The sequence below is a fragment of the Crocodylus siamensis genome, chromosome 2 (assembly GCF_052110815.1).
Source record: "Crocodylus siamensis isolate JL-2025a chromosome 2, ASM5211081v1, whole genome shotgun sequence".
Taxonomy (NCBI): Eukaryota; Metazoa; Chordata; order Crocodylia; family Crocodylidae; genus Crocodylus; species Crocodylus siamensis.
The window spans coordinates 134,303,338-134,447,516 of NC_143396.1; positions in this window are offsets into that span (position 1 = coordinate 134,303,338).

Here is a 144,179-nt window from a genome sequence, read left to right on the forward strand (position 1 = left end):
TGGTACACTAGACCAGGTGATATGCTGGATTCTGGATCCTCAGGATGCCAGTAGCCATAGGTCTGCCTAAAATGGCCCATGGAGAGGTAAGTCCTTAACCTTCATTGCCCAAGAAATTGCTTTATGTCCAAAAAACAAATGGGTTTCTTTGTTATATACAACTATATACAGAAGTGATTAAGAGACTATATACACACATATCAACAGTTAATAATAAAACCAACAATTTCAGTAGATTGTGCAACAATAGATGAATAATTCTACCATGCTGGGTGGTCCCACTTGCATCAAACAACCTCAATAATTACATTCACCTGGCTGTAGCACTTTAAAACAGTTTCCCACCCTCTGGCCCCCCCCATACCTCGGGTTGATTTTCCCTCTGGCCACATGCCCATTCCCATAATAATAAATGGCAATGCAGCTTTAACTATGATCCACCACTAGGTTACAGAGGCAAAGCTTCTGCTGCTCCAGGGAAGGTGGACTCTTTGGTCTTTCTTGGTAACTCAGCAGTCTCCGATCAGCCACTGCAGGTAATAGGCTTCTTTTCTTTAGTTTCCTTCTGAAAAAATATACCTCCTGCAAACACTAGGGGTTAAGTGTCACCTCACATACCCATGCAGATTTGGGATTCTCACAGCCTGCTCCCTCTCTGGGCTGTCTCTCCTCCAGTGCCTCCACATGCAGACAGGAGATTCCCTCTTCACAGTGGGCCATCTTGTTCACCAAGAAAGAATGGAGGGTTTCACCATCCAGCATATTCTATAGCCTAGTGGTTAGTGTGCTGTCTGGGGAGGTAAGAAATGTGGACTTAGGCCCCTCAGCCTTCCTGAGTCTTTCACTTCCTGGGTGGTGGTTTTAAGCACTAGCAAGTGATATAATAGGTAGGTGGTGCTGGTACGACTACTGTTTCTGAATGAAAGTGATTGTGTTTGTTCTGTGTGCTTCAGATCGAGTTCAGTCAGTGATTTTTGGTGTGTGTGTCATTGGGAGATTGGGCCCCATCGTGACTTTGATCTTGATCACAACAGATCTTAGGCAGGAACTAGGCTCCTAGGTGCTCTGACTAGCATTCATCCACCCATACATAGAAGCCCATCCCTAGGCATCTACCTGTGTAGATACCTATTACTTTAGGCACCTAATTAGTTTTGTGGCTTCAGGAACAGAGCTATTCAGAGTTGTTTCGTTGTAACTTGGGTGTCTGAATTCCTCTCTAAGTCCCAATTAGGCATCCCATTTACACATCTGAATTTGGCCCTAGTTTTCTAACAGCGAGAAGCTAAAGGAAGAGATAAATTCAGAGCATAGCAAGCTAGGATAATAAACTCAAGATACAGGAAGATGAGATACTGACTATTTTGAAGAGCAGTCAGTGGCACAAGACAAGGAATCTGTCGTTTTCTCTGTGGCACTCAGTGGTATTCTATACCATTTTTTTAAATTTTAGGTAATCGGGTAGAAGCAGACTCTTTTATAGCCAGTAATAAGACTGAATCAAAAGAAGAGCTACAGTAGATGTTTGCAACCCAGTGCAATCAGTCTAATATGTAGTGATAATAATGGGATGTGAAGAGGGACTTTTTACTCAGGCCCTGCTCTGGGGTTTAATTTTCCTCTTTGGGCTGCATTTTGCTTCTGATGTATTACTCTGCTGCTAACACATAATCTTTATAAGCCCCTGATTCTAGCAAAATGCAAGCCTTTATCACCTGTGGGGTTTTAACTGCTCTTGAATCCTTTTACATATTATGCAGTTTAAAATGCAATATTACATACAATATATTTCCATCTGTGTGGCAGGCTTGTTAAGCACTGCTCAGTGTAAAGGCTGTTGGGTAGACACTCAAACACAGCTGTTTTAGATTGCTGAGGACTAGAGACTGACAAACTAGCCCGAAGAAAATAAACCTGACCAAAGCTTACATCTCAGGCCAAATCCCAGAAGTAACAGGATTTTAGGAGAAATTGAGTACACCTCAATTTGAGGAGTAACTGGATAAAATTCACTGGAATGTTAAACAGGGCAGAATGGATGATCTAGTGAGCTTCAACATCTATGACAAAAGTCTGGGTGGTTAAAAATGAAATAGGTATCTCTCATCCACAATAGGTTATTATAAGTATTACTTAGGATCAGAGGACAATAGGGGTCAAGGGCCCTCATGAGGTCATCTAGTCTAGCCCTCTGCTCAAGGCAAGATCATCCCTGACTTAAACCATCCCAGCCAAATGTCTTAGCCTGCTCTTGAAATTTCAAAGGATGGAGATCCCACAGTTTCTCTAGGTAGCCTGTTCTAATGCTTTACCAACCCTCACAGTTGATGTTCCTCCTAATCTCCATCCTAAACTCCCTCTGCTTCATCTTGAGGTCATTGCTCCTTGTCCTGTTCTCCATGATCACAGATAAAAGCCTATTTCTGTCCTCTCTATAATTGCCTTTCAGGTGTTTGAAGACCATTATCAGCTGCTCCCCAGTATTTTCTTTTCCATCCTTCATAACCCTAGTTATTTCAGTCTTTCCTCATAAATCTTGTCTCCTAGGCGCCTAATCATTTTCTTTAGCTCTTCACTGGACTCTTTCTAACCTGTACACATGCTTCTTGAAGTGCAGGGCCCAAAACTGAGTCCAGGACTCCACATGAGGTCTCACCAATCCTGAATAAAGTGCAAGAATTGCATCCTTTGATTTGCAAGTGATACTTCTGTTAATACACCCAGTATTCTGTTGGCTTTTTTTTTTTAAATCAAAAGTACATTGCTGGCTCTCGTCCATCTTATGGTCTACTGCAGTCCCTCAGTCCTTTTCTGTAGTATTACAGCCAAACCAGTCATTCCTCAGTCTGCCTGTGCGCATGCAGTTATTCCATCCCAAGTGCAGGACTTTGCAATTTTCCTTGTTGAATCTTACATGATGGATTGTGGACAATTTTCTCTAGTCTATCCAGGTCATTCTGGATCCTAGCCCTATACTATGGAGTACCTGGAGTTCCACTCAACTTGGTGTCATCTGCAAATTTGCTAAGTGTGCATTCAGTCCATTTGTCCAAGACTTTAATGAAGGTGTTAAACAATATCAGACCCTGGTTAGACCCCTGGGAAACCCAGGACAGACAGCTTACCTCTTCCCAACTAGACTTTGAGCCATTGATGACTACTGATTTTGAGTAGGATGATCCAACCAGTTATGTATCCACCTTATATAACTTTCATACTAATCTGTGCTCCTACTTCTACAGTAGCACATTAGGAAGGACCTCATCATGCTAGGCACTGACCACATCCACTAAGACACAGCCCCTACCATGAAGAGGTTATAATCTTTCTGGACAGAATCGATGAACAACAAGATGAAGGATATTGTATTATCTCAGTTTGACAGCTGGGAAACAGAGAGATTAAAGGTCAGGTTTTTAAGGTATTTGGGCACCTGGAAGTTCATATAGGCATCTAGCAGGATTTTGAAAAGAGTCTAAGCTCCTAACTCCTATTGAAATCAAATCTACTGTTATATTTCAGTCCCTTTCGGCCATGTGACTTCAGTTTTGAGTAAATGTTCCACTGAGTGAATGCATTATGGATTACTTTTCATACTGTTCTAATTTGAAGTTTGTTGGGAGGGTTTTTACCTACATCTAAAATGCTTCTAGGTCCATCTTTCTGTGTTTCTCTTCTGAATTGTATTCCAGACTGCCCAATTCAATATAATCTTCAAATTGTATTGATGCATTAATTTGCGCACTCTTCCAAATCTGTAACAAGGATATCTTGTCTGATACATAATCATAGCGTATCATTCTTAAACTATAGATCCCCTTCAGATCTCAGCCCCAAAATGGCCTATCTTCTAATACTTTTTTTACGGAATCTACCAACTAAGGGTATACAAGCTGGTCTACACTAGTGTGAGAAATATAGTTACAAATGATTCAGTACCATTAACTTACATTCAGCTAGACTAGGTAACTGTGTTCTTAGTCATGTGACTGTTCTCTAGCCTATCTCTTCCTTCTCTGTGGGCATGCCTACACAAAATGCTTAGAATACATCTACTATGCATTAATATTGTCAGAGATCAAAGTCTTTGATTTCAGATGCCGATGGCAAAAGGTCAGATGGCAAAAGGTCAGAAGCTAACACAGCAAACTCTGTAATTGTAATTTATCCCTCTGTATTAACAGTGCTACATATACACACCCCTGTCTGTGCTTCATTTCAAATCACTTGAGTTCCCACACGAGAGGCAGACACTAACCTTGAACAAATTGCAGCTTGGTACCGTGATGTCAAAAAAAGATATTGGTACCCATGGTGACCAGATGTGAGGGGAAGGGGGTGCGTCACCTACCGTGAGTCCCCCTATCCCCGGACGGCCCCTGGAGAGGACGGGGTACGTGACGGGCCGTTCCTGCTTCCGCCGATCTCTCCTGCCACGACTTGATGGAATATGGGGGTTCACCCGTACGGGGAAGCTGGCAGTCCGGATGGGGTACCTCGTCTCCAAGGTCCAGGGGTCCTGAGGGCTCCTCCTCCCCTACACCCTTGCCCGGTCCTCCGGGGTTAGCCTCCGTCAGGGGCTCCCTTGTCCGTGTCCTAGTCCTGCAGTGGGGTACCGCCCACTCACTGCCGGACCCTCACCAGGAGTCCTTGCGGCACCTAGTCTACCCAGGTGCAGCTAGCTCCTATAGGTCTGGGGTGTCCTTACCCCTATGGATTGTCTCTCTAGACCCAGGGGGGTACGAGGCTTACCTCCCTGCCCGCAGGTCTTCTTCCGCGGCCAAACGGCCCGCAGCCGCCAGAGAAGGGTCCCTCCGTCAGAACCTCTCGTCCCGGTCTCCTCCGGCACGGCGGCCGCCGGCTCCTTCGTTACCGGTTCATCGTCGAGAGTCACTACTGCCTCGGGCTCCACCGCTCCCGGCCCCACTGGCTCTGGCGGTGCAGTCCTGGGCTCCGCAGCTCCCCGTGCCACCGCCGCCGGCTCCTGCCGTGTGGCTCCCGGCTCCACGGCTCCCGGCTTCGCTGCCGCCAGCTCCTGCTGCGTGGCTCCCGGCTCCGCGGCTCCCTACTGCACTGCAACCGGCTCCTGCCGCGTGGCTCCTGGCTCTGCGGCTCCCGGCTTCGCTGCCGCCGGCTCCTGCTGCATGGCTCCCGGCTCCGCGGCTCCCCGCTGCGCTGCAACCGGCTCCTGCCGCGTGGCTCCCGGCTCTGCAGCTCCCGGCTCTGCGGCGCCCGGCTCCGCAGCTCCCGGTGCAGGCTCCGGCTGGAGCCTCAGTCCTCTTCTGCTTGGGGTAGGTGGTCTCCTTTTATTCTCCCGGGCCAGTCCCGGTCCGGCCCGGTCCGAGTTCCGGGAAACGTTAGGCCCCCGGCCAAACTTCCGGGTCGGGCCCCAGAAGTCGGGCGGAACTCCGGTGTTCCCCGCCCGACCCTGGCCCCTTGGGGTCTTGGCCCCCTCACACCAGATAAAAATGAAACTACTTTAGTGAAGTTGTAAAATTAAATAATATACTATGCGCGCCATCCTGTGACCAAACAGGACCAGTAAAAATAACCCCCCTTTTTCTGAAGCCTGAGCAAACAAAGAGAGGACAAGTGCCAGCTCGTTAATTATTCATGCCTGGCATATAGTAATTGGTCACCTTTGCCAAGTATAACTTTGAAAGAACTTCCGCCCAAAGCAGAGAACTGTGTATACACTCAAGAAGAACAGATTGTGAACAAATATTATCTCTCCGCCTACGTATCTTTCTGGCGTATCTCCGTCTTGTCTATCTCTCTATCTCTGTCATTATCTTTCTTATCAAGAGCTCTCGGTAATCTGCAGACTGCAACGGCTTGTGTGAATCGCTCGGAAGAAACTCTCTTACCCACCCTGTAAATGCTGGGTAACATGATATCTGCATGCTGTAACTGAATAAATCAACTCCTCTGCCTATGCTGCATCACATCAGTAACGTAAGTAAAATAAACTTTCTGTGTAACCAATACGCTGTGTTTAAATCATCTGACTCCTGCTCACCGTTATCACCCACCTATCCGGTTATAAATCCCCCTCCTCGTGCCAAGCCGGTCGTGCCGACCTAGGCTCGCAGGTCAAGGATGCACCGGCATTAGGGGTGTGACAAATATCACCAAAAACCCATTCAACTGTGATAATATACAGTAGTACTGATTATAGCGCATTAAGTTAGTAACTGTCATTACAGGTAATAATTTTAATGTACCATGATTACAGTGCATTAATGAATGTGTGGACATGTCCTGTAATACCAACTTGTTTCAAACTGACTGTAAGCTCTTTGAGATGACAGCTGTGTCTTTCTGTAGGATTGTGTAGTGCTAAGCACAATGGCACCTGATCCTGAATAAGGCATTTGGACACTATCGTACTCCAAAATATGCCATGAATAATTGTTTTGATTGCTGTATATAGCACTAATTCCTGCAGTTTCTTTCTAGAAATTGATCTGCTGACTCAGCATTTTGCCAGTTAACAGTTTTCAGTTCTTTACAGAATTTTCAAACTCTTACAATTGCTCATATCCAAGCTGATTTGGAAGTATTTTGAGAAGATGCTATGAAATAGTATACTATAACTTGCTGTCATCCAAATAAGTTACAGTTCCTGATTTCCCTAATTTTGTAATTCAATCGAAAAAGTAATCAAGTTTGCCTAAAAATATCTGCTCTTTATAAACTCAAGCTGTGCATAGCCCATAACTCAGTTATTCTCTAGATCTGTACTGACCTATTTCTCCCAGTACAGATTCCATTAAGCTACTAAGGATGGAATGTTAGACATGAAGTAGGAACTGCCCAAATCAGTGTTCTTTATATTACTATAACATTTTAAGTCTTGGAAAACTGGGGTGGCAGAGAAAATGGCATAAATGCAATCAATGTCACTAGAACCATGATTTTTTTTAAAAAGAAAGAAAGACGGGAAGAAATAACTTTTTACTTTAAATGAAAAGCCTTACTACAAATAAGAAGTCTACTAAATAGACTTTTAATTGTGGGCTTTTTGTAATAAATAATGCAATTTAAGTACTCCTTCCTCTCCCACTTGAAAAAGAAAATCATATTTCCTACTGGACTGAAGAAAAAAAACATTTACTTAATGCTTCATAAACTCTGTAAGGGCTCTACATTAGAAGGGAAAGTTAATTATCTGAAACAAAATGATAAGTATATTGGTCACACTTTTTTGCTTTCTGTGTACAAGCAGGCAGAAAAATTGGTTATTAAAATTAAAACAGGGTCTTGAAGTTGGACTGAATGGGATACTTTAAAATAGAATATGTGTTTCAGAATGGGAAGGTATATGGTTACTTTCTGTATTTATGTGTTTACTCCTGAAAAGATTATGAGAATGTAGATTATAAGTAATGTCTTGGCTTACTGAACATCCACGTTATTAACTGTTTTCTCCTCCTTTCTCAGCTCTTTGGTCTAACAAATTCAGTGCCTAAAACAGAGCAAATACTTATTCTTGCAGGAAGGAAGAATCAATACTTTGTGTCTTCCATTTATTTTTTTCTCCACTTAAAAATGAAGGAAATGCTTACAATCAAAACTCTGAGAGTACCTGAATAAAATGCTGAAGCAAGTTTGTCTTCATTTAGGGCCTATAGTGATGGTAAAATTACTTTACCGAAAGCTAGGATGTGAACTTAGTGCACACTCTTTGCTTTACGCAGACACTCCACATAGACTCTCCTAGTGTTTAGAAAGTATAAAGTGGCAGATTCATACAGTGGAGTGAGCTGCTTCACACAGAGATTCTCTTAGGGTACACTGACAGTGTCTACATGGGGAGTTAATGTGGCATAGCTAGAACACTGTAAATTCACCTCTGAGCTTACATGAGTATCAGCTGCCCCATACAGACAGACCCTTGGTTGTAGATATCTTTTAGCACTGTGCTCTGTAAAGAATTACACAGCTTCATTTGTTACATTAGATTTTTTAAAAATCCCAGATTTTCAAAGAAAAATGTATGTGCAAGTCATTTAAAAAAATAAATGCAGAGCGGATGCCTCTAATGGATAACCCCAAGCTTTCTTCCATTAGAGCAAATCCTCTGGCTTCTCTCTGACCCAGCCATACACTTTCCCATATTGCAAAAGCCTCAGAAGGGCATATCTGGTTTCTACTACCTAGAAAGCGAGGCATTTCCCTTCCTACTCCAGAGAACTGACTGCAGACAAACAGAGGGACAAAGAGTGTACTGCCCCTAATATAGATCAACATAATACTGGGCATACCCTCTACTCCACCACACTCAGTAAGACCGCTTTGAGATGGGACCTTTCAGCAGAGCTAGGAAAGGAGTGTGGTCTCATTCCACAAGCTACAGCCCACTAGTACTTACCACAGCATGCAAAAGTAAACCTTATCAAGGTTTCTCTTTATTTTATGGTTTTCCTTTAAAGCCTGTATAACCCCTATTGAATTTTCACATGATCATCCCCATTGATATCAATAGCCATCACTGAGTGAGTGCATTTAAGAGCAATGGATGTCAGCTCTCCTTTAGATGCTCCTTTGTTTCCTTTTTCTCTAGTAAATACATAAGTAAACTCCCTTAAAGAAGTGTGGTTAGAATGTCTCTGCTTACTTGGTCACCAGGCCCATACATGTGGTTGAGGGGTGGGGGCCTTTTCATTGGAGCGGTTCCTGGTGAGCCACTCTAATTAGAACAACAGAGTGTAATACATATTAAGCCTCCACATGTTTAAAAAGGGTCATGGGATGCTTTAACCAAAGCTCTTTGAATGAGCTTTAGTTAAAGCACCTCAGCGGCCATTTTTAAAGCCATAGAGGCTTATACATGTGACACTGCAACAATGCTAGAGCATTTTAAGTAGAACACAGAGCAGTCTCAATTGATCGAGTCTGCTCCAATGTATTCCAATTAAAACACACATGCCGCACATGTGTAGGCACCTCATAGTTCTGTGCTGAGAACTAGGCATAGCAGCTTCCGTTCCTTAGGGTTGGCTCTCATAGCACAAGGATCCCTACTTGGTGAAGGAGGAAAGAAGGAGGAAGGAAATTAAGCTGACTTGTCTTTAATACTAAATAAAATTGGAACAGGTAACAGCTTATATCAAACAGTATGCTGAGAAGAAATGACTAAGGTTAAACTATTGCTGTCTGATTTAAATGCCAGGACAAGTGCTACAGAAGATAGAATTAGCAGCAATGTAGCTGACATTACAGGCCTCTGAAGAGATAATGAAATGCATAACATGAAAATATGCGATCTCTTTGATAAAATTGATGACCTGGAAAATCGCCACAGGAGGTCAAATTTGAAAGCTGTTGACATTCCAGAGCATGCTAAGGGCACAGTTATAATAAAATTCCTTCAGTCTGCTCACCGATCTGGCTGTAGGGGAAATCTCGTATTTCCTTAACACTCCAATGATAGTGCTCATAGACTTCCTACCAGCCACCCTGCAAGAGACAAGAAACCAAGGTCAGATCTTGCCGCATTTATTTATATATATCATAGTTAAAGCATCTGCCTTCAAAATGGCCCACAATAAAAATAAATATTCCATGACAAGAAAATTATCTGACTTGTTCCCGCCAAGATTTTTTTTCTGGATTTCATAGGAGAAACCAAACTTTCTGGTAGGTAACCATAACCAGCAAGCTGGGGTATCCATTCTGCCTTGCAATATAATCACTGTTATTAGCCTTTAATATTTGTATAAATGAACTGCCCAAATCTTCCAATCTCTATTATGTTACACACTGTAAAAATACATTAAATAAGAAGTCCCGATCTCAAAAAGGTTGCAGACAAAGGAAAATTCTGCAACACAGGATAAGGTAGATGCTGTTCTTCAGCTAGCCTAACATATTTAGTTTCAACAAGGCAAAAGGCCTTGATCTAGGAAAACCATTTGGAAAACAGGAGTCCTCTAGCATAACAGAACTACAGAGAATTACAGAGTCCTGGTCCAAATTTAGCTGTACATGCTGCCCTGATTAGGGAGGATTCTTCTGTTTAGTCTTTCTAGCTGTGCCTTGTTTATGTGTTGGTATCTCCAGATTCTGCTGGCCATATGGATACGTATGTTGTTTGTGTTGGAGTCTGGCATCATACCATCTCCAGTTTCCTATCCAGAGCTCCTGCAGGGTGGTTGTTTTCGAAGTTCCCCAAATCCTCCCACACTTCTGCATTTTTGAGTGTGATCCAATGCCCAGTACAATCCATGGGAGTCATTCCAGTGACTTCAGAGGGCTTTGAGGCCCATAAGGGAAAGGGGGGACATCATCTGCATATAGATGTGTCACAGTACAAATGAAGATGCTGGGACTTCCCCCATCATGCTTATTAATAGCTTTCTGCTTTTGAAGAAACTATTCATTACTTTTGTTGTTTCTGCTTGAATTATCATTTTGAAACAGTTAGCCCAGAGCACCCCCTAGAGAGAGAAGGGTGAAAACCCTCTCCCTTTGGTTATAGCCACAGGCCTCCTTCCAGACTTGGTAAATAATTCTTTAGCCCTGTCTTTGTTTGCTTGCTAATTTAACTTTAATTCATTTTTTTGACTCCAGAATGTGGCTCCTATAAAAACTGTGGTTCTTAATCACTATTAGCTACAACATGCTCCAAAGGGCTTCTGCTGGAGGTTTTTGTTTACCCACTACTCCTTTGTCACAGAGCTCTCAGGTACCCTGTGACTGAAAGCAGAAACGGCTCGGGAGAGACCCCTAGTGGTGGGAAGGGGGAAGCTCAGCTGCCAGCCACCAGGACTGTGCAGGTGCTGGTTGCCAGGGCAACCAGGGAAACAGAGACAGGAAGGGGCAGAGCTTAGCCCTTCTTAAGCCCAAGCAGGAGGCCAGGAGGGCAGCTTCCCTCCGGCGGCCAAGGGAGGAGGAACTCTGCCAGCACAAAGGGGAGAACTCTGATGGTGGGAATATCCTCTGGTCTCTGATGGAGGTTGGTGCGCTCGCTGTCTCTGGTAGGGATGGATTCTTATATTTGACCAGGATGGTCTAGCTTTTATGTTGTAGCCAGGGGGCTTTGTATTCTTGTGTTTATTATTTTGACCAGAGGACCAGGAGAGGATATTAGGGGTTAGAGGAGGCCTCACAGGGACTCTACAGTAGTGTGGGGGGTTCCTGGCGCTGGCAAGGGTGCAGCATTGTGTGGGGTGCGTTGGCCCCGGCCCAGAGTTGGGGGGGCAAATAGAAGTCCCGGAGTTCGAGGACAGAGAGAAGCCCCAGAGTTAGAGGGCAGTGAGAGGCCCCGGAGTTAGAGGGCAGTTAGAGGGCCCCGACTGAAGGGGGAAGTGAAGAGCCCCATTTGAAGGAGGCAGTGAGGAGCCCGGAGCTGGCATGGGCGAGAAATCCAGAAACAGGCAGTGCAGGACAGGCTAGAGGGCACCGGTAGGGGCGTGGGTGGTGAGACAAGCTAGAAGGGCGCTGGTGAGGGTGCAGGCTGAGGGATAAGCCAGAGAGTGTCTGTGCGGTGCAGAGAGTTAGACAAACCTGAACAACACCAGATACATCTGCGTGGCTTGGGCTGCGGTGTAAGGAGAGGAAAGGAGCCGCAGATAATGTCTCCGGCACCGAAACAGAAAATAGGCAGCCTCCCATTTTATTAAGATCTTCCAATCAAGCGAATAACAACAAGACATGGCAAGCAAGAAGGCTGGTGGTTGGCCCTTGATCGGTGTTGCGGGACCACGAATAGACGGCCCCAAGGAGACACAATTGTCACAATGGTGCATTGGCCGGGAAGCTTTCATACGGCCATTCACACCCTAAGAAGCTGGTTTGTCCGTATGAGGAAACAAGCCCTTGGGTCCATCAAGAGAGCGCAACGGGAGCGGATACCAACGCCAGACCCAGAGCCACAACGGCAAGTTGAAAGTCGGCTCTATCGAACAACACTAAGCCTACGGAATCATACCACAGGATGAAAAGCACTGTTAGCCAACACGAATGGGGGTGCCCTCCCGCGACCAATGATCTGGGTAGGGATGTGTGGCTACGGGACCCAAGTCGACACTGAGGCAAGAAATGAGCTTCCCGCACTAACGGTGGACGTGATAGTTGATGAGAAAAAGGTACAGGCTATGTTAGATTCAGGCTCATTACAGACTATGATGCGGAGGGACGTGCTACCAACCAAAGAAAAGGGAGTAGCCGATCGAGTGAAAGTGCAGTGTTGGTGTGGAGACCCCCTTGAAATCAACAGGGTAAAGGCCACCCTACAAGTAGGCAAGAAGACCCGTCAGATGCCGGTTGGAGTTGCTGAACATTTGCCTTATCCAGTGGTGTTGGGCAGTGACTGGCCTGAATTGCTGGAAAAGATAGCCAATGTGAGGCTAGGGGAGAAGGCAGAAGTATTTGTAGGGACAACCAAACCACTCCTTCCCAAAGAAAGGGATGAACAAGAGGTGGACATCACACACTTATGGGAAGACGAGCATTTCCAGTTGGAGCAAAGTTGGGAGCCAGATTTTCAGCCAGCGTTACAAGAAAATCTGGCCCAACAAAATGGAGAGATAGTACGGCCAGAGCTGATGAACACGATGCCAAGGTTCGAGATCAGAAATGACCTCCTGTACCGAGTGGAGTTGGGGAAGCCTGAAGGAGGGGAGGTTGCACAGTTGCTGGTCCCTCGGCGCTATCGGCAAGCTTTGTTGAAGGTGGCTTATGAGCTCCCTATGGGGGGACATTTGGGCAGGGACAAGACCGAAGCCCGTATTTGGGCAAGGTTTTTTTGGCCCGGACTGTTACAGGAAGTGGTGAAGTATTGCGCTTCGTGTCCTGTGTGCCAAACAGTGAATCCAAGACTACCCCCAAAGGCTCCTTTAGTTCCAATACCTTTGGTGGAGGTTCCCTTTGAGCAGGTGGCACTGGACATCGTGGGGCCACTCCCCTGAAGTAGCACAGGGAACCAGTATATATTAGTGCTACTAGATTATGCCACAAGGTATCCGGAAGCAGTGCCGATGCGTATCTGCCCCAAAAGTGGCAAATGAGCTGGTGAAGATATTTTTCCACGTTGGACTCCCTAAAGAACTGCTGACGGATCAGGGAACGAATTTCACATTGTGGGTGTTTGAGGGAGTGAGCAAAGCCTTAGGAATTAAACACCTGAGAATGGCAGTATACCACCCCCAACTGGATGGGCTTGTAGAATGTTTCAATCAGACGCTGAAGCAGATGTTAAAGAAGTTCATGGTCAAGAGACCTCAGGAGTGGGATAAAATGATATCACCATTGTTGTTTGTGGTAAGGGAGGCACTACAATCCTCGACTGGGTTTTCACCCTTTGAATTATTATACAGCCACCAACCAAGAGGGATCCTGGATCTGATTAAGGAAAGCTGGGAGGAACAGCAGAGTAAAGACCAGAACTTAATTCAATATGTAATACATCTGTGGGAATGTCTGGAAGCAGCCTGAAGTGTGGTTCTAGGAAATCTCAGGGAGGCGGAATAATGTCAAATGAGATATTATAACTGAGGCGCATGGACAAGAAAATTCGAGGTGGGAGATCACGTGTTGGTTCTATTGCCAGACTGAGAAAGTAAGCTGCTTGCGCTGTGGCAAGTACCCTATGAAGTGGTACCCCAAGTAGGGCCCGTAGACTACAAGGTATACCAGATAGATAAACAGAAAAAGAAGGAAGTATACTACATTAACATGCTAAAGAAGTGGGAGGACTAGGAATGCATGTACCTATCCTTCCATCCTGAGGAATTAGAATTGGGACCCTCATTGGAGGAGAGTGGACTGGGGGATGTGGAACTGGCCCCATGATTATCAAAAGCGCAGAGAAGACAGGCCACTGAGCTAATCAAAGAGTATGGAGATGTATTCCGGAAAACACTGGGCGAAGCTCGGGGTGTGGTACATCAAATAAGAACTCCTCTGGGCCAGGTGGTCTGTGAGCACTGGCGGCAGATTCCCCAATGACTGCAGAGCCAAATAAAAAAGGAAATAACAATGATGCTAGAGAGAGGCATTATATGCGAATCACACAGTGATTGACAGAGCCCTATTGTGGCAGTACCTAAGCCCGATGGGAAAATTTGCCTCTGCATTGATTTCCAGAAGGTGAATGCAGTAGCTAGGTTCAATGCATACCCAATGCCAAGAAGAGACGAGCTGATAGAGAACATCGGGCAAGCTCACTATATCTCCACCCTAGACCTGACAAAAGGGTATTGGCAGATCCTAGTGGCTCCTAAGGATCAAGAAAAGACAGCATTCCCCACCCCCTGGGGTCTTTTCCAATTCTGACATATGCCGTTCAGATTACATGGAGCTGCAGCTACATTTCAACATCTAATGGACAGAGTCTTGGCTCCACACAGGGGCTATGCTGGAGCTTACATTGATGATACTGTAATCTACACCGCAAGCTGGGCAGAACACCTCATAGCACTGAGAGCGGTAGTGCAGGACTTGGGAAGGGCCAGGTTGACAGCCAACCTGAAGAAATGTACAATAGGGAAAGAGGAAACCCAATATCTGGGATTCCAAGTAGGAAGCGGGTGGGTAAGACCATTGCTGAGCAAGGTGGAGGCCTTACAGAGGTATCAAGCTCCTCATACTAAAAGGCAAGTGAGAGCCTTTTTGGAGTTAGCCAATTATTATAGGAGGTATGTACCTCATTTTGTGGAGGTGGTGGAACCTTTGACCGAGATGTTAGTCTCACCTCCATCCTTGGCAAAGTCTTTGAAAAAATTATCAAGGCTCACATTTGTGAGAGCCCGGCAGGGCAAGTTATGCTGAGGAGAAACCAGCATGGGTTCGTGGCAGGCAGATCGTGCCTGACCAATCTAGTCTCTTTTTATGACCAGGTTACAAAACGCCTCAACGCAGGAGGAGGGGTGGATGTCGTATACTTGGACTTCAGGAAGGCCTTTGATACGGTATCCCACCCCATACTGGTGAACAAGTTAAGGGGCTGTGACTTGGATGACTGCACAGTCCGGTGGGTGGAGAATTGGCTGGAGAGTCGCACCCAGAGAGTCGTGGTGGATGGGTCAGTTTCGACCTGGAAGGGTGTGGGCAGTGGGGTCCCGCAGGGCTCGGTCCTTGGACCGATACTCTTTAATGTCTTCATCAGCGACTTGGACGAGGGGGTGAAATGTACTCTGTCCAAGTTTGCAGATGACACTAAGCTATGGGGCGAAGTGGACACGCCGGAGGGCAGGGAGCAGCTGCAAGCAGACCTGGACAGGTTACACAAGTGGGCAGAAAACAACAGAATGCAGTTCAACAAGGAGAAATGCAAAGTGCTGCATCTAGGGAGGAAAAATGTCCAGCACACCTACAGCCTAGGAAATGACCTGCTGGGTGGCACGGAAGTAGAAAGGGATCTTGGAGTCCTAGTGGACTCCAAGATGAACATGAGTCGGCAGTGTGACGAAACCATCAAAAAAGGCAATGGCACTTTATCGTGCGTCAGCAGATGCATGACAAATAGGTCCAAGGAGGTGATACTTCCCCTCTATCGGGCGCTGGTCAGACCACAGCTGGAGTACTGCGTGCAATTCTGGGCGCCGCACTTCACGAAGGATGCGGATAATCTGGAGAGGGTCCAGAGAAGGGCCACTCGTATGGTTAAGGGCCTGCAGGCCAAGCCCTACGAGGAGAGACTAGAGAAACTGGACCTTTTCAGCCTCCGCAAGAGAAGGTTGAGAGGCGACCTGGTGGCTGCCTATAAGTTCATCAGGGGGGCACAGAAGGGAATTGGTGAGTATTTATTCACCAAGGCCCCCCCGGGGGTTACAAGAAATAATGGCCACAAACTAGAAGAGAGCAGATTTAGATTGGATATTAGGAGGAACTTCTTCACAGTTCGAGTGGCCAAGGTCTGGAACGGGCTCCCAAGGGAGGTGGTGCTCTCCCCTACCCTGGGGGTCTTCAAGCGAAGGCTGGATGTGTATCTAGCTGGGGTAATGTAGGCCCAGCACTCTTTCCTGCTTATGCAGGGGGTCGGACTCGATGATCTGTTGAGGTCCCTTCCGACCCTAGCATCTATGAATCTATGAATCTATGACAAAGGCAGAAACTCCGACCAAGGTGAGATGGACACCGGCTGCGGAAGAAGCTTTCTGAGCAGTGAAGGACGCACTGTGCTTGCAACCCCTTTTATATGCACCGGACCTTAATAAATTGTTCCAAGTACAGACCGATGCTTCAAAAGTAGCTATTGGAGCGGTGTTGAGGCAGAGAGAGGGAGAAGAAGAACGCCCCATAGCCTACATAAGTAGGAAATTGCATCCACCAGAACGGAATTATGCCACGATAGAAAAGGAGTGTTTAGCGATTAAATGGGCTATCGAAACGTTCCGGTACTATCTATTAGGACATTGGTTCACACTAATCACTGATCACGCACCCTTACGCTGGCTACAAAATAGGAAAATGGACAATGCTAGACTGATGAGCTGGGCCCTTAGTCTACAGCCGTACTGTTTTGTGATAAAATATTGCCCGGGGATCCTGAATACAAATGCTGACTTCTTCTCAAGGCAATACGAGGAGGAAGAGGGGCCTGGGGAATCAGGAGGATCCCAGGCAAGAAAGAACAAGAGAGGTTGGGTGGCAGGGAAAACTAACCCTGTTATTAAGAGGCAGGGTGATCACTCTAGGTACCGGCCTTTCCAGTCAGGGCTGGCCTGTCAGAAGAGAGAAAAAGGAAGGGAGCCTCAGAGAGACAGACCCCCTCCCTGCCAGAGCTACGATACAGCGTCTAACTTCCCGGCCAAAGAATACATTGAGTCTGGGGCCCTACAGGCTTAGGTGCACCCTACCAAGGCTGGCTAATGTGGGGGGACTACCTGTGGTGGATAACTCCCAACAAATCCCATGTGGTGCACTCTTGGGGGAAAAAGCGAGTAGGAGGTGCCTGAAAACCTCCGCCTCCTGTATCCGGGTTGTCAGGTGCCAGAAGACAGGCCCAAAGAGTAGCCCAGGTGGAGGCAACACCCGCAAAGGTGAAGATTGCCACGGTGAGTCTGGAGTTGAAGGCGGGGAGGTGTGTCGCAGAGCTCTCAGGTGCCCTGTGACTGAAAGCAGAAATGGCTCAGGAGAGACCCCTTGTGGCGGGAAGGGGGAAGCTCAGCTGCCAGTCACCAGGACTGCGCAGGTGTTGGTTGCCAGGTCAACCAGGGAAACAGAGACAGGAAGGGGTGGAGCTTAGCCCTTCTTAAGCCCAAGCAGGAGACCAGGAGGGCAGTTTCCCTCCGGCGGCCGAGGGAGGAGGAACTCTGCCAGCACAAAGGGGAGAACTCTGATGGTGGGAACATCCCCTGGTCTCTGATGGGGGTTGGTGCGCTCGCTGTCTCTGGTAGGGATGGATTCTTATATTTGACCAGGATGGTCTAGCTTTTATGTTGTAGCCAGGGGGCTTTGTATTCTTGTGTTTATTGTTTTGACCGGAGGACCGGGAGAGGCTATTAGGGGTTAGAGGAGGCCTCATAGAGACTCTACAGTAGTGTGGGGGTTCCTGGTGCCGGTGAGGGCACAGCATTGTGTGGGGTGCGTTGGCCCCAGCCCAGAGTTGGGGGGGGGAGAGAGAAGCCCCGGAGTTAGAGGGCAGAGAGAAGCCCCGGAGACAGAGGGCTGTGAGAGGCCCCGGAGTTAGGGGGCAGTAAGGACCCCCGATGGAAGGGGGCAACAAAGAGCCCTGAGCTGGCACAGGCAAGAAATTCCAAAATGGGCAGTGTGGGACAGGCTAGAGGGCACCAGTAGGGATGCAGGTGGTGAGACGAGCTAGAAGGGTGAAGGTGCAGGCTGAGTGATAAGCCAGAGAGTGTCCATGCAGCGCAGAGAGTAGGACAGATCTAAACAACACCAGAGATATCTGCGAGGCTTGGGCTGCCATTTAAGGGGCGGAAAGGAGCCGCAGATAGTGCCTCAGGCACCAAGACAGAAAATAGGCAGCCTCCCGTTTGATTAAGATCTTCTAATCAAGCGAATAACTACAAGGCATGGCAGGAGAGAAGGCGGGTGGTTGGCCCTTGATCGGTGTTGTAGGACCACAAATAGGCGGCCCTGAGGAGGCACAACTGTCATATCCTTCTCAGTTATTGGAGGTGGGCTGAAAACTGTCATTGCTGTTACTGCTTTCTTTAAAAAATGATTGGAGGCTTATCTGTTTGCTTACTTCAGTCATGTGAATCCAGAACCCAGGCCTTGTTTCAGGAATCCTATCTATGTGCAGAAAGGTAGAAAGTGTTTTTTTATAGAGAACCTTTACGTTCCCATGACCCTTAGTCAGTTGTGTGCCTTAAGGATAGTCTAAATACCCACCCTCCCAACAAAGAGGTTACTACAGGATGTATCTACACGTTCATTCATGCACCTTAGATTCTGCACATTTAGCTTAGTACTGGCTTAATAAAGTATTCACTAAATGCACAGTAACCAGCACTATTGCACAGTATTGCTGGTGCAGTTATTTTGTGACATTTATTGTGCATTGGCCTAAGAACACTGTGCAATACGCTAGTAACATGGTTTTTAATTGCCATGCTACTGTGCAGTGTTATTAGGCTACTGCACAGTAAGTGTCTCGTGTAGATGCACCCACAGTTCAGGAAGCCACAGCCACAGCCAGTGCCCTGAAAGAGGTCTACTTGCCCTGTCTGTGCCTCTTTTATATTATAAGCCCAAAGGCAGTTGCCATAGGACTCTATCGTAGGTGAAACTAGCAGCAGTGAAGTTGATTTCAGTGCAGCTCACTTCCTTTCCTCGATGGGAGCCTTTTTGCCTAAGTAAAATGTACAGGCACTGAAGTAAGTTTAGAGTAAGACATGTTGTTCCTTCTGATTATAAGGAGTACTTATTTGAGATTACACTTTATCTGGCTGTCAGACATTCCTCATTGGGCCAATGCGTAAAGAAAAATATTGAGAATAGGAGGAAGTGGGGGAATAATAACACTACCATTTCCTCATTCTTACATAGCACTGTGCACTGGTCAGCTTCAAAATTTTCATGGGGAAGGACACAACCAGAGCCTTTAAGATCTGAGCAGACAGAAATCATGTAGCCTAAGGCAGCCACTCTGAGGGGGTTCCATTTCAATCTGTAAGATGTCACTGAGTTTATTAAGTAAAAGGTCTTCATTAATTACCTCTTCAATTTGCTAAACATGTATCATATCCTTCATTAGATTAGGATTAACCTGATAAATTCCATTAAAAGCAGGCATGTAAACCAGACAAAGTAGTAAAAAATGGAGCATGATCAGTTTGTACTGTAGATGTTACATTTGTATCAGAGTGGGACTGAGAAATAATTGTCTCACTTATTGTTCTTTTCTGGAAGGGACTGACCACTCTGGTCCAGTCTAGGGGTTTCAGTAGGGTTGCTTACATGCTTAACTGCTTTTTTGAATTGAGGTCTGTCATATGAAGTAAAATGAAGGCCAGATCTTCAGCTGGTTTAAAAATATATGTTCAAATGATGTCAATGGACTTAATTGCTTTGTATCAGCTGGGGATCTAACCCTTCTTTATAAAATCCTAAAATAACATTACTCTCAGAATAGCAATGCAAAATACATTTTTTGGCATTGAGCTATGTTGTGAGGTAAATGAAACTAAGCATAAAAGGAAGGCTTACATATACTTCTAGGCTAGACATGCTGATCCCTGTAATACTAGAAAATTTGGGTATTAGTCAATGGATGGCAATGTGAAAGAGAAGTAATCTGAGCTAACAATGTCAATACTTAATATTGAACTTTTTATACCTTACTCCAGGAAATTTGAATGGGAATGTCTGAAAAAAAATTAACTTGGGAAGAGTTTACAAATACTTCAGGCTCTTGAAACCCTTTAGAGTAAGGTGGAACTAGCAAACATTAAAATGTGTGTTTCTGTTTGAAATGACATCTAACATGATTTTGCATAAAATAACGTTTCTAACTGTCATATGGTCCTTGGTATCCATGGTCAATTATACTTAGAACAAGCCAGTTGTTTTTATTAGCAGAAGTTCTGGTTATTTTTATTACTCAGAGAAAATCTAATTTTCCCACAATGATGCATGAATATCTGGTGCAGCCTAGCCATAGGAAAGAATGATTTGTGTTAAGCTGAGATCTTAATATGGTAATTATGTGGATACCTTCTATTGTCTGTGTTAACAGACAAAGGTGAACTAAGCCACAAGGTCCAAAGCCAGATAGGCTATGTCAGTGTTAGACCCCAATTCCATGTGGCACCCAGCAACTAGGGAGACAACGATCCAACTGCTCATAGATCCCGTTACTCATTAGTCAGAGCAAGCAGGGAGCAAACACCAGCAAACCTTGCTTGCAACAGCTTTATTCAGAATGGAAACAGCTTCAGACAAAGGTCCCAAAAAACCAACAAACCGGGAACCTGCACTAAACATTAGCTCTTTTCACATTTTATATACCTTGGTTCATACTCATTAACATTCACTTCACCTTCATCCCTCCTTTTGTTCCACCCATTTCTCCTCCCATCTTAAGCTCTGCCTTTGTTTACTGTTTACTTCATTAGCATGGAATTACCTATGCATTTCATTCATTTACATGCCTCTCTGATAAGAGCGCATGCATAAGGCTTTGACCTCCATTTGCTCCGGTCACTTGCTGGTTCTTTCTGGTTTCTTGCTGACTCCTTCTTCATCTCCAAGGTCTTGCTTCTGCTTTATCTCCTGATAATAGCTGGTGGGCTGCATCTTGTTCTTACACAGTAAACTTACAACACTACAACATTGTTAAGAAAGTGCTTGCCTAAGCATTTGTAAGGTTATTTTTAATATATCATTCAGCCTTGTGACCAGCAGCTTTTGCTGAGACACAGCTACAAGCCTTTATTCAGCTGCAGGTCCAGTGCTCCCCAAAATCCAAATAGTGTAACCCTAACAGTTAGCACCTCTGTTTAGGTGTCAGTAGGCTTACAGATAAGGTGCTTTACTTCAGGAGAGCAAGACAACTTGACTAGATTAAGCACATGAATTCTTCTGCAGTGAATGAGAAGAGTTGGACACCTCTGAAGGGCACCCAGAGCAAGTACCCCTACTCCATAGGAAATGCATAACACCAAGTTGTGCCTGAACTCCTTTGGTTCCTTCAGTCTTGGGCACCTGACTCAGGGCTGCATGGTAGACATTTGTCCACAGCACCCAGAATGGCATCTAGTTGATTTGTGCTGGTACTCATGGCTGCATATTCCGTGATAGCCTAATGGTTAGAGTGCTCACCCAGAAAGGAAGACTCGTGTTATAAGCTTTCCTATGCTTGAAGAGACTCAAGCCCACAGCTCTTAGCTCCCAGGAGTGCTCTGATCACCAGGCTATAAAACAGTAAGAAGGGTGGGGAACACTTTCCATTTGTCCTCTGACCTGAGCCACTAGGCAGACAAAAATGCAAGACTCATGTGGTCAGATAGAAAAAAAAAGAAAAGGGAACCTGCTTCAATAGCTTGGCAGTTATAGCACTCCCCTGATAAGCCAGAGTCCTGGGTTCTGGTCCCTGCTTTCAGCAGTGTTCATGCATTTTATATTAGACAGTCACTGGAAAAAAGGAAAAGAAAAACAGAAATAACCCTGGGAGCAGGAATTTACTGCCTTTCAAACCATTTTCCCTTAACCTTCAATGCTTGTTTTACAATTGTAATTTGCAGCCTTTTCTACACTGTTTTGACCTATTTGACCAACTTTCCTTGTATTTATTTTTCTCGGTATCCTTTATATTGTATTTTGATTTCATTCTTTGCTTGCAACTGCAATAGAAATATTTGGGTGGAAAGAGGAGAATAAAGGTAAAAATCGTAAAGCTCGATTACTTACACAGACATAAATGAGGAGTATGAATTCATGGTAATATTATTATTGTGTGCCACACTAATCAGGAATCCAATGTTACTTAGAAGAAGATCATACATAATATTTACATTTACCTTCAGCATTATGTCTGACCCATTGTTTCCCACTATGCTTCTAGTGAGGTTACAAATCATAGATCATAACAAGCCCTTCAAGACATGAGCAAATAAAAATCACCTTCCTAGAGATGCCACTGCCGTTCAGAAACTACCATTCTAAATCAAATCCACTAGACAGATCCTGATTTAATTTAGTTTAATTGGCATTATGTCCAATGCTGGCCATACAGTTGCAAAAAACAACTTGCAAATGCCAAGAAACAATGCAGAAAGGTGCTGTCTTCTAGTGTCATTAGCAACAATAATCAAGTTCCCGAGTGTGTCTTTCTACAGGACAGGTTCTTAAGGTAAATGCCACTGGAAACAGAGGCTATGAAAACAGCTTTTGCTCCTGCTCATATTTAGATTTAAATAAATTTTGCTTTCCTTTCACAAAGGGGAAAGGTAGTTAGATGTGCTAGTCTGAAGTTGGGCAGAAAGCAGGTTAGATTCGCACCTTAAACTAACTGAATTGGATGTATAAGCTTTTATAAGCAGCAGCTTGCTTTATCAGAAACTGAAGGGACTGCTGGAAGCAGAGATGATTGGCCAGCTAGGGTACATACGCCTGTATGCCTCCTGATTGACTGAGTGGGGCAACAGAGTACTTATGTCAGCCCCTCCTGGGGTTCATGATACTTGAATCAGAGTGCTTGGCTTGTCTCCTGGCTGTGTGAGTCCAGTTCCACACCTCAGCTCTCATCATTGTGCAGGATTGCCTGTATCCTAGTAGCATAACCATTTTAACAGTCTGACCCAACATTGCTAGGGCTCCTGTCAAGATTAGCTGTACCCTTGACACAGCTTCAGTGAGTGACCTAACAGCATGACTGTACAACCTATGGCTGCCTATATAGATGCTCAGTGGTGAGGGGGCATTTTAATTAGAGTGGTTCCCGGACAGCCACTCTAATTAAAACGGCCCACCCTACATCTCAAACTGGCTGTGAGGGTGCTTTAACTAAAGCTCATTTGACAAGGTTTAGTTAAAGTGCCTTTGTGGTCATTTTGAAACACAGGGGGGTTAATACACGTGACACTGAGGTGATGCTAGAGGGCTCTAATTAGAATGTATCAGAGCATGTCTATAGGCAGCCTTTGTGCTTAGGCAGCTAATACAGGACCTGAACATTGCCCTAGAGCAGTGGAGTCCAACCTTTTTGACAGGCATGCCCCAAACTAGCCCCATACCCTCCCTCAGTGCTACTCTGATCACCATCCTCTGCCTAATCAGCTGCCCTGCTTTCTACTTTGTCCTGTGCTCCCTCCCTGTTCTGCTGCTTTAGTTGCTACTTCCTGCTCTATGTTCCCTCCTGAATCTGCTGCTCTGTTTTCTGCTCCCTGCCCTATCTGCCATTCTGCTACCTGTCTTCTCCCCAGTCTGTCACACACTTGTGGCATGTGTACTGCAGGCAGGCCACCACTTCCCTACAGGCTTAGTACCCTACTTTACATGCCCACATCAATTAATCTGTGAGCCAAAGATGCCTCTGTCAGATAAGTTTAACCGAGAGCAGTGAAAGTTCTGGGCTTCCGTGCATCAGTGCCACCTCTAGTTTGTGCTGTGTCCCTTGACTTATGTGGCTGACTGTGCTATGACTGAACTAGCAATGAGTTCATTAAATGGGAATGCCCTTACCCCCTACTGCTGAAAGGAGGAACTTTGAACATTTGTGACTAATCGAGCACAAGGCTCCTGGAAGTCCTCTGTTCCCTTCCCCTTTCCCCCGGCTAGTGTCTGATTCTCCTTATGCTGCTGCTGGGTTTGAGCCTGTATAATGTCCCAGGAGCTATCTGGGGTTGGTACAGAAGACTCCTCTCAGAAAGTCTGTGCAATGTCTGTCTGCAGCTTTTTTACCCAAAGTTTATCAGGCCTTTTCCAACCCCACTCTGGGGCAATGGTCTGTGGGCTCAGAGAGCTCACTGCCTGGCTTCTTGGCATCTGCTCTTGAATCCAGGCTTTCTGGTCCTGGCTTCTCCCCTAGCTGTGTGACTCTGGTTCAGAACTTCAGCTCTCATTACTCGAGCTGGCCACCAACATCCCAGTAGTATAAAAACACTAAGTAGGATTTTCACAAGCAATTAGATGCCTAACTTCCTAAAATCTGAACATAAGTGAGTTAGGAACGTAAGTCCCAATGATATCCAGTGAGACTTCTTGTGAAGAAGAGAAGAAGATGATCCCAATACTAACTGGGAGCGAGCAGGACCCAGTGAAAGAAAAGAGATCTTGCCAAGAGCCGCGCTTCTGGAGTTACTGCACTATAAAGTTAGGACGGCCAGAGAGAGGGGCAGGGACAAAGAGAGACCCAGATGAAAGAGAGGTGAGTGACGTGGCAGAGAGTGGGGAAGTGGTGAAGAACTGTGATGGCTGGAGCAACAGGGAGTCAAACAGCTGTTGGGTGACAGATTAAGAATTTCTACTAGCAGAGATTGATTCCGTTTTGAGGACTTGTCAATATAAGCAAGAAATAAAAGAAGAAAAACCTCAGAGAAACACAGGAAAACACAGGAGATTGGCATATCCAAATAAAATCTTTCTCTTAAGTTTTATATTGAGCAAAAAATCAAAGAACTAAAAGTGAAAGTGAATATATTAAACCTACTGATTAAAAAAAAAAGAGGGGAATTTTGATATCCCAAGATCGGCGGTGATCAGAAAGACTTTTATTCCTTGAGATGTGTATCCCTAAGTGAAGGGTATGCAAAGTTACAGCATATTATTTTTCCTCTTGTTGGGTTGTTGATTCTGATTTCTTTTTATATGGGACACTGTTCTCACCTCAGTCCAGAGAAACTATCTGGAAAGAAGTGGAAAAGAAAAGTCTGAACCATTTAAGACATGATAATTTATGCTGTTTAATTACAATTAATAAAAGACAATTAACAGAGAAAATAATTGATCACTGGGAGGTTTTTTTTATAATAGACCAGGTAGTATTTGCAGTCTTTTGAAGAAGGTTCTAAAGCTTCCGTATTGGAAAATAAATCAACATATTCCGGTTAAAAATCTAGTGGTGTTTAAGTCGATCCCTCCTGATAAAAGAAGAAAAATATATTTCCATCAAGATGTGGCAGGTGAGAGTTGGGATAACCACTAAAATAAATCAGAGAAATAAATAATCATATTATCGATTTGTAACTTCATTTCAAAAGTGACAGATAAGATATACCTTTATAAAACTACAGTCAGGCATACTACCTCACACTTATGATCTTACGTAACAGGAGTTACTGAACATTATTCCTGCTCATGTGTCAGCTCTGTTTGCTTTAGGGTCAGGTTTGAAGTCTGGGCTGAACTCTGCATTGCCATGGCTAGACTGCTACTAATACCCAAGCTGGTTACTGTTCAACTATCTTTGAATATGTCTACACTAAACTGCTTTCATTGGTGTGACTGCAATATAAATGTAACTTGAGAGAGATTTGAGTGCATGAGTTGAATGTGTACATGGCAAGCCAAATTTTGTTTGTTTGAATCTGTGGATGGCAACTAATACTTAGTTTTACTTTATGCTCAAAATATATTCAGTGGTGGCCAACATAGCTGCATTCTTACTCATGCCAGTGGCTTGAGTTATTCTCATTTATGGCTGGACTTGAGCAAATACAATATAACCACAGACTTCCGGAGGACTTTTCTGTAGATGATGAAGTATGTGGAGCAGCATGGGTCCTTAAGTGTGGGTACTACCATAAATAATAGTTGTAGCGTGGCAATACTCCCCTGACAAATTACTCTTTGTCATTTCTTCAGCTTTTAAATAAACAAGAAAGGTAAAGCCTTAACCTTCTTTTTCATCCTCTGTTCCTATACATACTTAATACGGGTAATTTTCCAGATCTTACTTCAGTTTTACATTATTATTACCTTTACAAAAATTACTTTCACTCCTTAACCTTTAGCCATTGAGAACTCAACAGGGTTAGCAGGAAAGAAAGCAATCATTTCAGTCTGGGAATTAATTTAAAATCTAAATTAGCCTTCAGTTTAATATTGTCAATCACCTGACCTGTGAACTAAGTGAAATAGTCAGGATATAGCAAGAGAGACTTTTAAAGGATATGTCAGCCAGTTCTTGACATATGGTGCTGGAGACCTACTGTACAAGAATGTCAGCAGTACTCGAAAGGTTAATGGAAGTGGGATTTGCAAAGACATGACTGATTCTCCTAGAACAGGTGGAAGGAAAAAAGCTGATTTGGACAAAGACCTTTAAAGCTCCTTTGCATTTGCATCTCTGTATCTGAAGGGAAGCAAAGCACAAGCCTCTCTTAACTTAAATCACTCTAATCTCTTGGAGGGATCCAGATCTTGTCAAAGAAAACATTTTCAGACTAGGAATGAGCTATCAGACTGGAAGAAATACTCAGTGTGAAGCTTAGGAAAACAAATCTACCAGAGCATGGGAAAGCTGCTGATAGTATCAATAGAGTTAAAAGTTAAATGTGTTGTTTTTACCATATAATGCCCTGACAAATGTGGGAGGGTGTGCATGCATACACATGCATGCACACACATGTGCACACTGGGGATGGGGAAGAATTATTTGGCTTTTTATTTTCTCCAGATAATAGGTAAACAGGTGCTTCTTGCTATTAAATAGAAGTAATTAACACACCTTTACACCATTAGAAACTGTATAACAACTCCCCACAAGAGCAATTCCTAATCATTTTTGCTAGGTTTACTTTACATTCCTTGTAATTTTAGGAAAAATAATGACCTTCTCGTAGGTAAAATATGATACTCTCTCTCTCTCTTTGCCATGTATGGGCACTTACTAAGCCACCAGCTATGTTATAAAATAATTACTACAAAGATTTATATTTTTACAGACTGACACCAAGATTGTGAAAACTAGCATGCTACCATCTTTTTGTCACTAAAAAACACTTCCAAATATCTAGTGGCTGATGCCCCCTGTCTGTCTCAATACCATGCATTCTCTCACTCCATTAATTATGCATCTCATAAAGGATTTGTGCATCTGCTACTTATTTATTTTTTCTCATTTGCTATGCACATCTGAAATCAGATCCTGAATGCAGACAAAGTGGAAGATCAGTAGATAAAGACAGTTGCTTTCTCCTGCCCAGGGGTAATGAGGCACACTGGGCATATACCATGCACCGTGTAAAAGGCACATTACATGAACCCATTTGTCTTTCTGAATGCACCAGGTCCCTGCAGAAATGGTGCAGAAAAATATTGCAGGATATTTGCAGTGTTTCTGAGTCCCACAGCATGCCATTGGTGTTAGGGGCATTTATCTGGCCTGACATCAAGGCAAAGCCAACCTGTAGCTGCTGGAAATTAAAAATAAAGTCCTTCTTTAAACAAGTTATTCCATAAAGTCCTTCTGGGGTTCCTTTCAGGTTCTTCTTCTGGTATCAGCTATATATGGAGAGCAGACACAGAACTAGATCATCTCCTGGAAGTGATGGGATGGTCCTCCTCTATTTCTCTGGCCCTGCCCTCTTTAGGGGCCTCTAATTCCAGTGTGGGATGCAAGTAATTCTCTCTGGCTTCAGTGAGTGCCTCTGGCCAAATTGCAGGGAAGCATTAAAGTCTCTGGACCAGAGTTGTTTCTTTCTTATATAGCTGGAGTACTCTCTGCTTGACTAATCTGGGGAATTCTCTTACCAGAGTGGTCTTTTGTATGTGATAGCCATAATAACTTGCTATGAGATCAGTCCTTATGGGGAAAACTCCACTGCTGTCTGAGATCCACATATCAAGATACATGTTAATGAACTGGAGAGGATACAGAAAAAAACCCAGGATTGGAAAACCTACCACATCATGAAAGACCCCAGCAGCTTAGCCCATTTTACTTTTTAAAAAGAACGTAATGGGTGACTTGATCTGGGTCTGTAAGTTCCTGCATAGGAAAGAGAACTACCTTATGGCTCCAAGCTTAAGGTGGACAAACTCAGACTAGAAATAAGGTGGTGGGTTTTGGTTTTTGTTTTTAGAAGTAAGAGTAACTACTGCAACACCTTTACCAAATATTGTGGTAGATCCATGTTACTCTGTCACTTGATATTTTTCAAATCATGTTGGAATGTTTGTTTGTTTTAAATATGTGCTTTAACTCAAAAAAATTAATTCGAGGAAGTACTATGGCCATGTTGTACTGAAAATCAAACTCGGTCCCTTATGGCCTTATAATTAGTAAATCTATGGGTCCAGTGCTCTTCCCTTGTTAAGCTATGGACTGGCACTGGAAAATATACCATATGCTATCACTGTGGTCTGCATTTGACACTCCCCTAAGTAGAAATATTTTATACCTTTTTACCCTTTGTATCCCCTCTTGGATATGACTCTGTAAGTATAATGTATGATGAGGCCTGAAAAAATTCCTCTCACTTATATTTTTATATATATATATATATATATATATATAAAATAAACATTTTGCACCTACAGACATTTTCAGTTTCTGTTCACTGAGAGTTAACAGTATTTAGTAGCTGTATTTCTTTTTTAAAAAAACTCTGTAAATCCTAAAAATAACATGAAGCTATGTTATCCCTCCATTAATTTATCTGCCAAAGATGGACAGCATCACCTAATATGATTTGATGCACAACAAAGTAATGCAATTTGACAGAATGCACTGTTCAGGGAATAGACTGACTGATCACTGTTGATGTAATTGTTGGGCAGGCAGCTTGAATTTTGCTAGAATATTTGATCAGATAAGGAATCGACTAAAAGAGGGTATTTTGTAATTGTCTGGAAGGCACATCTCCAGTTTACTCAATAATCTTGCAGCTCTAGAAATAGGCTGGATATTTCAACTTGCAACATAACCCATTGTGTTCATTTTCTGCGGGCACATCTATATGGCTAAGGACAGACATTCAAAAATACTCAGCCTGAATTGATTCAATCTTTGCAGGTTAGTCTAACCTGGCTAGACTGAACTGGTTTGAAACTGGACTGACATTCTCTCTGGACCAAGCAAATTCAGACACATACCTGCAGTGGCTCAACCTAGAAGATGGGGGTGCTAGAGCAGCCTTCCCTTCCCTTCTGCAGGGAGCTGAACTGAGGGGGGCATGGCCAGGCCCTGGAAGGACTCTTTCATTAGGGAGGTCTGCCTGCATGATCACAGGCTTTTCGCTTGCTGCTCAAGCAGTGGGGATGCTCCAAGCTAGCACGCTAGCACTGTGAGGCAAGGGGCGAGGAGGGGTTGCACTGAATGCATCTGTTGATGATACAGAGCTTTTCAATCTCCCTCCCGGCTTCATCATACTGTCTGTGGCAAACTGAAAGGCAAGCAAGCCAGCTGTGGGGTGGGGGAGGGAGGGGCTGATAGTCTTTATCACCCTATTAGCAAAATAGCCTCTCTCCACATTATTTCAGACTTCTTAAACAGCTTACCAGTTTACCTGTTGATGAACTCCAAAAGCCCTAAGTCTGACTGTTCTGTCTGCCTATCCCAATGAAATCAGAGAGGGACACAGACACAGACACTTGTCTGTGTTAGCTAGCATACTACATGCTGGTTATGGTCCATGCTGTGGCAGAGAGGAGGAAGGGCTCTCTGCTTAAGCAGCAAGTGGTAGGGAGGTGGGGTGTGTGAAAGTGGGGTACAAGGAAGCCAGCAGGCCCTGCTGTGCCTGCAAGTCTGTGCCAAGCTCCAGCCAGGGAACAGGGGGGAGGGGCCAGCCCTGCTGTGGAGCAGAGAGCCCCACCCAGCTTAGAGAGCATGATGGGATTCTGGGGGACTCTGATTTAACTGAAACCAGCAAGGGATCTGGGACAGACACTGCATAAACCAGTTTGAGGCAAATCAGTTAAGTCTGATACTACTTTGAACCAGGTTTATATCAAACAGCTTTCAACCATTTTCAGACTGGTTTATTTGCACTGAACATCTGTTCTGTTACAGGTTTAAACCAGTTTCTGATCACTTAACCTGGTTTAGGTGTAATGTCTGTCCCTAGCCTATGAGACTTATTTACTGCAGAGCTAATTAATCTACTCCACAGTAAACAAGTCCTGCCCTGCTGCAGATATTTTTCTTGCACAGCAGCACACATGTAGATACTAACCTGGCTGGCTGGCACATGAGGGTGCTTCAGTGCAGGGGTTGCCTGCTGGCTAGCCCTGCACTGGAGTACCTTCATGACCTAGCCAGCCCCTCCACATCATTTTGAACTGAATTAGTGCAGCCCTGGGCTGGCAGGCTGTCCCACCAGATCCGCTGCCAGCCAGTGCTGCTCTGACCCTGCTCAATGTGCTGCATTCCTGGTTGCATGTTTAAACACGGCGTGTGGGAGCAATATACTGCAGCGTGATAAATGCCCGAGTTTACTGTGTTACATTAATATGCATGTGTAGATGCACCCTGCCTGTTAAGCATATTACTTGCTTCCCTATTTTTGGCTTGATTAATATTAGATGAACCCTGTACATTTCTTTTTTTTTCCACTCTGTTTTTGTAGTTTTCAGTGTTTGCAAAATGTGTTCATATTTGCAATTTTTTTTCGTCTTTAGGTTAAGCACATGCAATTGGATTCCGCCCCCATACCAGTTTCATATCGTTGTGACTGCGCTGATATGTCCAGCTACAGAAAAGACTGTATTGTGGACTAGGGCCAGGAAATCATCCTCGCCTGGGTCAAGTGGATGGCCTATATCCAAAGTGGATATATTACAGTGCATCTTTCTCTTCTAGTACTCTTTTCCCCCTGAGTCTCTCAGCCTAACTGCCTTCACTTGTACCAGCTTCATGTATCTGTCTAATGCTGGTGGAAATGAATGAAGAATAAGGCCTTTGGTATTCTTTTCAATGCTGCATTTCCATGGCTTACTTTCCCACCCTTTAGTTTTCAAAAGAGTCCTTGTCTACTAGCACTGTGTTCCCTTTTCATATTCTTCTCCAAGTTTAATTATGAATACCATAATATTTCAGCCATTCTCTCTCATTCAAGATACACAAGTGGATTTAAAACCATGCCAAAGTGCTTAGACAAGTTTGTTCCAATTTTGGTTTTAATTTTCAGTGTGGGAAACTGACTTTTTAAAAATAAGGGATATGAGCATTTTCTTATAAGTTAGGATGGTCTAATCTTGCATAAATTACAGTTTTTATGCTTTTTATCATTCACTGCAAAGTTGCCCATTTTTGCTAAATTAAAATATGCCTTGGTTTTGGTTCCAACACATAGTCTATGGTGAAATAAAGATGTGTCCCATCAGTAATATCACTATTCTTGATTTCTGTATGGTGCTAGACAAGTGTTTCCCAACTTTTTTTTTGCCCCATAGCACACTTACCTAAATAAAAAAACAATATGGCACACCAGACACAGAGTGGGGGAAGGGGCTGGTGCACGGCCAGCTGGACACCAACTGAGCAGGGGCTGGCGCACGGCCAGCCAAGAAGCTGATGAGGGTTGGTGCACACCAGCTAGCCAGCATCTGGGGCTAGAGACATGCTCCCCATCTGTCGGTGTCTGCAGCAGCAGCAGGTGGTGGGGCATGCCTCCAGCCAGGCAGGGATGTGGCACCAGGCCAAAATGCCGTGGCGTACCTGGACTTGCCTGATGGCACATAAGTGTGCTGCATCATACTGGTTGGGAAATGCTGTACTAGACAAATATTTAGCATGCTAACTAGGCAGTGGGTCAAAAACTGCGAAGTATCCAGACACACAGGTTTTAGCAAGCTATGTACCTTGAAACTGAGTCTTAATTTTTCATGAACCAATATGCCACACACCTGTCAACAGAAGAAACAACGTGCCATACCAATAAGTGCAGTTTCTGATTGCTGGCTTAAGCTGTATACCAAATATTGCACCTATCAAGTTCTTACATGTTTTCATTTAGAAACTTCTATTTAAATGCAAATTCTGCCATTTAAATAGAGTCTGCATATGCTTTATTACACTATAATTACTCTTTCCCATCTCACCAGACCTGACTGTAATAAGGCCATAGGTCATTTTACTAGCCCTCTGAAAATGCAATTGAAATCAAGAAGTCATCATCTGCTGCATTTGTGAGTGACACACATTTGTTAGGAAAGCTCTGTGAACTGACTTGAACAGTGCCCTAAAATCTATTCTCTCCTCATACTTAGAAAAGAATAATAATAATAATAATAAAACCCCTGCAGACATCTACTGTCCATTTTTCCATCAAATTAAAATGAGTCAGGCAGAACTCTGAACAGTGCTAATTTCAAACAAACTGTTCTGTTCCATGTGAAAGTAGAAAGGTTATTCCATTAATCCTTAAGAGAGGGGAAGAGGGGAGCAAAATGACACCAGCATTGAAAGAAAATGGATAAAAAACTGAATGTGCTATATTTAATCCTTTCTTAATATACATAATGGCAGTGGTTTGTGTACCACAGTTGAATTTTAAAAGTTGTGCTATCCATAGTAATACACAGAGGGCGTGTCTACACATCACCCTACAGTGCCAGTGTGATGTGCTATGTCACCATACGGAGTGCTATGGTAAGGTAGCGATCACGTGGGTCTACATATGATTAGCAGCAACGTCGCCACAGTGGCATACTCCCCTGGTATAGCGTGCCACTACGGCAACATAGCAGTAAAATCTAATTGTGCACCACGCACAGGCACAGTAACCACCCATACTGCGCCATGCTTTAGTACTTCCAAAAGGAAGTATTAAAGCACAGCGCTGTAGCAACATTGACATATGGCAATGTGTAGACCCACCCAAAGAGACGAAGAATGGTATAAATGCTGTACATCAGTCTCTAATTGGCCTTGTCCTCTGTCTGTCCTTTAAAGGATGTGCATCTCATAGCCTAATAATAATGTGAGTACCAGCAGGCAAAGAATACTACGGTCAATTTTTGCCTGATAAGTTAACCAGGGGATTCCAGCATATGGGAAATTTTAAAGCCAAGCACCTCACATGTGTGTCAGTGGCAGATATGACCTACCCAGAGTGGGAGCCCATGTTTCATCTGGGGTCTGATTCACTGAGTCCTGTTCTCAGTATTGACCATCCATGATCTGGTACTGAAGAAACCCACTGGGAAATATGTATTCACAACCTCTCCTCTTCCCCTCCCCACCCCCGTGCTGATTCACAGAAGTTGTAGCCCTGTCTCTGTAGTGCCAGCTATAGTTGTTATGTCTCAAGATCTGAAAGGTCCATGATTCAGTCCCATAGGTATCTACTAAGTAAGAGTCCATCTTTATAATGGGATACCATCAGCTAGGGACAGGCAGGTTTTCCTTTGCAAACTGCACTTGGAACCTTGGGTGCTATACATATCAAGTACCAACGGATTTGGGGCTGTTTTACACCTTGCTTTGCTCGAAGCTTTAGGACAATGATTCTCAACCAGGGTGCCAGGGCACACTAGGTGCCATGGGATCCTTTGAAAGCTGCTGATGAGTGTGAGGAGATAACTAGATAAGGTAGGCTCAGGCTCTCCATGCGTAGATGATCCCTAACCCCTGCTGTCTGGCCCCTCTGCAAGGAGGTAAGCATGGTAATAAATTAGTTTTTGCAATGGGGTGCCACTTAATTTACAAAAGTTGTGGAGAGGTGCATTGAGTCTGAGAAGGGGTGTGCCTTGAGTGTAAAAAAACTTCAGAAGCACTGCTCTGGGAGGACACTTTTGCAAGGGAGTCTGAGAAATCTTAACATATTACCCTAGAGATTATCTTTCACATTTCAGCCCCCAATTCCTCACTTGCAGTCTTTGCCAGTTTCAGGGGTTCTTTGCCTGTGCAGCCTGTTTCCACCTCTGCACAAGTTCACACACGCTGGCTGGCTAGTAGGGCTTTGCCTGGCCCCTGCCCTGCATGAAAAATAGCAACCATGGGAGGCTGCTTGCCTTTCTGCAGTGTCACTCTCAGTTCAGGGATCTCATCCTGTGGAGTTAGTGGGATCCTTGTGTTCCCCACAGGGCACCTAGGACTATTTCCAATTTCATCCGCACATACTGTGTCTTCTTACTTTGGCTAAGGAGTAGCATCATAAACAACCATTTATTTTGTCATATACAAACCCTGAACAGGCATGTGGAACTGCCTGCGTTAATCTGATATTTGCATTACCTGGGTTTTTAGACAGTTCAATTTTGCAACCAACGATTATTTTGTGCTTTACCCTTTGTGTGCATATCTATCTCTGTATATGTACTTAGTATGATGTTAGCTAGTCCTGTCTGTATATGCCCAATAGAATTTGAAGGGTAAGTTACATTTTAGACATATCAGCCTTGGTAATGTTCCCTCCAAATGTTTAAAATTATGAGTCGCAGCCTTGAGGAGATGCTCTTTGCCCTGCTGTCACCATTTCCCTAGGCTGTTCTGAAAACACAGCAGCTACGATACAGGTAGGTCAGGACTGATCCATCCACTCACTCTTAATAACTGAATATTTCACCCTCTCTGTTCCAGGAACGGGCAAGGCAGTGCTACCTCTCTCTCAGTCTTTGAGTCCCTGTGCTACACTAAATCCATCATGAATGAATTGCCAGACTATATCCTTCCATTATCTATATTTGTCCTTTTTGTTGTTGTCTGGAGTAGTTCTTATGTTTTATAGTAGAAGGCTATTATCCTACATTATATTTCTAGTAATAAGTAGTTGAACTAAATTTAAAATGCTAGGTATTACAGCAAGAACACACTTCCTTTCTAGCCTAATCACCACTTTCACAAGTTAACTACTCTCATCTGGCAGTGCCTCCAGGAATCAGAGGTTTTGTTTGCTCACTGAAATAGGAACAATTTAAACAAAATCTGTTTAATATCTAATATAATTAAATGTGCACCACACCCAGTGTAAGTGCCCAGACAGTGTAAGTCCTGTGAAGTGCATTTTCACAGAACTAATATTGTATTATCTTGTTTTTAGTTAATTTTCAGGTACTTCTGTTTTGTTTAAATCAGTCCAACTTCTGCATCTAGACCAAGAACACTTTGCTATTTACCTTGATTTGAGTTTCACCAAATGGGAATCAGCTAATTTAAATTCTTCCTTCTACTGTATACACACTGAAAATTTACTGACAGGTCAATGGCAATCAATCAAACACCACCTACTCCTGGACACATTCTTCGGGCACATCTATATGTCACCCTATGGAGAAGTTGTTACTGTGCTGTGCTTAAGGACTTGCTTTTGGAAGTCCTAAAGCACAGTGCAATAACTTCCTGTACTGCACCGTGTATGTGGTATACATTTAGTTTTAGCCGCTACCTCGCAGTAGTGGCATGATAAAATGGGAGCATGCTTCTACAGCAAAATAGCTGCTGGTCACGTGTAGATTCACCTGAACATTACATTGCCATAGCATGTTGTATAGCAATGTACCATGTCACCACAGCGACATAGGATGATGTGTAGATGTGTCCACTCTTATTTATACAGACCAGTTTAAATGTAGTTTAACCTGAAGTGGACAGAAACACAAGACTGTTAAACTGGTTTAAAGCTGCGTGGAATAGTTTAAAATTGTATCTGGAAAATCAGGCACTCTTTTGAACCAGCTGTCTGTGAACTGGGTTGATGTTATATGTGGACATCTCCCTCTCTGGAAGGAGACCAGACTTATTCTTCGAGGTGATTTCAGTGCCACAGTCAGAAAGGACCCTAACCTCTGGAATGGAATGTGATCTTAATATTAGAGCTGTGCAAAAAATAGGAAAATCCCAAAAACTTAGGTTCAAAAACTCAATTTTTTTTGATTGGGATTTTTTTTGGCTTATGAGTTTCAGTTTGAGGATAATTGAATTTTGGACTAAGAAACAAATAAAAAATGTTCAAAGAAACATTTCTAAAAAAATGGTTGTCTTGTCAAAAATCCAGTTTGGTGCTTAAAAAAAGTAAAGTTGCATCAGAAAATTATTAACCAGCTTTACTTGTATGTTTCCATTTATCTGTTCACAATGCCAGTCCAGAGATGCATGCTAGTGATGCTTTTTCTTTCCAGGCAAGGGACCACAACCTTCTTAAGCTATCTGAAAACTTATAACAACCGTGAATCCTACTTATTGTGCAACTCACAAGGGAACATGTATCATCCAAGTTTTTCTTTTCCATTAGCAGAATGCCTGAATGAGAGAATATGGATATGGCAAAACTACCCTTTGCATTAGATGATATGAGATAGTATAAATTGCTGGCGAGACCCAAGAAGAATGCCTAAGGCAATGCCTACATTGCTAGCATTTCTAGATCTCAGTAGGGTGTAGCTGACAATGGTGCTGTTACTGATTGAATGGTAGCATAGTGTCACCATCATGTGTGTCCCCCAGATTGCTCATTACACAATTGTCCTAATGTACAATGAGACTTTAAAGTCACAGTTTGAATTATGCTGGTACAGGACAACTGAAAGCCAATGTTTAAATATAGATCAGCCTGTAAAATCATTTTAAAAGTCTGCCAAGCTTAGTCCAAACCCAGGTCTTTTATGATTAATATAATCACAATCACTTAAAAGTCTAAACTGCCTTAGGGAGCTCCACCAATTTCTTTGCAGAATTCATGAATGTTGGATGTGTTAAATGCTGGGGAATGTTAATAGCTGCATGCATGATTCTTTGCTGTTCAATCTGTTGCTTGTCGATAACTTCAGTGCCAGATGGTAGCTTATCAGAACCTCAGAGTGGAGGGTGGCAAGTTACCCCTCAAGTGGCAAGTTAGCTGGGGGCACCGTGCTGGCCCCAGCAGCCTTACCTGGGATTCTGCGGGCCTCCTGGGGTTGCAGCAGTGGTGATCCTGCTGGATGAAGCTTTGCTGGCAGCTGCAGCACAGCTCCAGGCAGCCCAGGTCCACTTTTCAGTGGCGTGATCTCCCTATGTGTGCACTACTCCCTTTTTTTCCCACAGTTTTGTTTGGTTTTTTTTACCCCAGAGATCAAAAAAACCCATGGTAAAAAAAAAATGAGCAGTGCATGCATGGGCAGCATGCCCTTGTAGCTCAGAGATCACCTGACTTTGCTGTATGTGTGCTGCAGATGTATTTGCAGCACTACATACTGCATGGCTGTGCTCATGTGAACGCATCCAGAGGGCACATCTACATGTGCAGTTACAACTGAATAAACTCTAGTGCAATTTGAGCCAGAGTAAACTAATCCCAACATCATTGTCTACACATGCGTTTAAGTGCAGTAATTTACTTTACCACTAGATAGTACCTGTGCCTGAATGGACTATATCCAACAGCACTGTAATTTGTAGGTCTGTGCGAAACAGCACCATTTAATTTTGACTTCTGTTTCAGCATTTCAAAGGGATGGTGTTATACTTCATCATTTCATTTTGTTTTGAAGCACAGTTCCATTTTGTTTTGTTGAAACTGTTTTGCTGTTTCTACAAGTCACCCATAGGCTATATTGTGGAATCATGGAAATACCTTATAACTTTGTCACATCTTGCCTGATTCGGATGAAAATTGCAGGGATTGTAGCCCCTTCTGAGGGCATGAAGCCTGCCAAGCTTCAAGGAGATAGGTTTTGGGGAGACTGCACCTCAAAACTGTTCAAAGCAAAACTCTTATCACTTGCCGGCAGCAGCAGCATGCTGTCATCCCACATGCAGATCTGGGAGCCTGAACACCCCAGTAGGCCTGTGTGGCTGTGCTAGACTGTTCCCTGGGGGGTACAGGCCCCTGGATCTTCACACAGGATGACAGCATGCTGCTGCTGCCAGCTGGGACCAGCACTGGGTTCTTCCTAGCTCAGCCCACTCAGAGTGCTGGGCAGACTGCCTGGAGCTCAGCATGAGCTGCACTGGGAAGAACCCAGTGCTGGCTCTGGCTCCAGCTGGCATTGGCAGATTGCTGTCATCCCACTCACAGATCCAGGTGTCTGCACCCCCTGAGAGGGGTCTGGCATAGCCCCGTAGCCCTCCTGGGGGGTGTAGGCCCCCAGATCTGCATCCAGGGTTTCAGCAAGGTTCCAGCAGACAGCAGCAGCCTGCTGTCATCCCGCATCATCCAGGGTCCACGCCCCCCATGGAAAGCTGGGGAAAAGATCAGGGACCTGGGGAATCCAACAGGGAACTGGAGGAACATTCAGGGACCTGAACATTCCCCCAGCTTCCAATTCAATCCCCCAGCTCTCTGATAATTTCCCAAGCTTTTACCGGGGGGCTCAGGCCCCCAGATCTGTGCACCATGTTTCAGCAGGCTGCCACTGTAGTTTCAGCAGGAAGAGTGGGAAGAGCTGGGGGAAGCAATCAGAGAGCTGGGGAACTGAACAGAGAACTAGATCACAGTATCATAGTACTTAGGGACCTAAACAAATCATTGGGTATGACCCCCTGGGCAAGAATGGGTGTTGGGATCATATCACCCCAGCCAAATATCTGTCCCGCCTCCTCTTCAAGACCCCCAAGGTAGGAGAGAGTGCCACCTCCCTTGGGAGCCTATTCCAGAGCCTGGCAGCCCTGACTGTAATGTCTCCTGATGTCCAGCCTGAACCTGCACTCTAACAATTTGTGGCCATTATTCCTTGTAACCCCCGATGGTACCCAGGGGAACAGCGCCTCTCCCAGCTCCCGCTGGTCCCCACTGTGATGTCAGTATCAGAGAAGGCCTTCCCCCCACTTCCCCCTCCCTCTCCTTTGTTTCTGTTTAGCTGCAAGCCAAGGAAGCCCAGCTTCGAAACTCAAAACGTTTCAAAGCTTTCAAAACATTTTGAGTGCCCTCATTTTGAAGCTGTTTCAAAGCCTTTTGTTTCATTTCAATGTTGCTGCTTCAAGTTCAAAATGCATTGAAACAGCTTCAAAATGAAACACCAGGCGAAATTTTGCACAGCCCTAGTAAATTGGTCTACACCAGCTGAATTGCCAGGCATATGTAAATGGTTACACTTTACTGCACAGCACATTAGTCTACTGTACACTAAAGTGCAGGTGTAGATGTACCTAGAGAGTGACAAAGTCCTTGTAGGAAGAGGACCAACTTACTTCACCCTTTTTCTTGAGCAGCACTTTCTATACCATTTCACTTTACACACTTGCTTGCTGTGGGGAGGGGAGGGCCAGCCCGTCTTATACTGCAGACCCTATGGCCACAGGGGCTCCCACAGAGCTGGGCAGAGAGGCTGTGGCTCCTCCCATGTTTGTGGAAGGAGCTCACTTGCCTGCCTAGCAGGTTTGATCTTTCTTTACCTTGTTACCGCCAGAAACTCCAGCCACCACCTCTCCTGCTGCATCTGGTGTGGTGGGACATTCATTTAGTTTCCGGCCGAGTGGGGGAGGAGTTTCATCTCCACTCCTGCCCCAGCCCTGGCTCCAGGGAGGGATCGGGGGGCCCAGAACTACATATTCCAGCAAGTCCCCAAAGATTGTAGGCTGGACCTGGGGGAGGGACAGATGAACAGCTCTTGCTTCTGCCCTCTGCTGCCTCCTGGTTAACACAGAAATAAAGCTGAGCAATAGCCTAAGGGGAAAGGGCCTTTCTCTTCTTTACACATTTGAACTGCTGACCAAGGTGTGTGGCAGCCTACTGCTGTCTTCCTCTGAACAATTGTTGCCATGTGTGAGGATGTAATGCTATAATAATAAGGCCTACTTCAGTGGGCTTGGTCTTCATGGAATTTGGAAAGGAAATGTGCTGGATATATGCTGGGGTGCTCAGAAAGGTTAGAGACAATGAACTTTACTGAACAGTCTTTATGAAAGATTCTGCAAATAAAGTGCCCATTTATTAAGTGATTTGACTGCTATTATTAAGAGAAACGGTTGGAAAACATGAAAGGACGATATTGTTGAGGTGTGCTAATTTGCCAAGTCCTTGAGAAATTACAATGTGCTACTGATTTAGATTCAAGATGGTCCTTGAAAGGAACCAAGATGCAATACCTGGGATTTTAATAAGATAACAGCTGCTTGTCTTGCAAGGCCTGAAGGCAGCAAGATATGGGAGGGAATAAGCAGATGGCTTGAAGGAAACAATTCAAAAGACCTAATTGCTGTTTGAATTTGCCCTGTAAGGAAGCTCCAAAGGCTAGGAGTAACACAATAATTGGAAAGACATCGGGGGAAAAATGCAATGCCAAGAGTACCTAATAAAAACAGAAGAGGACACAAGCTCTCACACAACACCAGGAAAGCCTTCCCCACCACTGTGAACATGCACTTGTTGTGTGAGTCACCCTGAGTTAGGAATGCATTATGTCTCTGACTTCTCCCTGGAATGAAGCAGAATTGCTCCTCAAGTGCTGACGGGGCCAGTTTTAAACAAACTGAGCTAAATACATTGAATCAGTGGCTTTGTAGATTTCTGCCAGCTTGTGGGTTCTGTGTTTATGAAGTAACGAACACAATTATTCATTTCATTCATTGCATTAAAGGTGGTACAGACTTGCACTTCATCCATGGGAGCTACAGAAAGAAACTCTCCAGTTCCTCCCCCAGACCCAGGGACTGTAACTGTTGATGGCTTTTTCGCTCCAGAGGAGGAGGCAAGGCAAGAATTATTTTGCATTCTCTCTCTGTCCCCCACCACTTGCTTACATGTTGAGTCTTGAGACAATCTATTCCTTTTAAGTGTAAGCTCTGAGTCTGTGATGATTTCTCCTTTGAATGTTTAAATGGAGCACTCAGCTAATAAATCTCATTTTCAATGTTACTTCACATCACTGGTAAATGAATGAAAGCATGTAAACTATGCATTTCATAATAATCCTGACAGTTATTTTCCATCTTGCTTTGTCATTGTGTTTGTGTGTGAGGGAGAGGTTGATAATCACTGTGAATACTTAGCTGCAAAACAAGGCTTTACAACTTCTGCACATTTACAAACCGAATGTCACTCATTCAGAAATTTAAAAACTTCAGGAATTTCAAAAAGCAAGTCTGCTGTTTCCTATGAAAATAATTCTTAGATTGGAAAAACTACATTTCCACTAAGTATAATTTAAAGTAATGTTTCTTTAAATATATTTCCCTAATCATATATGCCATTTATTTTAATTAGAAACTCTTACTAATTTAAGTGCCCTAGTAGTCAGAGTCTGAGTGCATAGGGATGAAGCAATATCCAATCGCAGATTCTTCCTATCAAAGATTTCGTCTTTCATTGCTATTTGGTTCTTATGATAGCAATGTAATTTAGATACCTGTTATTTATAGCTCGTTGCATTTTGTATTTTATTAATCAAACACCAGTATTTGCAAACTAATCAATTTAACTTAAGGAACTGCACAGTGTCTATAGCAAATGGTAGAATATAGTTCTAGGCATAGGGTGCCAAAAATAATTGATGAAGAGCCAAATGCTGAATGTCTGAATCTGGGTGAAATTCATAAAAATTAACACAGGGCCTCTGCTTCACACATGCACAAGCCTTAGCAGTCCCTCTGTTCAAGGTCAAATTTCTTTCTTTGTCCTGAGTCAAAATTTCCATTGAAGTTCTTACAGCTCAGCTTATGTAGCTCGGTATAACTCACACTAAAAGAGTGTGGAGCTCTGATCCACTCTGCAGTGGGTTTACATAAAGCTTAATTAGTCTGCCCTGGCTTTGTATTAATAGAGGTGGGTCTTTTAGGTCTGCCAGTTGTGACCCATGGGTTGTACATCCACAGGTGTCAGGGTTCAGTCCCTGCCTATCAGCAACTCCTGATGTATGTCCTGTGAAAGTCACTAGGATGCTTTGATGGAAAAATGAATACTGCTAGCCAGCTGGCCTTCAGGAATAAGATCCTACAGCCAGATTCCATTCCACCTACCAGGCACCTAGTGGCTTTGTTGCACCTTACTCTGTAAGCCACAAAAATGTTAATCAGCTTATTGGAGCAGTCACACCTAAAGGCAAAAAGGCCATCTCTGAATGTCCTTCACCTGCAGAGTTGTGACTTTACACTAGAGGCTTGGTGAGAAGTGGCAGGACTAGGAGCTAAGGGCATGGCTGGGCAGAGTTAGCACTGCAGTCCTGGAGTGCCCAGTGACTGCAGCTGTGTGGAGTGGCCACACCTTAAATGAACAGGAACAAGGTTATGCAAATTAGAGATAAATCTGTGCTGGAGTGGTATAACTTTAAGACAAATAATGAGTGCTTTAAGCTACTTCAGGCAGACAAGGTGCTCTTTCCTGCTAAGGCAGGGGGTCGGACTGGATGATCTGCCTAGGTCCCTTCCGACTCTAGCTACTATGAAACTATGAAACTATAAGGTTCTTTGGGTAAATCTGATATCTTTTATTAGACCAACTAAAATAATAAATGTAGTTAATCTGATAAGGGAGTGTAGGCTTTTCATTCTATCCAGGAGGAGCACACACCAACTGCTGAAACTCCTTAGCCTGACAAAGGGTTTTTGAACCCAAAAGCTTGCTTAAAAATTGTTTTCCAACTATTTAAGTTGGCCTAATAAAAGATATCAGATTCAACCAAAGAACCTTGTCTGCCTACATCCTTAGACCAACACAGATACAACCAACACCCCTTAAACTACTTAAAGGTGTTAATGTGCAGCTAATCCATCGGTTAAGAGTTCCAAAACCTGCCTAAAATTACCATGTAACAAGGCCCTAAGTGAATCCTATTCCTCCCTGCTAGGGCTCCTTAAAAAACAGTAGCATGTCTGCTTCTGTAATGTGCTGTCACCTAACTTTAAGATTAAGTCTCCAAAAGTAGTGGGGATACAAAAATCTTTACCTTGATGTTTTTTGAAGGATTCAGGTAGTGGGGAACACAATCATGTTTAAGGGCCTAAATCCACTTAGACGTCTAATTGGTAGAACAGGATCGGGTCCCTATACTAGAACTTTGCTTCTTTGGCAAAAAACCCCCCAATAACACGCATGAGAAAACTAATGTGATGTATTGAAAAGTATTGCCCAGAGTGGTAGGGGATAGAAATGGACATGAGGTATCTGTTTGAGACACAGTGGCTGCATCTACAGGAAAGGATACTTTACAGTCATTACTGTGCATTTTTTGTAGTACGTGCATAAACAAGTACTAAATAAATGAGCAGTAACCCAAGTTACTGTCCAGTAGTGCCAGTGAACTAGGGCTGTGCAAAAGGGCTATGTTTTGTTTTGGATTCTACCAGCTTGGCGAGACAGTGAATCATTTCAGTGTTTCAGATCACTGTTCCATTTTGATTCGGCCAAATCTGTTTCAAAGTTTTGATGCTGTTTTGGCGCTGATTTGGAGATTCGGATTGGCCGGAGAGAGGCAGGCACAGCTGGGCGTCTGCAGGTTCTCCTGTGGCCTACCTCTCTCCGGGTGGGGGGAGCTATAGAATAAGCCCCCATAGCTGCCCTGCCTAGCCCCATATCCTGCCCAACCCCAACCTCCCGGGACTTAAAAAAAAACAAAACAAAAACAAAAAAGTCCCACACTCACAGGCTGTAGCAGCAGCGATCAATAGGGAAGCTAGTGCCAGAGATCCCCACTTCCCTCCCATGCAGTGCAGGGAAGTGGGAGCCAGTGGAGATCACCCCCACACCTGGCACCCACACAGCAGCTGCCCCAGGGTGCCATGCACTGTCTGGATGGTGGGGCCACTGGGGCTCAGTGGTGCTGGGCTCTGGCTGACTACTGGAGCCGCCCCAGCTCCCAGGCAGTGTGTGGTGCCGTGCCAAGCCACGTTGCACCCTTGTGATGTGACAGCTGCCAAGCTGGGGGGGTGATCGCTTCTGCTCCACACTGCCCTGCACTGTGTGGGGGGCTCTGCCACAAGCCCCCAGAGGCCCTGATTGCCACTGCTGCAGCCAATGAGTGCGGGGCTATTTTTTTTTTTAATTGCTGGCATGCTGGGGTCAGGTGGGGGGAGCAATCAAGGAGTGGGGGCTGCCCAGGCAGGCTTTGCCAGGAGGCCCCAGAGCCCTCACAACCCCTGGTACTGCTGGTAAGTTCAGGGCTTTTTTTTTTTTAAGTGGTGGGAGGCTGGGGCCAGGCAGGGGATGGGACCAGGTAGGGCAGCCATGGAGGCTTGTCCCATGGCTCCTCCAGCTGTGCCTGCCTCTCCCTGGATGGGGGGAGCTATGAGAGAAGTCCCCATAGCTGTCATACCTGGCCCCATCCCCAGCCCGGCCCCAGCCTACTGGCACTTAACACCCCCCCCCCCCCAAAAAAAATAAACCTGAACACTCCAGCTGTAGCAGGAGCTGCGGGCTCTTGGGGCCTCCTAGCAGACCCCCCACTCCATGCAGGCCCTCGCTTCTCAATCACACCCCTCCTCCCCCTGCCCAGCGCCAGCATCCCAGCAATTAAAAACAAACAAAAAAATCTGGCACTCACCCGTTGCAGCAGCAGAGATCCAGGCCTCTGACACCTCACGGCAGAGCCCCCCTGCACAGTGTGGGGCAGTGGGGGGGGGCATCAGGGATTCCGTCTCCCTCCCCCACCCCTGCTTGGCAGCTGACGCATCATGCGGGTACAGTGAAGCTCAGCAGGGCACTGCAAGCTGTCTGGGAGCTGGGCAGGACTTTCATTCTGGAGATGTTTTGGAGCCTTTGATTTTCGTTTGGATTCAGTATTTCGGGTGCCGAAATGGTTTCAAACACCTCCAAAATGAAAGTGCTGCTGAAATTTCACACAGCCCTACAGTGAACACCTTTTTAATGACACTTCTGCATAGTAGCCTAATACTACAGTGCAGTAGCATCACATCACCATTTTTGCCGCGCAACACCACTGCGCAGTAATATTAGGCTACTGCACAGTCAGCATCTCATGGAGATGCACCCAGGATGATCTAATACAGGTAGTTTTTTTCCTTGTAATTTCTAGGAGTCTATCAAGCAAATTGCTTTTGTTAAGTATATGCTATATATAAACATCAAGCATAGGCATGTTAGAATGCTCCTGCACCAGTGCATCTCTTTTTTTAGTTACAGTGAAATACATTTTAATACATATCATGCAGTTTTCCCATTTACATCTTTAGCTCATTCACTGGTTTCACAAATATATGGAAAGAGTGTGATTAAAAAGGCATGTTAAAGTTGAAGAGCCCAATAATTTTGTTTTTTCTCTAGCAGTGCACAGCAGCAGCATGATGTATTTGACACCTCACCCCCACAGTCTAACAGTATGAAGCCTGTTAAGAGGGGTAAAATTTCTTGTCAAATAGTAAATTCACTGAAAAAATGCAGTTTCAGGCAGATTTGGGTCAAATCTGGCAAACACTTTCAGCCAAAAGAAGATGGGGGGACCTGAATAAGTCAAAATGATTTGTTTTAAAACACTTTATTTAGAAAATGCCATTTTTTCATTTTGAAATGGCTTTTAATTAAAAACAACCCCCCACTCCCCAAAAATCAATGTGTTTGTTTGTTTATGTGTTTAGTTTTCTTTTTAAAGAGGTGGTTTAAGCCCAAAATTAAACATAATATTTTGGAGAAAAAGCAAGCAAGTCCAAATACAAAACAGGCTAGTTTCTATTTGTTGTGTGTGTGCCTGTACATGAGAGAGGAACAAACAGAAACATGGAGAAATTTCTTGCATTGTTCTTAGTACAGCCATTTTTGCTAGGTCCAGCTACTGGAAGAGTCTCGCAAAATCTTAATCTAACAAACATTCTGTTGTGGGAGGCTATATTATTTTACGGATATATTTATATTTATTTTAATAGTTATCCCACTTCAACAAAAGCCATTTTGTCTGAAAAATAGAAATCTGTAGAACCCTGAAGCATTTCCATTCATTTTCAGGACTGTATTTGCTCTAATATTGTTATCTCAGTTTTTCATTCTTTGTGAAAATGAGAAGTAGACAAACACTGTTAGCAAAATAAGTCAATTAGGAAAAAGGCAATTCCTGTACCTTAACTGTGGTCCATCTTTTGTAGTATACATCAGTTTTGGGAGAAGATTTTTTTTATCACTTTTTTGAGGAAGTGGTATTCTGAAGCTAGGGTGCGGTGTTTGGGTGATTTTAATTTTTAAGATACCTTTTTGGTTATTTTTTTCCAGTATTGTAATCCTAACTTTAGGTCTGGCTGGGGGCAGGAAGGGGGGGATGGAATACTGCAGAAAATTAAAAATAAATAATAAATAGTTTAATTTTTCGTCATAACTTTCCATGGAAAATATTGTTGTGTTCTTGTTGAGAAATCAGGCTTAAAAAAATTTTAAGCCAACCTCCTACCCTGTTGGTCCAAAATGGACAAAATAAAATAATGCATCAAATTTGCATTAAAATAGAGTTGAATGCTTAAAGACATGCATGCACGTAAACTGGAATTTAGCCACTGAACAAATATATGAGTTGCATTCAGAACACATGGGTGACTTGCTATGTTTGCAATATGAAATGGTTTTCCAAAGGAGTACAAAGAAGGAACAACTTGGTCAGTTTTTACTGGGTATAAAACAAACAAAATTTTATCACTGCTGCCCCCTGCTGCCCTACACTGTCGAAGGGAAGGGGGGGGTGGGGCTCTGCCATGAGCCCTCAGAGGCCCTGATAGCCTCTGCTGCAGTGTGCAGGCCATGTTTTTTTTTAATTGCCAGGTAAATAAACAAAATGATTTCTCTCCATTAATGCATCACAAATTACCAATAAGCTATTTTTATTTTGAGCAACAACTAAATCATATATAAATGACATGATGCAGTTGAGTCCAAAATATTGGTATATAATAACATGGAAAAAATTGTGTCTGTACTATACCATTTAAGCCCAGTTTTTCTCCTGCCCAGGAAGGGGGTCGGACTTGAAGCTCTACAAGGTCCCTTCGGACCCTAGTTCTATGATTCTATGAATTCTATGACATATGAAAGAGTTAACCATCAGCTGGTACAAATGGTCACAGCTTCATTAATGACACAGTGGTGCCTTACTGAGACCCCAGTTACACATTACATATATTATACAATTAACTGGTTAATCATGCAATACATTTAAACCAGCCACACATGCAAGGTAATTATCACACCATAAAAATGACTATCCAGTTATAAAAAGAGCCAAGCAGCTATGAAGTTATCATTTGAAAATATGTAACAACTTTATAATTGTTTTCTGTCCAGCTTTAGTTTGAATTTGTGGCAGGTCCCTTAGTGAAACAAGGTGAAGATATTGCCCACTGTTTGTCTAAACTGGTAGTTTCTTATCCTGATCCTTTTTTTTACATTCCCTGTAATAAAATGTGAATAATATTTGAGTTCAGATGAAAAACAAGAAATTTGTATGTGCACATCATTCAGCAAGAACAATTTGTCCATTCATAATCCAAAGCTACCAGGACTAAAAGTATAAGCAGAAATACTGGATTCAGTACTGGTGTATGATACATGATAGACAGGTGCACTCTACCTTCCTGTTCAAGACAGTGAAGATTTTGCACAGTAGAAAAGTCATAATCCCAGTCTGATACCTTGGCAGGTGAGTTCTTGTTTCTGCTAAACCTCTTGTTAAGTGTCAATCAGGAGTGCCCATCACTGCAAATTCCAGCTGCTCAGTTCTCAGGTAAGTTGAATTGAAGGGATAGGATGGCTCTGTTCTAAGTGTTTTCAAGGAGGAACACTACCTCTTGTCTTTTCACTGTTTTGATAGCAGTGAAAAGATTAGGATTATCTGGGATAGTTGAACTTGGTGTTACTGAGGCCAGAGGCCAGATCCAAATTGTTATTGTAGGTACTTCTTTCTGGGAGTGTCCACATGTGCATTTGATCTGGAGGCAGTTTACTCATGAGTAAACTACTCACAAGTAAACACTCCTGAGCAGGCGTCACACAGGCAGGGATTTAGGAGTAGATTTGCTGCTCATAGCATCAATCTGCTCCTACCCCCACTGGCTCTGCACCAGCCTCCTGCACCAGCCAGGGGAGCTCTATGTTCCCCCTGGGTGCTAGCCCAGAGACTGGCGGGAAGCATCGGGCCAGGACACAGCTGTCTCCTGGCAGGGTCTGGGACGTTGCTCCCTGCCCCTGGGGGGCTGCCTGTGCTAGACTGGGCTCCACCACAAGAACCCAGGCAGGGACAACATCCTGCTTATGGCCCCAGCTCCCCAGTTGAAGACAGGGGACTTGGAAAGAGCTGCAGGGGAGGGGCAGGTCGCAACTCCCTGCCTCAATCAACCAGTGGGGCTGCTAGCAGTGAGCCTCCAGCCAGGCAGGGATTCCCTACCCAGCCAAGGGCTTGTTGCTAGCTGCCCCAGTGGTGGATCGGGGCAGGGGGCTTAGACCTGCCCAACCTCTGCAGCTCTTTCCAAGCCCTGCACCTCTATCACCTGATCAGGACAGTTCCCATCTCCTGCTCTATGATCACAGGGTTGGGGCTGGAGAGTTCTCCTGGGTGTGTGAGCCCCCAGATCTGTGATGAATGAGAGGAGGCTCAGGCTGCGGCAGCAGCAAACTTGTCCATCGCTGGGCGCAGCCTGCACCCAGTGCCAGTCCCTGGTGAGAGAGGCAGCCTGAGCCTCCTCTCATCTGAGGCACAGATCCAGGGGGTCACACCCCTGGGAGCACTGGTGGGCTGTACTGGACTCCTGCCAGGGGTATGAGCCCCCAGATCTGTGCTCTGGATGATCGGAGGCTCAGTCTGCAGCAGATTGCTGCTGCCACTGGTCCCAGGCATCAGTGGCAGCCTCCTCTCATCGAATGCACAGATCTGGGGGCTCACACCCCTAGGAAGAGTTCAGCACAGCCCTGTAGGCCTCCCGCAGATCTGTGTCCCAGATGAGAGGAGGCTGCCGCTGCCATCTGGGACTGACACTGAAGCCAAGTAAGTTCAGCTTCAAAACTCAAAACATTTTTAAACTTCAGAAACATTTCAAGTACCCTTGTTTCATTTTGAAGCCTTTTGTTTCATTTCAATTTCGCTGTTTTGAACTCAAAACACATCAAAACAGCTTTGAAATGAAACCCGGAGAAATTTCTCACAGGCCTAGTGTTTATGTCCATTCTTGTTCAGCATAATACTCCAGCCTGAACTTTAATCTCACTGACGTGTGACTGAGGCACATGTTTAAATTTAAGCCTCTGCTTAGCTGCTTTATTGAATGGGCATGGGTGTAAGGTACAGTTCAATTTAGTTTCAGGCAAAGGGAAGCCTGAAGAGACCTTGGGCAGAGGTACATACCTCACCTGTTAAGGGTGTTGCCACAATGACATGAAGTCTCAGGGTCATGGTCAATTCCTCACCTTTTTCTAAAATTTCATTTAATAGGAATTGACAGGATAGAAGATGTAGGGCTTTCATCATCTATAGTTTACGGGATTACTGTATTGCCTCTGAAAATTTCTGGACCATCATGTCTACAACAGCACTGTTATACTACAGGTTACTGTAAGCATTCCTCTAAATGTTATACCTTGAAAAAGGCATTTACTGTTATTGTATCTTTATTTGTATTAGCATGACACCTATGAGCCTTACTTGCAGAAGCATGACCCCATTCTGTTAGGCGCTCTACAAACAAGGAGCAACAGAAAATAAATTTGCTCTCCTTATATTATGTCATGCATGAATTCCAGCTAGAATCTCCAGTTGATGCTGAATACACCTGCATTCCACCTGGGTGGATTAGGCTGATGGGAGCATGTAAGCTACACTCAATGTCTACTGCATTCAACAATTTATAATGCAGTCTGTCCTCATCTCATCTCCATTATATCACGAAAACCTGGAGCACTGTATTTACTCAGATCTAAGATGGGGATTTCCCTCCTCCTGAGATCAGCAGGGGCAAAAAATCCCCCTCATTTAACAGATTTCATAGACATTAAGGCTGGAAGACATTAAGGCTAAAATCATCTGGTCCTGCCCACTGCCCAAAGGGCAGCAAGTCAGCTGAGGTCAGATGACCCAGCAAGATAAGCATCCAAACGCAACTTGAATGAGTCCAGAGTAGGTGCTTATGCCACTTCTGGGGGGAGTCTATCCAGACTCTGGAGACTCAAATGGTAAAGAAGTTTTTACTTACATCCAGTTTAAAATGGTCTGCCAGCAGTTTGTGGCCATTGGACCTTGTCTTCCCTAGGGGAGCACTGGCGAACAGACATTCTCCCAGATCCTGATGTACACCCCGATATACTTATAGGCTGCCACCAAGTCCCCCCTGAACCTGCGCTTTGCCAAACTGAACAGCCCAGTGCCTCTCAACCTCTCCTCATAAGGCCTGCTCTCTTGCCCTCTGATCACCTGTGTGGCTCTCCTCTGGACTCATCTTAGATTTGCATACAAAGCAGAGGAAGGGGAGGGGGCGGGTGGCTTTTGCACCTCTGACCCTGGCACTAAGCCCAGGGTGCAGCTAGAATCAGACACAAAAGCTTCCTGCCCCCCCCCCGCAACCTCCACTTGCCCTCCGAAGTTTCTGCCCCACCACACATGGTGTGACAGGAATGAACCACAAAATTAATACAGATATTTTTCAAAATAATGTGGTGACTTATAATAATAAAAGAAGGAATAATGTTCCTCCTTTTATCATACCATCAATTGTTTGAATGTGTGGCCAGGTGACAACGTAAACTGTGATTAACCAGTTAATTGCATCTTAAGTGTAATGTGGATGGGCCATTGTGTCAATGCCTGGAATTCAACACTGCCGGACGATCTGTAAGAATTTCTTCCTTGAAAACTGCTAGCTTTGGAATTAACTTGTCTTAGCAATAAATAAATTAATACATAATTAACAATTAAAATACCTAACAATTACAGAGCACTTCATATTTCTCAAAGCACTCCAAACATATTAACTAATTAATTCTTCTAGAAGCCAAATCTAGCAACCTTCACAGCATGATACACACTGAGTCATTTTTTCTTGATTTAGATTTCTATGCTTGTTTATTACTTTGTTGTCTGCATTTCTGATTCAACAAAACAATTTTTCAATACTGCTTATTTTGGATGGTTTCAGGTACCTTTTAACACTATGTATAAGCACCTAACTGTGGTAAGACCTTTAAAAGAGAATAAGATAAATATGCAGATAAATGTAAATAGCTCAATGCTAGGCTTTATTTTTTTACAGAATGGTTACACTGTGTGCCAGATCCAAATTGTTCTCATAGTGCCTAAAATAGAACTGAGATGGAATTTAGCACTGAAGTCACAAAAAGCAATCCAGAGTAACCTGACTCCTATGCCCCACAAGAATGCTTAAGAGCTTCCATTTTGACCGATAAAATTCCTAAGGCGTCTTCCTGTAAGCTTGTATATATCCTCAGAGAGCAATCCTGATCAAGCACCACATACCTCAGTCCCACCTGAATGATCCCCATTTGTAATCTCGTTTTGCGAGGTGGGACTTGCCTGGAATAAACCTCTATGAAACATGCCTGATTCACAAGGGTCCTGTGCCTAACCATTTCCTTTAAATTGTCTTCCTGGGTCCAAGTACCTAACTTTTAGACACTGTATTACATAGGGGTGTGTCTACATGAGCCACTTTACTGTGCAGTAGAGCAGTTTACAGCACAGTAAGCATGCCCATCTACATATACATACACTTACTGCACAGTAAATTGCCCAAATCACAAGTAAATTTGCTACCTGCACATGCAAGTAGCAAATTTACTTGCAATTAGTTACTGCTCAGTAATGCTCGTGTAGACACAAATGGGCTCCCGGTCAGCTGGGCAGTAGCAGGCTGGAGATTGCTCCCTGACAGTGACAGATGCCTGCTGCCAGAGCAGGATCTGTCACCAAAGTCTAGGATGGGACTATGTCCCCCTGCCTCAGGAGCAGGGAGCTTCCAGCCCCCCCACCCTGAGCATGCAATCGGGGAGAGGGGGCTGGGAGATCCTTATCTCCCACCCCCCCACTTTGCTATCATGACTGCAGAGCTTGGACTGGGAGATAAGGATCTCCCAGCGATAGCGCTGGTGCTGGGAGATAAGGATCCCTCAACCCAAGCCCTGCAACCATGTAGAACAGGCTGGGAGATAAGGATATCCCAGTCCCTACTCCCCAATTGTGGAGCAGGGGCGGAGAGCCTGTACCTGCCCAGATCCATGATCACGGAGCTGGGTGGGGAACCACACTGAACCACACCTGCGTGCACAAAAGTGGCCCAGCTGGATGGTTCAGGACTCATGCATGCAGGACCCAGGATGGTGTGGCTGGCGGTCCCCATGAGTGGCATACAGCCCCAGGTGATAGCCTGGAGCTACCCGAAAGCACATGGCCCCACATTGTGCCAAGCCAGGCTGCAGCAGCACACTGTGGCAGAGACCATGCAGACACCTGGTGGATGGGGCTGAGCTGCACTGCCCCCCACCATGCAGGGTGGCTATGCCACAAGGTCATGGGTGTGGCTGCTATTGCTGGTAAACTGGGGGTGGGGAGGTCTGGAGCTGGGCGGGGGGCACATGGGGGTCTGGAGCTGGGTGGGGAGTGCATGAGTGGGGCTGGAGCTGGGCAGGGGGTGAGCAAGGAGGCTGCAGCCAAGCAGGGAGTACACAGGGGGGCTGCAGCCAGCTGTTGCTCTAATGAGCAGGCCACAGCCAGCCATAGGCCGATCAGTGGGGCTGCAGCCAGACACGGACTGAGTGGGGGGCTATAGCTGAGCAGGGAGGCAAGCCAGGGGTGCCAGTCCTTGGTGGGAGAGCCAGCCTGAACTTCCTCATATCTAGGGCACAGATCTAGGGGCTCTCACCCCCCAGAGGGCTGCCAAGCTTTGCCAGACTCCTCCCACAGGTGTAAGCCCCTGGATCTGCACCAGATGAGAGGAGGCTCAGGCTGCGGCAGCAGCAATCTTATCCAGTGCTGGGCACCGGTGTGCAGCAGCCTCCTCTCATCCGGCATGCAGATCCAGGGGCCTGCACCCCCAAGACGAGTCTGGTACGGCCCCACAGTCCTCCAGGGGGTGTAAGCCCCCAGATCTGTGTGCTGGATGAGAGGAGGCTGTCAGTGCCGGCAAGTGTCAGGACTTTTGCTTTGAACAGTTTGAGGTGCAATTTCCCAGAAACCTCTGGACCTATCTCCTTGAAACACAGCAGACTTCATGCCTTCAGAAGGGACTACTGCCCCTGCAATTTTCATCCAAATCAGGCAAGAAATGACAAAGCTATAGGCATTTTCATGATTCCCCATTATAGCCTATAGGCAAAATGTCGAAACTCATTGAAACAATGAAACAATTTCAATGAAACAAAATGGGACAGTACTTCAAAACCAAATGAAACAACAAAATGAAACACTGTCCCTTTGAAGTGGTGAATTGGATGTCGAAATGAAATGATGGTGTTTTGCACAGTGCTAATAAGCACGTGTTAATGAAGCACTTTGGCCCAGGTCCTCAAAGATATTGAGGTGCCTAACTCCATCTGGAATTCATGGGAGTCAGATACCCTAAGTCTTGGGAGAAGCTAGGCTCTATGGTTTGATCCTTCTCCTAATTTTGTCAATAAAAATTTTCTCATTTACCTGCAATGGTGCAGGATCAAGCACTCATTGGCCGTGTCTGATATTAAGGTGCCATTTATGAATGGTTTATGAAGATGAATAAATGATTAATAGGTGCTATAATCCTGCAACAGACAGGAACACCATGTGTTATGGATAGTTATTAGCACATCAGCAAAGGTGTTCTTAGCAATCTGTTGAACTGATGGACTTTATCTCCATGCATAACAATTGTTTAGCCATATGGTAAAACTTCTAAATTATTTATTGACCCTTTATAAACCAAGCCTTAATATAAAGTACAAGCCACTGAAAATGTCCTTTGATGAATAAGATCCTCATTGATTCCTGCATAAAAAAGTGCTAAAGAGTGTTTTGATGCCTGTAGCCATACTAAAACAAATGTATCTGAGCTCATCTGATCTCATGAACTAAGCAGTTCTGAACTTTGCCAGTACTTGGGTGGGAGACCATTTGAGGATCCCATGTATTGAGTGATTTTGTTATTATAAGATAAAGTTATTAGTGGGAAGGACTGGAGAATAAGAAATGAAATGGGAAGCATTTTTTGTGTGCAAGCTATTGTGACTGAAGATCACTTATGTTTACATAAATCAGTGATTTTCTGTTTGTTTCTTATGTCCTCAAATGAGTGTGTTTTTAATGTACAATTCAACACAAAGATTAAAAATGAAAAAAGAATAACTTTCTAACCATTTCTCCATTTTTTCCTATATCCTCTGACCTGAGAACTAGCCCTATGCATTACAGACAGCACTGAAGTTGATATAAGACCTCACCTTTTTTCCTCTTAAAAATGCATTAAACTGTCAAACTTGGCAGAGACTGGGCTTTAGAAGAAGAACCAAATTATGTCAGGGTTTGGAAGTCAAACTTAGAAATGGGTACGATCATGAAGCTCAGTAGAACATTTTCCCACCTTTTTTTCAAATAGCTGAGTCATCTTACAGCAGCTTACAAGTAGTTTTAATAATAGAGGGGATTAGGAGGTATAGCAAGTACGTGATAATATGAAGTTATTAATGAAGCAGAAAATAAAGACAAAAAATTAATATACCTTCCAAAGGAATATGTGTATGTGTGAGAGAGAGATTTTCTGTAAAAATGTGATATTATAGTATGTGAAAGTGATTTTTTTAATGTGATATTTCATTTGTGCATGTGTATACATGCATCTTTTTGGCATGATTATTTATATGCAGGGCCTGGGCTAAATTGGAGGCCCAGCTTGCTAGTATTGTGGTCTGATTGCAGGGCCAGATGCAGGCATGGGTGAACTGGGTGCCTGCCCAGGGCCTGGACAGAAAAGGGGACCAAAAATGGGAATTTCTTGTATTATTATTATCAGTATCTCTGGTGAAGGGGGGCCATATACAAAAAGTTCACCCAGGGCTGCCAGGAGTCTAGGTATGGTGCTGCCTGATTGTGGCAGGGGGCAGTGTTTTTGTGTCTATATCATGGCGCCTCCTCCACAATCAGGCCACAATGCTAGTGATCAGGGAAGGGAAGGAAGGGCAGGCTCACCTGGCAGCATGCCCATCACCTGACCCAGCCCAGCTGAATTCATTCAGCATCATGGCAGCTTGGCATTGCAGCAGTGCTCAGAATCCACAGCCAACAAACTTGTGATGCTTGATGAGTTTGGCTGGGCTAGGGACCTGACGTGCTAGTGATGCAGCCCACGCTGCAACTCCTCCTCCCCCCGCCACCTGCTTCACAACCCTTTGTTGGCTGTAAGCTGTAGGCACCGCCAAGGCACTGCCGCTGTGATGTTGGGCAAGTTCAGCCAGACTGGGGCCCCCCACATGCAAGTGAGGTGGGGGGGAGGGGATGGAGTGTGGGCAGCATTGCTCACAAGTGGGGTGCCCCAGCCCAGCTGAACTCATTTAGCATGGCTCAGCAACACCCACAGCCAGCAAAGTGTTACAAGTGGGGTGGGGCTGAAGTATGGGCAGCATCACTTGCATGTAAGGGCTGCTGCCCCTCAGCTTCACCTTCTGCTGCCATAACCCCTTCCCCTGGCTCCACTTCACATGCAAGAGCCTTGCTGGGGCAGCACAGAGCACTTCCCTTCCCACTGCCTGCCTGGCCCTGCCCAGTGATGCGCTGCTGCTGGCTGGGGTGGGCACTGTGCAGTGGTGCAGGTGCCCCAAGGCTCAGTCTTTTTGCAAGGAAATGCCACACGATATGGATGCTTGCTGGGGAGCTCCTCAGCAAGCAGCCATATCATGACATTTCCTTGCCAATCATATTTTTCGTGAAAATCACTTAGGGCACAAACAGAAGTGCAGCTCCCTGCTATAACTGAGAGCACTTTGTAGGAAATGTTCTGAGTTACAACAATCCCCCAGACCAAACAGAAGTTCACCTTTGATTCCAGTGGGGAGGGAAGTCTAGCTGATGACTGCAGCCTGTAGCCAGTTACCCCTTGCAATGTCCCCTCCTCTCTCCCAGCCTGTCCTTGTTTCAGAATGGGAGTAGGGAAAGGGAGCAGAGGGAGGTCATTCTAGGGGTTCTCCAGCCAGTGCTGGAGGGAGAATCTTCATCCAAAGAGGGTTTAGATTTTCACCCAATTGGCCATTTTTGAAGCAGTCTGCAGCCATGCACTTGTGTTTCGTCATGGCTATACCACTTTCTGTGCCCAGATTGACTGAAAATTATCACTTCTGTCTGTGCCCTTAATTTAGTGATTTTCACGAAAAATGGAAAATCACAACAATTTAAACTAGGCCCTATTTATATGTGTGTTCTTAAAGCCAAAGCTAGCGCAGTGTGGGGAGACAGCACAGTTAGCTGATTCCTCACATGAGCATTAAGCCAGCTGTTTGTAATCTGTGAGCAGAGGGGGTGCAGTAGTGGTGTTGGCAGAACTACAGTGATCTATGGGGCTGATGGCATGGATCAATGCCAACAGACCATGTACATGCATGGGTCAGTCAGGTTCTGAATCTCCCAGGCTTGCTCACTACGTCTTTGACAGTACACACTCCCTTTAATAACTCATGCTGTGCAAGCACACAAAGAAGAGCAGGATTTGAGATGCATATTCAGCTTCCTTTCAGCACAGCATGAGCTCCTCTCCACAATCCACAGTCTGAAAGAATCATACAATGAACTTTGGGTGAAATTCTATTTCCCTTTTTTCATGTAAGTGGCGGCTTTTTAGTTATCCAAGTAGCATTTTGGGCGCTTATCTGCAGGTGGCAATTCTGCTTCCTGGCAGTGTAGATACATAAGTACATGTGAACACTAGGTGTGCAGACTAAGCATGTGCAGTAGCTTACACACTGGCTGGGCACATGCATGGCTATGTATGTGTACATGACCCTTCTGGACCACAGGCATCCATAGCCTAAAAATGGTGGCTTTTAGATTCAGCAGGAGGAGGGTATATCCATGTTTTCAGCCCCAGTATCTGAGTGACTAGGGCATTCATCCAGGAAGCTAGAAACCCATGTTCTAGGCCCTCTTCACCCATAGGGAATTTTAACCTGCTTTTCTTTCTCTTCCTAGCGCAGGGGTGTCAAAACGCTGTCCCACTGCATGATAGATCCAGAACCTATGTTGCCCACTCAGGCGGGCCAGGAGTCTGCAGCTTGTAACACCCATTACAAGCAGTCCAGAACTCATGCTGCCCAAGGTGCCTGCCCCAGACTGGCAAGAGTGGTCTCTGCATGCATTACATGTCCTATACTGGCTGGAGCAGGTGCCATGTGTAGCTCGTGTTCTGGACAGGCTGGAGTAGGGAACACACACAGAGTAATTCTGGACTGGTGGAGTGGGTGCCAGGGGCACAGGATCCAGCACATGGAGGTGGGGGCTAGACTGAGCCCCACATGGGTGCCACATGTAGCGTGGGTCCGGGAGCGTACAGTACATACCCTGGGATCTGTCCGGTGTGTGCTGTATGTGGCATGTGGATCAATGCAAGTGCCAGGGGCAGTACTGGGGACCAAGTAATTCTGCTCCACAACCTGGATCTGAATCTTTGACACCCCTGTCCTAGCACAGAGCTCTGTCAACCACAGGTCAGGCATTCTATTGTCTGTTCACAGGCACTGATACTGAAACTGGTCCCCTGAGCAGCCAAGAGAAGGAGATATGTGGGTAAGGGTGATGATATATGATGGTTACTAGTCTGGCAAGGTAGAGGGACTGCCTTCTAGCCTGGAACCTTGTTGGTAGTAAAACAGAACCTTCCCCACTGTAGTGCTCACTATTCATATTTTTCCTAATAACTATGACATGCAAGGGGCAGTGGGTCCACTTCAAAAGGTGTAGTGAAGACAGGGAACTGCCTGGCTCATAGTGTGACGGTAAGAGTGTTGTACATAAGCAGTCCAGGTGATTTAAGTTCAAACCCTTTCTAGGGAAGCCAAACCTGGAGTCTGGGGTGGATCCAGGGAGTGGGGTACATTAGCTGTTACACCTCCTTTTTGATTCCTGCTCTACCCAAAGTTCAAAACCAACTGCCTGTTAGTGGCAGCAGCATTTCTGTTCAGGCAGCTGTGAGAGCATTTATTGAATTTATGGCTTATTAAAATCTACCTGATTCCTTCTAAACTCTTCATTCCACAGGTATTAATGACCCTCTCTCCTTTTTTAATTGTCTTGATGTCCCACCAATCAAGCTAGCCTCCTGCAATTCTGTTTTAGGTTAGCTGCTCCTAAAAAATGTAGCTCTTATTTCACAGCCTTGCAGACTGTTTTTAACTCATTCCAATCAAGTTAAATTGAAGCAAAAACAAATATTAAACCGAATAATATAGCCCCAGGCCCTTAGTATACTAGTAAAGCTTCTAGTTTCTTTTTACCTGGAGGAATATATGTAATACAAAGGATTATACCGCACCCCCCTTTTCAAAATCCTAGATCCTCCCATGCCTGGAGTCTAGTTTCTCGATTGCTGGGTGAGTTGCCTAACATCTCACTACTGAGGCTAAAACATGTAAGTGCTCTCCTCCTCCATTATGTTTCCAGGACTGACACTCAGGTACACGTATACATTATCATCTATATGCCCAAAGCTAACCATCTGGGAAACAGAATCCTTACCTATTTGTAAGTCCTAAACTACCACTTAGATAACTAAAAACGTGCTACTTAGATGGGCAAAGGAAAATAGAATTCCAGCCTTAGTGCATAGTTCATGCAATGGGACTTAAGATAATGTGCATTACTAAGCTATGCAGAGGAACCTCAATTCAAACTTTAACTCAAAAATGGAATTTTAGTTTTGAAACTAATTTTTCACATCATCATCACCATTATTACTATTACCATATTTACTCAAATATAAAATACATTTTTCTCCCACCCAGCATGAGGGGAAAAAAGCTTCCTCTCTTGCATTTGCACACAAGAAAACCTCATTAAATATATTGTCTAATATTAAACTGCTGCCAAAGATAGCATACGTTAAGTAATGAAAACCAAGCATGAAGTTGATTAACTGCAGACAGCACTGAGCATGACAATAAAACACATGGACCATATTGAGCAAACATATTGATAAAAACCTACCACAAGGATAGGTTAGTGCATACTAACTGAATAAGATATTTATAGTAGGTCCCATTGCATGCAGTCCCCCTCAGCACTAACTCTTTTTCAGGTCATAGTGAGCCACTACACCAAATAAATTTTGACTTCCTCTTCACTCCCACAGGTGAACTGTTTATTTTTCTCCCATTTCCAATTTCTCCTGTTTCTTCACCAACCTTAAATAAATGGAAATATCACCAAAAAGGACCCCAAACACTTTCAGTCAGAATTCCTTTATCACCCTCTCTCTCATCCTTGCACATATGATTAGTATGGCCCTGGTCTCCATGAAGTGGAGCCAGATCAGGTTGCCCTGCACCTCATCTACATACAAGTTTATGGAGCACCCCAGGAGTCATGAAAAGAACATTTGGTTCCAGTAATGAATGAGGGGAGAGAAGGGCTAATTAGCACATGGATCCTTTGTGGGGGATATTTGAAGTATACATACAAACTAAGAAGTTCTGAGCTATGGGGTCACCATGGTTTGAAATGTTTTGTTAACTCTGCTGGAGCCCAGCCAAATGAACTACACTGTAAATCCTGAGACTTTTGGCTTTTAACTAATATGCAGAGTATGTATTATATTTAAGTAGACACAAGAGTGCTGCTTGAAAGTGTATTTATGGAGTACCTGTGCTAAAACTTTCAGTATGTTAAAAAAAGGTAATGATCATCACTTCTGAATGTTCTAAGTCTATGGACACCCATAATCCAAAGTCAGTGTTAAGATTTTCCCTCACTTCCATGTGCCTCTTAGAGCAGGATCTAACAATAAAGGTGTGGGGAAGGAGCTGCAGGGGAAAAATCTTGGGGTGGGGGGCCAGGCAGAGGGTCACCTGCTCTCCCCTAAATTTATTTTCCTTGCTGTAGCAGTGGGATGGGGGACAAATACAAACCAAACCTCCAACAATTAGTTTCTATACCTAGAAAATTATATCAAACTAGCAAATTGACCACCATCGAGAATGATGGGGGAGGGGCGGGAATGGAGCCCTGCATCCTCCCCCTCCTTGCTGGCTGTTCTGGGGGGGTGTCCATGCCATGTGGCGGTGGGGTGCGGCCACCATGATCCCTGCCTTCACCCTGTGGCAGGGAGGTGAGGGGGCGAGCCCTGCTGCTGGGACAGCTGGGGCATGTATCCCTCCACCAAACTTCCCTGGCAGTGGCTCAAATTTGGGCCTGTGCAGCTTGGGCCAGCCAGCCAATTACTGCCTGCCCTCTTCGTGGTGCATGAGTACTTGGCCAGAAGCATTATGGACAGACAGACAGACAAAGCCTTTTATTATATTAGAATTATTTTTTTCCATATATAGAATCTTAATCATTGAGGGGGTCATCCTTTATTCAAGTAAGCACAGTATTATTAATGATTTCAGGACATGTCAGTATTAGTACTGCATAATAGTATATACCAAATCATGTCATCCCAGTTATATTACATTGTTGAGTGTAGGTGCTGTATTATACAGATTGAAACATCTTATTCTCTTTTCCAGATCTGATTACTTCCTCTTTGTGTTGTACTGAAGAAGTGTAACATTTTGACACCATGACATAGAAAATAAGTAGTCAGGGTTACATTCACAAAGGAACTTAGGCAATACCAGGCCAAATTTTAGTATTTTAACTGTCAGCACGGGATTTATGATGCAGATACCTTGTTCCAGATGGACCCAGACCCTCAGACTGACCACAATCTCTCTATTTGATAATAGGCAAATTTTATTGATACACAGTGAGAACAGATAAGAATAATGCAAGCAATTCTATATCTACCAGTCCTAGAGATGTCACAGGGTCAAGGTACATTTGACCAGTATGCGAGCTTCACCCTGAGGTTCTTTCTTAAATGTCAGATGTCAGCGATCTAGGATGTCAAAGGCTAAGGTCCACCCCCTTCCCAGTGGGTGGGTGAGATGGGCTGGTGGTATGCCCTCTGTCCATGGTGGCCTCAGATTCCCCTCTTGGGGACCCATTGCTGTTCTGAAATCCCTCTTTCTGTATTCTTTTTCCCTCCTGATGACTCTGCATCTCTGGGCATCATTGATTGGTCTCGGTGATCATCATACTGTCCACATTCTGTACTGTCAGCATATTCCTTTGTTTCACAAACTCATCACATGCATGCATTCTAATTTGGTTCTTTCCAGTGTCCTCCTAATTTGGTCTGTTCCTCAAAACTGGAAATCCCAAGGGCTCTGCAACTGGGCACTGTGACCTGGCCAATGTGGCAGAGTCCTTTATCTCATGTTGTGTAACAGTGTGGTACATGTCTTCAGTTTCCCAGCCTGTATGTCTGCTTGCTAATTGCCTGTGTCAGACACAGTGGGCTTTGAAGGAAATGACCACAAACAGGCTTTTGGAAATCAATTAATCCTTGCTGTTCCCCTGGACCACTGTTCTAATGCAATATCTACTTTACCTACAAGCCAATTCCCAAAAGCAAACTTCTAAATACTATTTTCTAGCCATCATTAACTTCTGTCCTTTTTTCCAGTGACTGCTTCATATAAAATGCATAAATGGCACTTGGAGCAAGGCATGAAAACCAGGCCTTCCCCACTTTTGAAGCAGATGTCCTAACAACTGGGCTATAGATTGTTATTGATCTTAGTTTCTCTCTCTAGAGATAAAATCCCAATTCTTTTCTGCATAACAAAACAGCTTCAACAGGCAGGATGGAGAGTGGCACAGTTTCAGTTTAGCCTATGGCCTGGTGCTTAGGGGAAAAGGGGATATGTGAATTTGAATCCTTTCAATGAGAACAGGGAGTTAAATCTGGGTCACCCATATCCTAGTAGGTATTCTAGCAATGATGCTATTGCAGAAAAGGGTACTCCTATGCTTTCAAACAAAGCAGTAGCCCCTATTCCATTTTATGGGGAGCAAGTGAGAATTGTGCCCGTGAGAATTGCCTAGTGGACAGATCTCCAAACAGAACACAGGCGGGAGGCTACCTGGTTCCTGGATCATGAGCAGGCATTGATTTGATTTACAAAGCTAGTTGTTTGGTCTTCTTAAGACCACAGTGTTCCTGTGCATATATAGATAGTGGAATATTAGGCACCTGAGGAACATTATGATAAAAAAAATGAGGTGCCTATGGCAGTCAGGTGCCTCCAGGATTAAATAACAGCCAAGTCAATTTTTTCAGAGTGTCTTAAGGATTTTTTTTTATCAGGGATTTTTCAGTTTTCCAATAGGGAACACCAGAACTGCTGCTAGGGAGGCTAGTGGCAGGTCCCTGGCTGCTCAGAGCTGGCACCTTTGTCCCAGCTGGCTGTGGCTGACCTCCTGGCCAAACGGGTCAGGAGGACATGCTTTGACAGTTCAAAGCAGGCCACTACACTGGGAACATCTTCTGGGTGATAGCTGCCCAGATCGCTGGGCAAGGGGAACACATGTCTGTCAATGTTCCCTCTAAAGAGTAGTGGTCCATGAGCACACCACTTTGGTCCGTGAGTGCACTGCTTTGGTCCATGAGCACACCACTTCAGTCCCACCTCCCCCTTGTAGTGCAGCGTAGGACACTTACTGAAGGTAAGCTCCTCACTCCTCACTTGGGACAGGCAGTGCGGTCTGGGGGTTAGGGGATGGGGGCTGGGGGCTGGGGCAGGTTCTGCTGGGGACCTGGGGACTAGGGCCTGGAGGCTGGGGGCTAGGGGGCTGGGGTGGGCTCCACTGGAGGCCTGGGGCCTGGGGGCTGGGGCAGGCTCTGCTGGGTCAGGCCTGGGGCTCTGGGGGTCTGGGGGATCAGGTCTAGAGGCTACGGACAGTATCCACCAGCTCTGAGGAACTGCTCCGCTCCCCCACATCACCTCGGGGAGTGAGGAAGCATGTGGCATCAGGGCTGGGGAGTGGACCAATTCCCCAGAGCCAGCAGAACCTCACTTGGGGTAGGCAGTGGCTCCTCCCTGAGGTGAGGCAAGGTGGGAATGGGGGCTAGAGACTGGCATGGGCTCCACTGTCTCTGGGGAACTGCTCCATGGGTTCCACCAGCTCCAGGGAAGTGCTCCTCTCCCCACCCCTGATGCCATATACCTCCTCACTCCCTGAGGCAATGCAGGCAGGTGGAGCAGTTCCCTGGAGCTGGTGGAGCTCTCACCAGGCTCCCAGCTCTTCCTCACCTCGGGGAGGAACTTACCTTCAGTAAGTGTCCCACGCCACAGCCTAGCTCTTCTCCCAGTGGGTACATGGCCTTAAAAAGTTGGTGCATGGCCAGACTTTTACTTGTGCATGGCCATGCATGCGTGCACCTTAGAGGGAGCCTTGATGGCAGCAGTTCTGCACAGAGGCCAACTCTGCAGCCACAGCCAACTGGCAGCTGGCCCAAAGGGGTGGATGCCTCTACTGGCTGTATAGTCCTCATCCGGGTCTAGCAGGTCACAGCCAAGCAGCTAGCCCCCACTGCCAGACTGCTGCAGTGGGTAAAGGGTGCAGGGAACTCTCAGGGCTGCTTCAGCAGTCCAGCTGGCACAAAGGGTAGTGTCCCTAGGTACTAATTGGCTGGGCCCCAGAAGCTCCTGAGAGCGAGTATTGATGGGGCCAGGACAGGGCAGCTTTTTATATTACTGGGAACAGCACAGGTGCTGGCCCTAGACTCTAGCTCCCCCTGGCTGCAGATCTGGGAGGAGCCAGGCAGGGTTATTTTGCCCCAAGTGGCGCAATTTGCTCCACAACAAAGTGCATGTCCGAGCATGTGTGCTGAGGCAAAAAGCCCTGGCTCCAATTTTCACCATTTCTATTTGAGCTGATGCAACCACATGTACCTGCATGTGTGGACACTCCCCATTTGTCTCAAAAATTCACACCTGTTCATGATAGAGATCCTATTCTACCAAGAGAGGCACATAGCTCTCCCATTCTTTTAATGGGCAGCCAATGTGCCTCAAGAGGTGCCTTTTATTCTATCATATAGAGCTTTCCCCTTTCAGGAAATAAGGTTTATGTGACTTCAGACACAGATTCTAATCTGCTTCCCATTCTCTCAATGGGCAGGATTAGGTCAAACATAATAGGCAAGAGGAAACTCATCCTATTAGGAATCAGCTACTGACAGGGGAAATATCTACCTGGAATAAAGTGTACCTTTGGAGGCAAAAATGGGAAAGTTAAAAAAATGTACTTCTCTGTGTAGAATAGGATCACTGTCTTGATAGCCAAAAAGGGAGGTATCTTGTTGAGAATTGGCTCCTTGCATGAAAAAATATCTATCTGAACCCATGTACCTAACAGACAGCAGCATGCTCTTCTATGTAAAATAAAAAGGGAGCATTGGTGTTGTACTCATTTTACTCATATGCTAGAGACTTAGATAAGAACATAAGACCATAAGAAGTGCCATACTGGGTCAGACCATTAGTTCATCTAGTCCTGTATCCTGTCGCTGAAGGGGCAAAAGAGAATGCTATACAGATATATCAAGAGTGATCTATCCCCCATTTGTTACTCCCATGGCATCCAACATTATTGGTTTAGAGATGCCAGAGGAAATATCTCCATCCATTATATTAAAAGGCTATCAATAAATCTATCATCCATGAATTTGTCTAGTCCCCCTTTGAACCTGCCTCTACCACTTCCTGTGGTAATGAATTCTACAAGTGAATTACACCTTGCATAAAAAAAGTACTTTCTCTCGTTAGTTTAAACTTGTCTCCTGCTAATTTCAGTGGGTACCCCATAGTTCAGTATTTTGGGACTTGGTGAATAATAGTCTCCTGTTCACTTTGCCCACACCCTTCATGATTTCGTAGACCTCTACCATATCCTCACTGAGCCTTCTTTCCAAAGTAACATTTGAAGAGTCCAAGCCTTTGTAATCTTTCTTAGTATGGCAACTTCTTCCTGCCCCTTATTTTTTTGGTTGCCCTTTTGTACCTTTTCCAATTCTGCTACATCCTTTTTGAGATATGGAGCTCAAACCAGCACAGCACACAATATTTAAGATGTGAGCACACCATGGATTTGCATAATGTCATGATGATATTTTCCATTTTTTTTCAATTCCCTTCTAAAATTATATCCAACATTTTATTGATTTGTTTGGTTTGCTTCACATTGAGCTACACTGAGGTACTTGGAAATACATGGGAGATCTGACTAGGGATGCCAGAGGAATATCCAAACCACAGGGCATAGCTTGAAGGCATCCTTGCTTTCTGCTGTTGAATTTTGTTAACTGAGGGAACAAGAATGAAGGATTTGTGGGGTGAGCAAGAGAAAACCTGACTCTCTACCCCAGCAGGGTGGCTAATGCTCTCAGTAGAAGAGGGCCCTTGAGTTATGGTCCTAATGTTATATATGCATTTTGTACTAAATAGCCACCAGGTAAAATTGATTAATCGCATGGGAGCAGGAGCCAGAACTTAGGATCGGGGCTTGTGGCTTACCAAGTATCCTGGAAACCTTGGGAGACCCATTTCTGAAGCAATTCATCTAGCAAGCTGCCACAGAGCCAAAAAGCTTGAAACTCTAGTTCTCAAACAATGGAGGAGCATTCTGCCAAAGAGCATGCCCTTGGGCAGGAGGCTTGACTTGATGATCTTCTGAGGTCCCTTCCAGCCCTAATGTCTATGAAATCTATGAACTGAGAATGCTTATTCCACAGAGATTTATACTTCGTTTCCCACAGGGAAATTTAAATTTTTCCATGGGGAATTCTTTCAGGCAGAAAATTCCCAAGTTCAATTCTATATGTTAATGAGACTCATGTATGTGCTTGTGTTTTAACTAAGCTTGGTTGAACCTTTTTCCTACCAAATTGGTTATTTGAATGAAAATGTTCACAAAAGGTATAGTTTTTCATTATAAAATTATGGCTTTTGACTGTAAGACCAAACAACTAAACATGGAAAATGATTGATTCCAAAGTGCCTCCATGGTGCCTCTTGAGTGTCATGGCATAGGAGCCTCATGCTCCCATTCTCCTTGTGGTGTGGGATCCACAGCTGGGCTATGATTTCTGATGATGCTATGTATCCATTGACTCCCTTAAAGTGGTAAAGCAGCTGTTTAAGAAAAAGGAAGACCACAATGCATTGAGGGATTCTAACTATAGCTCCCATCAGGCATGGCAGCATCACTGCTGTATCAAAATCTTCATTTTCCAGGTGAAATAGGCTGAAGAACATTCCTGAGAACATTCGGTTTCTGTTTTTTCATTGAAAAGTTTAAAACTTCATTGGAAAAAAAATTCCATCCAGCTGTCATTGCGACATCCTTCACCTTATCCTCATCCTCCAGTGACACCAGGTTGTTTCACTTATTTGTCCGCTTCTTCTATTTACCCTTTGTGTATGTTCTTGCGCACTGCTCCCAATGGATGGGAACACTGTCTTCAAATCAATCCATAAAGCTACTGCTGCAGCCTTTTTCAATTTCATTCCCTAGTCCCTGCAGCCTGCAGGAAACCGCTAAAGGCCAGAGAGCCAGCCTAGAGAAGCCTCTAGAATGTATTCTATTCATTTATCTTTTTCCCTCCGTCGTGTGCACATGTACCTTTCTGGAAACATGCCAATTGCTATTTTCTGTCATTATAACCCTTGTCTCTCCCACACCACTTGCTCTGTTAGCTGCCATACCCATCTGATGCATTTTGGCCTCATGTAGAAGGCAGACTCTTCATCTGGACTGCAAACTCCCTGACCATGTGCTGATACAGCATGTGGCTTATTGGGCTCCAAATTCTAATTAGAGCATTTGGTACTACAGATAAATGATAATGATCTTCAAGTTGTTTGCTGCGTGCTCTAAAAGCATTGTGAAAGCAATAGACAATAGATAGTTCATGTACTAGAGAGACAAAAGCCATTCAAGAAACCTGCTGGAGAGGGTTGTCTGGGATGGGAGAAGTTGTTGGGAGCTTTGTTGGCATAAGAACTGGTTACATTAGAGATGCCTATGCTGTTATTTTTCCTGTAGCGTGTCTGCTGAGGAGGTGGGCATGCAATGTGCTCTTTATCCCATTATTGAGTCTGTATGTACCATTTATTACCATATAACTGTCAGTGCAGCAAATGAAACTGAGATTACACATATAAATGATAGGTTTTAGCTGGCCAGCTCACTATTGCTGAGGAACAGGGCTGTATATTATCATGAATATCAAACAGGGATTATTTTTTTTCTATGCAGTTTTGCGTCTCATTTTATGCCTTTATCAACATATCTGTAAGCAATGTTTACAGTTTATATGCATGCTGTAACAGCCTGGCTGTAATTGAGGGGGAGACATCAGCACCAACCGTGTGACTTCACACAATCAACCAATGAAGACACGCTTGGCTAGCTGAGAGTTTCACCACGATTACCAAGTTTCTGAAATGACATGATCATGCAAGTGTTAGGACTAACAGCAGCTAACTTGTTATGGACAGGGCTGACAGCTGGCCTGGACCAGAGTCATGCCAAAACTTTTCTGACTCACGAGTTCTTGCAGCTGGGCTTCTGCACCTTTAGGTTCACTTGTGTCAGAAAATTGACTGAGAGAGATGCTGTGGTAGCATTTAGTTCAGCTTCTGTCATCATTCAGGGCATGTTCAGGGCATCATTCAGGAGTTCGCCCGGGAACTGACTGAGGCCACTTGCTCCAGGACCTTGGTTGTCATGGGTGACTTCAATTACCCGGACATCCCATGGGAAGATCACTCAGCTAAATCCGAGCAGTTGCAAAGCTTTCTCTCGTGCGTGGATGACCTCTACCTGACTCAAGAAGTCTATGGGCCAACGAGAGGCAAAGCGCTTCTCGGCCTGGTACTGGCTACGGGGGACGACCTAATCGGTGACCTAGTGATCGATGGGAAGCTGAGTGACAGCGACCACGAGCGGATCATCTTCACCATCCACCGTAAAGCTGGCAAGTCAGTCAGCAACACAGAAGTCCTTGACTTTAGAAAAGCCGACTTTGACAAGCTCAAGAGGCTTGTCAGTCAGGCCCTCAGGGACCATGACCCCAGGGAGGGGGGAGTTCAAGAAGAGTGGTTGCTTCTCAAGCTAAAGCATGCACAAGCTAAATCTATTCCAACACGGAGGAAAGGCAGCAAGAAGGCACAGCAGCCCTCCTGGCTCTGTAGGGACCTAGCGGACCTCCTGCGGCTAAAAAGGAAAGCCTACAAAGGATGGAGGACGGGATTCACCTCCAAGGAGAATTATTCTGCGCTGGTCTGGTCCTGCAGGGAGCAAACCAGGAAAGCCGAGGCTGCAACTGAACTCTAACTAGCTTCAAGCATCAAGGACAACAAAAAGTCCTTTTTCAGATATGTGGGGAGCCGGAGGAAAAGCAAGGGCAATGTTGGACCCCTGCTAAACCAGATGGGGCAACTGACAACTGACGCCCAGGAAAAAGCCAACCTATTAAATAGGTACTTTGCGTCAGTCTTTCATCAGTCCCACGGGACGCCCATGCCTGCTATGGGACAGGGAGATCCGGGTGATGGGGATCCCCTACCCTCCATCAATGCTGACCTCGTGAAGGAACACCTTGAGAAGCTGGATACCTTCAAGTCAGCTGGCCCTGACAATCTGCACCCCAGGGTACTCAAGGAGCTGGTGAGCGTCATAGCCCAGCCCCTGCCACGGATCTTTGAAAACTCCTGGTGCACTGGTGTAGTGCCCGAAGACTGGAAGAAGGCCAATGTGGTGCCGATCTTCAAGAAAGGGAGGAGAGTGGATCCGGCTAACTACAGGCCCATTAGCCTGACTTCTATCCTGGGGAAGATCTTAGAAAAGTTTATTAAGGAGGCCATCCTTGATGGACTGGCCCAGGCTAACATTCTAAGGGACAGCCAGCATGGGTTTGTTGCGGGTAGGTCTTGTTTGACCAATCTCATTTCCTTCTATGACCAGGTGACCTATCACCTGGACAAGGGAGAAGAGATTAATGTCATATATCTTGACTTCAAAAAAGCCTTTGATCTGGTATCCCATGATCACCTCTTGGCCAAACTGCCCAGTTGTGGCCTTGGCTCCACCACGATCCGCTGGCTGGGAAACTGGCTCCGTGGTCGGACCCAGAGGGTTGTAATTGATGGCAGTCACTCATCGTGGTGCCCTGTGACCAGTGGGGTCCTTCAAGGCTCTGTCCTGGGACCCATACTGTTCAACATCTTCATTAATGATGTGGACATTGGAGTCAGGAGTGGACTGGCCAAGTTCACCGATGACACCAAACTTTGAGGCAAAGCATCCACGCCAGAAGATAGGCGGGTGATCCAGGCTGACCTGGACAAGCTCAGCAAATGGGCGGACGAGAACCTGATGGTTTTTAAAACTGAAAAATGCAAGGTTCTCCACCTTGGGAAGAAAAACCTGCAGCTTCCTTATAGGCTCGGCAGTGCTACGTTGGATAGCACTACAGAAGAAAGAGACTTGGGGGTCATCATTGACCACAAGATGAACATGAGCCTGCAATGCGATGCTGTGGCTAGTAAAGCAACCAAAATGCTGGCTTGCATCCATAGATGCTTCTCGAGCAAATCCCGGGACGTCATGCTCCCCTTGTACTCGGCCTTGGTGAGGCCGCAGCTGGAGTACTGCGTCCAGTTTTGGGCTCCACAATTCAAAAAGGATGTGGAGAAGCTTGAGAGAGTCCAGAGGAGAGCCACGCGCATGACCAGAGGTCAGGAAAACAGATCTTACGATGACAGGCTGAGAGCCATGGGACCCTTTAGCCTGGAAAAGCGTAGGCTCAGGGGTGATCTGATGGCCACCTATACGTTTATCAGGGGTGACCACTAGGATCTGGGGGAACGTTTTTTCACCAGAGTGCCCCAAGGGATGACAAGGTCGAATGGTCACAAACTCCTGCAAGACCGTCTCAGGCTGGACATAAGGAAGAATTTCTTTACTGTCCGAGCCCCCAAGGTCTGGAACAGTCTGCCATCAGAGGTGGTTCAAGCACCTACATTGAACACCTTCAAGAGTAAATTGGATGCTTATCTTGCTGGGGTCCTATGACCCCAGCTGACTTCCTGCCCTTTGGGGAAGGGGCTGGACTCAATGATCTCCCGAGATCCCTTCTAGCCCTAATGTCTATGAAATCTATGAAATGTTCAGATGAATGCACACATGCAGGTGTGTGTGTTTCCTATAAGACAAATAGCAGAGACATGTATTTGTGCCACTGTTTTTTGTCCCAGGGAACACCCCTGCATGTGCGCTCACAGCATATTGACCCAGGTGGCATAGGGAAGACTGAGGCCAGCATGTGTGCTGGCCCCAGCAACCTTACCGGAGGTCCTGGGGGCTTCCTGGGGCAGCAGTGGCACTGCTCAGTGCATGGCTCTGGTTGGCCAGTGTCTGTTTCTGGCAGCACACACTGCTGCCCTATGCACCACACTACTTTTTTTAGTGGCAGGTTTTTTTGACACCAGGATCTCCTGGTGTAAAAAAAACCCACCACAGTGCTAATTAGCAGCATGGTGAATGGGTGGATATGGGGAGGGATGGGCAGCTGTAGGCAGTGGAGTCCCCCAGGCCTTGGCTCTGGGGCCTATACTGTTCAACATCTTTATCAGTGATCTGGATGTGGGTGTGGAAAGCATGCTGTCCAAATTCACTGACGACACTAAGATGAGGGGTGAGGTAGGCACTCTGAAGGGGAGGGACAGAATCCAGCCAGATCTAGACAGGTTACAGAGGTGGGTGGATGAGAATAGGGTGGAATTCAATGCAGACAAGCAAGGTGCTGCATCTAGGGAGAAGAAACCAGCAACACACCTATAGGCTAGGGAACACCCTTTGTGTCAACACAGAGGCAGAATGAACATGAGCTGCCAATGCGAGGAAGCGGTCAGTAAGGCTAACCGCACCTTGTTGTACATCTACGGATGCATCACAAGCAGGTCCAGGGAAGTGATCCTTCCCCTCTATATGGCATTGGTCAGGCTGCAGTTGGAGTACTGTGTCCAGTTCTGGACGCCACACTTCAAGAGGGATGTGGCTAGCATTGAGAGGGTCCAGAGGAGGGCCACTCTCATGGTCAGGGGCAACGGGGAAGGCCCTACGAAGAGAGGCTAAAGGGCCTGAATCTTCAGCCTCCACAAGAGAAGACTGAGAAGGGATCTGGCGGCCAATGACAAACTCACCAAGAGGGCCAGCGAAAATTGGCTGAGACTGTTCCCCCAGGCACCACTAGGGTTACTAGGAATAACAGCCACAACTTGTTAGAAAGAGGGTTCAGGCTGGACTTCAGGAGGCATTACTTCATGGTTAGGGCTGCCAGGCTCTGGAATGGGCTCCCAAGTGAGGTGGTGCTCTCTCCTACCTTGTGGGTCTTCAAGAGGAAGCTGGACAGATATTTGACTGGGGTATTATGACCTCAGTACTCAGGGCAGGGGTTGAACCTGATGATCTGTTTATGTCTCTTCTGACCCTAAGCAGTATGATACTATGATGTGCCATTTATAGGTGGCAATGCCTCAGACAGCTTTAAGGTGCTGCACACTGTACGTGTGTGCTACTCTGGACATACGCTCAGTCTCCAGATCACAGTCAGTTTGCTAATCCTGTTTCCCAGCTTTGGCCCTAATCATTAAGTGGGGCTGTCCATGTTTTTGTCATTGTACTAGGAGACATGCTAGGAGCTAGGAGCAGTGGGGAGAGGAAGGACACACACACGTGTGCCCCCTTACCTGACCCAGAGTGGAGGCGAAAGCAGCAGAGGCAAACGGAGCAGCAGCAGGGGCAGCAGCAGCTGATCCCCCTAGGATAAGTGGGGCAGAGGGGCCAACGCAGCTGAGCCGGATCCGGAGGGGAAGCCCCCCAGATCCCTCTTAGCTGAGCCGGTACGGAGCCGCACAAACAGAGCGTGCAAACAGGGTGGGCTGGCGGGGACTGTCTCCCAAGCCAGGGAGCACCCCCAGGGGTATCCCTCGGGGAGGCACCGGGTCCCCCCAGCAAGGCAGAGCAGGGAGGCGGGATTGCCAGTAGGCACTTCCAGTAAGTCCAGAGCGCCTGATTGTCGGATAGAGAGGAGGTGGGAAATTCAAACCACAGCCTTTAAAAGCCGCGGTTTGATGTTGCTTCCGGCACTTGGGAGCTAGGAGCAGCAGGGAGAGGAAGGACACAGGCACACGTGTTTCTTACACACGTGTGCCCCCTTACTTGACCTGGAGTGGAGGCGAGAGCAGCAGAGGTGAACGGAGCAGCAGCGGGGGCAGCAGCAGCTGATCCCCCTAAGGTAAGTGGGGCAGAGTGGCCGACGCAGCTGAGCCGGATCCGGAGGGGAAGCCCCCCGGATCCCTGTTAGCTGAGCCGGTAGGAAGCTGCGCTCCCAAGCCGTGCGAACAGAGCGCGCAAACAGGCGTGGTCTGTAAGAGTGCACCGGTGTTTGCACCGGCGTTCACACCGGAGGGGGACCAGGAGGGGCCCACAGGCCGACTTGTGTTAGCATGGGCCAGAGGACCCGAACTCAGCTAGAAACTCCTACGATGGTGTCGACACGGAGTGCTGCCAGGGCCCCTGCCTGGGGGGCGCGGCCTTCCTGGGGCTTGTCTGAGGCCTCCACCCAGACGGAGCCTGCGGGGGGGCTGGCATCCCCCAACACCCTGGCCTGCGGGAGCTGCCCAGAAAGGTCTGGGGGGGCAGGGACTGAAGACCCCCACAGCTGTCCTGTAGACGCCCGCCTTAGGGCCCTGGAGGCGCAGGTGAGGGAGCTCCAGGAGGAGGCTGAGGGGAATCAGAGAGGCAGAGGAAGAAATTGACAGCTATTTTCTTTCCCTGCAGGGTTGTATGACCAAGGAGGATGCACCTCAAGATGAGCCCTCCACTGCTAAGTGGCAGACGGTCACCTCCGGTGCCAGGGCTGCTCGAGACACGGCAGCACCAGTTCCTACAGTCCAGCTGGAGAACAGGTACGAAGTTCTGGCAGCCCTGGTGGAGGAGGACGGAGAGGACGAAACCGGGGAGGAGGCAACTCCACTCACACCACGTCCCGTGCAAGCTGAAGGAGGCAAGAAGGCCAGGAGGAAGAAGCATCGCGTGATTGTCATTGGTGACTCCATCCTGAGAGGTACGGAGGGCCCCATCTGTCGCCGGGACCCCTCGGCATGCAAGGTATACTGCCTACCTGGAGCGAGGATTCAGGACATGAAAGGGATGCTCCAGACCATAATCCAGCCCACCGATTATTACCCCATGGTCCTAGTCCATGTGGGCACTAACGATGCAGCCAGGAGGAGCCCTGATCACCTGATGGAGGACTACAATGCTCTGGGGTGCATGCTGAAGGAGATGGGTGCACAGGTGGTTTTCTCTTCTATCCTGCCAGTGGACGAGGCAGACGGCATGAAATGTGTATTGCGGAGGCCAACTGGCGGCTACAAAAATGGTGCTTCGAGGAGGGCTTTGGCTTCCTCAGCCACAACCGTCACTTCATGATGAGAGACATGCTGGGATGGGACGGGTTCCACCCTTCCCCTAAAGGTAAGCGTGTGTTCTCTTCTAGGTTGGCAGATCTCCTCCGGCAGGCTTTAAACTAGGCTCATGGGGGAAGGGGAAGATGAGGGTGGAGGAAACATCAGACTGCCAGACCAAACAACACCCATAACTACAGCCCATCCCAGACCAACTAGCAAAATGAGCAAACAGGTAAGCAATGGGGGGCAGGGCAACGCTGGGACTAGGGGGTCAGTACACACACCCACAGGAGGCCTCAAATGCCTCTACACAAGCGCTCGTAGTATGGGCAACAAGCAGGAGGAACTCACCCTCCTGCTGGCTGACACCAGCCCGGACATAGTGGGGATTACGGAAACGTGGTGGGACAAAATGCATGATTCAGCAGTCAATGTCAAGGGCTATAGGCTGTACAGGAGGGACAGGATAGGAAAGAGAGGTGGGGGCATGGCGCTCTATATTAAGGAGGAATACACATCCTCGTTAATTAGCAAGGAGTCGGGGGAGGGGCACTCTAAAGTGCTTTGGGTTAGAGTACAAGGCAGTCGAGGGGAAAGGGTCTTAATAGTGGGCGTCTACTACAGACCCCACAACCAGGGAGAAGAGCTTGACCAGGAATTCTTGGGTCAGCTCACAGAGGTAGTGAAGGCTCAGGATGTGGTAGTCATGGGGGACCTGAATTTCCTGGACATCTGCTGGGAAGAACAGTCAGCCAGGTCTGAATGCTCACATAGGTTCTTGGCCAGAGTTCAGGACATCTATCTAACCCAGGAGGTGCACAGCCCCACCAGGGGGGACGCCTTGTTGGACCTAGTGCTGGCCACGGGTGATGACCTGGTGAGGGGGCTGTGGGTCCTCGACCACCTGGGCGACAGCGATCATCGCCTGCCGGAAATCACCATCCAGCGCAAGGTGGCAAAGGCATGCAGTAAGGCAGCGGCCCTAGATTTTAGGAGGGCAGACTTCAACGAGCTAAGGAGGATAGTTGGAGAAGTGCTGAGGTCCTGGAGGGGAGGGAAGCCAGGTGTCCAAGGAGAATGGTCGCTCCAAGCCCAAAGGAAGGTAATCCCAACGAGGATCAAAGGGAGCAGGAGAGCACACAAGCCTCCGTGGCTCACCAAAAGCATCCGGGAATGTTTTCTTGTTAAACAGGAGGCTTATACCCAATGGACAGAAGGGGTCATCACCAGGGAGGACTATTCTGTAGTTGCTCGGGGATGTAGTGGGGCAGTTAGGAAGGCCAAGGCAGAGATGGAACTGGGACTAGCTTCCCAGATTAAGGACAATAAGAAGTCCTTTTTTAAATACGTAGGGGGTAAAAAGAAGGTCCTGGGTAATGTGGGGCCCTTGCAGGACACCATGGGAAACTTGGTCGTCACACCAGACGGCAAAGCTAACATGTTTAACGATTTCTTTGCCTCCGTCTTCCTAAGTAGGGACCAGAACAGCCACCTCCCTGCTGGGCCCCCCTCGGGCCCCGGGGGAGGCACACCTGGGCCATGGGTTAGCGAGGATTTAGTTAGGGAGCTTCTGGAGGGGTTGGACGTATTCAAGTCAGCCAGCCCGGATGATCTCCACCCTAGAGTTCTAAAGGAACTGGCCGAGGTCATTGCAAGTCCCCTGTCACGGCTTTACGAGCACTCGTGGTGCTCTGGTGAGGTACCGGAGGACTGGAAGAGGGCCAACATGGTCCCCATCTTCAAAAAAGGCAGTAGGGAGGACCCGGGAAACTATAGGCCGGTTAGTCTTACCTCGATCCTAGGCAAGCTGTTTGAGAAAATTATGCTGGCACACATCCAGGAGGGGCCAGTAGGGGACTGCATGCTTAGGGGCAACCAACATGGGTTCATCAGTGGCAGGTCCTGTCAGACCAACCTGGTGGCCTTTTATGATCAGATCACCAGATCATTAGACGCAGGGGTAGCAGTGGACATAGTCTTCCTGGTCTTCCGGAAGGCTTTTGACACTGTCTCTCACCCTGTTCTCATTAAGAAACTGGCGGGCTGTGGTGTAGACACCCACACAGTCAAATGGGTCGCCAACTGGCTGGTGGGCCGCACCCAGAGGGTGGTAGTGGATGGGTCCTTCTCAACCTGGAAGGACGTGGGTAGTGGGGTCCCACAGGGCTCAGTCCATGGGCCCGCACTGTTCAACATCTTCATCAGTGATTTGGACGAGGGGGTAAAAAGCACCCTGTTCAAATTTGCTGACACTAAGATGTCGGGGGATGTGGGCACACTGGAAGGATGCAACAGGCTACAATCAGACCTAGACAGGTTACAAGGGTGGGCGGACGAGAATAGGATGGGTTTCAACACAGACAAGTGCAAGGTGATGCACCTTGGGAAGAACAACCGGCACCGTACCTACAGGTTGAGGAACTCCCCTCTTGTCAGCATGGAGGCGGAAAGGGATCTGGGGGTCATCATTGACTCCAATATGAACATGAGCCGGCAGTGTGGGGAGGCAGTCAGGAAGGCCAACCGCACCTTGGCATGCATCCACAGATGCATCTCGAGCAGGTCCAAAGAGGTGATCCTCCCCCTCTATGCGGCACTGGTCAGGCCGCAGCTGGAGTATTGCGTCCAGTTCTGGGCACCACACTTCAAGAGGGATGTCGACAGCATGGAGAGAGTCCAGAGGAGGGCCAACTCGTATGATCAGGGGACAACAGGGCAGGCCCTATGAGGAGAGGCTGTGGGACCTGAACCTGTTCAGCCTTCAAAAGAGAAGGCTGAGGGGGGATCTTGTGGCCTGTTATAAACTAGTCAGGGGGGATCAGCAGGTATTGGGGAAGTCACTGTTCCCCCGCGCACCGCCAGGAGTAACCAGGAGTAACGGTCACAAGCTGGCAGAGGGTAGGTTTAGGTTAGATATCATATCAGGAGGTGCTACTTCACAGTCAGGGCAGCTAGGGTCTGGAACCAATTTCCAAGAGAAGTGGTGCTGGCCCCTACCCTGGGGGTGTTTAAGAGGAGGTTAGATGAACATCTTGCTGGGGTCATTTGACCCCAGTATTCTTTCCTGGCATGGCAGGGGGTTGGACTAGATGATCTGCTCAGGTCCCTTCTGACCCTAGAAGCTATGAAACTATGAAGCATGCAATCAGGCCTGGATTAATGCATAGGCAAACTAGGCACATGCCTAGGGCCCTGAGCTACATGGGGCTCAGTCCTTCCCTCTATGGAGGCAGTGCAAATGGCCCCATCTGCCTCCCTTTCCTTCCTTGCCCCTCCCCTCCATCAGCCTTGCCACTGCAGTGACTCCTTCCTAGGAATGGCTCCAAGTCCCACTCTCTGTGGGAGGCATTACAAGGGAGGGGAGCGGGTCTTGAACAGCCCAAAGCCCACAGATTTGTTTGCCTGGGGTCCACTAAAGGATTAATCCAGCCCTGCATGCAATGGAAGGTCAATGCTTGAGTATCCCAGCCCTTGGAACAGGAAATGAATTACTGGACTGAACTGTCCTTCCTATGTTGATAGAAAATTATGGAATGATGTTTAGTCCCCAGTCTTCTCAATGTAACTGCCCACTGTGACACTGTGCCACCCTACCACCTGCAGATTGTAGGGAAGGTCAGTGAGATATTTCCTCGGGCACATCCTCAAGCATTATGAAAGTATTACATAGTGGAGAATAGAAAGGATGGTGGTTGGCCATGAGCCATGTCAGGAACCATTCAGACTGATGTTACCAGGTTTGCCCATATCTGTACTGTAGATCGGGCCAAGGTAAAAGGTTTTCCAAAAAATGTCAAGAGGCACTGTGCAAGGGGAATCAGACGTTTTGCTCTGGTTATTTCTTAATAAGAATTCCATCCCTACTACTCTATGTGCCTCAGGCCAGCCCTGTGCACAAATGAAAAGTTTGCTGCTCTCACCTTAGAAACAGATGGCCATAGATACAGCCTAAAAATCTACCCCTCAAACATTAATACTGCACTGCAATTTTTTTTCACATTCTGTAGAGGATGTGGTTTATTTTGTATGCCATAATGATTGAGGATGCTTTTGGAAATCCATCACTCACTCTGGAAAGATGCAAGAAGGATTTATGCTTTTTGTATGCACAAATAATCTGAATGAATGTCTTTTGACAGCCAGTGTATTTTTTTAAAACAAATAATACCCTTTTTAGATTCTTTGTTAAGGTTTCTGCAGCTCCTAACCTTGGGTGATTGAGACAGTGTGATCTAGGGTTTGCACTGGATTATTTAGTGCTCATTTAGAATTCAGACTGCCACTAGTCACTCAAGAAAGACTTATTTTATAGCAGTGAGGTTAACTTTCAATTGAGAGCTACACTAAAAATAGCCTGAAGTCTGAAAATGTAGCTTTCTAGTCTTACATTACATTGTTTTGCCTTAAAGATCAGGTGCCTTGTTATGATCCCCTGGGCTTCCCCCACTCCTCCTTTCACTACAAACTCAAATGGAATTATTTTAACCTCTGGTGCATTGTATTTGAAGAGACCTACACCGTGATGGAGATATTAACTTCCCACTGGGACTAACTCAAAATAAATTTACAGTAAAATATAAGCATATCGTACTTTAAATCAAAGTTCTATCATACAAATGCCTCTTATTTTCTCAACTCAGGAATCAAAGGGTTTTTTTAATACGGCTTTTTCACTCGCATTTTATTTGTTATATTAAACCAAAAGATATGTTGCTGGAAGGGATGAATGGAAGAGTTTGAATAAAATAAGAAGTGATTCCAAAATCATGACTTGAAATTCAAACAAACCAAAACTTGGACCATTACTGAAATTTCAGATTGGTTTGGTTGGTTCATTTCCAGTTCTTTGCATATCTCTACTTCCTAGAGCAGATGGGAATGGAACCAGAGTGAGAAAATTGTATATGGGTGGGCCAAGTCTAGAATTTCTTTAGGCACATTACTATATTACACATCTAACTAGTTAATCACACAATATATTTAGACTGGCCACAGATGCAAAGTAAGACTGGTTATAAGTGCAAAGTAATTATCATACAATTAACTGGTTAATCACACAGTAAATTCAGACCAGCCACACATACAAAGTAACTATCAAACGATAAAAATTACTATCCAGCTACAAAAGACATAACTAGCTATAATGTTAGTGCTTGAAAATACATAACAACTCTTTAGCTTTAATTTGAAAATGTATCACAGCCCTTAGTTACATATAACAGTTTCTCAGGCACATTCCCACCCCCTGCAGCAACTGTGAGAATTACCCACGCATAGTGTTTTAAAGCTAGTTTCCAACAGATGTGCCTCCGTCACATGCTCCTCATGGGATCAAGATGGACTAGTGTTTTTCCTGGCTGGAGTTGGTGAAAGAGCAGGACTGGGTGGATGTGGCTAATAAATTTTGCCATGTGGCCACCTTACCCATTCCTTCCCTCGCTCTCTCATCTTACTGTATCACATCTCCATTCTCTGTTCTCAAAATCCTGGAAAATAAAAAATGCTCAGATGTTACAGATCAACATTATTGACTGTCTGCTTCATCTGAAATGCCGGCAGCTCCACACCGTCTGACTTCTATGGGCATCCTTATATGTGCTCCGGGGTGGACGGGGTGCGCTTTAATTAGAACGGCTCCGAGAGTCACTCTAATTAAAGCACCTGCAACATCATGTGTATTCAGTGTCCCATGCTTAAAAATAGCAGTGTGGTGTTTAAACTAAAGCATGTTCAATGAACTTTAGTTAAAGTACCCCCACCGCCATTTGGAAATGCATGGACACTGAATAGACATGACATGGAGGCTGCTGGAGTGTGCTAATTAGCAAGCATCAGAGAACACATCTGGCATGTATATCAATGCCCTATGAGCTCAAAAAGCTCTATTTCTTTGGAAACCAGCACATCATTTAGTATAGTGGCACTCCCAGGCCCCCTGCTATCACTGCTTCTGTGGGCATCAGTTCTCCTGTGTGCTGGGTTTCTTTACCTTGACTCAGCTTTTGCCTTGAACATCCGGAGAAAGCCCAGTAGAGACACATTGGAATGGAGCAGACCTAACTCAGCAGTGAGATTTACTGTCAAGGATCATAGCAAAGCAGACAAAGGCCCTTACAGTTTTGCTGGCCTTTCCGACAGCTTCTTGTAATTCTGCTTGGAAACCACACCTGGAAGACTTTAAAGTCTTTAGTGGCAAGTGGAAAGGCTTTTCATCAGTATCTCCTGTGAGCCCTCAGGTCAGTAAACTAGAACACAAAGAGCATCTTGTTTCCCTTTGGGCACTTACTGAGAACCATGTTTCTGAATAAGTCATGACTGTAGTGCTCCTGTGCCTGGTAACAGTCTATTATCAAGTGAGACACTGTCTCCTTGAAAACACCAAGAGAGAAGCCCACTTCACTAGTCCTGTGGGACAGGCTGATGCCTCGAACCATCCCAGCCATTATTGCACAGTGACTGCTAAAACAGTTCTACACCCTGAGATTCCATGAATGAGTATTGGAAGCCTGATGTTCAGCTGGACTGCAATTATCTGCAATAATTGTGCTTATCCTGCACTACCAAATCTTTCTCCAGGTGCACTTGAGACTGATCTCACTGTCAACATCACTGCAGAGCTATGGATGCCATTAATGTAAATAATACTAATGCATGCTTCAGAAGCTGTAGTTATGCCATACAAGGGTCAGCTGATGATTACTGGAATGATTCTTCCTTTGGTTCTTACTGGCCCTAGAGGTAACTGTTTGACCTCCCCATGCCTGAGTTCACTTGCCTATAGGATTGGCAACAAAGGCACTGAAAGCAGAATTAATTCAGTGGCACTACATAAGTTCTGACTTGTCTGTGTATTTTATAATAGAATTTAAAAACAGACATCATACTTTTTGCTTTATTGTTTTTATAGTTCACTTGAAAGGCTGGCAAATTTCCATACGTAGTTTGGAACTTTTTGACATTATGGGGGGTTTTTTCCCTGAGAAAATTTTGTTTCATTGAAAACAAAACGATCAAAAATGTGGGGGGGGGGCGGGGTTCAAATATCAAGGTCAACCTTTTAATTAACCAGAACCAAAATACTCTTAGGAATGTTAATTTGGGGTTATTTTTTTTAGATTCTGACATTTCATTGTGATTCAGGGTTGGAAGAATGTTCAAAATCTCAAAATTTTTTCTTAGGATGGAAATACCATTTCCCACATTTTTCTACTAAAACTTCTTGCACACTTGTCCTGCTCTATCATGCATTGAAGAAGAGACATTATAGTCTGAAAGTGACCTATGTTTGATAAGGGTTCAAGTAAAGGGAAGTCATAAATTGTGCATGGTATTTTAGAAGAAGTAATTTCCACACCTACAGGTCTGAAAAATTAAAGCAAACACTTCAATTTTCAGATGTTTTACAAGACACATTGCAAGACAGGCATGGTTCGCTGACTTCACTTCACCCTTCTCATTATTCTGGTCACTTTTGATTAGCAAATTCTTCACTTTTAATAACTAACTAAAGCTGATATGCTCTAATTGTTTAGTTAACTAGGTTTTATTGCACTCTAATGGGACTACTGTACTCTGGGTTATTAGTTTGCCTATCACAGGCAAAGTGGGCCATATAACCATTCTGATTATTATACCCTATACAACCCTTGTTCTTCTTGTGGGTATTCCAATAGGTTTTCAAAGCTGAGAGCCAAATGAAGCAATGGGGCACCAAGGGAAAATCAAATCAAATGGTTTTACATTTCCAGTGACAAAGAAAGGATTACCCTTGCTATACTCAAACTGGAAAGCAATTATTCTGTAATGTGGATCACAGATTATCATCATAATAATGGAGCCTTGCTATGGTTTTAAGTCCTTTTAATTTATTACACATTTGGCATATTATTGACAATCATTATCTTGGATGATATCACAGGTCATCATTTCATAAAATTGCAAAAAATCAAGTGATTAAAATCCATGTTAATGAAATGTAGAGTAATATGAACACAAAAAGGAGGTTGGTGTATATCTATAAAATTGGACACCTGAAAAGAATCCACATTGTGGTTCTGAGATGGGAATAGATGTCTTTCCATAAGGATCATATCTTACATAAAGCAGGTATCAATTTTATGTGAGAATAGTTAAATTGCAGTAGTGAACATGTAAACACATTAACACAGTTTGTATCCATTGACTTGGGACTAACTTTAGTCCCAAGTTGCTCTATACACCCATGTTAATGCACATTAGTGTGTGCAGGTGTGGACACACACCTACATAGCCTTAATGTGCATTACATTTATGTGCTTTAAGTTTAGGCACACATAAAAGCATGTGTAGACATGACCATCGACAGAAAAGTGAGTTTTGCCATTTATTTCAGTGGCACAGGATCAGTTCAAAACTACAACTATTTTGAATAGGTCTGCTGCTGTCTAAGGGTTCATCTGTGCTGCATACTGCAGGGTGGAGATGCTTTGAGGTAGCTTTAAATTAATTAGCTTGGTTGATGGGAGCAGGTTAGCTATGGGAGCAGGATGTTACTGAGGACTGCAAAACCCTTCTGAATTAGCCATCCTGCTACACTCAGATTGAGGAAGCTCATTTAAAGCTGTATTGGACTGAGCCTGGAAAGTGAATGCAGGAGTGGTGGAGTGTAGGTTTATTTAAACTATGAAACACTTCAACACTACCAAAATAGGAAATGAAATCCAGAAAAGAATTTGAGGAGAAAATATTGCAAACGTTGCACTGCTGAATGTAATGAATTTATACAATACACGGCAAATAGCACAGATTTTCTGTCAGTCAGTCTGGCTGCAGTTTTGATCTGGCATTCAACCATGTAGTAGCTGAGCATCAAAAGGTGCACTTACCACAGCTATATAAAGGCATGAACTAGAAACATTCTTGATTGGATGAAACGACCTGAATTCCTAAACCAGATTTCATCCTACAATGCCCATGCTTATGATCCCATGAGATACAAGATGTGTCAATCTCCACTGAGTTACAGGTATTCGGTATCTTGCAGGAATGATCCCTGTGTTGTTGCACTAAATGCTAACTTGAAAAAATGAAAATGGTGCCATCCCACTGCAAGACTTCTTGATGTGCAGTTCGATCAGCCTATTCCCTCAACGGTTTGTTACTGATGGTTATTATTAAGGCCTGGCTCTTAGCTCAAAATGAATGTTGCTTGAATATCAATTATTTTATTTAAATCTACTTCTGACTTTAGTATAGATTTCAGGGCTGATTATATTGAAACATGCTATGAGAGGTACAAGCATTATAGAAGATAATGCTGATACATTGCTGCATTTCCTAGCAAATCCTGTTTCACATTAGCTCTGTGATTGATTAGTTGCTTAGTATTGAAGTTTGGTCAGTATTTCCTACCAGTGAAATTAGAAACTTGTATAACCAGGGCAGGACTGTCTAGCTTTGTAGCAAAGTATATTAGCATGATTCCCATATTTCCCTTTTCTATGTCACTTGAGACTAACTGAAACACAAAAATGCAGAGTCAACTGAAAACATATTGCCAAAGAGAATCCTCATTTTACTGAGACAATTATCTTTTACTGTCTGGAAGTGTGAATCATCCAAGACACTCAGGTAGGATACAGATAGGAATAGGAAGACAAAAGAGAAGGCAATTCAGTGGTGCTCTCCAACACTGTCAAAATCCCTCTTAGTGTCTTTCCAATGAAACCAATAGGCTGAGTGCTGCTGTGAGCACTTTCTGCTCCTTTGGCAGAAGTCAAATCCCTAAGAAGGGAGTAGCTGTAATGAAACAGTGCAGTAAGAATTGCATCTGGAATTGGCATCCATGTATGGCATATGGGGGTCCAAACAAAATCTTTGGAGGCTCTGCCAAATAAAAATCTTCCCAAAGTCTTTGGTTTCTGCCAAAAGACTAGGTATATAATCATAGGATCATAGAAAAGTACAGCTGGAGAAGACCTCAGAAGGTCACTTAGTCCAATCCTCTGCCCAAAGTAGGATCAACCTTGTCTAACCTGTTCCAGGCAAACATTTGATTAACCTGCTCTTGCAAACTACAGGAACAGCCCACATATACAAACTACCAGGCATAATACCCCACATAACAAAAGCACCCCTTAACTCGCCACAGGTACAACAGGGGGATGAGGGCACTGTCAGTGTCTTGTCAATGCAAGGACAGAAAGTAGTTTGTTAAAATATGCTCAAATGTAGTTAATATGAATACATGCTCTGGAAGCTGTAGTTATGCCATACAAGGATCAGCTGATGATTACTGGAATGATTCTTTCTTTGGTTCTCTCTGGCCCCAGAGGTAACTGTTTGACCTCCCCATGCCTGAGTGCACTTGCCAATGGGATTGGCAACAAAGACACTGAAAGACCTCCTCAGAGCAGGAGGATAGACTAGATAATCTTTTGAAATCCCTTCCTGTCCTATGTTTCTATGGCATATCAATAGACTAGAAACTGAATAATGTTGTTTCTCACGAAGCATTTGCCTATTGGTTGGAACGTTTCCATAATTTTTTGTCAAAAATATCAAAAAAATTGTTAAGCTTCAGCAAGAGATTTCAGTTTCATTAAATCACTCGTTTCCAATAGAAGATCATTCTTTGGGAAAATTGACCATCTCTACCTGTGATGCCTAAAGACAGACTTTAAACACGATAGGCCTAACTACTGACTTAGCTAACATATTGAGTTTAGTGCTTACCAGTCATATCATTCCCTTTTCTCTCTCAGTTGCACTGATTATTTTTATATGAACAGTGCTATACAGAAATACATTATGTGCGTTGTAAAAGAATGCTGAAAACTTCAGAGAAAACTCACAAATTGATTCTTGACTAGCCAGATCTGACTCTGGTAGCTATTTACACCAACATACAGTAATACTGAGTTTATATTCAGCATGTCATTGCAACAGGGTCTTTTTTATTTTTTTTTAAATCTGCTAACATTATGTATGTGAATTATGCCACATGCCTGTCTGACTATCTCTAAACACTCACTAACACCTCATCTCAAAAAGTAAAATTACAGTGATAGTTTTTTATGTCTCATTGATGGCAACAGAAGTACATTGTCATTGAGTCCTGCAGGAATATTGATTGCTCTGCATGGTGCTGTACATCCAACCCAGTAACACAAAACAAACATGATAGCTCCTACAATTTAAGTTAGCCTATCAGGCAATTGATTTCACACACCGTTTCTGAAAAAAAATGGCCAGCAGCAAAAAATAAATCATCTATTACTATATCAATACTCCGAATGAAGCAATCTTTTTTTTTTCTTTTCCCCTGCTCTTTTAGGACCAAATGTTGAGAAATGTTGAGCAACCATGAATCCCATTGACTATTAGGAGTTGCAGGAACTCCAAGGATCAGTAAGTCTGACCGCTTTGCCTATATCATCAACTGCTGTTCCAGTGACATTGTTAATTGAGAATTTTTCACTTTCCTGTGGCTTTCTCATTGACAATAGAGAGATCACAGTTGGAATCTGGAAGCAAAAGCCCTTAGCAATATCTCACTCTTCCTGCTTTCGCTCCTCACCTTCTCACTGGCATTATGCATGTGAAGTCAGTGGGATGGGTAACCAAGTCTATTCTGAGATGAATCTAGAGACAACAACACTGATCCAGAGAGATCTCATAGAAACATGAAGAGGGACAGTTATGCACTCTATTGTCCATTTGTGGAGGCCAAGAGTTAAATGAGTAGATGGTATATTTCATTTAAATGATGTGTGTTTATACATACTACTCTTTGTAAAATAGTTAAACTTAGTTGAAGCCCCACTCGTAGATGTTTCTGTAATACTAAAGGTGTTTGAGATGACAACAAAATGGGTCAAAGGGATTATCTCTAATTTTAATAAATTTCATAGATTTTATAGACATTTGGGCTGGAAGGGACCCCGGAATATCACTGAGTCCAGCCCCCTGCCCCAGGGGCAGGAAGTCAGCAGGGATCATAAGATCCCAGCAAGAGAAACTTCCAAGTGTGTCTTGAAGGTGTTCAAAGTGGGTTATTGAACTACCTCTGGCAGCAGTCTATTCCAGACCTTGGGGGCTCGAACAATAAAGAAGTTCTTCCTTATGGTCAGCCTGAATCGGTTGTGGAGCAGTTTATGACTGTTCGATCTTGTCAACCCTTGGGGCGCTCTGGTGAATAGTCATTCCCCTAGATCCTGGGTATTTATGCCAACAGCACCGTAATATTTTCACAGCACCCTAGTATTTCAGGAAGAAATTCCCAGTGTCCATGATAATTGGAGTTCAAGCTACAAGACAGCAGGCTACCTCACTCTGCAGCTGAACTCCATTAGTGCTTCAACTTCAGAAGCGTAGTGTGTTAGTAGTGACAAACAGGTACTATAGCATCTACCTATTTCTAGAGCAGAAAACAAAAGCATGGGGCCTGATTTTCCTTCTAGTTTGATGTGAATCAGGAACAGCCTCCACGGTACAGGCCTATCAGTTGCTTTGTGTACTGCTATGGTAAGAATCAGTTGTTTTTCTACTAAGAATACTACTTTAAAAATTGACCGTACTATAGTGTTCCATCAGTCTATATGCAGAACAGGTACATAGACTAAGAAAATATTTTCATAAACAGCCCTAACACCCGAATTAAAGCTTCATACTGTCTATGGTTTATAAAACAACTTTACCTAAATAGGCTGATACCTTGTGTATATCATAGTTCATACTGAATTGTAGATCGCCTAGTTTTATTTTGGCATGTCTGGTTGTGTGTGCTGGAAGCACAGGGCTGTGATGGTTAGGTTCCCACATCCAAATATACTTAGAAGGATGTCCCTGGCTATTGTGTCCCTGATCCTGAGTGTTTAATCAAGAATAGGTTGCCTTCTGTAAAAGGCATTTGGCTCCATAAACCGACAGATTAAGTTCAACCATCTTTATTTGATAATGAAAATAAATCACAGTTTAGCATGCAAACACATGACATTTATACCAGTGTCATCTGCCTTTACACCAGTTTACATAGTATGAATGCCAGTCCATTCTGGAGTAAAGGTGACCTAGAAAAATCCGGTGCAACATAAGTTTTCTCTGTATAGGTGGTCTTGTGTCTGCAGAGGTATCAGTTTCATTGTGGGATACCAAACAGGTTCTCAGCAACTCCACATTGCCTGATGATGAGGCACTGTAATATCATCTACTGTGCACAGCTACAACAGCAGAGTTGGACACCGATGTGGATTACATCCATGTAAACGTGTCATGTGTCCACACCCCTAACCACTAAACTTATTCAGGACAGTTTGTTAGTATAGACATGAGATGTCCCGTAGCTTAACTGTTTCAGAAAGCTTGCAGGACCAAATTTTTCGGCTGTAATAGAATATGTTAGTTTCAGTGACATTCCAGCCTTTAGACTGAGACAGATCAACAGTATTGAGCTAGCCAGCTGAAATTCTGCTGCATTCACAGGGATGTAGCTCAGGAAAGAGAAAGGAAAATGACATGTTGCTTCTTTGCCTGACTCATGCCACCAAGGTTGTGGCATGCTACTGCAGAAAACCTAGTTTATGATATGTCCGCCACTGCATTGAGAAGTAGGCCATATGTTACAACATATAGCACCATAACTACACAGTTTTGCAGCAATCTGTATTGATCAGGTTCACAGTATTATCGGGCTCTTTGATAGATAAGATCAGAGATATGCCAAGCTGTTTGAGACCTAAAGATTCAGCCAAAAAAAATTAAGCTGCTCACACCATGCTTATATTACTTACTGTTTGTTACAGTTACACAGGATAATGAAACAGTTATGCTTGCAGTAGATAGCCTGAACAAGATATGCAGTAGATTATAGAAGGTATCATTCAAACAGCAAGAAAAAACTCATGCAAATGATAATTAATGAATGTTAGTGAGAGGCATCGGTATAAAAACATTGCTTACACCCACAACTGCTACCCCAAATCCACCAAGATAAGGAAATATACTCTAAGTGATGCTGCACTTAGGTGACACAGCAGTATGCAGCTGCTTTTTAGGATATCAGCAATTATTATGCAAAGGTCAGTCACACTCTGAACACTTGTATTACCTGTTAGCCTATTCATCAAGCAAGGGTTACAAAATATATTATCCTTAGTTCACCCTGTCCCTGCTAGTAATTCTTTTTTGTGCTACTTTTCAATAAATTTTGTTTTTCACCATGTCATGAGACTCAATCATGTACAGAAGCTATAAGAGTAGCTACCTAATATTACTTGATAATATGGTATAAGAAAGAAGGAAGGTGAAATGTTATAACTTGTGGGGGAGAAGGGGAGAATCAAAGAATGCTTGGTTCATACAAATTAAGAAAATTAATCCAGCCAGGAGAAGAGTTTATCTGTCTGTGAGGGTGCAATTAATGTGACTGAATATACTCCAACTCAGTTTGAGCCAGAGTAAACTAATCCCAACATCACCATCTACATATGCATTTAAGCACAATAATTTGCTGGTGCTGGATACTCCTTGTATCTGATGGGTCTATCTGGCAGTGCAGTAAATTAGGCTACTGCACTCTAATTGCTGGCACATGTAGATGGTGATGCTTTACAGTGCAGCAAATTAGTCTGCTGCACAGTAAAACATCTCCTGTAGATGTGCCCACTGTGTCTAAAATTCTACTTGTTTATCTGGCTTCATCTATTGTTTTTTTAGCTTCCCTAGTTGAATTTCTTTTTGTCTGTTTGTTTGTAGAATATTATCTTCTCAGTTCCGTAGTAAATCAATGAGTTGATTATACAGTAAAACCAGTACAATAAGCTTAATGAACTCTTGCCTTTACCATTTTCCTTCACCTATTCAATAAGGACACATGTCAAAGTACAAGCACTCGCACTGAAAACACAGTCCTTTAAACTTCCTTTAAATGCAGAGTCTCTTTATAAGTAAAGTCATTTGTTAGTCATGTGTCTTCTTCATACTTAAAGTTCTCTCTTTTCCACAGCCCTATTTCTTTTTCTGCTCTGGCTTAATTTAAGAAGGAGAAGATTTACAATTTGCTAGTTCAGAATCCAAGAAAAAAAAAGATCTCAGTAAAAATGCACAGAGACTTCTTTATGATTCACTGGGCATGTCTACATGTGCCTCTGACTCTGCATTTGGTACTGCGCAGTCATTTGGTACTTGCTAAAGCTAAATGACTGTGCAGTACCCGCCAGTACAGCACAGTCCCAGCAGGTCACAGTTATTTTTAGATGCTACGATGCTGTAGCAATGAGGTACAGCAGCATAGCTCACGACTGTGGTAACGTAGCATTGGCATCATGGTTTGCCCCCACGGATACTACATTGCAGTAGTGTCTTGTGTAAATGTGCCCCCTGATATGTTGGTACAGATAGAAACAATGAAGGAAGTAAAAGAGCTTTAAAGCAAGGAAGCCATAAAAATATGTCAAGATCTCACATAACAATGTGGTTCTACATAAAATTAAAAAAATAACTAAACACATGCTTATACTTATAAAGCTATCTTTTCTATATAGATTGCAGGTCATGTTCTTACTATGCAAAGCATAGGGTTGAGAAGCACTCAGGTCTTTTATCAGTGATGGAAAATCATAGTAATACAATAATGTCAGTTTCACCTCTACCCTCTGCTGTATCCCAGACACTAGAAGTTTATTAAGTGAAGTCTATACTCCATTTAAATTAGTGGGAAAATTCTCTTTGACTTTCATGGGCCAAGATCTTGTACATCACTATATGGCAGGTAGTGATCCAATAGCTATGCATTCAGGTTGAAGTCAATGCAAAGGCTGGAAGGGACTTATATGATAATTTAACCCAATTTCTTGTTTAATACAGGCATGAAAATTGTGTCCAGATAGTCCTCTATATAGTATAGCTAGAGGTTCTTTTTGGAGAGACTTGTTTTACCTTTGCAAACAAAAGAGAAATCACTACTCCCTTTGGTAAGTAATTCCAATAAATAACTACTGTCACTGATGACTTGGCTTTGTTTCAGGCCCCTTGTACTGAGCACTAAGCAAAGTGAAAAGAAATGTTATAGATTCTGACATTCACATATATTTAGTTCAGCATATGCATACAAAATAAAAATGCTGAGTGCAACATGGTGTTTTGCTGATTCTAATTTGTTACCAGCATGTCTGTCCCAGTACTTAACCATGGCATATCTAGAAGTGATGAGACCAGGGACGCTTTTGCAACTACTGGTTGGCTCCATTTGAACATCAGTAGTGATTTTGCTAACAGAAACGTTCTTCCCAAAGGCTTTGCCAAATAGCTTTTGCTTTGAATGGCTAAACCTTGTAAGCAGCTTCATTTAAATAAAAGTGGGCATAATAAGTTAAGTGAAAAATCAAAGAAACTGGATTGTTCAAGTAGATGTATAAAAACAGTGTGGCAGAAAATCAAACTGTGCCTTCTTCTTGCTTTCCTATTGATTTTAAAGAAAAGCAGCAGCAGTTTGTTTGCCTGGTTTTCTTGCTCATAAATTCTCCATTTTCCTTAATGATTAAAACACTGCTCCATCACAAAGGACCTCATTTTATATATGGACACTATAAAGCCTTGGAATGAAGTCAGCTCCTCCCACCAACAAAGCATTTATTTGAGACCTTTCATTCTCCCTGGAATCATATCAAACTCGCCAAAGCCTTTGTCCCATGCCAGAACTCACCACTTGTTCTGAAAGATGGATGAGCACTTTCTCATAGTGTTTGGCATCTATATTACATAACATATTTAGAAGGTATTGTGTAAAAGGTAAATGACTTACCAGTAATTGTTCCACTATTGCAGAGTCAATCCGCAGTCAGCAGCTGCATTGATCACAACATGGGAGAGAAGGGATATTGGTTATGTCCTTGCCCGGTAGGAAGGATCACAATATTTGAAAACCTTCAGTTAAAAGCAGCAAATGATGAATCATTTGCAGAAGAACTGGAATTTCACCTAGAAATGTTGAAAGCCACAGAAGTCCTCTTTTTATCTGGTCCCCGTATCTCTGAGCTCATCCTTTCCCCATTTACAATGGTGACAGAAGCAGGCAGATTTAATTAAGACATTAAACTTGAAGTTGGTCTAATTATTGGTTTCTAATTATTGGATTTTTTTTTACTTTCTATCTTTTTTTATTTGATTGTTTCTTTTAATGAGTTCTAATAATACTGCTCTGCTACAAAAGAAGTGTTGGCTGGCTATAAGCAAATTTCCCATTATTCTTTGCAGAATGGATAATTGCCCAACTTATATTTCATCAGAAATCATGGCAGCTCCTTCCCCATTCACCCCAGTTTTTAATGGAGGTTACATATGCAGGTTCTCCTTTGTACACTTAGATTTTGAAGGAATTGCAGGGGCCCAAATCTGAGTAGTGGCCTTTGGACACTATCATAATGTAGATGTTTAACATCACTATTACCGCACAGCATCTGTAGGTAACAAGTACCATGCATTAGCATAGCAGCCTCTCTTCCATAGCCACATAGAAAATTACACCTGAAAACAATGTATCTTTAGGTATATTAAGGGCATGTCTACATATGATGTTTTAATGTGCTAATCCTAAGTTAATGCACATTAAAAATGGCAAATTTAGGCTACTCACACCTAAATTTGATACTTGCAAATTCAGGTATCAAACTTAGGCATGAATAATTAAAACACATGAACGCACACGTAGACACTTTAAAGTGCATTAACACTGTGGAGGCTGTACAAGTCTCCTGGGGGCTCTGTGAATATATTTGGGTGAGCAACCAGTGACAAGCATGGGCTGGTAAGGCTTTTTTGATTGGTACCCAAGTTAGCTGGGTTAAAGCTAGTTCAGGCATGCTTGAGAAGGCAGCACTCACATCTCCTGATTTGCAGTGTTGACGTCATTTATAGAAAGAAAGAAAAAAATTATCAAAGAAATTTGGTATCCATAACTGGACATTTTTCCTTCCTTAAATACCCATTGCTTTTCATCATGTATGCTTTCCATCTCTTGTACTTTTGTGTAGCTCCACTGTATAGAGTTCCTCTGACATCTCATTGGTCATAGAAACTAGAATAAGGTAACTGAAAAATAGCATTCCCTAATTCTTGGTCAGTATCTGGCAATTTCTGTATTTCTATTCCCTTGTTGTCATTATTAAAACAATTGTTTGAATAAATGTCTTAACTCCTTAGGCATTCATCTGCTCAACCTTCTTTATTCCCTTGTTTAAATTATTAGCTTTGGTTTGTGACTTTAAAATTAATTGCTGTAGAGATGATGATGATGTTGCAGAGGGTTCTGATTTCAGGAGAAAAATTGGCAGCAAGGGTAAATGAACTGTTAAGGAAGAAAAGATCTCATGTTTATAACAATGCCCTTAGGAATAGAAAGGAAAGGGAAGAAGAAACAGAAAAGAGATGATGAACTAGTACAACTGATTCCATGTGGGGGGTTTTTTTTAAGTTTTTCATGGAGCAACTGTGAAGACTTACAGAAGCAATTTCTTCAGCATTAAAAAATAAAGCTTTGAATCCATCAACCATGGGGACAATTTTCTTCTTTAAATCAGTTTTCTGTTTGTGAAAAGTGTTGAACTGAACCTTAAGCCAATAATTATAGTCAAGAATTTACAAAAGAGAAACCTGAAGTTCACTCCTTAAATCTGTATTTAGTAGCTTACCAGATATTCAAAAGAGTTGAGCACTCAGCAGCTACTAGAGGCCGTGTCCACACATGGTGTGGATGTTTGGTTCTTCAGGGACAGTAGCAGTGGCACACCTTGTGTCACCATCGCTGTTCCTGGGGAAGACCTATGCCACATGCCCTCTGGTGCAAGGCAAGTTTCTGCAGGGGCAATAGGGGAGGTGTGAATGAGTGAGACAAAACTCACAGCATGGAGGGCCGTCAGGGCTACAGCTGGAGACTGGAAGGGAAGGAAAATACCCACCCCACTTCCGGAGCAGCATCTCATTCAGGATCGTAGGAGGGAGGCCACAGAGGGGCAGAGAGGGGGCAGTTCCCTGCAGGCTGCAGGGAGAGAGGTGCTGCTGAGCATCCCAGAAGGCAATGGCTGTGTAACTTGCCAGACGAACGCTGCCTGCTGGAGTGACCCTGAACAGAAGGCCCGCACACACGCTGCTGGTGGTAATCTCCAGAGCAGAGCTGCAGCAGAGGATCCTGAGAGAGAGAGTCCACAAGGCCTGTGATAATCTCCAGAGTGGAGTTTTCAACAGAGGATCCAGAGGAGGGCCTCAGAGAAAACTACAGTTACAGGTAGAGCCTTCCTGCACATGGGAGAGATGTCAAGGAGACTGCAAATGTTTATAGGGGTGCAGGGCAGGCCAGCACATAACAAAGACTGAAGTAAGGGATTTTCTTGATCATTGCGATTGGGATGTTGAGAACCTGATCCTGGGTAAAAGGGGACATAGACGAAGCCCAACAAGGAGGCTGAGAGCAGCCAGGGTTTGTTTTGTTTTGGTTTGGTTTTTTGCCTTTTCTTTTGATATTTGAACACAAGCCAAGACCAGCCCTGGAAGGGTGTACCTAATCGAAACCAAAGGTTACCCTGGGATAGAGGGCCAAATAGGACCACAACAGGCAGCACTGCAACCTAGCTGCAGAAGAATTTTGTGAGTACCATCTGGAGAAGCTAGGCTGGGTGAAGGGGAGGTTTGGAGCCCCACAGAAGAAACAGGGATCGAGACCAGGCAGGATCATCGCAGGCAGTGACTCCTGGGAATATATTTCATCAAAGTTATGGAAGGCAAGAAAACATAAGACCAACTTCCTGGCAGACCAGGTGATCCAAAGCCAAAGTCCACCCTGTTGCCGCCTGCAGGGAGACAAGTTCAGGGCAGTGGTAGCAAGCCCTGCAACACTTACAGCCATCACAGGAGGCTTAGGGTCAGCACTGGGCTCGTCCCAACAGTCTTCGGGTCCTGGGGGCATCCCAGGTCCTGGGGGCCTCCTGGGCCTGCAACAATAGTGATTCTGCTGCACAGAGGTTGGTTGCAAGCTGCAGCAGAACTCTGAGCCACCCAACTCCACTGTTTTCTCCACAGGTTTTTTGATTCCTGGATATCAGGGGTCAAAAAACCCTTCCATGCTGCTCCCTTGCATTATGCAGAACAATTGAATGTGCAGTGCATACTACACAGCCGTGCTTGTCTAAAGCTTTCACCCCTGTGTTTTTCCACAGAGTCAGTATTGGGATTTCACAGTTTCATTTCAAGTTTTGCATTGCCAGGAAATGAAGAAGTCTCACCACACGCCATAACTGTGCAAAATGAATTATTGATAATCTGAGTATGTGAATGTTAGGTCGCTTGCTTTAAAGAATCACCTGGTAACATGAGAAACTGTGGGTGCATCCACACATGCAGGCACATGCGCTTGCAGCAGTTCAGATAGCAGCAGCACAATTTTGTGCCTGAGCTTTGTGCCTCAGTACATGTGCCAGAACATACACTTTGGTGTGGGGTAAATTGTGCCACTTGGGGCAAACTGACCTTACCAAGTTCCCTCCACACATTCAGCCACAGAGAACTAGAGGCTATGGCCAACACCTGTTCTGGATCCAGCAGTATCAAAAGCTGCCCTGGTGAGCAGCTTAGGGCTACTTGCTCTCAGGAGCTTCTGAAGCCCAGCCAGTTGGTATCTAGGGACACTAGCTCCTTGTGCCTGCTGGACTGCAAAAGCATCCCTAACTTAGAGTTGCCCCTGCACCCTCTACTCACTTCAGCAGTCTGGTAGTGGGGGCTGCTGCGTGGTGGTGACCTGCTTCCACCTGCAATGGCATTCGCCCCCTTGGACCTGTGGCTCCATGGCTGCTTGACTTCCACACCCAGATGGGGACAGCACAGCCACCTGTGCTGTGGTACCGGTACTGCAGAAGAGCCTCTTCCACCTCTGAGCCAGCTGTGAGTGGGCCATGGCTGCAGAGTTGGCTTTTGTGTGGCACAGCTATCGTGTCTTCCAGTCCCCCCGTTCTGCCATCTGGCCAGATATCACCCAGAAGATGTGCTCATTGCAGTGGCCCACTTTGAAAACTGCTAAAGCATGTTCTCCTGGCCTCAAATAGCTAGCTGGTCAGCCACCTCATTTGCCTCCAGCTGGGTCCCTGGTATTGACCTTGGGCATACTCCTCTGCCTGGGTCCTGCCACTTGCCTCACCAGCAGGGTCCTGGTGTTCCCTGTTTAAAAACTGCAGATTCTCTGATCAGCTCTCCCTCCACCCCCCACACCAATTCTCTCATTAAAATATCCAAAATCTACGTTCTTCTGCAATCAAAATGAATCACCACTATATAGAGAGAGATCAGTTGGGAAATGTTTTATTGATATATTTACAATTTTAAAGCAATTTGGAAGCCTACCACTGCCTCTGTCATCGTAATAAAATGAATTCTAAATATCTATACACTTTGGTGTTTGCTTTTGGTTTTTTTATCATAGAAAAATCAGACCTGCCCCTGCCCCTGCCCCTTTCACTCACCAGATGTGGGGTGCTCAGCAACACAGGGATACCAGTGCCCTCCCCCTCCTCATGCCCTTGCCCCAAATTCCTGAGCTACAGCCCCTATCTGCCCCACACTCACTCCCTTCTGGCAGCAGCTCCATCCCAGCACCAGGACATGAGTCTAGCTGCAGCTGTCCCACCCGCTGCTTTGTGGCTGTGAGCAGTGTCAGGCCTTACTGTTCTGCTCCCTGCACCTGTGCCCAGGCCCCAGCGATCCCCATGCCTTTCCTGGGAAGTCCTCAGCTAGGGCTCAGGGACTGGGCTAGGCAAGCCCCTTCCCTTCCAGGCCAGCCTCCCCCTGCACAGGCTGCTCTAGAGGGATAGGAGGACTTTAACGCTGGCTCTCCTACCCAGAGCGCTGCCCGATCCCTGACCCCCATCTCTCTCTCTCACACACACACACATTCCTGTTGCCACCTCCTCCCTTTGCTGCAGCCCATCACACCCCCCAAATGTTTTCTAGGACCAGGAGCCCCACTTGGCTGGAGCTGCATGTCCCAGAACCAGTGTGAGCACAGGGCAGGGCTTCAGTGTGGCAGTTCCCCTTTCAGCTGTGGCTCCCATCAACAGGTCCCCTCCTATCTGGTGGCTGGGCATGCAGGGTGTGAGATATGTGGGTGGCATGTGGGGTTTGGGAGGGAAGAGGTGTCAGGGGGGTTAGTGTGGGTTTTTTGGGGGATATGTGGGGTTTGTAGGGGGGTTGGAGGAGTTTGTGGTTAGGTTTAGGGAAGGGTGTAGGGCTTGTGGGTGTGAGATTTGTGTGAGGCTTGTATGGGGTTTGGGGGGCATGGAGTTTGTGGGTGGATTGGGGTTGTGGCGGTGGGGTTTTGGGTGGGGGTTGTGAGTGGTTGGGTATATGGGTGTGAGTGGGGGCTTCTGGGGTGGTTTGTGGGTGGGTGTATGGGGTTTGTGGGTGGATTGTGGCAAGGTTTGTAGGTGCAGGGGGACTGTGTGTGGCAGGGACTATGTGGGAGGGATGGGTCCCCTGCCCACCTGCCCCACAACACACAGGCACCCCTGGCAGCAGCAGCCAGCAGTGAGGCATTGAGGCACTTGTGGTCCACTGCTGGAAGAGCACCCTGGCAGTACACATCACCACCTAAGACCTGGGGGGGCCGGGGTCCATGTGGCGCACAGAGCCAGTCTGGCCTACTGGTATGCACCTTCAACCAGGGCCAGACCAGCTCTTGCTGCCACCCAGGGCTCCTAGCACTGCAGTCAGGATCCACATGCCATCGGGCTGAGTTGGCTCATGCCTTCATGGAACTAGCCCAGCTTGGTGGCATGTAGCTCCTGCGTGCAGGGCTGGGAACTCTGGGTGGGTATGAGAGCCTGCCTGGTTCTCTTTAAAGGTGTGCTGAAGTTATTTTTATAAGTTTTAAGAAATGAGTATCTAATAAAAAATGCATAAACATCTTTGGAATGTTACCTAGGATCTAATTATGGGGCAAGCCTGAGTATGTACTCTATGGCTGAAAAAGTTGTGAAGAGCAGTAATTACAGGGTGGATTTACATGGCAAGTATGAAACTGTGTTATTTGCAGTGACCTACACAAACGGTCCTCAAACCTTCCCCTTTGTGGCCTGCACTTTAATAGAATGGTGGTCCTATATTATTTCTCTGTTTGGTCATACGGATCACCTTCCATCCTGCAGGTGATCGTGCAGGTCATCTTCCATCTGCCTGATGATCACAGAGCACATCTAAAAGTGCTATTAATTCACATTAGGCTTACTATGCAGTAAGCCTTTCCTGAGATCACGTCTACATGTTAGCCTGGTATAGGGCCACTCATCCCGTGTTCTGCCCCCTGCAGTAGCCAGGAGGAGCTCCAAGCTCCTCTGAGTGCTAGCCTAGGGCAAGGGGCATGGCGCTGACTCCAATGCGCACGAAGCCGGGAGACCTCTGCTGGCCAACAGAAGTCTCCTGGTCCAGTGCACATTGGGAAGGGACCTGATATGCACTGGGCCAGGAGACAACTGCCTCTGCAGCTGACAGAGCTTTCCTGGCCCCATCCCCATCTGGACACATAGCTACCAATCAGCCCCCTTGATGGGCAGGGCTTCTTTGTCCAGCAGGGGATTCTCTGGGAGCTATCCTGGCTGTGGGGCAGCTTCTGGTGAGCTTCCTGCTGGGTGGAGGGGCACAGGGCTAGCCTGCAGCTGGCTTGCTTTGTACAGATCCGGTTGCTCTTGGGGGTGGGCAGGGACTGGGTTCTCAGCCCCTGCTCAACTTCTGGAGCTGCTAGCTCTGCACTAGAAGCCAGGACAAGAAGCAGAGAGCTTCCCAGTCCTGGTGCTGATTGTCTCCTGGCTCCTGTGGGAAGCTGAGAAGTGTTGGGTCCAGAAAACCTATTTGTCTAAAAGTTCAGTCAAATACTGGCCAGGCCACCTAATAAAACGATGGGCAGGAGGACTAAGGAGCGGGCCCAAGTTCCAGTATCTATCACCTGGATGCCTGGTCCCTAAGCAGTAGATAATCCACACACACACACTAATAAAACTCCAGCAAATGAAAATGGTTTACTTCAGATATAACACCAAACAATAACTACAACATCTGTTGCTCTACCCTTATAAACAACTTACTATTTCTACTATTTACACCATTATATATAAAATGTACACACAAGACATATAACAGAAAAATGGAAGGAAGGGATGATATGTATCTTCAGTGCTATGAGCTAATACTACTAGGGGAAATGGGAAAATTCCAGAATCAGCTCAGTAGCATCCGAATGAAGAAAATGGGAACTCAATGTCAACTACCACAGGTAGCTGGAATATTCAGGGCTCTTTCTTATTAAGTGAATTTTCTCTCACAGCTACAAGCTCTCCATCTAACACCAAGCTCTCATCAAACAAGCTGTCTCTCCAATCGAACCTTCTCTAACCCTTCTCCCCGATGCTCCAAACTCCCTCAGATACACCAAGATGCTCTCTCAACCACCTCACAGACACACTCCCAGTCTCTCTCAGATGCTGAGGCGAAAATTCCTTTTATACCTGCTCTGCACACCATACTCCAGCTTTTTCACATGACACACACACAGGTAACTGCCACACAGCACACAATTACTTTTTGCACAACACACTATTTTTCCACATGGCAGTCTATCTTTTCCACATGACACACTAGATTCTTCTGCCTGCCTGCCACAGGATCACCAGAAGTTCAGTTGTTTTTTTATGGCCTTACAGTAGCACCAGAACTAGAAATAGAGCTCCAAATTCTCTGTGGCCCTCTGCTACATAGGCTGACTAGGAGAAAATTTACTCCCAGGCAACATCTGCATGAGTGCTACTGTGTATTTACAGGTATTAGCTAACTGTGTAGTTGCCTAATTTACTGTAAGGTAAATGCCCCACATGTGTAGACAGTGATGCTTTAATGCTGTGTGGAGCTTTAATAAAGTGATGCTACAGTGCCGTAAAGCAGCTCATGTAGACATGCCCACAGGGTGCATCCACACATGCATTTTACTGTGAAGTAGACTAGTTAGCTTTGCAGTAAAGCATTACTGTCTACACATGCACTGGTATTAAGTAAACTAACTCCACTGTAAGATAGTACTGTCAGGCCCAGTAAACTAATTAACTGTGCTGAAATGCATGTGTAGATGGTGACTGGTGGGTGCCAGACTCCTGGCTATTGCCTAGCCACACAGCTCCACAGATTCTGCACCCTCATGTCCCAGCCACCAGGGCTGATCCCCCTCTGCCAGCCTGGATCTGCTGCACCCTAGATTAAATTGCTGCTGTCTTGGGTGCACAAGTCTTGGGTAAATGCTGTATCTGGAAGCAGTTTACTCTGGCTTAAACATCTTTGGAGTTTATTGCTTCACCTTAATTTCACATGTAGATGCACTCACAGGATGCTAATTAGCTAGTATATGGATCCTCTTTCTCTTTGCGTTCACCATTGTATGGCTCTTAACTTTTCTTTTCCAGAGCTCTACAAATGTTCCAACCTCCCCTTTCCATGGAGCTCACATAGACCACTTCCCACTACTAAAAGCAAACAGCAGTCCTCCTTCCTGGAAAGTTACATAATATCTCCCTGACAAATTACAGCACCTGCTGATGTGGAAAAGAGGTAGTCAGAAACCATTCCAAGTATTTTCTAGATTTTTTTTTTCTTATGCAATTGGGCAAATGTAAAGAAGAAAGAGGAACCAGCATAGTGTACCATCACACTTTGTTCATAGACCACAGACTGGGAACCATGCTTACCAGCATCCTTCTGCTGGGATTTTTTTCTGCTCTCATATAAAAACCTTTGCTTTCTTTGTGACTTATAGCTGTTCCAAAGCATTCATGAAATGTGTATTAACCACATAAGCTAAACATGCATAAATCAGTTATTTGATTTATGTAAATTACAAAACTGTGAGTGCTTTTGAAATTAAGCCACTAATCTGGAATGTAAATATATCAAAATGATACAAAAGCCATTCATTTAGCATGGAAAATGTAGCATGGAAAATGTTGTACATTTATTTTATAAAATGTTTTATTTTTGGCTCCCACCATCTGAAGATATTTAATATAATTGATAAGGCAAAACATCCACAGCAAAAAAAAAATCACCTGTTTTTTCCCCTATTTTGGTTGATTTTCCCTGTTTGTCTTTGCTATGTTTTATGTGTGACTTCCTCTGTTTCATCTCAGAAGGTTAATCTTAGCTGTGAAAATGCAGATTTTATGTTCTATCCTTTAACACATTAGCAAAATGGAATGAACAAAAAGATTATTTTCAGGTTCTTTTAAAGTACTTTTAATTGAGTCTTCAATATTTATTAAATGGCTGCTCCATTATAAATGCTATGTTTTTCCACTTAAAAGTACATTAAGGAACAGATCTGCAGCTGAGCTTCTCCCCTGCCTTCACATGTATGCATAAGATTGTGCAGAGATATATGGGGATGTACATTGTTCAGGTAACAAGCATCAATTCATAAACTGAAAGCTGGGACCATGTCTGTAAGACTTGGGTAAAGAGTACATCATAGTTCTGCCACCCCAGGAGATGCCCATAGAAGGAACTCTGATTTTCTTTCCTAAGGTCCTCTAGAAGTAAGATCCATAGATGAGTAGGACCAGAAACAGAAATCTGTTTTCTACACTTGTTAACAACTTCCTGGACATTGCATGTTTGCCCGTATTATTCTTCAAACACGTATTAGGAAAATTGATTCTCACATTCTTACATTGCAGACTGCCCTCATGTTTTTCCTGTTGCATCTTTTTTCTAAACCTTATTAAGGTTTCTGGTCCCTTATCTAGAATTTATTCTTTTCCTCAGTCCTCTTTCCTTTATCCTAATTGTGTCTTGGCCGATGAATTTTTATCACCATCCCCCATAGGACCTTGTTTAAAGCTCTGGATTTAGTTTAAAGTCATGTGCCAATGAAGAGCTACATAATGAGGTTTCAATGTAGAAGAAGTTATTTGAATTTCTCAATCAATTTGGAGTCAGATGCTCAATCAAAATTGACAAATTTCACTTGGTTTTATTATTAAGCTCTGGGGTTCACATTTTCAAAAGTGGCTAAAGGAGTTAGGCACTGAGTTCCCACTGAGAAAAATTTTGATTGGGCTGCTTTTGTTTTGTATATTTTCATTGAAATTTATTTTGGGAAGAAACAATCTTCTACAGCAGCGTTTCCCAACTGGTGTTCCATCAGGTATGTCTAGGTATGCTGTGGCATTTTGGGCTGGAACCATGCCCCCTGACTCCTGCTGCTGCTGCGGAAATAGACAGACTAGAAGCATGGCTCCAGCCTGGAAAGGGGCATGGCTCTGGTCCAAAATGCCATCCAGCTGGCTGTGTACCACCCATCCCCATCACCATCTGGCTGAGTCAATGCCCTCCCCCCCAACTCCGTGCCCAGTATGCAGGGTGCTTTTTTATTTAGGTAAGTGTGCTGTGGGGCAAAAAAGGTTGGGAAATGCTGTTCTATAGCAATCCCTTGCAGTTGAGGAAGATTGTCTTCCATTATTGTCTTATATGTGGGTCCAGAGATGGCTGACAAGACCTATCTGGGCTCAACATACTCTGCTGCAGCTTGGGTATGCGTTTCCATGCGGGGTGGGTGGCTCTGGATCCTTGTTTTGGTCTATGATATGCTTTTCTGCCACTCTCACTTTTCCATCTCCTGTTGTCATTCTAAGGTTTCAAAGTACTGAGATCCTTAAAGTAGACTGTTCCTCCATTTGGAGTGGTTGTCACAGCCTGGCTAGGTGCTGTGAGTGTATCAGCCATTAGGCTTCTGGGTTTGGGATCAAGGAGGTGAGTTGGGAGTAAAGTAAAAACAAATTTACTTATAGCTTAACATACAACAGTTAACAGAAAGCTTAATGTGACAAATAGATAGAGTAATAAAGAGCAAATAGTGAATGATAACAACAGATAGACAGAATGACAAAGAGTTCCCACATGGGGTTGGCAACTTATCGGCAGTCCCTCTATGCCAGGTGCATGCCAACTTGTTCCAGCAAAGTCAGGCGTCCCTAATCAACGCTCTCCGAGGGGTCACCAGGAAGGTCCCTTGGTCAGGATCCAGTCCTCACTCACACTGTGTGAATCTGGGGTCCAGGTTTGGTACAGCAGTGGTCCTTCTGTTCCATCCTTCTAACTGGTCACTTGACATGCACATTCCTTTATGCCTTATCTTATGCAAATCTATTGGCTTTAGAGCCACTCACAGTCTTGCCCTATAACTGTTACCCTATGGGATCAAGAGGTGTTAGAAATTATCATGAAAGGTTACTGCCCGAACTTGGGTTCACCCAATAAGCATATTACACCACATTACCTTGAGGTTTGAACTTAACATTACTCTGCCCTTAGTTTCTTATTCCTGGATTCCTTGGAATGTGCTAATTATATTAGGCAGTCAGATCTTGTTATGGCTTGACCTTTTAAAAACCTGTTAGATCAGCTAATCTTGTAGCTCTGCTTATTTTTGTGGCTCAGTGGTCCCATGATCAGTGCAAACAGTTAGATTCAACACTTTGGTTAAATTGTGACAGACAAATTCCACTTGCAGGTTGCAAACTTACAAGCTTTGCATTAGCTAATCTTAACTGCTTAGACAATTGCTGGATGCCTCCAGGAACATCTATTTATTGCTCATGATAGTAACCCCTCTTGTTCTGGCTACCACAAATGGTCCTAGGCAAGAGCTATTCATGAGTTGATGTTGATGTTCCATTGTTTCAAGTGGGCCTTGAGGATGTCCTTCAAGTGCTTTCTCTGCCCTCTTCTTCAGCATACACCTTGACTGAGCAGGAAAAATAAAATTTGCTTTGGGAATATGGAGTCAAACATCTGGATGATGTGGCTGGCCCAACAAAGTTGACGTTGTATGATCATCGCCTTGATGCTCATGATGTTTTTTTGAGAGAGGATGCTAATGTTGGTACCTCTGTCTTCCCACTAGATTTGAAGGTTCTTTTGCAGGCAGCAGTGATGGTACTTTTCTAACAAGTTAAGGTGTCTCCTGTACTTTGTCCATGTCTTGGCTCCGTACAGTAAGATGAGGATCACAACTGCTTGATAAACCATGAGCTTGGTTTATCTTATTTCACAATCTTCAAACACCCATTTTCTCAGGCATCCAAAGGCTGCACTTGCACATCTGAGATGATGTTGGATTTCTTCACTGATGTCAGCCTTCTGTATGAGATGGTTTCTGAGGTATGGGAAATACTCAACATCCTCCAAGTCTCACCATGGATCTGAATTACTGGATCTGGGCACTCCAGCCACCTGTATTTATAGTCATAAATCACTTGGGGTAGATGAGTAAAGAAAGCTTATGCTCAGTATTGCTATCTCTGAATTTTATGCAGCCTGCTGCCCTGCACAGTTCACAACCCCAAGTGAGGCTTCTTGTAGTCCTCCAGGACTATAATCAGGGGAGGCTTCAACCTCCCTGATTTTGGATATGACACATAATAGTTTGGGGCAGATATTTGTATCTGCCCGTTAGCTGATAGATTTCTCTATCAGATGATCACTTCATCAGTAAGAAGCAATGGTATCTTAAGTTAAGTCTGGACACATAACTAGGACATTATAGAAGGACTGTTTGTGAGAAGTAATGAAGTGATCATGAATTGAGTCAATTTAATTTAATCTCCAAAGTGGAGAAAACTAGGTCTGTAACAAGTGTTTTGGACTGCAGAAGGGCTAAATTTTGGAAAGGGTTTGAGAGAGAAATTATTTAGATGTGGAAGTGTCAAGGGATTATTTTAAGGTTAACATATAAATACTATCAGCAGCTTGCAAAGACAAAGGAAAAATAGGTGAGGAAGGGTGACAGCCCTGTATGGATGAACAAGCAGCTCACAAGAGTCCATTAGGAATTAAACAGAAGTTCTTTTATAAATAAGCTGCATAAATAAAAAAGAGAGCCCGGAGGAAAAACTGGTGCCATGATCTGATGCAGATGGGGTGGAGATCAAGGAAAGCCTGGGTATGGCCTATGTTCTAATGCAGGGGTGCTCAACCTCTGGACCACAGGCAAAATGTGGCCCATGTAACTATTGCATTTAGCCCATGGGGCTCCCTACGGATCTGTAAATTTGGGGTGGGGAGTGGTGGTAATTAATACTGCCACCCTCTCCAATACAAAATTCCCAAACCCCAAGCACCATGAAGCAGGTTAGCACCAGGCCACACCCCCACATATGGCTGGATTAGGACCAGACCATGCCCCCTTGGCAACTGGATTGGGGCAGAGTTATGCCCCTTCCTGTTGCTAGATCAGGGCTGAGTTATGCCCCCACTCCCCATAGCTGGATTGGGCTGAGCCATGCCCCTGGAGGACTGGGCTGGGGGTAGGCAATGCCCCAATTCTGTGTGTGGCTGGGCTGGTGTCAGGTTGCTCCCTGCCCCCTCTGCATGCCTCGATGAAGCACACTGTGCAAATTCCATACACTGCATTGAGTGCACCAGCCAGATCTGGTCTGCAGGCACACCCAGGTATTGTCCATCTAGCCTGCCAGCAAAAAGGTTTAGCATCACTGTGCTAATTAATATTTTGCTTAAGTCTTCAATAAGGATAAAGATGTAATCAAGGAAAATGGCACATGGAAAACAGGACTGAGGGCATGATTATGGAAATTATTATATTTGATGTATAATCAAACTTAGAATTCCTTCTGTCACAATATTTGTGGGGGAAGGGCAGAAAAAATGGTTTCTGACTACCTCTTTTCCACATCAGCAGGTGCTATAGTTTGTCAGGGAGATATTATGTAACTTTCCAGGAAGGAGGGCTGCTGTTTGCTTTTAGTAGTGGGAAGTGGTCTATGTGAGCTCCATGGAAAGGGGAGGTTGGAACATTTGTAGAGCTCTGGAAAAGAATATTATGGCTAGTACCTTCTGACTAGAGTATCAAATGTAGTGCCTATTGCCAAAAGAGGAAAAAAAAGAGAGAGAGTGATCCAGGCAATTATAGGCCTGATAGCTTGATCTCAATAGCATGTGAGGTCTTAGAACAGATACTGAAGGAAGAAAAGGAATAAATGGGACAAAGCACTCCATAGCTTTATGCAAAGAAGATCCTGTCAGACTTATCTAATAGCCTTTTATGCAAGATAATGGATGGCTTAGACAAATGCAAGGCAATGTATCTAATTTACCTAGAAATAAGCAGAATGTTTGCTACTGTGCCTTATGGTAAATTATTGGCCAGACTGAAGATAATGGGGGCACATATCACAGTGGATAAACAGTTGGCTCAAAGAGACAATGCAGCAGGTTATGTTGAAAGGAGATTTATGTGGCTAGGGAGTGGTTACCACTGGTGTGCTCCAGAGATCGTTCTTAGGGCCTATCCCATTTGACATCTTTTATCAGCAGCCTCGGAACTGGTGCTAGAAATGTCACTATGAAACCTCCAGATGACACTATGCTGAGAAGTATTGCCTCTATAGAAAAGGACCAGATCATTCCAAAAGAAGATGCAGTTAACCTTGTGGAGTAGAGTATTAAAAATGCGATGAAGATTAAGGGTATTCAGTGCGAAGTCATGCACTCAGGGACCAATAACACAGACTGCAGCTATAAAATGGGGGCAAATTGATTGGAGACATGTGAGGAAGATGGGGACCTGGGCATATTGATTGATTGTGGAATGACCAGAGCAGCCAGTATGATGCAACTATAAAAAAGGCTAATGAAATCTTAGGGTGCATTAAGTGGGATATATTCATTAGAGACAAGGGGTTGTCTCTCATGTGTATAAGACATTGTTATAATGCCATTTAGAGTAGCATATGTAGTTCTAGTCACCAGTGTTCAAAATAGATTAACTTAACTTGGAAATGGTACAAAGAAAACCTAATAAGATGGTTTAGAGAATTCAGAGCTTATTTTATAAAAGAAGATTAAATGACCTTTGCTTCTATAGCAAAATGAAGACTGATTGGAGATACAATTACTTACTTATAAATACATCCACAGCATGAATATTAGGGAGAAAAGCTTCTTAGGCTAAAGAACAATACAGACACTATATCAAATGACTACAGACTGATTATGAATAAATTAAGCTGGAAATGAGAAGATTTCTGACTAGGAAATGAGTGATGTTTTCCAGTGATCTTCCAAACAACAGGGACCTGAATCATTCTGAGACTGAAGCCAGTAAGTTTAAGGAAGGTATGAAATGAAAAGCTATGAAGTTCTTGGTTTAGCTGTTGGCATGTGAGATATGTGGATTCAAGTATTTGGAATCTCCTTTTTGGGTTTAAAGTGACTCCTTTGCAGTGTAATAGGTCCATGATAATCCCCTGCTTCAGGGTTTTGGCTGGTCACCAGAAGGCTGCAGGAAGGAAAGTTTTCTCCCTTGTTAATGTTTTCTGGATTGTTTATTTTTGTATTTGTTGGAGAAACCAACTGCGGGCCATGCTCTTCTTGACCCACTGTTCACAAACAGGGAAGAATTGGTTGGAGTTGTAGAAGTGGCTGGCAATTTAGAGATGATCAATGTCAGCATCCTGACAAAAGGAAAGAAGGAGAGCAGCCAGTCTGGGAGGGAAAGGAGTCCAGGAGAGATGGTTGTATTTTAAAGAAACATTACTGAGGGCACAGAAATACACCATCCCAATGTGCAGGAAGAACAGCAAATGTAGCAGGTGACCAGCTTGGCTTAGCAGAGAACTCTTCAGTGAGCTTAAACAGAAAAACAAAGCTTAGAAGAAGTGGAAGCCTGGACACAGGATTAGGGAGGAGTATAAGAGTATTGCTCAGGTGTGCAGGGATGAAATCAGGAAGGCCAAAGCAAAATTGGAATGTCAGCTGGCAAGGGATATGAAGGGTAACAAGAAGAGTTTCTACAAGTGTTAGCAACAAGAGGAAGATCAGAGAAAGTGTGGGTCCCTTACTGAATAGGCAGGCAACCCAATGACAGATGATGAGAAAAAGGCTGATGTATTCAATGCCTTTTTTACCTTGGTCTTCACGGCTCCCAGACTACTAAACTCCCAGACTACTGGATTGGGCAGCACAGTTTCAGGAGAAGGTAAGCAGCCCTCAGTGGTGAAAGAATAGGTTAGGAACTATTTTGAGAAGCTGGGTGTGCATAGGTGCCAACCCCATAGGTGCTCTGGGGCTCAAGCACCCACCAAAAAAAATTAGCAGGTGCTCAGTATCCACGGGACACTGAGTGTGCTGGGTTGAAGTAACACACTGCCTGTTCTGGGCATGCATGGGGCTTGGTGCAGAAACACACACACACACACACACACACACACACACACACACACACAAAGAACAGCAAAAATGATAGTGTTGGCTGATATGACTGCACAGGCACTGGCCATTGTCTTTGAAAACTTGTGGGAACTGGAAGAGGTCCTGGATGACTGGGAAAGGGTGGATATAGTACCCATCTTTAAGGGAAGAAGGAGGATGCAGGGAACGATAGACCAGTCAGCCTTATGTCAGTCCCTGAAGAAATCATGGAGCAGGTCCTTAAGGAATCCATTTCTAAGTGCTTGGAGAAAAAAGTGATCAGTCAGCCAAGGGTGAATCACACCTGACAAACCTGATTGCCTTCTGTGATGAGCTAACTGGCTCTGTGGATGCAGGGAAAGCAGTGGATGCAACATACCTGACTTTAGCAAGGCTTTTGATATGGTCTCCTGCAGCATTTTTGCAAGCAAGCTGAGGAAGTATGGGTGGAATGAATAGACTGTAAGGTGGATAGAAAGCTGGCTGGATCATTGGACTCAATGGATGCAATGGTTTGAGGTCTAGCTGGCAGCTGGTATCAGGGGTCAGTCCAAGGGCTAGTTTTGTTCAATATCTTCATTAATGATCTGGAAGATGGGTTGGATTGTGCCCTAAGCAAGTTCATGAGTGACACCAAGCTGGGGGGTATAGTAGATATGCATAGGGGTAGGTCTAGCATTCAGAGTGACCTAGACAAATTGGAAGATTGGGCCAAGAGAAATTTCATGAGGCGCAACAAGGACAAGTGCAAAGTCCTACACTTAGGACAGAACAGTTCCATACACCGCTACAGGCTTGGGACCAACTGGCTAAGCAACAGCTCTGCAGAAAAGGACCTAAGGGTTACAGTAGTCAATAAGCTGAATATGAGGCAACAATATGCCCTTGTTGCCAAGAAGGCTAACAGCATACTGAGCTGCGGTAGTATCAGCCTTAGCAGCAGATTGAGGGAAGTGATTCTTCCCCTCTATTCTGCACTAGTGAGGCCACATCTGGAGTACTGCATCCAGTTTTGGGTCCCCCACTACAGAAAGGATGTCAACAAGTTGGAGGGAGTCCAGTGGAGGGCTAAAACATGGTTAGGGGGCTAGGGCACATGACTTATGAGGAAAAGCTGAGAAAACTGGACTATTTAGTCTGCAGAAGTGAAGGATTGCAGAAGTGAGGGATTTGGTAGCAGCCCTTAACTACCTGAACGGTAGTTCCAAAGAGGATGAAGCTGGATACTGTTCTCAGTGGTGGCAGATGACAGAACAAGGAGCAATGGGCTCAAGTTTCAGTAAGAGAGGTTTAGGTTGTGGATATTGGGAAAAACTTTCTCACTGGAAGGGTGCTAAAGCACTTGAATGAGTTACCTCGAGAGGTGGTGGAATATCCATCCTTGGAGGCTTTTAAAGCCTGACTTGACAAAGCCATGTCTAGATCTAGTTGGGGATGGTCCTGCTTTGAGAAGGGGGTTGGCCTAAATGACCTCCTGAGGTCCCTTCTAACCCTCATTTTCTATGATTCTATGATTTATCTACGGTCTCCTGAAGACCTTGGCCACAGCTAAGACTGTAGGTATTGATTAAGTTGATTAGGTTATAATTTTTCATGTATTTAATCTAATTATTGGAGGGTCAACCTTCAATCATCCACTGCATGCTGCAGGGGAGAAGGCAGTCAGGGGCAGGTGGTGTGGGAAGGTCAAACAGCTTGGCTCCTGTTAGTGTCTGCCCTCTGTCTGCCCCCCACCCCACAACCTTAGGCCTCCAGTTCCCCTCTTTCTCTACTCCCCCTCTTGCCCCTTCCCACAAACCTCTGCTACCCCTGCACTCCAGCTTCTTCTTCCCACTGCCCTTGCTCTGTACTGCCAAGCTCCAACCCCGTTCTAGCCTAAGGCACTGAGCATGGCCCCAGTCCAGCTACATGCTAATCATATGGACTGGGCTGAGGAGATGGTAGCATGCACAGGTTGGGGGTCAGGGGACAGGCAGCACCTGTGGCTAGGGTATGTGCTGGAGCCTAAGCCACAGCAGCTGTCTGCCCCCACCACTGACCTTGTACTTGATTTTAAGCTGAGGCACTTTCCCCCTCATGTTACATAGGGGGAAAAAAACCTCATCTTGGATTTGAGTAAATATGATATTAACTAACTACGCAACCATTGTGCTGGTGATACATTGCCAATGCTCTCCTTTCCTCTGGTTTTCTACCTGCTATATGGTATATAGCATGGGTGGCCAACCTGTGGCACATGTGCCACAAGTGGTACAGGTGGCCTCTGTGTGTGGCTTTCAGTAAATCAGGGAGGGAACAGGCAGCACAGATGCAGGGAGCAGAAAACAAAACAGCAGATTGGGCAGGAGAAAAGGACTTGGTGGTTAGGGGGTTAATTTGTGATACGCAGGCCACAAAAGTTGGCTTCCACTGGTATAGAGTGCCCTAGTGTTTCCAGTTCTGTACACTGCAGTTGTGTAAGGATTTGGAGTGGATGAGTTCTAGGAAACTCTGGGTAGATGATTATATGTGACCACAGGGAATTAGATTCGGTGGAAGGTCTGGTATTATTTAACATTCATATTATGGCCATACCTAAAGGCCCTTAGTAAATTGAGCCCTGTATTGCCAGCTCCTGTACAAACATGTCTCTACCTCAAAGAGTGTAGTAGCACTGCTTCTGACTGGCATTCTGATGTGTGCTTTCCGCAGCTAACTATTGTTCTGCCTTCCAGCTGGTAAATTAATCTTACCAGGTGGCTTCTGATAGCATAGCCGCTTTTACTATACTACTGGCAGTGCGGCTTATGGTTCTTTCACTCACACTTGATTCTGGATCCTGCTCCCATTTATACCAGTTGCACCATAGCATCATTTAAAAAACATTTCAGCTTCTGCTAGCATTACCCAAGATGAGTTTTACATGGTGGCTTCTCCTGATCATCCAAAACAAGTTCAGGTTTTTTCCAAGGTCCAGTCATGTCTGACTGATGATAAATGCTAGTGCTCCTGGGACAGGGCCCTTTCTGCCAGCTCCCAAACAAAGGTAGCCTGGGCGTAGACAGGATATGTACCCCTCTTCTCCAAATTGAAGGGGATTGTCAGCAGGCAGAGATGCTATGGGAGGAAACTGTCAACTGCACACAGTTTCCCCTCAGTTCCCTATAGAGTCAGGCCAGGACCCAACTGCTTAACTATATACAGGTTTATTAATTAGTAAAATAAAGTTATATACACACACATATATATACACACATATCTACAGATAAGTAATCACTTATTCAATGATGCAGGACTATATTACATACATGACTTATACCTCCTCTAGAGCTTCAACCCACACAGGTAAGTAATAGATCTGGAACTAGAAAGTATAGGCAAACACAGGTAAATACAGCATGTCAACAGGGATAAACGTAATTAACTATTTACAGGCCATGAAAGAACATTGTCACGTATGCAGTAGAAATCAAAGATAAAATACACTTGCACTCATATAACAGTGAAACCTCAACTGACACAATATACAGTGAAAATGACAAAATATGAGGCACCTGCTCACCTTTCCAGGTGTTGAAGGTGCTACTATGCTAGGGTCTCCCCATTCAATGAGGGGAAGCCTGGCCGCAGCTCTGCCAGGGGAAAATGTGACGATGCTCCAGACCCCTCCAACCCCTTGTGCACTGGGATGGGACCTCCTACCTCACAGGGGCCCCTGCTGGTTTCCTCCTCTGTGGGACACCCTTGGTCCCAACACTCACAAACCCCTGGTGATGCGGGTCTGCTCCAGCTCCGTGGGACAAGGGCCTCTCCTGGTACAGTGGCTGGCCACTGCCTAGGGCTCTCTCCTGTCCTGAGGCCTGCTCATGGCCCTGTGCACCGACCCATGCACCATTTGGCTCACTCCTTATGACAGGGATTGGGGACCCGAGCCACCTTGAAACAGCTCCCAGAGTCCCGGTCAGCTCTTTGACCCCCTGTGCAGAAATCTCTGCACTGCACTCATGGCCGCCACTGGGGTTGCGGACCTGAGCCGCCTCAAGTGGCTCCCAGGGTCTGGGCTCCATGCACTGATCCATGCACCACTCCCTGGCCCCCTGCCAGGGGATGCAGACCTGGACTGCCGTGAGCAGCCCCAAGGTCTGAGCCCCATGCGCCACTTCGCGCACCGATGGGGCTGAGGCATCAGGCCTGGTGAGGGGGGCTCTTCTGAGCTCTGCTTTGCCTGCTGGGTAAGTCTTCCCCAGCTCTTCTTAGCCCCTTCTTCCTTTGTCATTCCCTGACGTGCCTCCCATGTGCTGAGCACATGGCTCCTTTTATTTGCTTCGGAGGCTCAGCCCCCAAAGTATTGCCAGACCTGAAAAATGCAGGCTTCACTCAGGTCTGGGAGGCTCCTCACCTCCCCCCCACCACCCTTCCAGGCAGAGCCCTGTCTAGCCCTTACCTGATTGGTGGATGGGCTCCACCAATCACATGAAGATTTTCTGAGCCCAGGACATGCTGGGCTGAATCGGTAAGTCCGTCACACAAACAAAGTGGTAACCATGATCTCTAACCCAAAAAATCTACAAGGGCATTTCAGAAAGTAATGGCATTTTCAAAATAACATCACTCTTTTTGCAGTGATTATTCACTGGGCCACATTGCTTCCCTACATACTCATAAATGCTGGATATGTTTGATAATGCTGCCATAAGTGTTCCCCACTACTGTTTAGTTTCCCTCTTTGTCACAAACATACAGCATTGGGTATCCATTTTGCCATTAGCTTCTGAAACATCCTCATACATTCTCAAAAGATAAGCAATTGTAACGAGGGTGGAGATAGACAGGAATAAATATATACATAATATGTGATATATGTAATCTTGTTTCCAATTTACTTAGGTGTGGGAATGTAAGGATAGATGGATGGATGGACAGACATTTTTATTCAACTTTTTTGTCCTTTATTATAAAAATGTTATAACACAAAGGTTAAAAGTGTACATGACTCCACCAGGGTCTGGGCATTAAAGCATTCAACAATTGAATTTAGATCATAACCAGAGACTAAAACTCCCTCTCCCAATGCCTTCTGCAAGGTCACACTTTTTGAACTAGTTAGCTATCTTTCGTCATATAGAATGCACCCTCAACGGCCCAGCTCAACACAAATTCACTATGAGTGAAGTGCCCAAACTCAAAGAAGCAACCACGAACTGAAAGAGTTGGAGGGCATTGTCAGAGCAGATAGACAGATAAGTAGACATATTGCTTATATTCATCTTAGGGAACACTTTTAGGTAACTGAAGGATTTCAGGACACCATTGTTAAATAATGATGGTACTTGGACTCCTACATCACTTAAGCTAAATACATTTATGTAATTATAAATAGCCATTTTTAAGAATCTCCATTTCTACAGCTTCTTGTCTGCCCACCAAATGCAAAACTTCTTGAGCAAACTGTGTCTGCTAAATGCAGTGATCATCTTATAATAATCAATTTACTTTTAATTTCTGAGCAAGATTTTACAGACTGAATGCAATCTGAGCATTTTAAAGCATTTCCCTGGGAACATCTTGTCATTACATTTATTAAAATATCCCCTGTGAAGTAGGCTTTTATCAGGTAAATTATAGGGTCTATCATCCATTTGGCAGTTTCACAACTTTTGATCACATATTTCTACATTCAGCATTGGCAGGAAGAATTTAGATATATTATATAAGATTATGCTTAAGTAAGCTGATGCAGTCAGCTAAAAGAAAGTGTGCTCCAGATAAAGAAAGATTTAAGAATCTTAAAAATACCACTGTGAATATAACAGTACTGTCTTTACTGTCCACTTTCCAGCCAGAAAAGCAACAATAGTTGATTGACATGATACACGCAGAATGTAGTGGAGCCTTATATTTATCAGAACACTCAATGGTCTATGTTGAAGTCTTTAATGTCGAAGGCAAGTATCCTCAAGAACATTAAAATCATGGAATCATAGAAAGTTGGGACTGGAAGGGACCTCAGGAGGTCATCTAGTCCAACCCCCTGCTCAAAGCAGGGCCATCTCTAACGAGAACATTCCAGCCAAGGCATTGTCAAGCCAAGTCTTAAAAACTTCCAAGGATGGAGATTCTACCACCTCTCTGAGTAACCCACTCCAGTGCTTCACCACCCTCCTACTGAGAAAGTTTTTCCTAATATCCAACCTAAACCTCCCTTACTGCAACTTGAGACCATTGCTCCCTGTTTTGTCATCTGCCACCACTGAGAACAGTCCAGCTCCATCCTCTTTGGAACCACCCTTCAGGTACTTGAAAGGTGCTGTCTAATCCTTCTAATTCTCTTCTGCAGACTAAAAGGCTCCAAAGCCACAGCTTCTGGCTGAAGATCAATTGCCTGCATCCAGAAATGAACTCACAACTTTTCAATTAGCAGCTGAACATGCAGGCCCCTCAGCCACATTTATACCAACCTTAATACAGTAGTGTAGGGACACAGCTAGGCTCCAAGGGAAAAGGGCAGCAGTAACTTCCAGTTGCCACCATAATCACAAATGAACGGCTGTTGGCAGTTGCTGCTTTCCACCACCCCTCCCCCTGGTCCCAACACTCACAAACCCCTGGTGATGCAGGGCTGCTCCATTTGATGCCCTATTTGCCCCACCCTAGTTATGTCACTGCCTTGATTATCCTTTATACTTGGACCCCCTCCAGCCAACACAGTCTGTAATCCTTCTTCATCAAATTGCTTTCTCTATCCATTTGCAGAAACGTTCCTGCTCCCTGACCTTATAGAATCACATTGTCTAGAATTGCCATCCTCTTTGATCCTTGAAACTTGACTAGAATTCTGATCTTTTCCTAGATGTTTCTTTAGTCATCTAATATTAACGGATTTGGTCCCATTTCCTTCTGTAGCCATAAAACACATTGTCTAGAACAATAGCATTCCTATCTGATTAGCAGTTTGCATTTGCAGTTGAATAAAATGTGACATCTGGCTTCTGCATTGTACATTAGGACAAACTATTAGATTCAGTTTTCTTAGATGAACTTAAGCGTCCATTACTTAAAAGTTTAGAAAGGCAATGACAGGTGCTTTGTAGTTATGTAACTGAAATGTGCTATATACAGATACAGCATAATAAAAGTATATAAGCTGTGGAAATTCAGTCTTACAAATAAGAATCCAGTAGGAAGTTCTAAAAAGAAATGTTGCATTATAATGTGAAATTTAACCTTATACTCCTAACTTGTGGATGTACTGGAGTTTGGTTTCATCTCATGTCATTTCATTTCTCACTGCTGGATTGTCAAGGGATAGAGAATCGTCATTATAACTACTTTGAAGTGTAGCTGCCATTTTATGCAAAACTATTAAAAACGTTTTACTCCTAGAGACTTGGGTATGTAGCTATTAGCCTTTGTGCCTTCATTAAAGAATAACAAGAAGAAAGATGAGATCACTGTGTCCCCAACATTCATCTGCTCCAAACTAAAATGACAAACATTTATTAAGAGGGAGCCTAGTTATATAGCCAGAGCAACAAAATAGGATGTAAGACTTTGAGAATCATAAGTGCAGGTGGAGAAGAAGTGACAGCAGAAGATGAATGCCAAGGAACAGCAATCCTATTTTCATGCAAATGTTCTTATTAATAAGGGATGAGAGAAGAAAAGAAATCTATAATTTATAAAAGAAATGTTTCTAAATAGAATGTTTTTCAAAGTTTTCCTTGAGACATCAGCAGCTCTTTAATGGTTGATGCCTTGAGATTTGGGTAACTGATTATTACATATATTTGCATGTATTTTTAATACCAATAACTTAAGAATTAATATCTCTTAGCACATCACTGTGCTTGAATATAATTTGCTGAGACAGATATTGAAACCTGCTTACTTACGAACAATGCTTTGAAGACTCAATAATTGACTATTATAGCTAGGATTGACCAGAAAAGAGCCATCATTAAACAGCATGGTACAATTCACTAAATGATTGCAAAGATGTTTAAGGAGGCAACTTTTAAATGACTTTAATATCCCTCTGGGCCAATTTTCCCATCCTTTCTACTGCTAAACAGCATTTGTCTCCACTAAACCTGATCAGTGGGGCTCTTTATGAAATGAGGTACGACTCAATGTGAGCCCAGATAACCAAAGTGGGTGCTAATTTTATTTCACTTACTGTATTTATTCAAATATAAGATGCCCCTCTGCCCAAACAAAGACCTAAGACCTGAAGTGAAACACCCCTGCTCTCTAGGGGCATCCTCCCTGTCCAATTATAACAACAAAATAGGAGGAGAGAGAGAGGAAGTCGGTGAGACAACAGCAGGATGAGACCCTGAGAGGCCAGCAGGGGGCAAGCAAGGCGGGATCCAGACAGCCACTGGAGGGTGACTTTGCTGCCCCAGTGCAAGACTTGTTACAAACACAAAGAAGTGTTACTCCCACATTAGAAATTAGAAAATGAGGCACACCTTAGAAATCGCTCTGTAGAGATATGGAAAATAAAACAGATGAAAAGGGTCAACATTCAAGACTTGGAAAGAAGGGCAGTTTTGGTTGAATTATTAGCCCTTCTTTATCTGTGATGAACTCTCATTTACTAGGCTTTGGTTATGAAACTTTTTACCTGCAGGGCAAATCTGGTTCACTTTCTTTATTAATCTGCATTATGAACCAGACTGAGATTGTGAAGAATATGAAATGCCTTTTCTTGTAAATTCTTTGCCTTTGTGGCTCTGCAGAATATCTTCCAACACGTCACCAAGTTGTGTAAATAGGCCTGATTCATCTCAGAGAGTAAACACCAAGAACTAATTATCAGCTGCATTAGTAATGGGAATGCAGATCACATTTGCCAAGCATTTCATCATCAAATAACTATTCATCTTTGGCAGATCATTGGTATTTAAAGGGAAGTAGGTAAGGGTGATTTTTAGATATAGTCTGAAGAATGGAACAAGCAAAATAAAGTCTGGTGTTGGGGAGGTCATAGTTCAGTGTGAGACCTGGGCTAAAAATACAATCTTGGGCTACACTGTTGCACTGCTGGCCTCAGTTAGAGTTTGGTATGTAAAATCCTCCTTCATTTTGCCGAGTACAATTAGAAGTGCTGGTCTCATTAGGTACCTCAGTGAGTGGAAAAGCAGAAGCAGGCTTTGTCAGGGCTCACTGCTGACTGCTTCCTCGGCACAATAGAAGACTTGGTGGCACCCAATGAGATGGATTCCCATTCTCTATGTATTTTTCCTCTTCTCCATGAGCTTAAAAAGCACTGACATGGAAGAATCTCCATCTTCTAAATGCTCAGATACATGCTCAGAAGTGCATTTTTAAAAATGTGGGCCATAATGTTCTGATAATACTGGGATGGCCATCCATTACAAACCATTGTCCTAAATGTGTGGCAACACAGCCAGTCCTGACACTAGAAGCATAAATGCACAGCCTGAAAACAGAGGATTCTATAATAGAGATCTCAAGTGATAAAGTCCTGATGGCTGAAATTGAAAACAATAGCTTTGTTCCTTGTTGAATTTGGATTCACTTTTGTGAAAGCTTCTCTCCGGTCTGATGGCGATAAAAGTTCAAAAACTCAATTTCACCAGGTTACAAAGCCTGCAGTTTATTTGCAGAAAGCAAATAAACCCCAATAACAAAACAAAGGTGACCAGACTTAACCCTTTAGGATTAGTACACTGAACCAATATGAAAGCTTCTGCTCAGTTAAAAACCCGTTTGCCTTGGAAGCAGATAATAGCTGCTTCTTCAGTTACAGTGAACAAACGGTAAACAACAACAAAGGGGACTGTTGGCCCATGAGGTTCACTAGCGAGCCCTTGCTTTCTACCCCGCGAGGGATAGGGGCGGCTGCCCGCTAGCTAGTCCCAGGGCTGGTCAACAGCTTATGTAAGGGATGACTAACAAACAAGAACTGTAATGCGTGATGCCAGTCCAGTGGTGGACAAACGAATGGTCGGAGATGGAAGCCGAGGTCAGAAGCCAAGATGTGATGAGACGAAGCAAAGTCAGCAGGGATGATCCAGAATCGTGGTCGGTAGTTGATGTCAAAACAGTTCAGAAGCCAGAAGGTCAATGTAACACGAACGAAGTGAGATCGAGCACGAAACGCAGCGAAAGCCTACGCCGGAGGAGACCGATAGGCTGCAGAGCCTAACTGAGAAACAGTCCCTGATGAACAGCCTCTGTTCTCAGTCATGCGGGTCTCCCCAGTTGTGAGACAGTCTCTGCTAAGATCAGTCTCTGCACTCACACTGGGTCGGGTCTCCCCCCGAGGGAGGGGCTCAGTAGTCTTTTATACCAATTTAGTGGCCAATCAAAATGCTTTCTCAAAAGCAATTTCTGGTCAGATTACCTCATGCCACTGCTGTAACTGAGCATGCCTCTGTGGGGAAAGTAGGTCAGTAATGACTGACGGGTCCTCAGGTCACCCAGGGGGCATGTGCTGGGTGAGCCTTGGAATTTTCCGTTCACAGAGTTAAATGCGCATGCCAGTTCCAGCTCTTCTGTGTTGGCAGCATACACTTAAGATTTTTCCGTGACACCTGCATGGAAATGCAGCCCCCAAATACCATCACACACTACTGTCCTTATGTTTTCCTCTTTCCCATGACCTGCATCCCAGGATTGAAAGAGGACACTGTGGACAACATATCTATGACAGCATGTAGTTTATGCAATACAATAGTGTCTCTGAGCCCTAGCAGGGCATACTGTCTCATGGCATTGCTTTTGCTGGGATGGTGAACCCAGTGCATGTGAATAGACATATATTCACCATTTAAACTGCAGGTGGTTTGTCCTCTGCTGAAGGCATTCTTCCCACTCTCATTGTGCTGAAGAATCTGCCATGCTGCCCTTTACATGGTCTTGCAAGCTCCAGCCACCATGGAAAAAGGAGTCCTGGCCTTCTTAAAAGGGGAAGGGAGTATTTGGAGCCAGCATCAAATAAGAGGGCTTAAGGCAAATGGAGATATGTTTTTGGTCCATCTCACTCCTCTGTGAAAAGAAATCTGGTATGTTGCAATGCTACTGAGTACAGGTATTTCAATACTGGTGTGCCACCCTAAACAACTTGTCCTGCAGCAGTCTATGGTGATACTATTTCTTTGCACTTGAACCATGAGGCTGCACATCTGGTATCTGAGGATTTAGGTGTATATATGTGTAATGTCATGACTGCTGGATGGGGCTTTGTATTACTGAGGTACTCAACTGTAGAGAAACACTTTCACATTCAGCCATTGGCCAAAGGCTGCGATTCAAAAACATTCTTGCACCTGTTACGTTCTGCTCTAATGTTAGATACCATTCATTTTGCTGTGCCCTACCCCCATTGCAATGAAGCAACACCAACAAGCACACAAGCATGTATAAATTCCCTTCTGCATCCTATGACCTCTCTCCATCTTGGCTGTGCCCCTGTGCACAAGATTTGAAACACACTTTCTTCTAAGAGAGTTTTTCTGGTATTACAGAAACATTCTCCTTTTATCACCCAAGGTACCACCTGCCAGAAACTGTCCACACAGGATCTTCTGCCTTTCCTTCACCAGGTTGCAGTATATCATAATTGGCATTGGTTATATTTGTTTTAAAACAAACACATTTTAATCAAAAAAGTCCCTTCATGTATGTAGACATTTTTCATGCAGAAATATTTTTGTATATGTTTCTATGGCTCCAATGAAAAGGGAGAAAAATGTTTTCTCTTCATTTTATCCTTGTTTTTACTTTCCTGTTTCTCTCCTGTACCTCATTTCCCCTCTCCTTTTCAAAGTGGCAGAATGAAGAGGTAGATAAGGAGGCAGAAAAAGAGATAATAAAGAAAGATAACAGGACAACTGTAAGACAAAAAATAAAATACTGGAAGTAAAAATATTCCTTAAAGCATATGCAAAAATATTAAATAAGCTAAATATTTCTCTACAAAACTTGATGAACAAAATTACTTTGAATCTTTTTATTTCCTCTTTCTTGAAAGATTTCCCATTTTCTGATTAGCTGTATTATGTATTTAAATGACAGTTGCAGCTGGCATACCCTACAGGACCATGGCCCTTTAGTGACATACTTTGTACAGTCATAGAAAGTGGACATGGGCTTCATGAAACTTCTCCCCTCTAGGGGACCATTTTGGCAGGGAAGCAGTTAATTTAGGTTTGCCAAGATGAATAGTCTCACTCTTAGCAACCAAGATTGAGCATGACTGTAAGACTGGTAGGCTCAGCCAGTGCACTTAACAAGTCCGTGGAGTATGGTTATTTGTAGGAGGAGACACAGTACTTCCAACTAGTTCACAGCAGTGGAGCAGCAGTTCCATACACACAGCCTTGTCCCTGCTGTAGCAATTAATCAAACAAGATGGGTAAGGCTATGTGGATGAACCTCTAACTGTGAAGAGCAGCCAAGCGTAAACAATTAATACAGTGTTTGGGAACATGTTAGTGAATATACTGAATGCAGAGAAGTGGTGACATAGAAAAAGAGACAGGAAAGTTGATGAGGTTACTTGGTAGACATGTTAAACATTGGTGTATTTAAGAGGGGCATCTTTGATTCTCTTGTTCCCCAGCCAGAGGCCAGCCTAGTTTTCAGGCAATTGATAAAATGAGACAGACAAGACTATGTAGCTATGGCCTTGCAAACTGAATAGTGCACATCTAAAAGGACAATTAGCATGTGTGAGAAAGAGGAAGGACAGCATGGTGCCTAAGTTCCTGGTGCCCTTGGGCTGGATATTGCATTGCTTAACTTCTACATGCCAAACCCCAGAGTGTAATGTGCAGCCCAGAGTGAGCCCCCCTGAGTTTCTGGGACATTAAATGGGGAATCAGGTGCCCTAGAACAGCCATCAAGCAGAGAAGACAGCCATTTAAAGGCTAACTGGTAGGAAATGATAAGGGGGAGAGGGCATCTGAAATGCTACTGTTCTCAGATTAACTCAGGACTCCCCACTTTCCAGATTTGCAACCTGGAAACCTCTCCTGAAAGAAGGCAACTATGCCCTCTCTCACATACACCAAAATTGGGTTATTCGTCACTTGTACAGCTACCCCTTCCTTTCATGCTGTAACCTAGTGGTTAGAGCACTCATCCCAAGGACCCCACTCAGCAGTTCCCCACTTTGCCCAAGGGGCTCCAAACCCATATTTTCCACCTCCCTGGAGATCATCCACCAGCAAGCAAACAGCAGCATGGCTCTTCAGTGTAATGGTTTTAGGGTGCTTGCTTGAAAAAAAACCAGAAGCTTGCTCCACAGACTTTTAAAATATCTGATCCAATGACTTTCATATAAAATGCAGAGCCAGTCCTGGGACCTAGGAATGGAAAGCCAAGTCATTATGAGTCAGGGCCCAGCTGGAGCAGATTCAGTCCCAGGGCCCAGCTGGAAGTAATCAGAGAATCAGGATTTCATGCCTCCAGAAAAGGGCCTAACTACACTGGCCTATATAAGCTCAGAACAGAGAGCAGTAAGCTGTTTAGGCAACAGGCTGGCATGCTGTGCTCTTGGCCTGCTTGTACCTGCTAAGCCTGACTCTGGTCTGAACTCCTGGTTTTGTACTCCTAGTGTGGGATCACTGGCTTGTGAGATCTTGGACTCCTGACTTGTTCACTTGCAAAACAGGTGATTTCCCCATGCCCCAGTCCCTTGCACAAGACTCCCCTTTAGTGCCTTAAATTGAGCTCTTATTTTCACTTTTCTGCCCAGTGCAGAGAAGCCTGTAGCCTGGTGATTGCAGCTCTTTCCTGAGTGGTGGAAGATGTCTGAATCCCATAAGCCAGAGAAGAGCCTATGTATCTCATGTCCTAGTGCTGTAATTTCTAGTCAATTATGTGATGGGAGAGGGAACTCCTTTGGCTAAGACTTAAAAGAAAGTGATGTCCACCATTTTGTCAGAAGTGCATTGCTATAGGTGAACATTAGGTGTGGTCTGAGATGTCCCCTCACTGGTTCAATCCAGTAGGCAATTGGAGGGGTGGCATATCTAGCCTCTGGATTCTGATTGGGATGGATATGCAATAGGCACCAAGCTGCTCAGCATTGGCAAGACACTTCTGGGAATGTGCAGAAACAGGACTTCAGTAGGCTGGGAAATGTAGTATTAAGATGGAGGAAAAAAGAGGAGCCTAAAGAATTTAGGCATTTTCATCTACCACCACTGAGAACAGTATAGCTCCATCTTCTTTTGAACTCCCTTTCAGGTAGCTGAAGGCTGTTATTAAATTCCCCCTAACCCCCAGTTTTCTCTTTAGACTAAATAATAAGCCCAGCTGTCTCAGCCTCTCCTCGTAAGTCATGTGCCCCAGCACCCCACCATTTTTGTTGTACTCTGCTGGACTCCTTCCAATTTGTTCACCTCCTTTCTGTAGTGGGGGCCCGAAACACAGCACAGTACTCCAGATGCGGCCTCACCAGTGCAGAGTACAGGGGGATAATCACTTCCTTTGACCTACTGGCAACATACTTACCAATGCAGCCCAGTATGCCATTAGCCTTTTTGAAAACAAAGGCACACTGCTGGCTGTTTTGCATCTACCCCCTTTTCTCTCTCTGACTTGGTTCTTAATCTCTGAAACCAAGAAACCCCACTTTATGGGTGTATTTTGAGAGTAAATGCATTAAAACCTAAGGCTCAAACACCATGCTAATGGAGGCATAGAAGCACCTAAGATAGATAAATTATAATAAAATTAATTGAATGGAAAGTCTGCTAAAAAGCCAATAAAAGCCACATTGGATCTGTTCCCCACTGATCCATAGGTGTAGACAGAACACCTACTCTGTTTTCTGAAAGAAGCAATGTTGCATTGCACTGCCTAGGCCTCTTTAGCTCCTACTGGGAGCATCTACACAAATACTAGATGACTGCACAGTAACTGCTGTTACTGTACAATCCTGGCTGCACATGTGTCATTTCTGACTCTGCTGCACAGTAGCTTGTCCTTACTGTGCGGTAGCATTGGCCTCATGGTTTGTGCCCACCAATGTGATGTCATCATAGCTCAACACTACAGCAACATAGTGTCTTGTGTAGATGCACCCACTGTCTCCTACTCCCAAAGTACCTGAATCTTTACCTTCACAAAGCACAAGTCCCAAGGAGGTCTTCAGACCCTTCCTCCCTATTATAACATTAGTTTATCTAGTCAGAAGAGAGGTCAAGCTCTCGGTGCCTTGGGTGACCAGTGCTGCAGTAGGAAATTCTACTCAAAAGACAATGTTCAGGGAACATTCTGCAAGCAGGTCATGGGTTGACATTTGTCAAATGGTTTTAACAAATTAATTTATTTTAAAGGAAAGTTCTCTCCTGGACAATTTACATTGAAAAGAAAAGAGCCAAAATAAAAGGATAAATAGGAAATGAATTTCACCTGATACTTGACCCTATGAATAATTCATGGTCAGTATTTTGGTCTCGTCTATTGTAAAATACAGCTGAGATTTCCTCTGAGATAGTGTGACCATGGGAGAGGGGTCATGGAAATCATTCAGATTACATGCTTTTGTTATAGAAGATCTTGACCACAGCTTATTAACAATGCCATTCCAGCAAGTTAAATAATGCAAGCTGAACAGAGTGACCCTCTAAAAGGGAAAGTCAGTCTTGAAAAGGCAGTTTTCCCAATGAACAATATGCATATTTCCATGCCTCTCATCCCCTTTCTGCTGCATAGAAAAATGCAACCTGCAAAAGATCTCTTAAACATCATTAAGTCCAATTACATTCTAAGTAGGACAGGCTGTTAAAAGACTCTTTTGATCTTATTTAAGTTTTTTTCCCATCCACAGAAGTACATATGAAGTCCCTTCATTTTTATAACATAATATTTTATACCTTGATAGAAGAGTAAACTTTTTTTTGCATAATACATGGTCATGTCAATATCATTAATACTTAAAATGGCATTTACATTTGGAAGGAAGCTGAATAATTAAAAAAATGCAAATTTAGCCTCCTTAGAAGCAATAACTTTGCATGTAAGTTTTATGAGACATTTTCATTATTTATAAATATGGTAACAATTATAAAAAAAACCCCCAAAATTTAGTAACACCGTGTAAGAGGCAGCCTGCAATCATTGTGTAGTACAGGAGTATGAACAGGGTGACTTTAGTAACTTCCATGATATACAGGTATGGAATATAGTAGTGAGACTTAATCTAAGATGATCTAACTTTAGTAGGTGTCAAGGCAGCATGGAAATAGCATCTTCACTTTGAGCTGAATTTTTAAGTCTGGCTTTGGCATATCTCAGACAGATGCTGAGTCTTTGGTTTTGGAAAGTTCTAAGCCTAGGAGAAGCCAGGATGCCATGCACTGCACATAAAGGGAACTTAAGCCTGCCTTAAACTTATTTATTTAAAGAAGAATAAAGACATTTGCAAGAAGAACTGCTTCCTGAAGGAATGCCTACTGCAGTCATTGGGATGGCATTCAGTGTGTCTAATGTGGTTGGGTTAAGGCCCTAAAAGATAAGCTCTTGACAGTCAGTCACAGACCTTTTTATAAGTAGCTCTCCCCATCCCACCACTCTTTTTGGAGAAAGTAATCATAAGAATACTAGCCTTAATAGCCCTTAAACTGACATGATAGGTAGCCCCTGCCTGGCAAGTGCCATATAGGATACTTTCCCATTCTTTGTGCCTGCAAGGGCCAACTGCAGCATGGGTGAAAGATGTTAGCAGTACACCATCAGTGTGCAGAATAAGAATATATGCAAGCTAACTATTTGCTGAGACACTGGTTGCCTGCAGGGCTGGTACTACCTCTTCGCCGCTGCCTGAGGCACTGACACAACAGGAGTACAAAATGGGACCTGCTCAGCAGCCTGACATTAAGTTCCCTTTTCAAGTCAAATGCCTAGGCTGTGTGTAGACATTCAGGGAGGCTAGAGGGAGGTCAGATCGGGTTTACAATGGCAACTCAATCTAAGCTAAGTTAGGATGGGGTAGGCTAGTGGGGGGGTTGAGAGATTGCAAGCAGGCTCAGGGGGATCGGGGATGGTGGGGTCAAGTGGTGTCTGCAGGAGTGATCTGTGGGATTAGGGATGCAGGCAGTGTCTGTGGGAGAACGGTGGGGAGCAAGCAGGATCCACAAGAGGGATTGGGGGGTATCTGCAGGAGATTACTGGGATTTGGAAGGGTCTGGTGAGATCAGGGGGACCTGTGGGGTCTGCAGGGGTTTTGGGGGGAGTACCAGGGGCTATTTTTGGCCCCCCAGTGAACTTACAACCCTATCCCTCCTGCCCTCCCCACACTGATACTTACTTGCTCAGCTTGCTCATAAAACTGGTGGCACCTGCAGTGGCATGCAGAGTTGGTGAGTGCTGGCTAGTCCACAGTGGGTGGGGGTAAAGAGCTGGGGGTGCTAAAAATAGCCTGGTGCCAGGTAAGGGGATGTGAAATGTGTAGCCCTGGGGCTGAGACCAGCGGCTGGGCTTTCACAGCCCCCAGGACTTTGCAGGGAGCTGTTCAGAAGTTCTATGCCTTGTTCTAACCTATATCAAGTAAGTCTGATACTACGTCGACCCAGGTCTATCTTAGACCAGGTTCTACTATTTTTACATTGGCCTGTGTGCACAGAACTTCTGTGCAGTGACAGGTTTAGATTAATTTCTGATCACTGAGACCAGGTCTGAGCATAAGGTCTGCCCCTGGGGCAAACTAAGTTAGATCAGGTAGTCATTTTGAACCCAATCTAATCTCCCCCCCAACTCCCCCAAGTGTCTGTACTTAGGCGTAGGGACCAGATCTTCAAAAGAATCAGTTCTGGTGTTCCTTCGAGTGTTTGTTTTCAAGGTTTTTCTCATAGACACCAGTCAGGAGTCCTTAATAACTGTACCTTAGGTATATTTAGACCAAGTAATTTAGATAAAAAGACCCAAAATAAAAGGAAATAAACTGGTGGGCTTAGTCACTTATATCAACTCTGATCCAAGTCCCACTGTCCAGATGAGTGAGCACACACCTGTTGCAGCACCTGAAAGTGGCTTGACATGCCACAGGAAGCACACTAGAAACAAAAAAATGATCCCCATGTGGCATGGACTCTAAGTTTGATACTGGGAGATTCTGGCATCAAAAAAAAAAAAACATACAACAGAAAATGGTGCAGGGTGTACTCCTGGAGCATACCCTGAAGCAACCAGAGAGCCATAGAGAGGGGAGGTTCTGGGCAGCAGGGTTAACATCTGAGCTGGGTTAAACTACTCTGGTGTTTATGGAAGAGACTAGGGGGAGGTAAGGAGGTCTCAGGTGGCTCAAGGAAAGAGCACGGCCTAGAGGGCTTATAAAGAGAGCACAGGGTCCAGGGATTAAGTAGGTTCAGGGTACCCTAGGAGCAGGGCCAGGGCTCAGGAAAAGCCAAAGGCCAAGAAGGGCTGTAGCCATAGACTATCATGGCTGGAGAGCCCAGGTGTCTCAAATGACCTAAGAGCTTGACCAGGGTCTAAGGAGAAGGACTGAAGGTCAGTCAGGAGGGTCACAGCTAGAGACTGAGGGGGCCAGAGTGTCCATAGGCCAGAGAGAGGCTAGTGAATAGAGCCAGAAGTCTGTAACCTGTAGGGGTGGTTAGGTTATGGTTTGATCAGAATGTGTGACATCTGTGAGGCATGGGTGTGCGTATTAGAGAGCATGGAGCCCATGTAACTAGCCCTTAGAGTGATGAACCATGGATACCTGTGTTTATGAGCTGAGACCAGGTATGGGGAACCCTGGGGTGGCCTCCCTTTTTCTAAAAGATAAATAGATCAAGGTGTGACAGGTAAAGGGAAGGGGAGATTGCCCAGAGAGTGAAGTTGATAAGGGCTGAGTGGGGCTCCAGTGGCATCCTCATGACAATCCCTGGGGTGGGACCTTGTTACAGCTGCTATCAGAAATCTTGAAAATAAGGGTAGGCAATCAGTTTCAAAGCTGCCCTCTCCCCTTGTTCTCAATGCTTCTAATAGCAAAAGCAATTAGTAGAAGCCTTGAAAAGCTCTCTCCCTGAGCAGAGCTAGTCATTTTCAGGAATGCTAATACCATGGTATTAACAGAGCTGCTAACAATGCTCCTTAATAGTGCAGTGGGAGGGGTGGGTTCCCCACTTGGCTCCATGCATGGTGCACAGTCCTCTGCCCCCACCCCAGCAGCAGTCATCGAGGCGCCCATGGCCTGCTGCTGGCAGAGTCCCCAGCAGTGTGTGGTGCCGCCTGAGACCTGGGGGCTCTGTGTGGTGCACGGAGCCAACCTGGCCCAATAGTGCATGCCTTCAAGCAAGACCAGGTCAGCTGTTGCTGCCACCTGGGGTTCCTGCCGTTGCAGGTGTAGGGTCTTAGGTGGCTGGGGCTGCACCATACTACTTGAGGACTCTGCCAGTAATGGGCCATGAGTGCCCCAATGGCAGTGGCTGCTGCTTCAGGGAACAGGGACAGGTGGGGAATTTTCCATTATTGAAATTAGAGTCCACACTGCAAACATGCAGCTCAGAGAACATTATTTTTGTTCCTAGTGTGCTTTTTGCAGCATCTCAAACTGCTTTGAGATGCTGCATCAGGCACATGCTCGCTCATCTGGACATAGCCTAAGAGTATTGCAATATTTGGCAGCAGTTGTTTTCAAGCACTGTGATAATATTAGTGAAAGATGTACTGCCTATACCTGAGGAATGCTGCAGGGCATCTCTTACCCATCTGAAATTCATTACCTTGTGCCATGTACTGCAAGAGTAGCTGCATTCATTTCTTGTGCTGTGACACTAAAATGACCTAGAGGTCATAGATCTGGCGAGCAAGAAGATGAAAGTATGGGACAAGGAACAGAAGAGGCCTCTTCTTTTTCATTCCAACTTTGCTACTGAATGCCAGCTGCAGAGTAGGATCACTCTGTAGCATTGTATAATGGAGTAGGACTGGAGTGGAGCATTAGACCCTCAACTAGAATCAGGTCCTGTGTTTCTGTTTGTTTCAGTTTAGAGCAGCAGCATTTGAAATAACAGCCGATCATTTCTAACAATTAATTATTCTTTCTAAAATAAATATAAACCAATGTTAAAACTGTGATATTGTTGCGTGGCAAGCTCTTGTGGTCTTCCAACGGAGCCTGGAAAGCTGCATGAAGAGAAGGCTGGAGAACAGGAAGGTACTTACAGGCTGCTATAACCTAAACCAGAGACAGGAGGAGTACCACTAATGGGCTATTTAAAGTATAAATAAGGAAATACTACTTATTTTCTGTGACTCCAAAGGGGCACAAGGGTGACTTATCTGCTCTCCCCACCCACCTTTGAGCACTAGCCTGTGTCCCCATCCCCTCAGGTGTTCCAAGTTGATTACTTGCTCATGGGAAAATCTGGACCAAACATATATGCGTTTTAGTGATGAGTAGCTGTTGATAACCTACTACAAAGGCCTTCCTCTCCTGTTCTACTACCTGAGTGATATAAACAGTTTTCAGGATCAGCCTGTGGCTGGATGAAGAATATCTATATTATTTTTTGCGTGCTATTTTTCCTTCCATAGTGATAAGCAAGACGCATGAAAAATTATGAAAAATGCGCATTCAGCCTGCAGAGTGAGAGACTTTCCTTCTTTCCTTTTTTTTTTTTTGCTTCCACATCCTAACAAATCTTTCTTGAACTATTCAGCACATCTTTATTGTGAGCTTTTATCTAATTTATTAATTCTCAGCCATACTGCAAAGTAGAGCAAGATCAGTTTATGACTGGCTTGTTAAAATCATGAGGGCAAGATCAGTTTCTTGTCTCCTATTGTTAGCGGTTTGAAGCTATCCAAATAAAAAGTGTTGGGGGCAGGGGAGTAATTGTAATGTATTCATTTCTCCTGAAGCAAACCCTTTTTTTCCCTCCATGACTATCTTATAAATAGCCAGTGACTCCTTTTAAGTGACTTTTTGGAGAAAATACTCTACTAATATAGGTTTTTGTCTCAGGATCTCATAGTACCCTAGAGCTATTAATTAATTAATTTTCCCATACTTCTCTGTGGTAGGTAAATATTATTATTTCCATATTATGTGTGTCTAACTGGGGCTCCCAAAGATCCAAGAACTCACCCAAATCTCGTACAGACTGAATGTGTATTTTCTTCTTGCTGAAAGGCATGTTTTCATTTATTGGCATGTGTGTATACTGCTGCAAATGATCTGTTTAAGAATTCCACACATCCCATTATACTTATATATCTTGACATCTCCACCATCCTGTTCTAGCCTGATTATTTGTCTCATCTGCCTGTTACATCTTGACCTTAAATGTGCAAGAATTCCTTGGGGCTCTTTACAGTAAGTTTTTTGGTGTGCAGGCTTCAAGCACAGGAATTGTGCAAGTAGCAATCCCATAATCCCCTGTTCCTGACTTCATGCTTTCCTGCACCTTCTTCCCCTCTCCCTCTGTCTATAATTAGAGACAAGCCCAGGAGAAGAGACGTACAGTCCACAGAGTGATTCCTAAAAGATCTCTGCAAAGCAATCTGGGATACCTCAGCTGGCTCAGTGAGGTACAGGGGTTACCACCACCACCACTTACTCCACTGTTGAATTCCCACTTCCTTCAGGAATTCCACAGAGTAGATGACACAGCTCCATAGGCCAGATCCAGTTTGCAGGCAGCAGGTTTGACCTTCCTGGTGTAGACTGTACTTAGTGAGGCAAAAGACTGGTCTTCAGCAACTTTTAGCTCCTGTATAGGGCTTACCTAGTTTGGAAATGAGAATCAAGGCTATCAGCAGCTGCATTGTAGTGTATTGTACTGTAATGTGTATCTATGGAAAAAGCTTCACCCTTCTATTTTTCTCAATTTGCTGTTGTCAAGATACTAAAATCCCTCCCCATATCCCATTAATTTAATCCACGTGTGCGAACCCAGAATAGTATATACAATGACTAATATTTCCTCCTGGAGCTGATTTAATGATTGTCACTATTACTAAGAGGCAGGAAGATTTAACAGGAGGGAAAAAATTCTGTCTGATATGCAGATACCAGCTGAAGCAAAAGTGATACGTACTACATTGTGGGCTTCTTAAAAATCTATCCAGATGACAGATTTCTAGGATGATCTTTCAAGAATACCAAGGGATAATGTGCTTAATTAAGAGCTTTCCATTCCTGCAGGCTTAGTATTGTCAAAGATGTATATATCTCATGCCATCCAGGTTGAAAAGCACTGCCTTTTTATGTTATCCTGAGATGCTTTGCCTCCCTTTTGGAGACAAACTTTTGGGCAGAAATCAGCTGCAATATTTTTGCAGGAAGAAGTATTTTTCCACATGTAATTATAACTACAAAGGGAGACAAAAGGTCTTCATTTTCATCCCAGAATATAAGTAAAGGCTGAGGACAGGACACCTGCATTCTATTCCTGAGTCAGCTAGTGACTGTGGCCAAATCACTTCAACACTTTGTGCTTTTATTGCTTATTTCTTTTCTGCCAACACTAGCACTGTTTCAGGGCAGCAACTGCCTTTAAGTGGTTATGCAGTTCATGGCACAGCAAGGTCTGGATTGTGCCAGGCCTTTTAGGGTGTTATTACATGTTAGAATTTGCACATGTTGAAATTACAGACTATTATGTGGTATTAAAGTTAGAACATCCTCTGAGCAGTCACACATTAAGGTTAATATGGTCTCTGACCTGCACACCTCTGACTTGCTGCTAGAAGTCTGGTGAACGGTGATGTGTGTAGAAACCAGGATGGGGAGCAGGGGCATTGCTAAGAACCCAGGAAGCCTGGGTTTTGTCCTTGCTCTGGGGGAAAGCCAAGCAAAACTAGTCATCCTCCCAGTTATGGGTCATGGGCTGAGATGGGAGAGACCAATCAAGACAGTCAGCCGAAGACCGCGGCGCTGGTGTCACCATGAAGGCTTTGGCTTCCATGATCACAGTCCGCTTTGGTGAGAGGCAGTGGTCTGCTGGGAAGAGACAGCCTCTACTGCATTTCACTGGGGAGGAAGTTCTTCTCAGACAGAATGGCTGACCTGCTCGACCAGGTTTAAACTAAGCCTGCCAGGGGATGGGTAGACAACCACCATAATAAGCCCATTAGGAAACTACTACAAAGCCAACAGGTTAAGGCACCCAAGGGAATCCACTCCTACCCCAGCCCTGGAACAGTGTTCTCCTGGGAGAACAAGAAAGACTAGGGCTTCCAATGGGACACTTATGTGTCTGTATACCAATGCCAGGAGCTTGGAGAAAAACAGGAGGAACTGGTTCTCCTGCTAAACAAAAGTAACTATGGTTTCATAGGGATAACAGAGACCTAGTTGGACTTCATCTATGACTGGGCCACAGGTATAGACAGCTATACCCTGTACAGGAGAGATCATGAGGAAAAAAGGGGCGGAGGTATAGCTCTCTAGGTTAAGGAAAGCTACACATCCCTGCAAGCTGACATTGGTATTCAGGGAGGATGATGGGAGACCCTGTAAGTTAAAATACATGGGAAGTGTGGCACAAGTGACATAATAGTAGGAACCTATTCAAGACCTCCAAACCAGGAACAAGAGCTCAACCAGGGAACTAGCTGAGGCTGCATGCTCTCAGTGCATGGTTTTCATGGAAGACCTCAGCTACCCAGACATCTCATGGAACAAGCACTCAGCCAAATCTGAATGGTCACAAAGCTTCCTCAAATGTGTGGATAAGCTCTACCTGACTCAAGAAGTCTATGTACTGACAAGAGGTAAAGCACTGCTGGACCTGGTACTGGCTAAAGAGTGGTAGTTGACGAAAGTGAATCATCATGACACTGTGTGACCAGTGGTGTTCCCCAAGGCTCCGTCCTTGGACCTTTTCTTTTTAATGTCTTTATTAACTATGTGGACACTGGTGTCAGAAGTGGACTGGCCAAGTTTGCCAATGACACTAAACTTTGGGATAGAGCATCCACACCTAAGGATAGGTTGGTGATCCAGGATAACCTAGACAGGCTTAGAAAGTGGGCAGATATAAACCTGATGATATTCAATACTGACAAATGCAAGGTGCTTCACCTCAGGGTGGGGAAACCCACAGCATGCTTATAGGCTCAGCAGTGCTACATTTGCTAGCACCATAGCCAAAAAAGACTTTGGGGTCACGACTGACCACAAGATGAACATGAGCAACTAATGCGATGTTGGAACTGGTAAAGCAAACAAAACTCTGGCTTGCATCCATAGATGCTTTTCAAGTAAATCTCAGGATGTCATGCTCCCATTGTACTCAGCCTTGGAGAGGCTGCAGCTTCATAGATTCATAGATGCTAGGGTTGGAAGGGATCTCAACAGATCATCGAGTCCAACCTCCTGCCCTGGGCAGGAAAGAGTGCTGGGGTCAGATGACCCCAGCCAGGTGCCTATCCAGGCTTCTCTTAAAGACCCCCAAGATAGGGGAGAGCACCACCTCCCTTGGAAACCCATTCCAAATTTTGGCCACCCTTACCATGAAGAAATTTTTCCTGATGTCTAGCTTAAATCTGCTCTCTGTCAATTTGTGACCATTGTTCCTTGTTACCCCAAGAGGCACCCTGGTAAACAGAGTATCTCTGATCCCTTGCTGCATCCCTGTAATGAATTCATAGGCGGTCACAAGATCACCTCTCAGCCTTCTCTTGCAGAGGCTGAAGAGGGCCAGATCCCTCAGTCTCTCCTCATAATAGGGCTTGTCCTGTAAGCCCCTAACCATACGAGTGGCCCTCCTCTGAACCCTCTCAAGTCTATCAACATCCTTCTTGAAGTGTGGTGCCCCAAACTGGATGTATTACTCCAACTGTGGTCTGACCAATGCCACATAGAAGGGAAGTATCACCTCCTTAGTTCTATTCGTCATGCATATGCTGATGTGTGATAAAGTGCAGTTAGCTTTGCTGATGGTTTCATCACTCTGATGGCTCATGTTCCTCTTGGAGTCCACGATGACTTTGAGATCCCTTTCTGCTTCTGTGCGGCTGAGAGGGTCACTTCCCAGCCAGTAAGTGTGCTAGATATTTTTGTACCTTGTCCTTGTTGTACTGCATCCTTTTGAGTACTGCCCACTTTTCTCACCTGCCCAGGTCTGCCTGCAATCATTCCCTACCTGCAGAGCATGCACTTCACCCCACAATTTAGTATTGTCTGCAAACTTGGACAGAGTACATTTCACACCCGCATCCAAGTCACTGATGAAGATATGGAAGAGTACAGGTCCGAGGGCCGAACCCTTTGGGACCCCACTGCCCGCATCTTTCCAGGTCAATCCCAACCCATCTACTACCACTCTCTGGGTGTGACCACTAAGCCAATTTGCAATCCACCAGACCATGTAGATATCTATGTCACAGCCTCTTAATTTATTTATGAGAATAGGATGAGATACCATATCAAAGGCCTTGCTAAACTCCAAGAAAACAACATCTACCTCTACTCTTCCATCTAAGCATTTTGTGACCCTGTCATAAAATGAAACAAGATTGGTCAGGCATGATCTACCTGCTACGAATCCATGCTGGTTTCCCTGCTGCATTATTATTATTTTTCCCACTGGACTCCCACAAATATGATCCTTCATAATCATTTCAAAGATCTTTCCAAGGATGGAGGTGAGACAGACTGTCCCATAATTACTTGTATCCTTCTTCCTCCCCTTCTTGAAAATAGGGACCACACTGGCCCTTTTCCAGTTCTCCAGGACCTGATCCAAGTGCCACGAGTGCTCAAACAGCTGTGCCAGTGGTCATTAGAAGACTTGTCTTGACCCTTGTTCAGCAACACTGAGGCAAAAAACTCATTAAATAGCTCAGCCTTGTCCCCTCTGTCAATCAGTAATTGCTCCTTCTTGTTCAGCAGGGGTCTTATGCTGCCCTGTACCTTCCTTTTACTCCCTACATACCTAAAAAAAAGACTTTTTGTTGTCTTTAATTTGTGTTGCCAGTCTCAGCTCTGTAGTTGCTTTGGTCTTTCTAACTGCCTCCCTGCGAGTGCAGGCCAAGTAGGTATGCTCCTCCTTGGTAGCTCCCCCCTGCTTCCACTGCCTATATGCCTTCTTTTTTGCCCTTTGGCACCCCTGGACTTCCCTGATTAGCCAAGGAAGTTTTCTGGCTCCTTTCCCCTTTTTCCTTATACTGGGATAGTCTCCCTCTGTGCCTAAACAATCGCTTCCTTTAGAAATGACCACCCTTCCTGGACTTCCATCTCGCCCAATAGTCTTATCCTTCAGTGCATCATTGCCTAGACTCCTGAAGTACTGCTGGAGTACTGCATCCAGTTCTGGGGTCCACAGTTCAAGAAGGTTGTGGAGAAGCTTGAGAGAGACCAGAGAAGTGCCATGCACATGATCAGAGGGCAAGAGAATAGGTCTTATGAAGAGAGGCTGAGAGTCATGGGACGCTTCAGCCTGGAAAAGCAGAGGCTCAGGGATGACCTGGTGGCAGCCTATAAGTACATAAGGGGTGTGCATCAAAATCTGGGGGAACACCTATTCACCAGAGTGCCCCCAGGGATGACAAGGACCAATGGTCACAAGCTCCTCCAAGACTGTTTTAGGCTGGACATAAGGAAAAACTTGTTTACTGTCCAAGCCCCCAAGGCCTAGAATAGACTCCCTCCAGAGGTGGTGCAAGCACCTACTCTGGACTCTTAAGAAACATTGGGACCTTTATCTTGCTGGGATCCTTTGACCCTAGCTGACTTCCTGCCTCTGGGGCAGGGGGCTGGACATGATCTTCTGAGGTCCCTTCTAGCCCTAATGTCAATGAAATCTATGAAAAGCTGCAGGAAAATGCAACTAAGTGAGGTTACTTGTGGTTATTTGAATTTTTCCCATGCTGCCTGGCCCCATTTCCCTTGGTCCCTGGCAGCTTGCCCTGCACATGTGGCTCGAGGCGACTGTAGCTGCCCTCTGATGCCCTTCACTTTCCCACCCTGGGGTGGGAGAGGAGTCAGGAGAGGGCTTTTCTATGGGGAGCCGGAGCCCAGCCCAGCTGGATTCTCCCTATGCCAGTCAGTTCTAGTGACCCCTGACAAACCAATCCTGGTTGCCCTGGACCGGGGACCAGCCATGTAGCTGTCCCATGAGATCTGGGCAAAAGCCACAGGAAAATTCAATTAAGGACAGTTTGTTGTGGTAAATTGATTTTTTCCTTCCTGCCTAGCCTTGTTTCCCCCAGGCACTGCCAGCTGTATCTTGACTAGGTGGCCTAAAAGGGGCTGTAGGCCTGGGGGGTGAAAGAGGATAGAAAAGAGCTGATTTACAGGGAGACCCTGAGCCAGGGAAGAGCTGATGGTGCTTGGGGCAAGTAAGGCCAGCTGTGGGAAAAATTCAATTCACCACCAGTAACTGTGCTTAAAGAAACTTTCCTGAGGCTTTTGCCTGGCTCTGGGCAAAAGTTGCAGCCTTCTTGGGGGAAGGTTGGGCAGACTGGGACCAGAGCAGTAGCACCCATCACTAGGTAGCTTGGCATGTGGGTGAGGTGGGGACTGGGCTGCATACAGTCATTGCTAGGGTTGGGGGTGAGGGGGCTGCTGCTAGGTAGTGAGTGGATTGGGTTTTTACTTGGATGAACTCTTGAATAGGCCATTAGTGCCCTGACCAGGCATTGAGCCATACTCCATTCCTGTGGCCTGAGTGTACGTGCACCACCAATTTACACCTCATCCTCCTTTTAAATCATAGAGGTAGGGGCAGTCTTTGCTGCTTGCACCTAGCCACTTTACCACACCTAGAGCCTAGAGTCACCCCCAAGCTATGAAACACCCCAAAACACTGGGTCGCTCCTGTCGGTCTGGTTTCAGTCACCAGGGCCAGAACCTGGCTAGGCAAAAAGTCCATGGAGCAGGCATCCTTGTGTTCCTTCATGGTTGTTTTGGTATCAGGCAACAGCAGCTAGGTATCCACCTTCCCATCACCACTATCATCATTGCACCACACCAGGCCCATGAGTGTGCAGTGGAACAGTGTGGTGGGGAGCAATTGCATGTTCCACCTTGAGGGTTTAGGACCGCTCCTCACAGTAGGAGACCATGGTCTGCACTGTGCCTGAGACCTTGTTGGCATCCCTGCCTAAGCATACTGGGACTTTGGACACTTTTTAGTGTGGATCTGCAGCCAATCCTGCTGGTGCTCCTGAGCCACCATTCTGAGCTGTGATACGCTCAGGATGGTTTTGTCAGTTGCTTTTCATGCCTTTAGTCATGGCAATCATTCTTTTTCTCCTCACCCCAGATCACAATGAGATCCAGTACCACTCCTTGGGCAGTAGAGTTTAGGAGGATAGAAAGTTCAACCATGGAATAATAGTAGGTGGGAGGGAACTTGAAGAGGTGCATCCTGGGATGCTGGAAGACTGCTCATTTTATCTCTATGGAGCAAACTAATGTTACTGTAACATGAACTAGATAGCATGGCTCAAAGATCCTCCTCACCCAAAGTGGCATAACTTTTGAGATGTTTAGAGTGCACTTAGGATAAGTTTTCCTACTTCAACATGAGGATGCTTGCATTTAAGTGCCTTTAGCATAAACTAAAAGTAACATGCAACAAAGTCCTTAGGTGCTACAGTGACTTACATGCTTTCTCTCTCGGCCTCAGTGGAAGGAGCAATTAGCCCCTCTATGTAGCTGGAATTAAATATATATTATTTGAATGAAATATAGATAATAATAACAACAGTCACAAAGAAGGACTTAAATTCCCACTCAGGAGGCACATTTTGTTGTTGGTTTGTCATTAAACATAGCCTCTTAACGTTTTTAGAATGCTTTCATTAAAATAGTGATGGAATCTTGAGGTATTTAATATTGGATAGGGTACAGATGGAGGGGGAAAGTTCCTTTCTCGAGGTGTAAGGTTATGCATTATTTCTTTGTGAATAACAACTTCTGTCCATTTAAATTAGTTGTTAAAAATGATCCAGAAATTCTGTTTTGTGCTTGAGAGAGAGGATTTCCACAAGCTTGAATTTAACAGCCTGTGCCCAGACTAGAGATTTTGTTTCCGATGTAATTAGAGCTGCTTGAGAGTTTTTGATTAAATGTTCTTTTCAGCAGAAAATGCCAGAGGATTGAAACCCAGACTTCTTGTGGGAATGCACTAGGTGAATAGTTACCTTAGGCTAAACACAATTGTTGGCTTTCTCCTGAGAACAAAGCCTTTTATTTTGGGTTCCTGCAGATATACAAGCTCATTGTCCCAGTGCCTGTGACGTACATAAACCTAAGTTCTGTTTTTACACAGCTCAAATATCTCTGCCCCATGTTGCAATGTCTTCTGTGCCTTCAGTACCAGAATCTCCTGAGATTCAACAGGCCATCTATCTATTAATTCAAAGTGAGTAGATTCCCTTCTTCAGTTTGAAATGTCAGATGCTGTTTGAGGAATTTTTTAATATATTTACCTACATAGGTGTGTATATTTTTTAATATTACACCTATATATGGGTGTAAATACTCTGTGTAGGACATGAATTTTTCTGACTTTTACAAACACTGTGGTCTCAGTTTTCAGTTGTTCTTTCCCTTAATTTGGGAGATTTGGGGAATGGCTGGATCAGAGTGAGCAAGCCACGTTCACTCCCTGTTTGGCGCACACAGCACAGACCTCCATTACTGGGGACTGTTTAAGAACATTGCTTATAGCTCTCCTATCATTAACCTGTCAGCTGGAAAAGCCTATGCACAGGGAATATTCTCAGGGGGTTCTTTCAACCTTTACAGAGGACTCTTCATGCTGCCAAAGTGACATGAAAGGGCATCAGTATAACTGGGGGACTGGTTCCATGAACAGAGCCATGTTTCAGTGACATTACAGAAACCACCTCCCACACCACTCAGTGGGTCTAGATGGCTGCAAAAAATCATCAGGACCTTTTCCATTATTGGCAAGTTAGTGCAATGTTAATATTGCCTTGAGTAATGTCTCTTAATATCATTAGAGAGTGTTTAACAACTGAAGTAAATGCAAATACTTGGAAAAATAGGATCCTCAAGTGCTGGTTTTTCTCTTTCTTTAAAGTGTCATATTAGCAATAATTAAGATCTCTCAAGGCATCAAGTCCTGTGCATTTTAACAAACTGACTAAAAAGCAGGTGTTCCTGAAGTCTCACAGCTCTGCCATTATACATATTTTTAGGTGACATTTTTATACAAAAATAACTTTAGGTAAATGCATCCAATAACATTACTGATAACAATTTAATACAATTCCCTTTGAAGAACTAACACAAGGATACGAGCATTTTATAAGAGTGCTATCACATTTTCGGAGTGCTTTTGTGTGGTGTCCATTCTCTTGGTATCCAATAGACTAGGGGCAGGCAATTATTTCGGGCAGAGGGCCGCTTACTGAGTTTTGACAAGCCGCATGACAGGCAGCTGGGGCAGATATATATTAATTTTCTAAATTTTTTAGGGGCCCCGCGGGCTGGATAGAATGGCCTGGTGGGCCGCATCTGGCCCCCAGGCCGCCTTTTGTCCACCCCTGCTGTAGACTTCAACAGATTGGTGGAAAATTGTGGTGCTAGCGTTATGTTATAACATTGCCTGTTAGATCCATTCCACTCGCAAATTGGTGATAATGTGTATGCTCAGTGCTTGAGAAATCTCTTTAGAGAGAAAACTGCCTTTTATTTTGTATTTTCACAGCACCTTGGACAATAGGTTCTTAGTCCATGACTGGGGCTTTGAAATCCAATAAAGTAATCATCATCATATATTAAGGATTTATAAAAACAACATGGGGGAGAAGTGACTCAAAGGCTGTACAAATAACAGGACTTGATGCTCAGCTGGTGTGAACTGGCTTAGCTCCAAAAGAGCAATGACAATTGAGACTCTGAGAAGCCAACCTCTGTTCCTGAAAATCTGCCTGTATGTCATCACTCATCAGTCCCAGAAATAAAAGCTAATTTCCTTCTCGCCTTCTCTCTCTGTCCAGCATTCTTCTGGCTCATCATTGCAAAAAATATCTTTCAGCATAATCCTGTCATGAAACAACTATCTAGGTTCTAAGCTGTTAGTTAATAATGTGCAGGCTGTTGATGACTTCCATTACTAAGAATAAGGGGGAACTTGTAGTCCTTGTCCACCTCCTAGTCATATCTGGTTTTCATTCTTGTCCATATGTTTAGCCTGATCCCTCTCACTGTAAGTGGAGTATGATCTAGTGGTTGGACAGAAATGTGTGTCAAGAATCCTGTCTTTTATAATTGCCCTTGCATTAATTGCTATTGTTTAATTTAGGCCAGGTACAGACATTAGACATAAATTGGTCTAAGTGCTTGAAAATTAAACTGTAATCATAACCAGATGTTCAGTGTACAGTCTAAAAATGGTGAAACCCAGTCTAAGATAGACGTGGATCAAAGTATCCTCAAACTTAATCAATTTAGGTTAGGTAGGTGCATCGACCATCTGTACAAGCTCCCTATCAATTCAAGTTAGATCACTGTCTGCCAGCATCCCAGGCTCCTTTGAGACCCGCCCCCCCCCACAACCTTCCCTTATCAGGATGTGCACTAGCACTCAGCTTTGGCTGCTGCAGCTGAGTACCCAGCAGACCCTGCCCATTAGCTCTCTCTCACAAAAACTAAACAGCAAAAGTCCCTGTATCTAGCCCTGCCTTCTGCCAGCTGTCTGCTGCAGGCAGGCAGTGGGGGCACATGGGAAGGGAGGCATCTGTGTCCCCTACAAGAGCCCTGAGGCCTGGGCACCCATGTCCCTGGGCCATGCTCCTATACCCTGTCACAAAGAACCCACAATGTACACACAGAGCCCAGAGGTTATATCCAGAGTAGTTTCATAGTTTCTAGGGACCTGAGTAGATCATCTAGTCCAACCCCCTGCCCTGGCAGGAAAGAGTAATGGGGTCAAACGACCCCAGCAAGGTGTACATCTAGCCTCCTCTTAAAGACCCCCAGGGTAGGAGCCTGCACCACTTCTCTTGGAAGTTGGTTCTAGTTCCTAGCTGCCCTGACTGTGAAGAAGCACCTCCTGATATCTAGCTTAAATCTACCCTCTGCCAGCTTGTGACTGTTATTCCTGGTCACTCCTGGCAGTGCTCGGAGGAACAGGGACTTCCCCAGTGCCTGCTGGTCCCCCCTGACTAGTTTGCAACAGGCCACTAGATCCCCCCTCAGCCTTCTCTTGTGGACAGGTTCAGGTCCCGTAGCCTCTCCTCATAAGGCCTTCCCTGCTGCCCCCGATCATGCGAGTGGCCCTCCTCTGGACCCTCTCCATGTTGTCCACATCCCTCTTGAAGTGCGGCACCCAGAACTGGACGCAGTACTCCAGCTGCAGCCTGACCAGTGCTGCATAGAGGGGGAGGATCACCTCCTTGGACCTGCTTGAAATGAATCTGTGGATGCATGACAAGGTGCAGTTGGCCTTCCTGACTGCATCCCCACACTGCCGGCTCATGTTCATCTTGGAGTCAATGATGACTCCAAGATCCCTTTCCGCCTCTCTTCTGACAAGAAGGGAGTTCCCCAACCTGTAGGTATGGTGCCAGTTGTTCCTCCCCAGGTGCATCACTTTGCACTTGTCGGTGTTGAATCCCATCCTATTCTCATCTGCCCACCCCTGTAACCGGTCTAGGTCCAACTGGAGCCTATTCCTCCCTTCTAGCATGCCCACATCCCCCTACATCTTAGTGTCCTCAGCAAATTTGAACAGGGTGCTTTTTACCCCCTCGTCCAAGTCACTGATGAAGATGTTGAACAGTGCGGGCCCAAGGACCGAGCCCTGCAGAACCCCACTGCCCACATCCCTTCAGGTCGAAAATGACCCATCTGCCACCACTGGCTGGGAGCGGCCCTCCAGCCAGTTGGTGACCCAATTGTGGGTGTCAACACCACAGTCCCCCAGTTTCTTAATGAGAACAGGGTGAGAGTGTCGAAGGCCTTCCAAAAGTCCAGGAAGACTATGTCCACTGCTACCACTGCATCTAATGATTTGGTGATCTGATCATAGAAGGCCACCAGGTTGGTCTGACAGGACCTGCCACTATTGAACCCGTGTTGGTTGCCCCTAAGCATGACCTCCCCTGCTAGCCCCTCATGGACATGTTCCAGAATAAGTTTCTCAAAAAGCTTGCCCAGGATTGAGGTAAGACTAACCGGCCTGTAGTTTCCCAGGTCCTCCTTCTTCCCCTTTTTGAAGATGGGAACAACGTTGGCCCTCTTCCAATCCTCTGGCACCACACCAGAGCACCACGAGAGCTTGTAAAGCCATGGAAGGGGTCTTGCAATGACCTTAGTTAATTCCCTTAGTACTCTAGAATGGAGATCATCTGGACCAGTTGACTTGAATACATCCAGTCCCTCCAGAAATTCCCTAACTAGTTCCTCACTAACTCTTGGCCTAGGTGTGCCTCCCTGGGGGCCTTAGGGGGGCCCAGCAGGCGGATGACTGTTCCGGTCCCTGCTTAGGAAAATGGAGGCAAAGAAATCATTACATATGTTGGCTTTGTTGTCTGGTGTGATGACCAAATTTCCTAACCTGTCCTGCAGGGGCCCCACATTACCCGGAACCTTCTTTTTACCCCCTATGTATTAAAAAAGGACTTCTTATTGTCCTTAATCTGGGAAGCTAGTAGACCCAGACCATTGAAGGCCATGCGTCTCTTGATTTTTGGCACCTCTGGTTTTTGGGAGCCTTGATGGAGACACTTATGCTCAAGTCTTATTTCACTTTTAGACATCTAAATGCTACTTAGCTGCCTAAAAGTGGATGCATACATGGCATTAAGTGTAATTTATGTTGATTTTTATATTCTGTTTGCACCTGCATAACAAGACTTGTCTTTCTGAGCATGCATTACTGGGATCTTACTCCTTCTAGGATACACAGGATTCTGTGTAAATTATGAAATTTTAGTCTCAGAAAATCTTAGAAACAGTAACTGCTTGATGCTGGAGGGTCTTCCCACCTTTTATCCCATTTCCTAGTGGTTAGGGCTTAGGAAGTGGGAGACTCAGGTTTTAGGGCCCCCTCACCAAGACAGGATTTGATCCTACATTTCCTGCTTCACAGGAAAGTCCCCAAACCATGAGGGCAGAGGTTATGCAAGATCAAGGGTACTCTTCAACCTTGCTGTTGAAGTTCTATCACTGGGCAGGTAGAAGAGGAAGACCAGTGGGGCCAGGAGGAGATCAAGTCAATAGGATCCTTGCTCTGTAAGCTGAGAATGTCTCTTAAAGAGAAGGTTATTGCTCTTAACCCCAGTGACCAATGCCTGTTTTTCTGTATTTATCTAATGACTATTTTATCTAAAAATTCTAAACATGGTGACAATAAATACAACTTCATAATACTACCTTTGTATGCCTTCTAACTGTAAAACTTCCTGAAGTTTTTCAAACCAATGGCAGGGCAAACAATGTAAATGGGCAAACAGAAAGCAGAAAAGAAGAAAGAATCAGAAAGAACTGAATTATTTGAAGTGTGTATAAATCTGGGTAAGTATTTCCAAGAAGGCAATCACAGAGCAAAAAAACACACAAAGAAGAGAGCAATAAAAAATGTTTAAGTCTAGGGATGCAAAGTAGGGAGATCTAAATAAACTGAATATGAACTGTTTTAAGAAAGTAAAAAACTGAATAGTATGAACTGGTTTGAGAGAGCAAAAACTGAGTATGAAATGTTTTAACAAAGCAAAATACATTGAATAGTAGAAATAGTAGAACAGAGAGAGCAAAAACTGAATATGAAATAATTCAACAAAGCAAAATAAACTTTTGACTAATATGCAGAATAATATGCAACATTAAACTCTCAGTTTGCAAATCACAGAAATCAGCATGAGCACCAACAGGCTATAGAGCTACCACAGACATGGAGTGGGGAGGTGGTCAGCAGAATGCAGGCAGCATCCCTGCATGTGCTCTGCTCACTCTGCCCCTGGTACTTGCTGCAGCATTGGGAGTGGTGGCTGCTCTGGAAAGCCCAGAGCAGCAACTTTAATTTTTTTTTCACATTTTCCTTGGCACACCTCCTGAAACACCAAGAAAATATTTCCACATGCCATTAACTGGCATGTGTGCCGGGGGGGTTGCCTATCTCTGATAAAAAGCTTCTTGGGGAAGTTCTCTAATCACTAGCCAATTATATAGACATTGGAGAGCAGAGGCAACTCCTTTTCTTTCTTAAACCATATTTTGTAAGGAGCCCAATCCTGTGACTAAATATTTGGCATGCTCTAGGAAAATCTAACTGGCTAAGTCCTTCAGGAGAATTTCTTTGAGTAACACCCTATTGCTAGATTTCAGTTGGGTTCAGGGCTGAATTAGGCACCAAGATGCTCAATTTTGCCAAGACTCTAGTATCTCTGGACCTGTGAAGAAGGTGCCTAGAGACCTCTGAAGCCCAAACTGCAGCCTACAGAGTTTGATCATGTACAAATGGGATAGGATGTGGTCAGGTAACTGTGATTGCAACTTTGGATATAGGTGCTTTCATAGATTTCATAGACATCAGGGCTGCAAGGGACCTCGAGAGATCATCGAATCCAGCCCCCTGCCCAAAGGGCAGGAAGTCAGCTGGGGTCATAGGATCCCAGGAAGATAAGCATCCAATTTACTCTTGAAGGTTTCAATGTAGGTGCTTGAACCACCTCCACTGGCAGACTGTTCCAGACCTTGGGGGCTCAGACAGTAAAGAAATTCTTCCTTATGTCCAGCCTGAAACAGTCTTGCAGGAGTTTGTGACCGTTCGACCTAGTCATCCCTTCGGGCGCTCTGGTGAACAAACGTTCCTCCAGATCCTGGTGGTCACCCTTGATAAACTTATAGGTGGCCATCAGATCACCCCTGAGCCTGCGCTTTTCCAGGCTAAAGAGTACCATGTCTCTCAGCCTATCATCGTAAGATCTGTTTTCCTGACCTCTGATCATGCGCGTGGCTCTCCTCTGGACTCTCTCAAGCTTCTCCACATCCTTTTTGAATTGTGGAGCCCAAAACTGGATGCAGAACTCCAGCTGCGGCCTCACCAAGGCCGAGTGCAAGGGCAGAATGACGTCCCAGGATTTGCTCGAGAAGCATCTATGGATGCAAGCCAGCGTTTTGGTCGCTTTATTAGCCGCAGCATTGCATTGCAGGCTCATGTTCATCTTGTGGTCAATGATGACCCCCAAGTCTTTCTTCTGTAGTGCTATCCAACGTAGCACTGCCGAGCCTATAAGGATGCTGCAGGTTTTTCCTCCCAAGGTGGAGAACCTTGCATTTTTCGGTGTTAAACACCATCAGGTTCTCGTCTGCCCATTTGCTGAGCTTGTCCAGATCAGCCTGGATCACCCGCCTATCTTCTGGCATGGATGCTTTGCCCCAAAGTTTGGTGTCATCTGCGAACTTGGCCAGTCCACTCCTGACTCCAATGTCCACATCATTAATGAAGATGTTGAACAGTATGGGTCCCAGGACAGAGCCTTGAGGGACCCCACTGGTCACAGGGCACCACAATGAGTGACTGCCATCAATTACAACCCTCTGGGTCCGACCACGGAGCCAGTTTCCCAGCCAGCAGATCATGGTGGAGCCAAGGCCACAACTGGGCAGTTTGGCCAAGAGGTGATCATGGGATACCAGATCAAAAGCTTTTTTGAAGTCAAGATATATGACATCAATCTCATCTCCCTCATCCAGGTGATAGGTCACCTGGTCATAGAAGGAAATGAGATTGGTCAAACAAGACCTACCCACAACAAACCCGTGCTAGCTATCCCTTAGGATGTTAGCCTGGGGCAGTCCATCAAGGATGGCCTCCTTAATAAACTTTTCTAAGATCTTCCCCAGGATAGAAGTCAGGCTAATGGGCCTGTAGTTAGCCAGATCCACTCTCCTCCCTTTCTTGAAGATCGGCACCACAATGGCCTTCTTCCAGTCTTTGGGGACTATACCAGAGCACCAGGAGTTTTCAAAGATCCATGCCAGGGGCTGGGCTATGACGCTCACCAGCTCCTTGAGTACCCTGGGGTGCATATTGTCAGGGCCGGCTGACTTGAAGGTATCCAGCTTCTCAAGATGTTCTTTCACGAGGTCAGCATTTATGGAGGGTAGGGGACCCCCATCACCCGGATCTCCCTGTCCCATAGCCGGCATGGGCGTCCCATGGGACTGATGAAAGACTGACGCAAAGTACCTATTTAATAGGTTGGCTTTTTCCTGGGCGTCAGTTGTCAGTTGCCCCATCTGGTTTAGCAGGGGTCCAGCATTGCCCTTGCTTTTCCTCCGGCTCCCCACATATCTGAAAAAGGACTTTTTGTTGTCCTTGATGCTTGAAGCTAGTTGGAGTTCAGTTGCAGCCTTGGCTTTCCTGGTTTGCTCCCTGCAGGACCGGACCAGTGCAGAATAATCCTCCTTGGAGGTGAATCCCGTCCTCCATCCTTTGTAGGCTTTCCTTTTTAGCTGCAGGAGGTCCGCTAGGTCCCTGGAGAGCCAGGAGGGCTGCTGTGCCTTCTTGCTGCCTTTCCTCTGTGTTGGAATAGATTTAGCTTGTGCACTGAGGATCGCTTCCTTGAGAAGCAACCACTCTTCTTGAACTCCCATCTCCCTGGGGTCATGGTCCCTAAGGGCCTGACCGACAAGCCTCTTGAGCTTGTCAAAGTCAGCTTTTCTGAAGTCAAGGACTTCTGTGTTGCTGACTGACTTGCCAGCTTTACGGCGGATGGTGAAGGTGATCAGCTCGTGGTCGCTGTCACCCAGCTTCCCATCAATCATTAGGTCACCGATTAGGTTGTCCCCCATAGCCAGTACCAGGTCTAGCAGCACTTTGCCTCTCATTGGCCCATAGACTTCTTGAG